General features: G+C 32.1%; 13 protein-coding genes and 2 pseudogenes across 20 annotated transcripts; 7 read left to right on the forward strand and 8 right to left on the reverse strand.

The window, feature by feature from the left end:
* Nucleotides 1-2619: 2619 nt before the first annotated feature.
* On the reverse strand, nucleotides 2620-4360 carry LOC125818236 (uncharacterized). Its single transcript, XM_049497780.1, has 3 exons — nucleotides 4101-4360; nucleotides 3594-3774; nucleotides 2620-2904 (listed from the first exon to the last, which is right to left on the reverse strand). Exons 1-3 carry the CDS (start codon nucleotides 4358-4360, stop codon nucleotides 2620-2622), a joined length of 726 nt encoding a protein of 241 aa, XP_049353737.1.
* Nucleotides 4361-5387: 1027 nt separating this feature from the next.
* On the reverse strand, nucleotides 5388-11137 carry LOC125818237 (pectinesterase 31). Its single transcript, XM_049497781.1, has 6 exons — nucleotides 10792-11137; nucleotides 9733-9837; nucleotides 9565-9642; nucleotides 8970-9157; nucleotides 6271-6444; nucleotides 5388-6034 (listed from the first exon to the last, which is right to left on the reverse strand). The coding sequence occupies exons 1-6, from the start codon at nucleotides 11035-11037 to the stop codon at nucleotides 5872-5874; spliced, it is 954 nt and encodes a 317-aa protein (XP_049353738.1). The 5' UTR covers nucleotides 11038-11137; the 3' UTR covers nucleotides 5388-5871.
* A 1854-nt stretch (nucleotides 11138-12991) lies between these two features.
* Nucleotides 12992-18023, forward strand: LOC125818243 (casein kinase 1-like protein HD16). Its single transcript, XM_049497785.1, has 16 exons — nucleotides 12992-13469; nucleotides 14150-14281; nucleotides 14384-14457; nucleotides 14566-14635; nucleotides 14720-14775; nucleotides 14881-14952; nucleotides 15353-15447; nucleotides 15579-15645; nucleotides 15748-15877; nucleotides 15958-16176; nucleotides 16261-16403; nucleotides 16479-16653; nucleotides 16819-16909; nucleotides 17003-17160; nucleotides 17254-17442; nucleotides 17550-18023. The coding sequence occupies exons 1-16, from the start codon at nucleotides 13122-13124 to the stop codon at nucleotides 17607-17609; spliced, it is 2079 nt and encodes a 692-aa protein (XP_049353742.1). The 5' UTR covers nucleotides 12992-13121; the 3' UTR covers nucleotides 17610-18023.
* A 2786-nt stretch (nucleotides 18024-20809) lies between these two features.
* Nucleotides 20810-34036, reverse strand: LOC125818255 (protein SAWADEE HOMEODOMAIN HOMOLOG 1-like). Its single transcript, XM_049497802.1, has 9 exons — nucleotides 33890-34036; nucleotides 29303-29388; nucleotides 29160-29205; nucleotides 28942-29077; nucleotides 27935-27998; nucleotides 21939-21990; nucleotides 21587-21730; nucleotides 21203-21322; nucleotides 20810-21125 (listed from the first exon to the last, which is right to left on the reverse strand). The coding sequence occupies exons 1-9, from the start codon at nucleotides 33947-33949 to the stop codon at nucleotides 21069-21071; spliced, it is 765 nt and encodes a 254-aa protein (XP_049353759.1). The 5' UTR covers nucleotides 33950-34036; the 3' UTR covers nucleotides 20810-21068.
* Nucleotides 34037-50072: 16036 nt separating this feature from the next.
* On the forward strand, nucleotides 50073-52913 carry LOC125818260 (histidine-containing phosphotransfer protein 4-like). Its single transcript, XM_049497806.1, has 5 exons — nucleotides 50073-50198; nucleotides 50784-50914; nucleotides 51307-51375; nucleotides 52609-52680; nucleotides 52758-52913. Exons 1-5 carry the CDS (start codon nucleotides 50142-50144, stop codon nucleotides 52876-52878), a joined length of 450 nt encoding a protein of 149 aa, XP_049353763.1. The 5' UTR covers nucleotides 50073-50141; the 3' UTR covers nucleotides 52879-52913.
* Nucleotides 52914-54352: 1439 nt separating this feature from the next.
* LOC125818254 (cell division control protein 2 homolog A-like) lies at nucleotides 54353-61784 on the reverse strand. 2 transcript variants are annotated; one of them, XM_049497801.1, is made up of 9 exons: nucleotides 61659-61784; nucleotides 61392-61576; nucleotides 57312-57432; nucleotides 56865-57038; nucleotides 56356-56519; nucleotides 55778-55865; nucleotides 55608-55661; nucleotides 54930-55057; nucleotides 54353-54744 (listed from the first exon to the last, which is right to left on the reverse strand). In XM_049497801.1, exons 1-8 carry the CDS (start codon nucleotides 61665-61667, stop codon nucleotides 54968-54970), a joined length of 885 nt encoding a protein of 294 aa, XP_049353758.1. In that variant the 5' UTR covers nucleotides 61668-61784; the 3' UTR covers nucleotides 54353-54744; nucleotides 54930-54967. The 2 variants fall into 2 exon arrangements, with proteins under 2 accessions (XP_049353758.1, XP_049353757.1); XM_049497800.1 differs by having other exon boundaries at nucleotides 54353-54829.
* Nucleotides 61785-66000: 4216 nt separating this feature from the next.
* On the reverse strand, nucleotides 66001-69285 carry LOC125818262 (profilin). The gene is made up of 4 exons (XM_049497809.1): nucleotides 68982-69285; nucleotides 67376-67513; nucleotides 66439-66581; nucleotides 66001-66185 (listed from the first exon to the last, which is right to left on the reverse strand). The coding sequence occupies exons 1-3, from the start codon at nucleotides 69102-69104 to the stop codon at nucleotides 66447-66449; spliced, it is 396 nt and encodes a 131-aa protein (XP_049353766.1). The 5' UTR covers nucleotides 69105-69285; the 3' UTR covers nucleotides 66001-66185; nucleotides 66439-66446.
* Nucleotides 69286-70764: 1479 nt separating this feature from the next.
* On the reverse strand, nucleotides 70765-77115 carry LOC125818256 (vacuolar protein sorting-associated protein 32 homolog 2-like). Its single transcript, XM_049497803.1, has 8 exons — nucleotides 76943-77115; nucleotides 75756-75955; nucleotides 74574-74673; nucleotides 72729-72814; nucleotides 72538-72629; nucleotides 71875-71989; nucleotides 71600-71795; nucleotides 70765-70999 (listed from the first exon to the last, which is right to left on the reverse strand). The coding sequence occupies exons 2-7, from the start codon at nucleotides 75825-75827 to the stop codon at nucleotides 71604-71606; spliced, it is 657 nt and encodes a 218-aa protein (XP_049353760.1). The 5' UTR covers nucleotides 75828-75955; nucleotides 76943-77115; the 3' UTR covers nucleotides 70765-70999; nucleotides 71600-71603.
* Nucleotides 77116-78614: 1499 nt separating this feature from the next.
* On the forward strand, nucleotides 78615-87036 carry LOC125818247 (clathrin interactor EPSIN 1-like). The gene is made up of 11 exons (XM_049497788.1): nucleotides 78615-78693; nucleotides 78827-78878; nucleotides 81969-82048; nucleotides 82152-82230; nucleotides 82427-82510; nucleotides 82644-82789; nucleotides 82892-83110; nucleotides 84329-84489; nucleotides 85793-85965; nucleotides 86058-86451; nucleotides 86560-87036. Exons 1-11 carry the CDS (start codon nucleotides 78653-78655, stop codon nucleotides 86769-86771), a joined length of 1641 nt encoding a protein of 546 aa, XP_049353745.1. The 5' UTR covers nucleotides 78615-78652; the 3' UTR covers nucleotides 86772-87036.
* Nucleotides 80152-80227, forward strand: LOC125818423 (U6atac minor spliceosomal RNA; annotated as a pseudogene).
* A 675-nt stretch (nucleotides 87037-87711) lies between the features above and the next one.
* On the reverse strand, nucleotides 87712-93144 carry LOC125818245 (protein EARLY FLOWERING 3-like). Its single transcript, XM_049497787.1, has 5 exons — nucleotides 92179-93144; nucleotides 91157-91565; nucleotides 90909-91083; nucleotides 88811-88862; nucleotides 87712-88697 (listed from the first exon to the last, which is right to left on the reverse strand). The coding sequence occupies exons 1-5, from the start codon at nucleotides 92389-92391 to the stop codon at nucleotides 87717-87719; spliced, it is 1830 nt and encodes a 609-aa protein (XP_049353744.1). The 5' UTR covers nucleotides 92392-93144; the 3' UTR covers nucleotides 87712-87716.
* Nucleotides 93145-94297: 1153 nt separating this feature from the next.
* On the reverse strand, nucleotides 94298-102832 carry LOC125818249 (uncharacterized). 6 transcript variants are annotated; one of them, XM_049497792.1, is made up of 8 exons: nucleotides 102709-102814; nucleotides 102186-102272; nucleotides 100953-101189; nucleotides 100275-100436; nucleotides 100041-100094; nucleotides 99801-99947; nucleotides 99578-99656; nucleotides 94298-94603 (listed from the first exon to the last, which is right to left on the reverse strand). In XM_049497792.1, exons 1-8 carry the CDS (start codon nucleotides 102802-102804, stop codon nucleotides 94299-94301), a joined length of 1167 nt encoding a protein of 388 aa, XP_049353749.1. In that variant the 5' UTR covers nucleotides 102805-102814; the 3' UTR covers nucleotide 94298. The 6 variants fall into 6 exon arrangements, with proteins under 6 accessions (XP_049353749.1, XP_049353747.1, XP_049353750.1 ...); XM_049497790.1 differs by lacking the exons at nucleotides 99578-99656; nucleotides 99801-99947; nucleotides 100041-100094; nucleotides 100275-100436; nucleotides 100953-101189 and adding exons at nucleotides 95185-95331; nucleotides 95550-95603; nucleotides 95832-95993; nucleotides 96222-96461 and having other exon boundaries at nucleotides 94298-94682; nucleotides 102709-102832; XM_049497793.1 differs by lacking the exons at nucleotides 99578-99656; nucleotides 99801-99947 and adding an exon at nucleotides 95185-95331 and having other exon boundaries at nucleotides 94298-94682.
* Nucleotides 102833-104206: 1374 nt separating this feature from the next.
* LOC125818250 (zinc finger CCCH domain-containing protein 39-like) lies at nucleotides 104207-106680 on the forward strand. The gene is made up of 3 exons (XM_049497796.1): nucleotides 104207-104367; nucleotides 104870-105680; nucleotides 106427-106680. The coding sequence occupies exons 2-3, from the start codon at nucleotides 104909-104911 to the stop codon at nucleotides 106678-106680; spliced, it is 1026 nt and encodes a 341-aa protein (XP_049353753.1). The 5' UTR covers nucleotides 104207-104367; nucleotides 104870-104908.
* An 8148-nt stretch (nucleotides 106681-114828) lies between these two features.
* On the forward strand, nucleotides 114829-120828 carry LOC125818263 (uncharacterized; annotated as a pseudogene). The gene is made up of 4 exons (XR_007442357.1): nucleotides 114829-114984; nucleotides 118929-119037; nucleotides 119439-119606; nucleotides 120445-120828. The product of XR_007442357.1 is annotated as an uncharacterized LOC125818263 (transcript).
* An 895-nt stretch (nucleotides 120829-121723) lies between these two features.
* On the forward strand, nucleotides 121724-123447 carry LOC125818253 (zinc finger CCCH domain-containing protein 39-like). Its single transcript, XM_049497799.1, has 2 exons — nucleotides 121724-122432; nucleotides 123177-123447. Exons 1-2 carry the CDS (start codon nucleotides 121724-121726, stop codon nucleotides 123377-123379), a joined length of 912 nt encoding a protein of 303 aa, XP_049353756.1. The 3' UTR covers nucleotides 123380-123447.
* The last annotated feature ends 20732 nt before the right edge of the window (nucleotides 123448-144179 follow it).

Genomic DNA, 144179 nt, shown 5'->3' on the forward strand with positions numbered 1-144179 from the left:
GGACTAAAATATAACGAATACCAAAATAATATAGTGGAAAATTTGAACTTTCTCTTTACTTATTTATGTATTTTAATATGTCATCCACATTAAAGTTTGATTCTTTTTAATAAATCAAACACATGAAAATTATCTTTTTATAATGAATAGTCATGAATCTGAATTCGGAATATTTTGAAATGTATGATTATCTTATCCGAAAGCAGGTAATGCTGCAATCCTCAACTTTCCAAAACTTGCAAGTTATCTTCCAAGACCCGCTTCACTAAGCCCTCGCGATATTCAAGCAGCAGCAACAAAAGCAGCTTCTATGAAAAACTTCGATTCTTTATTATCATCGTCTTCTTCTTCTTCCTCTTCATTATCAGTAGCAACGACCAATTTGGGGACAACGTCAGAAGAATTGTCCCAAATCATCGAGCTACCACAACTTGAAACTTGTATTGATGACTCGTTTGATCAACTAAAAAATGAGTTATTATATGTTGATGACTTGAATATGGGTGGATGGTTATATTCCGATAATAATGAAGAAATAATTTCAAGTTATTTTGAGCCGTTTAATTTATTGTAGAATTACTAAGTGGAATTAATAAACATATGCAATATCATATAATATAATGTTAATAATTGTTATTATGGTTGTTGTTTGGTGTATCTTGTATGTACCGTACGTACATAAATTTTTAGTTTTTTTTCTTTGCAAATATAACCTTGTATTGTGTGTTGCGTAAGAATAGACAAGATCTCATCATTCTTAACAAAATGTAAGGTCTATTAAAAAGAAAAATGATCTCCTATTAGAATTTCTCAAGACGAACATCTTTTGGAGAGAGAGAAAGAACTTAGATGTAATACTTTTTTGTGATCGTGTTTGACTTATGATAAAACTTAAGAAAAACAAGATTTTTTTTATATAAATACTTGTCAAAAGCCCAAGTTATATGTATTTACCTGTCTAGTTTGAGAAGTTTGTTTGTTTTATATATATAGTTAGATTTGACAAAACCCTTTTAAACATACTAAATATCTGAAATTGTTATGAAAAAAGTAGACTATATTATACGGTGTTTGTAGTTAAGTTTGACAAAATCCTTTCAAATATATTAAATATCTGAAATTGTTGCGAAAAAAAGTAAGCGGATAAAAAATAAGTAAAATTTAAATAGTCGTGTCCAAATAAAATACTTGTGAACATATTTATGAATATGGGTTTGTCAGACCCATATCAGTACAACTACAACATGACTTAAGGTAGAAGGTCCTTGTGATATTTACTTTAATTTCTTTACCCAATTATTTGAACTTATTTTGCAGTTTTTTTTATATATATATATATACGCGCGTGCGCATTCGATTTTTTATTTTTAAAAAGTGTGCATTGGTTTGATTCGATTCTTTTGAATTTCGATTTGATTTAATATTTCTAAAATGATTAGTCAAAAAGATTGAAAAATCAATTTTTCGATTATTTGCTATCCAATAATAAAAGGCAAAAGTACTCATTACCTCCCTAAACTTGAAGCTTTTTATACGGTGTACACCTAAACTAAATTTCATTTTAATTACCCCTGAACTTTTTTATTCCTCCGTCGCATACACCTTTTTTGTCCACCTGGCGTAGAAATTGACAACACACTCTACTAGGCGCGTGAGGAAGTGATTTTTTGCCACATCACAAAGCTACAACGGTAAAAAAATGTAAAATCTCCATTTTTCTTTAATATTTGGCATATTTTAAACGAAAAATAGGGCAAAATGTAAATGAAAAGTAAAGGAAACAAAGATTAACACTTACTTGGTAAGAATTTCCAACAAATTTGAAATTCAAGGAGTTCCGCGAAATCAGCCCTTATTCAAAAATAACTTTTAAACGATGAATTTTAATATTTGGCATATTTTAAACGAAAAATAGGGCAAAATGTAAATGAAAAGTAAAGGAAACAAAGATTAACACTTGGTAAGAATTTCAGACAAATTTGAAATTTAATCGACCAACTTCACGTCTAGAAAAACCTAAATCCAGAAGGAGTTTCGCGAAATCAGCCCTTATTCAAAAATAACTTTTAAACAATGAATTCTAAATTTAAGAAATTTATTTTTTGTAATATTAATTTATCTAGGTGGCTATTATTTATCCAGGTGGAAATCCACATTACCACTTTTGCCAGCTGTCGCACGCGTGTAGTCACAAAAGGAGCAGGTGGACGAAAAAGGTGTACGCGACGGAGGAATAAACAAGTTCGGGGGTAATTAAAACGAAATTTAATTTAGGTGTACACCGTATAAAAAGCTTCAAGTTCAGGGGGTAATGAGTACTTTTGTCATAATAAAAAGAAGAAATACACAAATAATTATATAATTAGCACATAACCAATAAAGACTAAGAAATCACAATTAAATTGAAAAAAAAAAAAAACTATAGTGCTTGAATTTTTCAAAAGTATCGCCTCACGATAGTTAGATCCTCCAAAAATGCATTACCTTTAGATAATTCAAATTTCCAACACATATCCTTAACGACATTTTTGAAAGGTCTGCATAACAAATAGAAAAAGATAAATCAATTTACAATCATTCTTGATTATATGCTTCTTCGAACTTCTGAACCCCTATATATTAATCTCTACAACGATGTTGATGATTTTCACCTATTTCATTTTCAACGTTACTAATAATATATGGCGATAAATTCAAATACTTATCTCCCTCTATTTCATTTCTCACATCTCTCCATCTTGCACGACAAAGCACACAACTAATTGATTTTCTTCTGCTATTACTTCTTTTCCATGCCATCAAACACTCTTCATGAATAGGGTTTCTACATGTAACACAAGCTGCTATTTTTTCTTCTTCATTCATCTCTTCCAAACACACCGGACACGTCGTCCCGTTTTCAATCTGTCATAAAAAGGTTCGAGATGTGAAATCAGCTTTTTTTAAAGAGATATATTATCGGTATACATACAAAACATTTTAAGATATCGTGGAACAATATTTTTCTATAGCAACTTAATTATTTGTACACCATCTATATAAAATAAATTACATTACCAAGTCACCGTAATTAAGAATATTTATACGTAAGCTTTCTTAAAATATGTGATTTGTAATCTTGTGTAAAGCCTAAAGGTGACATGATGATATACAAATTCTTTAAACTTTACGTAGAATTTAAGTTGAAGTCTTCAAATATATATAGTATATATTTAGTTATATATAATCGTCTTGTTATAAAAAAACAAAATCAAACTAATCAAAATGATATATATGCATGTTAGCCTCCAAAAAAAAAAAATGGATTCTCTTGAAAATAAGTCAGATTACCTATGTGTTACATCAACATGTAACTAAAGATAACTTATTACGTTGGTGCAAAATAAAATATTTATACCAACAGAATATATAACTTAAACCTCCACAAAACAAGATGAATATTATTAAAAATAAGTCAAGCGCTACGTACTCGATACAATCAGTAAAGATAATTTTATGATGTAAAAAAAAGTTATACCAACGATGTATATAACTCAAATTCTATATGTAATAATTCAATATTATTTATTTATATTTAGAAACTATAGACTAACTTTTATTATTACAGGTGAACTCCTCTGCGGTTGTTGAGAAAACAATTGATGAAACAATTCACGTACTTTTGAAGTTGCTAATGCTTCTGTTGAAATTGGTAAATTAAGAAGACGTTGAAGATGACGTGGCCGTAGACTCCGTCGATAGAGACACGTGTCATCAATCGATACGCTCAATACCCTAAATAATTAAGCAATGTATCAACAACAACAAATTCGGTGTAACTGCATTTATAAGATATACCCTAATAAATAATTCCACGTGTCATTAATCGATACGCCCAATACCTTAAATAATTAAGCACAAATAATATGTATAGGTATTAATCCTCTCTAAAAAAAAATTCTTAATTATCGATATATATTCATGTTTAATTAACATATTATAAGAGATGGTGCGTTTCATTTTCATGTTAGTAATTATTGCCGGTTATTATCTTTTTAGGTTACCTGATATAGTTAAAATTCAATTTTTGAATTTTCATAAAAAAAAAATGGAAAATTTACCTAATGAGCACAAATAATATGTGTTTGCATGGGGTGGTACGATCAGGGCAACTGCATGAAGGGGTGGTGGAGATAGTCACAGTGTAGACGTTACACGTGGCACCTAACACGTAAAAAGTCGCATCGCGACGGTGGAGGAGGAGGAGGTGGTGGCTGAGTGCTCGGAATATTCGATCCGCAAGGGGTTGAGTTGGCGTTAAACGACGATGACGATGGTGATGGTGATGATGGTTGGAAGAACTAGAGGGAAGGGATTCCATAATTTTTGGAAATTAGGATAAGGAAATTATGACGACATATTGTTAATTATTATTATATATATGTATATGTATAGATAGAAAAAGAATGGAGGAGATATTTTGTAGAGTATGAAGGGATACGTGAGGGATAATTAAGGTTTAACTAACATCAAATTAAAGGATACCTTTTAACTTGGTTTTTTCTTTGTATAATTAAAAAACAATACTAATTAGGTTAATTTAACCTTAAGGCACGTTATATGGAAGTCCAAAATTTGATTAATGGTCCCGTGGATAGAGTTGCTCCTTCCTTAATGAGAGATTTTAGGTTTGAGTCTTAGGTGTGAAAAAATTCTTGATAAAGAGCGGGTTTTTTTTTCCGAATGGAGTTCTACGCGGCGCAATAATTGTGTGCTCCAATGTGGGTATCGGACACCAGATAAAAAACAAAAACAAAAAAAAGAAACAAATCCAAAATTTGACACAAAAAACATTTCTTTGTACCTAATTTCTTGTTAATTATATAAGGGAGGGATAAAGTCAAGTAGGATTTAGGGGGTTCATACTAAACTTTCTTGGTGGAAAATATATTGTTTATATATTGTAGATGTTAAATCTTTGTCGACTTTCGTGAGTTTATTTCTTCGTATTTTGAATTCTCTTGATGAAAATTCTGACTCCACAACACACTCTTTTATTTCTTACACCCCTTATGAAGGATTTTCAAGACGGATCAACTATTTACCAAGAACGTACGACTTCATATCATATTCCTCTAATGTTTATTATTCGAGCCAAGAATTTTCCAAAAACATGCTCTCTACCTTCTCAAGATAAGGCCTTCTATGCTCTTCACACCCCACATAGGATTAAATTGGATTTGTTGTTGTGGTTGTTAGCTTCATTTCATATTCCCCTAATTGTCTTGCTGAATTACTTGCAAATCATATCGTGTCGAATCTTCATGATTCAAAGATATAAACCTAAAAAAGAGAAACAATACAAGTCGATATGACTTCGTGATATAATCCAACTAGCTGCATTAGAATTTAGATGGAATAAAATTGTCATTCAGAGGGACCATTTTATTCAGAACACAAGTATTAACAAGAGAAATAATATAATTATTACACTTCATCAACCAATGAATACATAACACGTCACACAACGTTATCACTAATCAATAGTTGATCAACACATTCTCGTCTCAACTTATCATTTAACTATGGTAAAATTAACGTAGTTTGGTGTAAACATCAAGTGCGTGTAAACATTTACCATCTCGACCACCATAGCTGCTGTATGGAGGAACTCCTTCCAATGGTGACGCTCAAAGATGATCTTCATAGCAGTAGAAGATACTCTCCCAGAAGCTTTAGTTAACTTGGTACAATAATGAAAGCAACATAGCCACTAAAGTTTTATTTATATCGCGTGGAATATCAAGATTAATACTTTCAGTCTAAAGCGGAAACTTTAAGGTATTGATCTGCAAAAGGATATCTAACGAGGTAGTGGCGAGACACTGAGCTTTATACTGAATATGGTATGCGCAACGCCATCCTCTGACACAGCCAAGGGCTTTGTTGATCAGGATCAATGAAGCCATGCATGATAAATTGTTCTGCTTCTTCATCCATCAATTCTCTGGCCCAGGTGACACGTTTTGACGGGCAGCTACCCGGTCCATGACATCTGAATAGTTTCAACAACAAGATAACTGCCTCAGAGATGATAGCTTAATGTTGGCTTCTTTTATAAATTGACTTACACACTTCTTATCGAGATTCGTCCCTAGAGAGGATTTAAGACAAATTGAAATTCCTACCTTAATCTATAGTATGCAGTATATGAGTAAAATGTTCTGTGAAATAGAAGTTAATATGATCATTTGAATCTTGTTGTAAATTAAGGGATTTCAGAAAACTAACCGGTACTCATAGAAGCAAGCAGTTCTCTCATTTTCTGCTTTACCCCAGTTATTCCAGCCGACATGCTTAATACAGTGATCCATATAACAATAGGCAAAAACCACCCTCCCAAAAGGCCCCCATGGGCGTCCAAGATGTGTATATGAGGTTGCTCCGCTACCAGTGATCACACATCTGCATAGTCCCAGGAAAAATGTTTCAAAAGAATGACAAACTTTAACATGAAAAATGGAAATTGCAGAGAAAAAGTCTCTAAATATTAATCTGACATTGAATTCTTTAGTGAACCAGACACCAGTGTGAGGTACAAGTACAACCTCAATGTTCTGCAGCTGAGGTAAGCTCAATATCAGGCCTATCAACCAAGATGAAGCTCTATATTAAAAGTTTTCTATTGATCTTTCACGATAAAGCTGATTGAAAGATGGGTTTAATTTAGACTGATCACTCACTAAGTGAAACTTCAACAAGATTGAGGATGTGGCATCATCATCACCTAAAGTGAGTTTTTAATGGGAGAATTTCCAAGAATATTTACATTGAATGAATAATGGACAGATATCTTAATGATTCTTTGACATAAACATGAGTGATAAAATAAAGTTTTATTTTCTATAACACCCCATACGGCCATACCTACAGCTACGATTTATCTAATTGAGGCATGGTGGAAAAGGGTAAACCTCTCTTAAACAGCAAGTCACCACAGTAGTAAGATATATTTTGACTGAGAACACAGAACAGAAGAGCACTCCAGGTCAAAAATCATCAAGACACAAAGCTCTTTCACCCTACTCAAGAACAGAATTTTCCTCAACAGATAAGACAGAAAAATGTGTCAACCCTTCAAGTTCCAGGAAACAACACAGAAAACTCCCTTCTATATTATCGAAGTATGATTTTCAGAAGTTATGCTTGCAACATTCTTTATCCGGAAAAAAGAAGTTATGTTTGCAACACCTAAACTTTTATTCCACACCTAAAATGTTATAGCTATAAAAGCTTTGCCACTAAGGGTAAAATGAAAAGCTCACGTTAAATAGTTCTCAAATTTAAAAAGTTGTCATTCTTTCTGGATCAAATTTAAAAAGAAATGCTGCCACATAAACTGGATAGACGGAGTTGTAGTTATACCTTTTTCTTGGGGACAGGTTGTACCGAATGACAACCTAACTAAGGTTACTAAGTAGTTCTGGACTTGTGTATGAGTAGCTTCTTACTTCAAATCAAGGAAGTTAATTGCTCAACTTATTTTGAAAAGAAAGACAATATACAAGAAAATATATTGTTGTGCACCTGTAGTAGATTAGTTAAAGAACCAAACATAGTTTCTGAAACTAATGCTCATCTTGCAAATGCTTATAAAGCTAAAACCAATCTACTAGATCAGCTAACTAAAGCACTTTGAGACATATATGAAATAGTTTTATCTCCTTTTTAGAGAAGTCAACTCCAGTCCCTTTGTTGAAAAAAAAAGTTCAGCTCCTTTACAGAGTCAAGGAAATGAAAAGCTGAAGCACCGCATGAGATGCTATACATTATCCTCAGATAGTGGAACTAGGTATTGCATTTCCAAGATCGGGGGTGCAAGAATCATTTCTGAGGTGAAAAGGGAATAAAAGACGCTAACAATTTTGATGTTCATCAAGATGAGATTAAGAGCACTTCTTTAGATTCAATCATATTGACAACGTCACAACACATATGTGAGCGCACGCGTGTGCACACACACACACACCTATACATATGCATGTTTATGTTTGCATCATCCTGTTTGGATATGCAACTTGATTTTGAAAACAGTATTTAGTAAAAAAAGCAATTACATCTTAGAAGTATCTGTTTCTTATTATTTCAAATGTAAATTGGTTTAGACTTTCGAGAAGAACTTATTCAACCTTTTATATAATCTGTTGAGGCATCCAAATGAGGTATCCCAGGATTTATGCATTCAGCCAGTTACTTTGTGCATCTCTTCCCATTATCAACTAAATCAATGTGACAGGAATGTTCATAGACAAACTAAGTACTATTACTATAGGCTACTAGCATAGAAAAATCTGAAATAAGGTGGGATTTATACATATGAAATCAAATGGAAGATCACCTTGAAATAATGTAATGAAACGAACAAGAAATCAAACAAGCATATCTTTTACAGAAAGTTCATGTATAATGTTCTTTTTCTCAAGTGTTTAGACAGATACAAACAACAACAACAGCATACCTAGTATAAATTAAAATTTTGGACCACATCTCGATTTGAGCGTGTCATCTTGCACATGGGAAGTTTAGGCGAGATAGTAAGACCATCAGATCAGAGAAAGGGCAATGTATCCATGCATTAGGAATTAAAACCAATATCCCATAAATTAGGTAATTCAATCGGCCAGAACTGGATTAATGTCAAGCAATTAAAATTTCTTAACAGAGCCGAGATTTTTAGATGTCAAGAAATTTATTATAGCCTATCCAATTTAATGAAAGCCTCGGATCTGCACAATTTTTACCAAGACGCCAAGAAATTTCTTATAGCCTATCAGTATAATGGTAACTTCGAATCTGCACAAAATTTACCAAAAGGGCAAAGAAAATATTGGGTGACAAACATAAGAACCAGCCTGACAACAAAAATAAAGTGGTTTATTTTCTAAATAATTGGACCTTTGAATGATAACCAAATCCAACTACTTACAAACCTCAGAAACACATAGCCGGTTGTCTCTTGAGAAGATTTCCTGCTTTGTGCAGTAATGAATCCCGCCGATTTGCAGTGTATGTGACAATGCTCTAAGAGAGCAGTGCTATTACCAAAAATAAAATCTACACTTCCTTCGATATAGCAATCTTTCAAATATTGCTTCCCATAGTGCAAATACAGCGTATCCTGCAAAAATTAATTTACTTTCTTTAAAAGAACAGTTAAAACCCTCAAGGTAGACAATCATAGACACAACAAAAAGAGAGAGTATGTTAAGCACACATCTAGAAGGGAGACAAAAATTGGGGAATTAATTAAGGCAGTTGTAACTTTTGGAGCATGGAAGGAAAATTGAATGGAATTCAGAAATGATCCAAAAACATATGAAATCACTCTTGGGGGGAAATCAGAGCACATATATAAGCTACAAAGTTTCTTCTTTGACATGGAGTCCTTGACACTCACCGGAACTAGGAACTGACTAACAAGTTGGTTTCGCCACAAGGTATATACTGCTTCTACTATAGACATGAAGTTCGAAAGTTCTGGTAAACTGTAAAATTTGACAAAGCATAAAATATGTAGTATTGCACCTGCCAACCAAGAAATCTGCAATTATAAAATGCACAACGATCAGCTGTAACTCTGATTGCCACTGCCTGTCCTGATCCCTATTGCAGAAGACCAAAAAGAAAGGAAGCAAGATGAATCTACATGCACCATTTGCAAAGAGCAAAAAGGAAAAAAAAAATATAGAGTACCTCAGGAGCAGAGTTTTCAAAGGTGATGTTCTCAGCAATAAAATCCTCTCCTTCCACTATTGTACTCCCACACCCAAATGTACCAGTACCAATTAACCTTGCAGCCTAATTATCAGATAAAATGAACATAAAGAACTTAATTACACAATGGTACACATATGGAGGAAAGATGACGTTGAAGAGTGTTTGAATGCTTCATCTAAAATCTTAAACCGTTAAAAATTAAACTTTGTACTTAATTATGTTTTACACCGTCTATCACCTATTTAACGGCCAATTCTTCTGTTTCATTTAAAGCTACAACTTTATACTTACTTATGTCTTCAACACGTCCATCACATGTATAACATGCCCAGTTGGAATAACTCATTTCATCTAAAAGCTCAAATTAAAAAGATAGCCACTTCTCTTTATTTTTTGATAACCGTGGTGTCCGGACTGTACTATTTTGTCTTTGTTGGATTCGAACCTGAGACCCCATGATATTCAACCCGCTTCATTGACCACTAGACCACACCCTTGGGCGCCAGCCGCCAAGATAGACACTTATTTAACCTAGTTATGTCTAACATATCCGAGAGTTAAATTGTTCTATTCAACCAAAAGCTAAAACAGTTAAAGATTGACACTTTTATGAATTTCATTATGCATTTTAACATGACCCTGTATGCTATTAAAATTGATACTTCTACTACCGTAATTATGCCCTTTTTTGTTTCCCACTGTCCGGTACAATCAATTGATGCCCGGTTAAATCCGGATTCGTGCCATGAAGTCTAGCACTCCCTAACAAAGTGACTCCATAGCCAAGGCTCCAACCTCAGACTTCTAGCTATGAATGGAGAAGTATTTACCACTCCACTACTCCGCTACAACCCCTGTTGGTTCATTATGTACTCACTAGTCCCTACATCTATCACGAGTATTCCACCAAAAATGCCACAAAAAAAAAAAACATTTTTTTATGACATTGAGTCTTGAACCCAAACAATACAGTATAAATCTTCTTCTCTAAAAATTTAAAACATAAAAAGAAGCTAAAAAGGAAAAAAGATGTACCTGATGGTGATCAATTTTAGTGGCAGTATTATTCCAGGTGAGAATAGTAGCTTCAGGACTAACCCCAGCAAGTGTAATGTAATTTTTCGTTTTCGGAACATAAATTGGCTGCTTATAAACACCAGCCGCTACACGAATCACAGTGCGACACTTATTTGATAGTGGAACAGCGTCTATGGCTTCTTGCACTGTCCGGTAATCACCAGTTCCGTCCTGTGAAACTGTTACCGACACCCTTGATGACATTTTCGCTAGACTTTCCGGTAAAAATTCGCCTCGCCGGCGAGAATATTTTGTTTGCGGCGGTGTAAGGGCGGTGATGGTGGCGATTCCGCTCGGGTCGCGGCAGAGATGATTTTTTTTTTTGAAAAAGGAAACAAGAGAATCTTATATAGTGTCACAATTTTCGAGGTGAATTTTATCTTTTAGAGAAATGAAAAAATAATTATATAGTAATATATTTGATTAAAAAGTAATTAGAAAATTAGTAATCACCATTAATTCTAACCATGTTCGGAGAATTAAATAGTACTCTTATACTTTTCAATTTCATACTTGATTAAATAATATGGACTAGACAAATATGTTAAATTGTATATTACATTCCGTTACAAAATAATAATATTACTGATCAATTTCTAGATTAGTTTCCAAATAGACTTTAAGGTAGTTGGTAAGTATTTGTATAATATTTCTTTTATACTCTTTATCGTTACATAATATTATCACATATCAAATTTGAACAATAAATCTAACAAAAAGTAAAATATAAGATAGAGTTAATATAAAAAGATATGGTAAAAAATATTAGTAAGACAAAAAAGAAGAAGAAAATATACTAAGATAACAACACAATTATATCAGATGCGTCATTACGCAACCATCCAAACAATAATTTTACACTCAAATATAATCTCATAAGTAAAGTTTGAAAGAATATGGTATACACAAATTTTATCTCGACTTTGTGAGTATAATTATTTGATGGAAGCTCGTTACACTTGAGGCTGGGCACCGGATTAGAAAGGAACCACCAGTACCGGATCGAAATCGAACAGTTTGACCGGGTTGTTGACCGATACTGAGATGAATCGGATCAAAATTATCGGGATGGAGGCTCAGTTTCGTCCCGTCCTCCTATATACCGGAATAGAATCGGGATAGACCGAAATGGACCAAAATGGAACTGGATGGGATAAACGGGACAACACATATAGCTATTTCAAAAAATAATTATTATTTTTAGTTATTTTGAATTACGAAAATATGAATGTCTTTTTTTATTTTTCTAAGTTTAATAATTTATAGTATTTAAGTTTTAAAATGTATAATGTAATTTTACTTAAGTTTATTTTAAAGATATTTTTTATATTTTTTTTTACTTATATAAGTTTGTAAGTTAAGTTTAATAAAAAAAAAAAAATTAAAAGTTTTTGAGCTTATGCTATAAGTTTTTTTGAGTTTATGTTATAAGTTTTCAAGATTTGAATCTTTTGAAGTTTATAAGTTATTAAGTTATACTTATACCTTGTAATTTAAATAATTTAAGTATGTAATTTAAAAAAATTTAAATAAACAAAAAAGAAATGCTAATAAAAGTATAAAACAATAACACAAATACTATTTTTAATTTTAATTAAAAATAATTTACCGAAACCGAATCGAAATGAATCGGGATGAACAGATACCGATATATCGATATCAAATCACAATATCGCTCCGTTCCGAGTAGTGATTCAATATATCCCATTTTGTCTCGAATACTATCAGACCGGATCGATACCTGTACAACCGATCCAGTGCCTAGTCTTAGTCACACCACATTACCAAAACAAGCAAGAAAATATTATTTCATATAACATTAACTTATACATTCATGATAGTAATATTGTACTACTTTTTATAGAAAATGTTTTAAATATTTTATATCGTCACTACATGATATAGTTTTTAATATTGTATGAACACGTTTTTACCGTGGAGTTCAAGTTCATAAAATTAAGTGGAGTTTTTCATATTATTATTATTATTATATATAATTTTTCTTCCATATAATTATAACTAATCAACATTTTAACAAAAAAATTAGTCTCTAAGAAGAAATTGTTTTCATCTTTCTCCATTAGCTCCCTAGATTTGTAGCCATTTTTCACTTCCGTTTCCCTCCACAGATCTTCAACAATCCAAAACCCTAATTCATATGTACACAATATATATAGACACACATTTTCCGGCTAACAGGTTCTCCGATTTCATAAATTCTCACTTTTGAACGGCCGGTGGAAGATTCTAGAAAATTCGATTTTTTTGTGGTTTTTCGAAGTTGATGGATGATCGATATGCGTCAACTGCGTAGTTCTGTGCGTAAAGGCCGTGAACCGATTGTTCCGAACGTACAACACGCACCGTCACCGGGAAAAGACGAACCGGACGCGCCGACGACAAGGTTGAGGAGGAGAGGTACAGGGAATAGAGCGGGAGGAGGGAGGAAGAAGAAAAACGACGTTGTGAATGGTGATGATGCTGTGAAGGAAATCACGTTGCCGCGGAGAACTGGTGAAGAGGTAAAGGTGGAGGAGGTGGAAAAGATGGATGAGCATGAGAGTGGTGGAGGAAGTGGTAATAAAGGCTTAGCAGCGGCAGATGATGAAGGAAGCACTCCTCCATTGCCTGAAAGGGTAAGAGTATTCTGATAATTCGAGCTAGTTATGGTTTGTTATATGAATTATTAGTATTCATTTTTTTGCTCAATATAGGTCTATTTGATTATGATACTCTGTGTTGTTTGCTTGAGTTTTTGCAAAGACAGATTTTGAGAAAAGTTGAGTTTGAAAATCTTGGAAAAAAAGTTCTTTTGGGGGGCAAAAGCTTCTCAAACATACTTTTGAGTATCAAAGGTTTCATTTTTGACTTTTTAAGGCAAATAGAGTGTTGGATTTTGTGCGTAAATTAGAGTTTGAAGTTGGAAAGCTCAGTCTTCTAGGTGTTTTTAGTACACAAAGTTACATTTACATAGACCAGAAACTTCTATCCTCTTTTATTTGTGACTATTTTGTTTTCTTCACCTGATTTCTTCAGTGATAAGTTTGTTTTTCTTTTATCGTTTTGAGGCCCTTTTAAAGGGACTGATGAAAGGATGAGTGAATGATATGCTGAAGTTGTTGGTTTTTTAACGTGCCTTCTTATCTCTAATATATTAGGCATTTGTTCAGTTTCACTTGTCAATAAACGAGTGACTGATTTCCATATCGCTGTCGGCGTAGAGAAATTTGATGTTGCTATTCTTGCTTTTTATTTCAAATAATTGAAGGATTCAGATTGAGTTGTTGAATTACTAGTGTCCTTGTGTGGTTAACAGGTCCAGGTTGGTGGATCACCAGCTTATAGGATTGAGAAGAAGCTAGGTAAAGGGGGATTTGGTCAAGTGTATGTAGGTCGTCGGGTAAATACAACAAATCCTCTTGAACGAACTGGCCCTGGAGCTGTAGAGGTGGAACTTTACTTTTTGCATTCATTTGCCTTTTCTGCTGAATATGTCAGAGAGGTGTCTCTTTGATATGCAAATTGATCCTACTGTCATTTCTGATTCTAGGTTGCCTTAAAATTTGAGCATAGAAGTAGCAAAGGTTGTAACTATGGACCACCTTATGAGTGGCAGGTCTACAAGTAAGTCTCCATTTTTTTCCCATTATATCTGTAGGTCCTTTATTCTGACTTTGATTACCTGGTAATAACATTATCTTACACTTCATGTCATTTTCTTGTATTCCCTAGTGTCCTTGGTGGTAGTCATGGTGTACCGCGTGTTCATTATAAAGGACGGCAAGGTGATTACTATATTATGGTACGCGATCTCTTTATGTAGTTGAGTTACTTGGATTTGATTTCCAATCTCCACTACTATTACTGATATCCTATAATATTGCAGGTCATGGATATGCTTGGTCCTAGTTTATGGGATGTTTGGAACAACAATTCCCATATGTAAGATCTATTTTCTATTATTTGTACTCTGGAGCATATCTTTTGATATCATATGCTGTTTTCTTGAACTCAAATGTCTTGGATCTTTAATGTTGTCAAATTCAGGATGTCTACTGAAATGGTAGCATGCATTGCTATTGAAGCTATCTCAATATTAGAGAAGTTGCACTCTAGAGGGTAAGTTTTATATAAATGAATGTTATGTTACTTCATGTGGATAGCTGTGTTCTATTTTAGAGATTATAAGTTCTGTGTAATCGGCATATAGTCCACATCAATCAAGTTTGGATTTGTACAGAGGAAAATTGTTATTTGATGTTATAGAAGGGAGTTATAAAGTTGTCTTGTTGCAACAAGTGGATGTTAATAACTACTTATCATAAGAAGGGTAGATTTAACTTACTACATCTATTTATGTGTTGAAGTCTATGAATCCACAAAATGCTAAACTACTTTACCATATTTGACATGATCTTGTTGAGTGTTGACGATGGTGCAAAAATTTCAGTATTTCAAGGAAACACTGTATATTGGTTTCTGAAGTAAGTCTTATCGTTCTGGCTGCTGTTTTTCCCAGGTATGTGCATGGGGATGTAAAACCTGAGAACTTTCTTCTTGGACCACCTGGAACTCCTGACGAGAAAAAATTGTTTCTAGTTGATCTTGGATTAGGTATAATATTTTGGAACTTATTTAGAAAGAAAACATAGATGTGTGTTTATCTTTCTTAATATTTACATTTGATATCTTCATCATGCTTTATTAATGCAATGTCTCATCTGTTACCTGTTTGAATACTTCAGCGACAAAGTGGCGTGATACATCAACTGGTCTACATGTTGAGTATGATCAGCGGCCTGATGTCTTTAGGTACAATGATCAACAGTTTACCTTATCCTTTCTTTATGTTCTGTGTCCTCTATTTGTATTTAGACGTGCATTCAATAAATAGTGAGAAAACCATTGCTTCAGAGGAACTGTAAGGTATGCTAGTGTGCATGCTCACCTTGGACGGACTGGAAGCAGGAGGGATGATCTAGAATCTCTGGCTTACACTCTCATTTTCCTTCTCCGAGCCAAGTTGCCATGGCAGGGTTATCAGGTCTGCACCTTTCTCTACTTAATAGCAGTATTTGTTACTACAGAGTCTCCTTTTTTCTGATAATGATTTTTTTAATCTAGGGTGAGAATAAAGGTTTCCTTGTCTGTAAGAAAAAGATGGCAACTTCTCCGGAAACTCTTTGCTTACTCTGCCCTGTTCCATTCAGACACTTTGTGGAGTATGTTGTGAACTTGAAATTTGATGAAGAGCCTAACTACGCTAAATATATCTCCTTATTTGATGGGATAGTAGGTCCAAATCCAGACAATAGGCCAATTAACACTGATGGTGCACAGAAGGTATTTTGCATGTTTCATCAGTTCCAGGTTACTCCTTGAGTTGAGTCACTGAGAGAAGCTGAATTTCGTTGTTGATCTATATAGCTTATATATCAAGTCGGACAGAAGAGAGGTAGACTGACAGTGCAAGACGACGATGATGAACAGCCAAAGAAGAAGGTGCGAATGGGAATGCCCGCAACACAGTGGATCAGTGTTTACAATGGTCGTCGCCCGATGAAGCAACGGTATATACTCTTTTGGCCATAATTTGATTATTTAAGGCTTTCAAAAAATAAAGCAACTACAACTTCGGGTTGCAGGTATCACTATAACGTTGCTGATGATAGGCTAGCTCAGCATATTGATAAAGGAAATGAGGATGGACTATTTATCAGCAGTGTGGCCTGCTGTTCGAGCTTGTGGGCCCTAATCATGGATGCAGGGACTGGATTTAGTGATCAAGTTTACAAATTGTCACCTTGTTTTCTTCACAAGGTCTCTTATCTATTATTGAATGTGATCAATCTTGAAGCATACCTGATAAATCTATGTTGCGGATATCCACATTTATTATGCTATGTCTGTTTAACTGGTTCAGATATGGGTCAACTACTACTGATAAGGAGTTTGGTTAATCCTCTGTCTTCTGTTTGGGTACAGGAATGGATTATGGAGCAATGGGAGACGAATTATTATATTAGTGCTTTGGCAGGATCTAGCAATGGGAGCTCTTTAGTTGTCATGTCAAAGGGTTAGAGGAACATTGCTGACTTTCTATGTATGTGTTTATTATGTGATTCCATGAATTAGAGGGTACTAAATTTAGTTCTGCGGTGAATATCAGGTACCCAGTATCTGCAGCAGTCTTACAAAGTCAGCGAGTCCTTTCCATTTAAGTGGATAAACAAAAAATGGAAGGAGGGTTTCTATGTCACTGCCATGGCAACTTCAGGAAATAAATGGGCAATTGTTATGTCTCGTGGCTCTGGGTTTTCTGATCAGGTTTAAACCTTTTCTTTATTATTCTTTTGGGTCATGTCCATGATGTTTTCCAATTCCTAATTTTAGTATTCATGTGCTTCTGTGAATTTTCAGACAGTGGAATTGGATTTTCTGTATCCTAGTGAAGGGATCCATAAGAGGTGGGATGCTGGTTATCGTATCACAGCGACTGCAGCTACATGGGATCAAGCTGCATTTGTTCTAAGTATACCAAGAAGGAAACCTCCTGATGAAACGCAAGAGACACTTCGTACCTCTGCCTTTCCCAGCACTCATGTCAAGGTTGACGTTGCAGCAGTTATTGCCTAGTTTTTTTTTATTGTAAACCACATCTGTGTGTGTGCGCGCCTACTATTTTCTAAGCTAACTGTGTATATTTCTGTCTGCAGGAGAAATGGGCAAAGAATCTTTACATTGCATCTGTCTGTTATGGGCGAACTGTTTCTTGAGACAAAAAGTGTTCCTACAAGTACTTTCATTGGTGCCATGAGATTCTCTATTGTAGTGCTTGAACAAGTGCCTGCTATCTTTGGTCTAATTGAGAGAAATGGATGGAAATATTTAATCCTTGTCAAATCTGAGTCTTCTTTTTCCTCTGAAGATGATTTTTGCAAAGTACCCTGGCCATTAGTGTATGTGATTGTTCCTGATGTCCAGGATGGTATTTTTGTCAGTCAGTTCATGAGTGTAATTTTTTAGGGGTGGGGTGGTGGTGGTTACTATTGGTCAAAGTTTGTATAGGTCAAATAGATCCCCTTTTTTAGGGATTAAGCCAAACAGGCTTTCTTTGTAGTTTTATGAACCATGCAAGTTAAGATTTTGCTAAGGAGTTGAAACATTGGCAATCAATCTTCTCTTTATTTCTTCTTGCCCTTTTTCCTGGTTTGGACTTTTGTCCTCTGCCTTTATGCTAATCAATTCTTTTATGCTGGTTCAGCATCTAAATGATAAGCTTCCTGCCTAGATTGTGAAATATTGTCTTTGATTGTCTCTACTGCTCTGTGTACTCATTGATCAACTTCGGCAGATCTTGTGATTGGACAGGAGAAATTTCAGCACAAATATCTCTCTCCCTCATTTGTACACACAAATAGGTGCTGTAGTTGGTTTTTGTCTTGGATAGTTTAATTAGTATGTTTTTTCTTTATCAGAATACATCTGGCCAGTTAATTATGGCTGTTTTCGAAAAATAGCCCTGGAAAAGGGCTGTTACTACTGATGTTAAAAAAATTTAACTATGAAATATTTTGATTCCTGAATTAGTATTTGAGGTCTCATTATAAAAAGCTATATGCAATCATTCATAAATCTAAAGAAGTTACATCCTTGCAACATGACTGCAGATTTTGAGCCCCAGGTATTGAGTATTATACAAGGTTTGAGCCACTTTAGATGCGGAAGTTACTAATCTGCTTATTCTGTTCTTAAACTCTAGCTGATACATATCTTTGACACAGATTTACTACGCATGTGAACTCTGATGCATATTTTTGACACAGTTTTATCAAGTATGTAATCTCTTTACAGGATAATTTGAGTTGCCGGCTGAAGAATGAGCTTGTTACTCCTAAGGTGGTTCCTTGGGGATGTAAGTTCCTATAGCTTATCACTTTTGTCATTTCATTGTTTCTTATCACCCTGTGCACAATCTATAAGTTAATTTGGAATATTTGGCCTTTAATCAAGGTCAAATTTCTTGATTACCTGTTTGGATTGGCGTCTAATGGTATGGGTCAGAATCCTTAGAGAAGAAAGAAGATGACCTATGGTCAGGTGGAAGTCATCAATTCAGTTCTCCTTACCCTCTTCTCGGTGGTTTATGCATGATTGTAAGATCTGGACAAAACTTGAGTAAGGTCCTAAATTGGATGAACCATAACAGTCTTCCTATTAATTCTAGCTAAGCCCATTCTTAACCTTAAAGAAACTGCTTCTCCCTGCCTGTTACAGCAACTGTATTTTCTCATAGAGCATCCTCCCAGTTGTGCTGTTTCTTCTTGGAATCCTCTTTTGCAGTTCCTTAACTATAGTCCTCCGTGCAAGCTGTGTAATGTGCAGTCATGTTATGTTCGTTTGGTACTTTCTTTTGATTCTTGCATTCACATGGATAATTTTAGATTCTGCAAAGATGTGTTTTATCAGCTGTGAACTCTATTCTTTGCCCTCTGACTTCAGAAAAATATTAGAGCCGAACAAACATAGGAAACCTATTAGCATAACTTTTGCCTCATCTACTATAGTAGTAGTACTTGCACATTTGGTTTTAATACCAGGTGGTGCAAAATTGCTGTAGCAGTGTGATGTGGCATTTCCTCCAGGTGTTCATTCTTTCTGCAGGTTGCCCGCAACTTACAAATTTTCTGCTGATGTTGAGTTATATCAATGACGTGAGATCTTCCAGTGGCGAATCAAGTCGGAAGCTTTGCAGTTTTGAACATCTACACTAATGAAACAAGCAATGTAAAGGCTTTGTCCTCTTTCTCTACCTGATCTGCGTTCAGTAGCTTTCATTGTTGATGAACACCTGCGCAATGGAGAGCAGGTGTGCGTTGCATCACCCTGGTACTACATGGTGCTTCCAGGAGCTAAGCTTAGTGTCTGTTTGCCTTTTCTGGTGTTGAACAAGTTGCTGTGCTGCATTATACCCTTATCGGAACTTTGAACTGACCAACAACTAAGGGCCTGCTTAACTACAGACGATTTCAATTGTGAAATATATTTGAATTAAATTAACCTTTTTGCCACTATGTATGCAGTTACCAAAATTGATGATAGTGGCATTTATAGTGATTGTTAATCTGTTAAATAGATGCAAAGGAACTGGACCGCGAACAAGAAAATTGATACATTGTCCTTGATAGGAGTAACAATAAAAACATGTTTGTAAGTTAATTTTTGGAACAACATTTCTTCAGTTTTGAAATATTGGGAGTGGTAACATCTATTTATGACTGGAAACAAAATACATCCATACATCTTTGTGTGTCGATTGCTTGCTAATTTTTATACATGTTTAACAACTTATTCAGATAGTAGTCACTACAACCTAAAACTACAAAATAAATAACATCAAAATATATCCTAATGGTCATATCTGCAAATTATGCATCCATGATATTGGTAATTTAGACATTTTTTTTGGATAAGTCCATATGGAAATTTTTAAAAAAGGGAACAGAACACTCTTCAAAAAAGGAAATTATTTACCAAGGGCTGCCCTTCACTTTCATATCTCCTGTTTTTAACTTCTAATGCAAGTTTATTGTTTGATACCATCAAATTATATGTATTCTGATGGTATCAAAGAGGAAGAAACAGTGCTTTAGAGAAAGTTACTCCTTCATACCATTAGAGTATATATATACTCTGATGGCGTCAAGCGGAACATGAAAAAGCAGTGGTTCAATGAATATAACAAGAGAGCAGTCGGGTAAATAGTTTGGGCCATGAGTCCAATCAGGATAAATATATTGGATTGAGTCCAATTTGAATAAATACTTGGCCTAATAGGTCCAACTTGTGTAGTTTTCCCATAAAAAAGTATAGTTTAATCCTTTCTTTTAACACTACAATTTCAAACCCATAGAGTCTAAAGGAAGTTGACATAACAATAGTTTCCACCACTATGGCAATCAGTGACATAGTTGGCAAGTAAAAGCTAAACTAAACATACTCCTATTTAACAGTCTATACGCCAGGGCAACAATTCACAAATTTCTTTTGCATCTATAAAATAAGAGTACAACAACTATGCCTTGGTCCCAAACAAGTTTGGATCCACCATCTCAATAGAGTAAAGATAATACGACCATCTGACTTCTTTCTTCTTCATTGGAGACATTTCTATGATTGAACATTTGAGCAGCATATGCTGACGACGTCTTACTATATTCAAAGTTCAAACTGTATCAAGGACGCCCTAATATGCTTGGTCGAACACACATTCGCCTCAAACGAATTGTTTCCTGAGCAGGAAGAAGTGAAATCTGGTTCGTTTAGTCCATCTCCAAAATGTTAACTCGTTAATATAACCAATACCTACCTCAGTGTCATCACCAGTGTATCGAATCACAAAGAGACATCTGCAGCCCCTTATATCATGCAATTTCTTTTGGATCTCTATAACTTGAGCTTCGAGATATTTTTCCTCGTCCTTTCCCTCCTAGTTGAGACAAAAATGAAAAGAACATAAAATAAGAAGTTATGCGCACTGTGACAAACTAATATATGCCAGGGCCTGAGGCAACGAGGAGAGAAAATACATTTGTACTTGTTTTATGATCTTATTTGTACTACCTATCTATCAACACCCCAACCAATCCTCTAAAGAGAATCCTTTGTTCTTGGCAATCATGAATTGGAAACAAAAAATTTCAACTTTTTATTTTCAATAACATTGTGAAAAGAATTTTGAATAAAGAAGTACCTGGAAGCACAAAATAATATCCCCAACCTGTACTTTGTTACATTCTGAATTCTCAAGAGCAACGGAACGCTCACGGACTGCCTTCCTTACATTTACCCATTCATCCTCCCCTAACCCAAAGCCCACAAATCTCACAAGAGCCTCCTGCAATACATTTACATTTTCTTAGAAGAAGTACAATTGTATTAGTTATGTTTACATAACGAATTTCATATGAGAAATATGATTAGGAACTACTTTAGCTCTTTGCTAAATATTTATTACGAATAGTTTGGCCTATCCCACAATGTCTTGTTGGGTTATATGGTGTTAGTTCTAAAATAAATATAATCGGCCAAGTTCAATGGCTTACAGGTTCTTCAGAGTTGAGAAACCGGTGAGTGATAAATGTATCAATGTCGTACCTGTAAAATCCAGAAGAAAACACTATTAATCATGTTGCCAGAAAGTACTAATCTTTTGACTTCATAACACCACGAGGAATATGCAGATTGAAGTGTCATACAATTTTGGGGAAAAAACAACCCTCCTTGACAGTTGTGATTTTTTTGTTTAAACTAAGCAAAGATGATTGAAGAAGCCTATAGTCATTGCTCTAAGGACCTCTCACCAGTTCCAAACATTCAGGAAGCACATAGGAGAAAGTAGTCACTTGCAGTACTTATTTCTTTCTACTAGTTATTTGTAGTTTCTCATTCTAGTAGTAGTTATTTCTTTGTATTAGTTTGTAGTTTCTCATTCCACTAACGTTAGGAAGTTATGTCCTAGTTTGGGTATTTATCTTGTAAGTACTGTATTTAAAACTCAGTTTATTGCAGGAAATCTAAGCAAAAAATTATCCCATTCTTGAGTACTTTAACTCAAGAGATTGCAGGTTCTCTCAACAAACCAACACCATAGGTCGAAAAAGAAAACCTCATTCCAGACTCCTAGTTCACTCTACATTAACTCTAATTTGTCTTGCAGTGTCCCATGACTAGATTCATTACACGAGACCATAACATATATCATGTCATGTCTAATCACCTCTACCCAATACTTCTTCGGTTTACTTTTACCTCTCCTCAAACCCACCATAGCTAACCTCACACACCTCCTCACTGGAGCATTTGTGCTCATTCTCTTCACATGTCCGAACCATCTCAGTCTCGCTTCCGTCATCTTGTCCACCATAGGGGCCACTCCAACCTTGTCCCAACTATCTTTGTTCCTAATCATATCTGTCCTAGTATGCACACATCTATCTCAACATCCTCATTTCCATTACTTTCACATCTTTTGTACATGCGAGTTCTTGACCGGCCAACATTCCACAACATTCGAACATAGATGGTCTAACAACCACTCTATAAACATACCTTTAAGTCTTGGTGGCACATTATTATCTGTTGGCTGATGGAGGATTTCCAAGAAGATATTCTTGTCATCAAAGATGTGATCCTCTAAGATGAGAAGATATTCTTCATATCAAGATATGATCCTCTAAGATCTTAGGATAATTGTGGTAATCTAGAATATCATATCTCTGATTCTTTCTCTTAATATAAAATATATGATTCTGTATAATCTCAGATTTCATGGGATTTAGGTGATTCTATTCCACAATCTTTTATGTATATATAAAGCCATGTACATGACATTGAAAGAAATGAATGAAATTATTCAATAATCTTATTCCACATGGTATTAGAGCTTCAGGCTTATTCCTGGCCAATTTTATTCATCCTATCTTGAAAAATCCCATTTTGCTATCTTTATCTGCCCAAACCATGTCTGAAAATGGTACTGCCGCAAATATTCCAGTCTCTAAAAATGTTTCTGCAACCGTAGAGAATAACTCTACAGTTTCAATTGGAGATTTGCAACATTTAGCTTCAACGGGTAGTTGGTCATTGGCCTTCACAGGTATTTCTTACTCTTTTATTACTAATGTCTCAGACAAACTTTCTCCAACGTGGGTGGTTGATTCTGGGGCAGCTGATCACATGACCAGTCTCTTTCATCTCTTCATATCATATTCCCCTTGTCCTAGCTATAAAAAAATAACTATAGCTGATGGTTCAGTTATTACTGTAGCTGGGCAAGGAGACATACCACTTGGAAAATCCTTGATACTTAAAGATGTCCTTCATATCCCAAAGTCATCTGCAAATCTCATTTCTATCCAGAAACTCACCAAAGATTCCAAATGCCAAGTAACTTCCTTCCCTTCATATTGCTTATTTCAAGAACAGAACACGAAGGAGATGATTGGGCGTGCTAGTGAGAAAGGTGGTCTTTATCGTTTGGATTTCCACAATGGTGAATATATATCTAAGAATTCCTTGTCTAGTTCATTCTTGTCTGAATCTATCGTGTCCAATAAAGAGAAAGTATGGCTTTATCATCGTCGGTTAAGTCACCCTTCCTTTTATGTAATCAAAAGAATGTTCCCATCTTTGTTCAAAGATTTGATTGTTGAGTCTTTTCATTGTGATGATTGTGAAATTGCAAAACACAAACGTACTTCCTTTCCAATTAGTCACAAAAGATGTCAAACTCCATTCTCTCTTATTCATAGTGATATTTGGGGACCCTCTCCCATTCATAATATTTCTGGTGCTAGATGGTTTGTGTCATTCATTGATGATTGTACAAGAGTTACGTGGATCTATTTGCTAAAGCAAAAATCAGATGTCAGTCAAATTCTTCCTACTTTTTTTAATATAATCAAAACCCAATATGATGTGCCAATTAAAAGATTTCGATCCGATAATGCCAAGGACTACTTCAATCAAAACCTCTCTGTTTTCTTCCAAAAAGAGGGAATTATTCATGAATCTTCATGTGTCAATACTCCTCAACAAAATGGGATAGCAGAGAGAAGAAATGGTCTGTTACTTGACATTACCAGATCATTATTGTTTCACAAAAAGGTGCCAAAACAGTATTGGGGGGAAGCTGTCCTAACTGCTACACATCTTAGTAACAGAATGCCATCAAGAATTCTGAACTTTCAAAGTCCGCTTGATACTCTTAGGAATTTCTTTCCAAATTTTGAAATTTCCAATAAATTGGTTCCTAGAATCTTCGGAAGTGTTGCCTATGTTCATATTCATTCTCAAAATAGAGGCAAATTAGACCCACGTGCTCTTAAGTGTGTTTTCATAGGATATTCTCCTACTCAAAAAGGTTACAAGTGTTATCAACCATCATCAAAGAAATTCTTTGTTTCTGCAGATGTCACATTTGATGAGAGTGAATACTTTTTTAATCATTCTTACAATCAGGGGGAGTCACTGAAGGGAGAGGAACCTCTAGACTTGTCACTATTTGATTTGTCCATTTCTAGTCATGCCAAATCCTTGCCTGAGTCACCATTTCTATAGTCACCTGGGTCTCTAAATCCAAATGAACCCATTGAGTCTCCTAATCCAAATATAGATAATGGAATTCTAGAAAATAATCTACCATTGCAGGTATATTCCAGAAGAAAGAGACTAACTGATCAAACTACTCGGTTGCAATAATCTCCTCAGGTTACTGCTCCTGATACTACCCATCCTGAACCTATTGAACCGTCAGAAACACCAAACCAAACTGACCATGAAGAAGAATTTAACCAACCTAATGTCCTTGACCTTCCCATTGCACTCAGAAAAGGAACCAGAACTTGCACACAACACCCTTTGAGCCTCTCCGTGACATATCAAAATCTATCCCCAAGTCATAAAGCTTTTCTCTGTAACCTCCACACAATTCCTATCCCCAGAAATTTGTCTGAAGCATTAGGAAATAAAGAATGGGAGAAAGCCATGAAGGTAGAAATAGAAGCGTTGGAGAAAAACAAAACTTGGGATATTGTGGAATTACCAAAAGGAAAAAGGTTGGTCGGGTGCAGATGGGTGTTTACTGTGAAATATAATTCAGATGGGTCCATAGAAAGATATAAAGCACGTTTGGTAGCAAAGGGTTATACACAGACCTATGGAATTGATTATTTGGAGACTTTTGCCCCAGTGGCAAAAATGTACAGTGAGAATTTTATTATCATTGGCTGCAGTTTTTAATTGGAACCTACAACAATTTGATGTAAAAAATGCCTTTTTACATGGAGACTTAGATGAGGAGATCTATATGGAGGTGCCACCTGCTTTTGAAAGCAAGAAGGGAATGGCGTGTAGACTGAAGAAGGCACTCTATGGATTAAAGCAATCACCTTGTGCATGGTTTGGAAGATTTACAAAGGTTATGATCAAGCTAGGGTATCGACAAAGTCAAGGAGACCACACCTTGTTCATACGACACTCAAAAACAGGAAAAGTGACAGCATTGTTGGTTTATGTGGATGACATCATAGTAACAGGTGATGATTCAGAGGAGATACAAAATTTGAAGAACTGTTTACTTAAGGAATTTGACATCAAAGAGCTTGGGAAATTAAAGTATTTTTTGGGAATCAAGTGGCACACTCAAAACAAGGAATCTTTATTTCCCAACAAAAATATGTGCTTGATTTGCCGAAAGAAACAGGAAAATTAGGGTGTAAACCAGTGGCTACACCAATTGAATACAATCATAGATTGTGCAATGCTCCAGAAGATTCAGTGGTAGATAAATGCTTGTATCAAATGCTTGTAGGGAAATTGATTTACTTGTCCCATACAAGGCCGGACATTGCGTTTGCTGTAAGTGTTGTTAGCCAATTTATGCATGATCCTAGAGAAATGCATCTTCAAGCTGTCAACCAGATTCTACAATATCTTAAAGGAAGTCTAGGAAAAGGAATATTATTCAAAAGAGGAGGAGACATGGTTTTAGAGGCTTATACAGATGCAGACTATGCTGGTTCATTAGTGGATCGAAGGTCAAGTTTTGGATATTGCACTTTCTTAGGAGGAAATCTGGTGACTTGGAGGAGTAAAAAACAAAATGTAGTAGCTAGATCAAGTGCAGAATCTGAGTTTAGATCCATGGCGATGGGAGTTTGTGAGTTGTTATGGCTAAAGATAATCCTTGATTTGAAGATAAGATGGGAAGGACCTATGAGGCTATATTGTGACAATAAATCAGCAATAAGTATAGCTCATAATCTTGTACAACATGATCGCACTAAGCATATTGAGGTAGACAGACATTTCATTAAGGAGAAATTAGTTAACGGACTCATTTGTACGCCATTTGTATCTACAAAAGATCAGGTGGCTGATGTTTTAACTAAAGGATTGCCAAACAATATGTTTCAAGATCTAATAAGCAAGCTAGGAATGGAAGATATCCATTCACCCACTTGAGGGGGAGTGTTGGCTGATGGAGGATTTCCAAGAAGATATTCTTGTCATCAAAGATGTGATCCTCTAAGATGAGAAGATATTCTTCATATCAAGATATGATCCTCTAAGATCTTAGGATAATTGTGGTAATCTAGAATATCATATCTCTGATTCTTTCTCTTAATGTAAAATATATGATTCTGTATAATCTCAGATTTCATGGGATTTAGGTGATTCTATTCCACAATCTTTTATGTAAATATAAAGCCATGTACATGACATAGAAAGAAATGAATGAAATTATTCAATAATCTTATTCCACATTATCACCCAAGATACTGGATACGGATCTCTCCAATTTCTTGGATTATTGACTCGAGATACTTGAAACTTCCTCTCTTAGGGGCGACTAGAGTATCAATCCTCAGCTCCACATCTGCCTCATGAATTACATCACTAAACTTACACTTCAAATACTTTGTCTTAGTCCTTCTCAACATGAACCCTTTAGACTTATTGAAAATATTTGGACAATGTTACTTATTGAACCAATTGAACACTTGAACTCACTAACCACACAGAAGAAGTCGAGAGTTTTTCTGGTTCTCCATTTTTACACGGATGGGGTCTAATATTGCTCAAATTTCAAAACAAGACATTCTCCAACCAGCAGTCATTGACCATCCATCAAAATGGAAAAGACCGAAAGAGAAAACAGATAAAACTTTCTGAAAAGAAAGATAGAAAAATACGATAATGTTGATGACACAGATGTCATATTCAAGCAACTAACGTCATTTTATGGAACCTCTTCAGCTATGGGCTTCACAAACAAATAGAAGCACTGACATAAGTTTAAATGCATCAAAAGTAGTGGTCCAAAGACAGGAAAATATAAACAAGATCACAAGAATATGCATCTCAAAGTTAACACCAATACAGCTGACAACGTATCTAACACAAAATGCTGATAAATCTGATTTATGCATCTAGAAGAAAATGCTGAAATTTGTAGTGTAGCCAGTAAATAATTTTAGTCTGTTAAAAAAAATTGACTGAAAGACCAAAACCTTCTTGCTTGCTAATGAAATATTACCATGCCCCATCTTTTGAAGACCTAGCCTCAAATTCCAAGTCTGACAGCGCTGGATCTTTCTGGCCTGTGAAAAGTTTGTCAGGACTATATTTGTACATTTCTGATACCAAAAAGAAATGCAACTCTTAACTTTAGAGGAAGGAGAAGCAACTATTCAGCATGAAGATAGTTGCAACTATCTACTGTAGAAAATAGAATTAAGAAAAAGAAAGGGCTAGGCGATTCCATATCTCAACGATTACTTACTTTCTCCATGAAGTACCAGATAACCTCAACATGATTTCTCTATCTCTGCATCTCATTCTATGTCAGTTGGATGTAACTTTAAGTGGATATTAAGCTTTCAGTTGGCCCAACAACAGTCATATGAAAAATTTCTCTGTAAACTTAAATTATTGGAGTCGTCCTATGTGTTTCGGATATTATTTTCAAATTTAGAGAAGATATGAACTTGGAGATAAATGCCTTGAGGATAATGTATCGTTGAGAATTTAATGATAGGCAAATCAGTGGACTAGTAGTCCACCAATAGACACTCTCGGGGGACATAACATTGCTGAATGCAGTTTGCACAACATTAAGTAGTAATGAATAGTTTAATTCAATAAACAGTGCAGGATAACTGCATGATGTCAAACAAATGCATTGCTGTGACGGACATAGTAATGAATAGTTTAATTCAATAAATAGATGATTGGGCGGAGTTTGTAGAGAATCGTGTCCTTTTGTAGATTTTTCACCTTGTGGTATACCACTTGTATACTGCCAGTTTGGCCATGTTTATGAATGAATTACGCTTACTTGAACAAAAATAAATTTCTCCAGAGAAAGCAGCTGTTGTAGTCAGTTCAGCAGCCAAACTTCTCGAATTTAAACATTAGTACTTTTTTAACTTTCACTGTTAATGGGCCAGTAATGAAGTAACAGAATAATGCTGTAATCAGCCACATCAGTCTCATATAACCATTCAGATGTTAAGAACATAGAGAAGATATGTTGCAAAAGACCTTTTGGAATATGAGAGCTTTCATTTGCTTTATTCAAAGTGCATCCTTCTGTATAATCAGGCAGTTTTTGGTTGGCCTCAGCTGAATTATCCTTTGACGGATAGCATACCAACCTATTCTGGAACCAAGCTTGGACCTACTCAAGTACAATAGTTCATGTCATGTGAAACTTCAAGCTAGAAGATCAGGTCCTAGAGGAAGGTTGTTGAAGCACTGACCTCAGTCCACTTAGCAATTGGTTTCCCAGCACGTCCTTTAGAGCGCCTAGAAACACAAGACAATGAATTAAAGATCATGCATGTACAGATCGGTTTGGTTTATATTAAAAAGAATTGGTACTTTGTCCAAAGTACAAACTCACGTGAACGTCTTTGCCAATTTCTTGCAGACTTCCGAGTCACAAACTTGTTCTCTTGATTCAATTAGTAAGTTCTCCATTTTCTCAACCTGCTTGAATGAAAGAGTTGTGAAGGCGATGAAAAATTGCAAGTCACAAGAAAATAACTGAAACTAGAGTTGACAATTCCAATACATTTGTTTGTGGATCGACTTCATTATGTAATGCGAACTTCAACTAAAATGTAGCAAATTGGGAATGTGCAAAAAACTCAAACAGATCTTTCCTCAAAGAGAAAATTCTAGCCAGTCTCACAGATCAACAAAATAAGATACAAACGAAATAACTATTTTGTAAGAGCCAGAGCTTCTGAATCTGAGAATGATCCCAGTATAGTTCAAGAAGCTCTTTTCTACCTTTCTTCATCATTTTGATGTAGAGCATTTTTCTCTTTTCTTTTTGGAATTCCACCACCCTTGCAATATCATGAATCAAGATACTAACACTCAGTGTCCAGCAAGCAGGGTTTGCCAGACAATTGCACAAAGACCACCCAAACCAAGACAACTATGAGCTAATGCATGAGTTCCCAAAAGAAGCAACTCGAGAATTATTCAATGCTAGAAAGGATGAATTACTCCTACATCCGCATACTCAGAGAAGCAAGCAGGTGTGATCACCACAGCTCAATCATGGCGAGGGAAAAACGATAGGGCTGGCAGTGGTGATGGAATGCACTATCAATGAAACATGACAAAGATCTTTTAAAATAAAACACTAAGACTACCATTTCTACAAAATTATGCAGAAAAGATATAATTTCATAGGATATAGCTTCAATAGTATGTTAACAGCCAGTATTACTATGTCATTCAAATACTCGGACTGGGATAAGAGGAACTGGGCTCCATTCAAAGCAAGAACCTTATTCACTAGTCACTCTAGCTCTGATATATAGAATGCAAACTAAACCAAACCCACTAGTTTGACCAATTCCAAGAGTTGAGACATGCTAACCTTTTGCAATAACTGTCGTCCAATTGTTTTCAACTTTTCATCCTTTCTGCATTGTTGCAGACCCTTTGTAACAGCTTGAACTTTTATATTACGTGGTTTATATGATTTAAGATGATTCAGAACATATAGTGGTTCTAAGTTTAAGTCTAACGGTCACATATCAACAAGATATATCTCCATCCTTGGGTAAGGAAAAAATAAAGAGAATCAATAACATGTGTAAGGTGTGTTTCACGAACTTGAGCAAAATAAAATGAATAATGAAATAATAAATTTCCTCTCTAACAATTTACGCTTTTATGTGATGCGATTCACAAAATTGAACAATATTTAACCCAATGAGCTCATCAGGCTTTTGCCCATTGAGGAAAAAACCCCCCTCTACTGCCTCCCATGTGAGTTTCGGCCATGTCTCAGATCCACTGTGGACAATGAAAGAGCACAACGACAACAAATTCCAACTCTGTAACTATAATCCAGCTAAGGGTATTGGGGAAAAAGAGAAAACCAATCTCAACAAGCTCAAATTTAAGCTCTTGGTAGGAAGGGTTCGTAATGACAATTCCAAGATAAATCAATCAATTACACCTAAATTGGAAACAAATCAGTCACCAATATAAATTCTCTGCATCCACAGAACATTCATCATAGTTTGACTATTATTATACTGAACCTTAACCTACTGCAACCCCAACCATTCTTTCCACACAGGCAGAGTGACAATGCATATCTCATATTTACAACATATACATAGATCATATTAATGCAATTTTTGAATACCCCAAATTCCGAAATTTGAAAATAATCTTAGTTTTCACATGCCTAAACAATCTCAGTCTTGCTTCCCTTATCTTGTCTACCACGGAAGTCACTCCCACCTTGCCTCGTATAACTTGAATCCTTATCATATTTCTCCTAATATGTCCACACATCCATTTGAGCATCCTCATCTCTACTACATTCATCTTCTATGCGTGGGCCTTTTTGACTCACCAGCACTCTAACTCATACAACAATGTTGATCTAATCACCATTCTGTAGAACTTACTTTTAACCCTTGGAAACACGTTCTTATCGCACAGTAACTCGGAGGCAAGCCTCCATTTCACCCACCCCGCTCCAATACGATGTGCGACATCATCTTCAATCTCTCCATCTCCTTGGATTATGGACGCAAGATACTTGAAATTTTCTCTCTTGGGTATGACTTGTGCATCAATCTTCATTCCCACCTACGCCTCACGTGTTACATCACTGAACTTGCACTTTAGGTACTCTGTTTTAGTCCTACTTAACTTAAAATCTTTAGACTCTAGGGACTATCTCCAAACTTATAACCTATCATTAACTCCACGACGCGTCTCGTCAATCAATGCAATATATGAATATTTGATTTGAATATAATTTTGAACGAACCGAATCATCACATTTTATTGATTCAACTATTTTTGATAAGCACAAAAGGCTTGGACCAGCTATTTGGCACTCTAGGATATTAAGTTTGTTATACAGTGCAACCAGTTTCTTTTGTTCAAGATTAAGCTAATCAAGTTGAGTTAATAATAGATAATTCATCTCAACCCAATTGAATAATAGACTGACTGATCATCAAACGTTCATCAACTCGGCTTGTATTGACCTGTTCAACTCAGACTCAACTTGCTCACTTGACCCGTTGAATCAAAGATAGCCTTCTTGTGTATGCTATAGTTATTATCTCTCATGAATATAACTATTTGAGCGTCAAAGTAGATCCTCTTTTGTTAAATAAATAAATCCTCTCTATAACAACTTAAGCTTTTATGTAATGTGATGCAATGGAAAAATTCAACAATATTTGACCCAATGAGCTCGTCAAGCTTTCGACCTAGCAGAAAAAAATAACACTACTGCCTACCATATAAGTCTGGTCCATGTGGACAATGAAAGGGCACACTGACAACAGAATTCACTCTGTAACTAGATGCAATGCAGCTAAGGGTATTTGGGGTGGGGGGGGGGGGACCGATTATAATAAGCACAAATTTAAGCTCTTGGTAGGAAGGGTTCATAATGCATATTTCAAAATCAATCAATAAACTACACCTCAATTCCAAACAAGTAGGAGTCACCTATATAAATACTATGTATCCCTTCACAGATCATTCATCATAGTTTGACTATTTTCACACTGAACCTTAACCTACTGCAGACCCAACTATTCTTTGCACACAGCCAGAGTGATAATGCATATCTCATTTTATTACAAATACATGTATCATGTTGATGCAATTTCCAACAACCCCTAAGGCCAAAACTTGTAAACATTAGAAACAAATCTTTTAAAAAAGAACAATTAATAAATACATCAACTTAATGCACATTCCACATACAAATATCCTAAGTTGCTCGGACTCTTCACTTTCACCTTTCGGTGCCGCACCCGTGTCGACACGACGTGGGTGTGGGATCCGTACTCGATCTGGTCAATCAGTTTTGGGTACTTTGACCAAATTCGAGGAAGAAATTCTAGACAGATTCAATGATTTCTTTAATAATAACAAAAACTAAGGTGAAATTGAAGAAATGAGATACCTTGTATATATAAATTTCTATTGTCACTCCCTTTCCTTTTATCTCCTTCTAGGGTTCTACTCTTGATCAATATTTTCTCCTCAAGTTTTCCACATAATATCTCATTATTTAGGTTTTATAACTCTATTTATAGATATTTGAATTATTTGAAGTCGAATGCCCACACCCGTATCCATATATGGATCCGTATCCCCGAATCTCAAAATTTAAATCATAGAGGATCCGACCTCTAGATTCGCACCCATATTAGACACCCGCACCAAAGTCCAAGCAACTTAGCAAATATCCTCCATCTTAAAGCAAATTTCAAAGACACCAAAAGGTCAAAACTTAAAAACAATATTTAAATAGAAATCAAATAGGTAAGAAATATATCAACTTAATTCACATTCCACATACAAATATCTACCATCTTAAAGCAAATTCCAAAGACCTCAAAGGGACAAAACTTACAACAACCCCATACCCAGTGTAATCCACAAAGTCGGGTATAGGAAGGGTAGAGTGTACGCATACCGCTACCTCAGAGGTAGAGAAGTTGTTTTCAACAAACCATCGGGTCAAGAAAAAACAGTCCTAAACAGTCTAGTAACAGAAGTACAAGAAACCACAACTAATAATAAAAAACCAGCAAATAGTAACAAAACAGAAAATACAACAAAACAATACGATAATCAAGGTACAAGGAATCAACATATAGTAACAAAAATCAAAGGACAAGAAACTACACGAGCAATATTACAACTACTAATATGGAGAGACAACAAGGCAACATATTTCTACCTACTAACCTTCTATCCTAATCTGTATCCTTCACACCCTCCCTTCCTATCTAAAGGCCAAAACTTGAAAACAATTAAAAAAATAAATAGAGATCAAATATATCAACTTAATTCACATTCCACATACAAATATACACACCATCTTAATCCAATTTTTCAACAACCCTTCAAAGACCAAACTTTGAAAACATGATTTCATTATACAAAATTGAAAACCAATAAAAGAAATTGAAGGTACCTCAGCTTGTGTGAAGCCAGTAATAGACTGTATTTGTCGTTTTCTGGGACGAAGATCCATTTTAACAGTAAATTCGAACGAAACCCAGAATTCTTTAGCTGAAAAAATTCTCCAGAAAATGAGTGTAAAGAGAAAAATTATAGGATCAAATGCTCATTGGAAAAGCTCTTTGTATGAGTTTTGTTGGGCGCCCTTTTCAAAAGAAAGTAAAAACTAACGGGTCGGGTATTTAGTTTTGGGTCTAGTTAAATGGGTGGGCTTCTTTATGGGTAATTTACATTGTATAACCGACCACCAAATAATAGACAGTATATATATATACTAGATATGAAAGGGCCCGTTAACGGGCCCAATATTACAAATTTAAGAGGTATTTAATTAATTTTTTGAAAAGAAAAATTATCATTAATATTTTCTAATAAAAACGAGAGTAAATGATAATAAAATCACACTTTATATTAATAACAATAATAATAATAATTTATATATATATATATAAACATATATTTTTATCAAATCATAACTTGTAACTTATTTAAATTGTCTTAATTAACAATACAATATAATATGCACCAATGGTTATTTTAACATAATGTCAAACATAATTAAACAGTTAATTATATATATATATATAAACATATATTTTTATCAAATCATAACTTGTAACTTATTTAAATTGTCTTAATTAACAATACAATATAATATGCACCAATGGTTATTTTAACATAATGTCAAACATAATTAAACAGTTAATTTGATGATATTCTTTTCACATTTAGAGTAGTATAAACATGAAAAATAAAATAAAATTATATCTTATTTTAAGATAATAAAATTATTTTTAATTATTTATTTTTAATAGATATGAAAAATAAATTAACACAAAGAAATAGATAATCTTTTTATTTCACTTTATTTGAAAATCAACATCTGATTATGAAAATTACAAATATAACTTAAAGTTGTATTTGAAATTTGAAAAACATTCAAAACCTTGTTAATACTTTAAGGGGCCGTTTGGTTACCGTATAAGATGCATTTTTTTCTCATATATAAAAAGTTGTATATGTTTTACTATATTTGGTAGAAATTTTGTATTAGGTAGAAAAAGCCAACATGACTTACCATGTTTGGTTGATACGTTTCTCAATATTGTATAAAAGTTATTCTTGTATTAATTCTTTACGGTGTATGGTTACATTTTTTGTAATCCTACATAATTGATACCTACATAACTTATGAGGGAATCTATGTATAAATTATACATGATAAAAGATGGAATAAGTTATGAGGGTATTAGTTATACATGTATTAAAAAAACTACACATTTATCCCTATTACCTTTTTATATTGAAAACTCTAGAAAAAACTTTACATAACTATTCTATTTTCCTATTAGGTAGAAAAGCCAACATGACTTACCATGTTTGGTTGATACGTTTCTCAATATTGTATAAAAGTTATTCTTGTATTAATTCTATACGGTGTATGGTTACATTTTTTGTAATCCTACATAATTGATACCTACATAACTTATGAGGGAATCTATGTATAAATTATGCATGATAAAAGATGGAATAAGTTATGAGGGTATTAGTTAAACATGTATTAAAAAAACTACACATTTATCCCTATTACCTTTTTATATTGAAAACTCTAGAAAAAACTTTACATAACTATTCTATTTTCCTAGCTATTTTTGTTTCTTATTTCTTTTGTATACGAACAATTTTTTATTTGTTTTCATTTGAAATCAAAATATAAATATTTTATTAATATGATGAATCGGAATGTATAATTTTGACAACGCATATGCTAATCATATATTATCACCATATATTACTAAATATATTCCACATATTTAATTATTATGTATTGTTTTTTTATTTGGAATATAAATTTATATATAACTCATATATTTGGTATACTAAAAATGTACAAACAATACATGCAGCATCTTGATAGAAATTTACATTATATAAAATAGGATTTTATAATGTACTTGAAATATATTTATGGTATTTTATTTTTATAAGCTTTAAACATTAAAAAAAAAATAGAGAGAGAAAAAATAAATAGAATTCCCACTTAAGTATAGAGAAAATTTCTTTCTATTTTTATTTTTTTTGGAAATTATACTATTTGCTTGCTTATTTATTTGTAAATAATATATTCAATAATTAATAATTTATGTATTGTAATCTCTACATAACTAAGTAATACCTACATAACTAATATTTGCATAATTAACACCAACATAATTAATACCACATAACTAAATCCTACATAACTAAACCATGCATTACTAAAAACTGCGTAAGTCTAACCAATAACCAAACAGCCCCTAACTATATTATCCTTTTTAAAATTTATCACAAATTCTTTATTCTTATAAAAATGGCCCCATTTGAATTATATTTCATATTAGTTTATTTATTTTTTTAAAAAAACACATTCAAATAATCAAATATAATTTGCAAAATCAATAGCTTGACACAAGTTCAACTTCAAAAATTTTAAATAAAGTGATATTTTTTTGTTATAGTATGTGGTAGTTCTTATATGAGATCTAATCTATGACATTATACAACTATCTATTTTGAGATATTACTTTTTTTTATTGCAATTTGGTTGTACGTCTCAGGTATATTAGTCAAGTAATTTTTAGAAACTGAGGAATATAAACCATATTTAGAAAAACATAATATATAAATATATCTTTTAACTTGACTTTGTCTGACATCTATGACATTCAACTTAGGGAGTGCACAAGTAAGCACTTAAAATTTTATAAAGTTGAAGAAGTAGACACACGCGTCCTACGGGGAATAACACACGTGGGAGCCACATAAAATATCGCATAGGACGTGAATTATATTGTCACATAGGACGTCAAGTAGGACACAAGTGTCAACTTGTTCAATTCTATACAAGTTTATGTGTCTACTTATGGATATCTAAAATTGAAGGACATGTTAGATGAAACAAATTAAATGACATATTTATATATTATGCCTTTAGAAAAAAGTATATTTAAATTCTAAATATTTTTTGCATAAAATTTAACCAAACATGACTTCAACTATAAATTTTTTAAATAAAATAAACAGTATTTTTTCATGATCAAACCACACTAAGAAAGGAAATGATTAAATGCCCTCAAATTTGAATTTTTGGTATGAAAAAATCTCATTAAAAATTATACATTCAAAAATAAAAAAGAATTTTTAAAATAATTTATCAGCTTGAATGTACATGGTTTTGAAGTAAATCAATAAATGGGGTCCATGTAACTTTGCAATGATTTCTTTTACTCCTCCCAATGTATTGGTACACGTGTGCCCATTAAAATCCACAACTATTGACTTAGTGATGGATTCATTGGGAATTACATAAATTTTGGTTGGTTTTTTTGGAAATTTTAATACTTTATGCACAATGTACACTTAAAACTAAGCTTGAAATATTTTTTGTTTGACAAAACTACCCTTGGTCGTCTGGTTGGCTTCATCTTTCTATATAATAGAAATATGAAAAATTACGCGGTTAAGCAAATATATACTAGTTAATTAGCTAACATAGCTACAGTATGCATTAATTGCAATTTGGAATTTACTTCTAGCTATAATTACACTCCCCTCTCTCTCTCTCTCTCTTTTATACCCTCTCTCTGGAATCTCATTTGTATCTCTCCTCTTTTTCAGTCATCTCTCCCTCGTCTCTCTCCTCTCCCTGCTCAATCTCTCTCTTGATTCTCTTCTGCTAGTCTCTCTCTCACTTTATACAAACACAATGTATAATTTGTGTTTGTATATAGTGAGAGAGACGAGATATACAAATGCATATCTCTCCGCCCTATTTATAATTATACAAATACGAATATTTGCCTGCTCAGTTCTCTTTTACCTCTCTCTCTCTCGCTTTATACAAACACAAAATATACAAATACAAATATATAATTTGTGTGTTGTATAAAACGAGAGAGAGACTGAATATTCAAATACAAATGTTTGAACTCAATTCAATTGTATATGGATACAAATTGTATGCAGATACACAAATACAATCATTGATACATATACATACGAGTTACATATATACAATTATCTAACCGATATACATATACAACTCGCCTCTCTCCACTCTCTAACCCTCTCTCGCTCGCCTCTCTCCTCCCTCTAACATGTAGTTACGAATCAGAATTAGCAAACTATAGCTATAGAGCATAATTAAAATTGTTTAGCAAACTATAGCTATAGAGCAACTCAAGTCTTAACATATGAAATAATAATGTAAAGACAACTGACTACTAATTGTCTATGAAGCCTCTAAAATAAAGACGGATGTCGAGACAGGACCCCCGATCATTCTAACAACTGAAAGCTAAACAATTATGAAAAAGATCCTCCGGAAAGCAAAAAGGCTCACCAACTGACTCTGAGTGCTCAACCTGATCAATAAGGCACTGAATGCTGATCTTGGTTACATGCGTCTACATCATAATATGATGCAGGCCAACTGGCATCAGTGCATTGAATGTACGAGTATGCGAGTTGGAATGGTAAACACAACTTAAGCTTAAAAAAGATCTAAAAGGAACACTTACCTTGGCTTTACTCAACTCATGAATAACTCAACTCAAAATGCAGTGTAAAACAACAATAATAGTGCAATTTATACAAAGCATTTAAAATAGTAAATAACAACTCAATTTGTTAAAGATATGCAATAACAAACTCAACTTTACTCATATATCAAAGTAGTATAGTTTCTGTGGGAGTTTCTCTAACCGACAACCACCACTATGAGCCTAAGTGGTGATACATCGTCTTGCCCACGCTACCAGAACTATCATATACTTTGCCGTCATATAGAACGCCTTAACTAAGTGGATCCACTAGTTAAGGAAATCGGTGTTTCCCTTTCTTGTTCAAATGTGAAAACATTTTAAACTCTTGGGAATACTTAGTTCCTTTATAACTTTTGGAGAAATGGACTCAACTATTTACTCTTTGCTTAACTTAAAACTTAAGTCTTAGAACAAAGTTAAAACGTTTGTGAAAGATTTTAATGATCTTCTCTTGACTTGCTTCTTAACTTCTAAACTTGACTCTTAACTTTCCTTGAATTGAATTATGGATTCAAGGATTGTGATTTGTGATAGGAAAAATCTCATGATGTTTAGGAGTGTTTTTAGATAGCTAAACATGATAAAAGATTTTTAAAAAATCACTATTTGAGAGCAGGTCCGCGACGCAGAGATGTATTTAAATTTTTGGTCGCGAAAATACTTTTTGAGGCAGAACGGTCCGTGACCGCTCTGCGACACGAAAGAATTTTTCCCAAATCTGGGGAGCAGGTCCGCGACGCAGAACTAGTGCCCAGATTTGCCCGCCTAATTTCCTTCTTCGTTTTTCAGCCCCAATTCGCCCAAACTCGATTCTTTCTCCCAAATTCTTTTTAGATACAAATACCCAGCAAATGTACCTAAGAACCTAACTCCAACCAACTCAATAATTTGACGTAATGATCTCATAAACTACTCAATCTCAGCCCAATTCAAGAATGACATCAAATTCAAGAATACATATCAAGAACATCAATTATCAAATTCTTTTAGGACGAATTCATGCTAAAATAAACATGTTTGGCACGTGGGTGAACGAAGCCAACGTTATGATAGCCTCACATACCTCGTAGGGATTAACCCTTGGCAAAATCCACATGAAAATCTCCAAGAACTCGATGAACTATGAACTTCTCTTCTCCTTTCTCCTCTTTTCTCCAAGCCCTAGCGTATTTTGGTAAAAGCGTAAGCTAATCTAATTTTGATTAGACCCTAACTTAATTACCAAAAACAAAATAAAACAATTGGGCAAGGAAAAGACCAAACTACCTTCAAAAATCCGGATTAGACTTTCCTTATTTGAACAACCCAACTTCAAATGGGCATATCTCACTCATACGAACTCGGAATCGCGTAAACTTGGCGACGTTGAAAAGATTATTCCAACATCTTTCCTACGGTATCCAGAAGAACACCTAAATCATTATGAGCTAGGAGTTATGGTCATTTGAAGTTGACCAAAAACCATACTTCACATAACTTAACCAAATTTCCAGATTTTTCCATTCTTTCCTAAAATGACTATTTCCAATTTTTAACCCTTCCTAGTTCTTTCAAATAGCGAAATGTTACAATAGCGAGGGAGACAATATAGACAAATACAAATATATATATCTCCACCCTATATACACTTATAATTATACAATATAAATATTTTCCTACTCAGTTCTCTTTTGCCTCTCTCTCTCTCGCTTTATACAAACACAGAATATACAAATACAAATGTATAATTTGTATGTTGTATAAAATGAGAGAGACTGAATATTCAAATACAAATGTTTGAACTCGATTCAATTGTATACGGATAAAAATTGTATGCAGCTATACAAATACAATCATTGATACATATACATACTAGTTACATATATACAATTATCTAATCGATATACATATACAACTCGTCTCTCTCCACTCTCTGCCCCTCTCTCACTCGCCTCTCTCCTCCCTCTAACATGTAGCTAGGAATCTTAATCAACAAACTATAATTATGAAGGATAATTAAAATTGTTTTAGTGGCTAAAAAGTTCCTCTATATATGAAAAATTACGATGTTAAGTAAATATATACTAGTTAATTAGCTAACATAGCTACAATTTGCATTAATTACAATTCGGAATTTACTTCTAGCTATAATTACACTCCTCTCTCTCTCTCTCTTTTATCCCATCTCTTTGGAATCTCACTTGTATCTCTCCTTTTTTTCAGTCATCTGGCTCTCTCATCTCTCTCCTCTCCCTGCTCAATCTCCCTCTCGATTCTCTTCTGCTAGTCTCTCTCTCACTTTATACAAGCACAATGTATAATTTGTGTTTGTATATAGCGAGGGAGACGAGATATACAAATACAAATATATATATCTCTGCCCTATACATTTATAATTATACAAATACGAATATTTTCCTGTCCAATTCTCTTTTTTTTCTCTCTCTCTCTGTATACAAACACAAAATATACAAATACAAATGTATAATTTGTGTTTGTATAAAGCGAGAGAAAGACTGAATATTCAAATACAAATGTTTGAACTCGATTCAATTGTATATGGATACAAATTGTATGTAGTTATATAAATACAATCATTGATACATATACATACTAGTTACATATATACAATTATCTAACTGATATACATATACAATTCGCCTCTCTCCACTCTCTGCCCCTCTCTAGCTCGCCTCTCTCCTCCCTCTAACATGTAGCTACGAATCTTAATCAGCAAACTATAATTATAAAGCATAATTAAAATTGTTTTAGTGGCTATTTGTGAAAGTTCTCCATATATAAAATTAATGTACGTTGACTAATGATCAAGTCAAATGTGTGAAAAGCTTTATATATATATATATATAATATATATATATATATTAAAGTGAGATGAGTGATTTTGGCAACGATAAAATACTGACACGTTATTTTAAGTGGTTGAAAAATAACACGTTAACGTAGTAAATGACTTTTGTTGAAATGAGAAAAACAAAGTTTTTAGCTAATATGTATAACAATAAAAGTATCAGCAGCACATACTTTTTTTTTCCTTCAAGAGCTTTCGTAATAATTATAAAGAATGAATCTTTTTATATTGAGATCGATCTCTTCAACTCTTTTTTATGGCAAAAATGTTATGTACATTTTATATTTATTTATGATGTAATTGTACTAGTTAACAATCTTATATACATAATATCATTTGAAGTGTAATGTATCTACTACTAAAAATTTGCCAAAAAGAGACGAAAAAAAGCGACGCAGTCAATCTCGTCGCTTTTTGGCTCGACGCTTTTCCAAAAGCGACGGACTGTGTTGCTTTTGTTTTTTTTTAAAATATTTTTTTTGAAGAATGTGACGCCGTCCATTGCTTTTTTTATTTTTAATTTTAAAAAAGAGACGAAGTCCGTCGCTTTAATTAATTTTTAATTTTTTTAGAATCTTGAAAAGCGACGGACAATGAGACGCCGTCCGTCGCTTTTTTGGAAATAAAAATTTGAAAAATCCATAAAAGCGACGAACTAAAGGACCTGTCCGTCGCTTTTCTGGTTTTTTAAAAAAAATAAATTAAAAGCGACGGACTAAAGGATCCTGTCCGTCACTTTTTCAATTTTTTTGACAGCAGAAACTGCCAATTTCTGTTGCCCGCCTGCAAAAACAATTCAATTCAATTCAATTAAGTTCAGCTCCAATCAAACACAAAACATTATAAAGAAGCTACACAAAATATAAAACAACAAACTTAAATTAACATTCAAAAATATTTAAATCACAATTTAAAGACTTATAAAGTCTTTCAAAATTCGTTTCAAAATTACAAATAGTTCATAAAGACTATATTTTATCAAGATTTCTAAAGTTCAACCTAATAATTAGTTCAGAAATTCTATAAATCAAGATTTCTAAAGTTCACAACCTAAAATTTAAAATCCTACAATAATTCAAAATTTCTAAAGTTCACAACTTAAAGTTCTAAAATCCCACAATAATTCAAGATTTCTAAAGTTCACAACCTAAAGTTCTAAAATCCTAAAATAATTCAAGATTTCTAAAGTTCACAACCTAAAGTTCTAAAATCCCACAATAATTCAAGTTCTCTAAAGTTCACAACTTAAAGTTCTAAAATCCTACAAAAATTCAAGTTTTCTAAAATTCATAACTTAAAGTTCTAAAATCCTACAAAAATTCAAGTTCTCTAAAGTTCACAATTTAAAGTTCTACAATCCTACAATAATTCAATATTTCTAACGTTCTCAATCTTATAAAGTTCTAAAATCCTACAATAATTCAAGATTTCTAACGTTCTCAATCTTATAAAGTTCTAAAATCCTACAAAAATTTAAATTCTCTAAAGTTCACAACGTTAAGTTCTAAAATCCTACAATAATTCAAGATTTCTAAAGTTCACAACCTAAAGTTCTAAAATCCTACAATAATTCAAGATTGTTAACGTTTACAATCTTATAATGTTCTAAAATCCTACAATAATTCAAGATTTCTAAAGTTCACAACCTAATTAAAGTTCGAAAATCCTACAAAATTCAAGTTCACATCTAATTTCTAGAATTTCTAAGTTCAAGAATTTCTAAGTTCAAGAATTTCCAAGTTCAAGAATTTCTAAGTTCAAGAATATAGTTTAAGTAACCCAATTTTCACAATAATATAATACATATAAGCACAATTACAATGAAAAATTGAAAAAATCAACTAATCTCTAACTTCTAGCTTCTAATTATTTGTTAGTTCTAACTTCTAATACTTAATTTACAATCATATTTTAAAATCCCCAATTTTTCTAACTTACGAAATTCAAGAACTTCTAAGTTGAAAAATTCAACTAATCTAATTTCAACTTTCAGATACTATCCAATATTTTTCTAACTTCAAAGTAATCTAACTTTCATATACAATTCAATGTTTTTCTAACTTCAACCGTCAAACATACTAAATTCAAGAATTTCAAAGTTGGAAAATGCAACTAATCTAACTTCTAACTTTATAACTTCTAACTTCTAATTATTTGTTAGTTCTATCTTCTAATACTCAATTCACAATCATATTAAAAAAAAAAACCCCAATTTAGAAGAAATCCCTAAAATAAAAAATCCCCAATTCTCTACCTAACTAACAATAATCAAATATACAAATTAACAATTGAATAACACAATTCATCAAACTAAAACAATATACTAGTTTATAACAAATCAAATATTACTAGAATTGAAAAAAACTAAAATTAAGCCCTAACCTTAACAAGCTAAGGAAAAGAGGCAGTGGGGACGACGGGTGGCGGCGCTGACTGGGCAAGGCAGCGATGGGACTAATGCTCAAGGAGAGAAGGGTGATGGCGGCGGTGGCGCAACAAAATTGATTTTAGAGAGAAGGGAAAATGGGGGGGAAAACCCGCTTTTTGGTTCAACATAATTTTAAAAAAGTGACGGACAGTGTCTGTTTGTCCGTCGCTTTTTAAAAAATATTTGACCAAAATTTTGACTAAAAAGCGACGGACTAAGAGACGCTGTCCGTCGCTTTTTAAAAATGTTTGACTAGATATTTTGACCAAAAAGCATCGGACTAAGAGATGTCATTCGTCGCTTTGTAAGAAAACTAATTAATAAAACAAAATAAATTAAAAATGACGGATAGCGTGGTTATTATTTAATTTATAAATAATTATTTTTATTAAAAAGCGACGAACGACGTCTCTATATATATTAAATAATAAATAATTATTAATTATATATATATTTAGCGCAAAAATTCGCGAAAAAAAGCGACAGGCTAAGAGATGCCGTCTTTAGCTTTTTATAAAATAATTTTAAATTATTTTTATTAAAAAGCGACGGATAGTGTGGCAAATGGCGTCGCTTTTTGGAGCGACGCAGTCCGTCGCTTTTCTGTCCATTGTTTTTTTGGCAGTTTTTTAGTAGTGATCTTTATATTTGATTTTAATATATGCTACTCTATCAATCGATCAACTCAAATATTTTTGGAATCAACATCTTCAACTCTTTTTCATTAACTTGATGTTTGGACCTTTGTGACATTGGGAGAATCAAAATTTTCAATGAAGAAATTTAGAGTGAACCAAGTACACAAATAAATCCAAAAGATCCAATATCTACAATTAAAACATGATTCTTTTTATTCCTTCAGAAAAAGACATGCTTTTTTTTTCTTTCTAGTGGGGTTTATCCTGCTTTGTATGAATTTTTTAAGGAAATAATGTCTTGTGCAATAGAAATTCCGTCTATTATTTTGGTGGTCGATTATACAATGTAAATTATCCATAAAAAACCCACCCATCAATAGTGTGTATCCACTAAGCAATAGGATTCTCTAATTGATGATGAGGATGAAAGCCAAATGGTATATATATGTGAACCTTTAAAGATAACTTATGGACGATCCATATTTCCCTTTACATCTTTCTTCTTTAATTGATTTTTCAATATTATAGACGAATATACAAACATGATAAGACAAATGACACGATATTTGAGTTTTTTTAGTTTTTTATTCGGTGTTTAATAATCATATTAGAGTTCGATTAATTTGAATTTCAATCAGATATGTCCTATTTGGAAGTAGTGCTCCTTGTCAAGAATTTTTTCATACAAAAAACTCAAAATCGAGATGTCTAATTAAAGAAGAAGTTGTATACATTGTGTCAAATCCTTTTGATGATGACCATTGAGCTAAAACATTGCATGTCTGATTTCTTAGAGCCCAACTTATGTTTTGTATTAAAAGTACTAAATTTAGATGAATATGATGTTAGTAAGATATGTCCCCTTTGCACAAATATAGAACTATGTCAAGATTTGAATTTTATATGTTCACGATTCTAGAGCAGTAGCCTGTGACTGTACATTGCATACCCGGACTAGAAGGTAGTGTTGTTGTTATCCAAATTAGAAGCTTAGAAATAGTTAGAACTGAATGCACAAAATATGAAAAAACATCTTGTGATATATTTAACTAGAAATAGATTATGTTCTTAGAGAAGTATCTACTCGTTAAAAAATCTCATGTGTTAAAGTGTGAATTTTATATAGCAAAATTAAAAAAAACAAAAACATATCATATCCAAAATATACTTAAAGTGTTGCAAATCAGACACCTCCGCGTGCCCACAAAGAAATAGATGTGCGTGGCCGTGGCGCCATTTCGCAGCATATGCAAAAAGTTGTTTTGCCTTTTGCAACCCATACAATTGCAATGGAATAAACCAAAACAATAGTTTTATTATTAATATGCCTATGATATATTTCAGGGCAGAGCTAGGTAACGTCGAGAGGGTTCATTTTAATCTTTTTTGATAAAAAATTAAACTATTTAATTATGTATGATTAATTTTTTACGTATATATATAGTAGATGTTGAATTTCATTTAACTTTTTTCATACATTTAATTTTTCATATTTTAATCTTATTTAGTGAAAAAATTGACTCAATTCCGATATATATCTACTAGTAGTAGATTATCTATTAGACAACAACTTCTTGTTGTTAGGCACTCATCATAAGTAAACAAACAATTTTCTAAAGTGGTTCTAGGTATGTATATATATCGAGATAAAGATAGACTCAAAATTTTGAAGTTTATTAAAAAAAAAAATTACAATAATTTCAAGATATTGTATAATATGTTAAGTTCACGATTAAATATTTTTGGATAGTTATAAAGCCAAAAATCTCACTTAGAACATTCAAGATTTAATATATATAATATGTATAAAAAGTAAATTTTGACCTATATACATTATATAATATTTATCAAACAACGAAATAACTTTAGATTAAAGTAAACAATAAAATATATAGTAAAAAAATGTTTCTACACCTATTATAACTATACCAATTCTAATAAATATATATCAATTCTTGAAAATTCTTAATTAGCAATATTTCTTCTTATTAGTACTTCATTATTGTGAGGTGTATATAGAAGATATATACCCAAAAGAGGATCACATATATCCTGAGATGTATTCCTTATCTCCAGCATATACAATATATAAATATATATACTACTGATATATAAGAGGGAATAAGCATACACGTCTCAGTCTCGGTTGACGTGTGTGCTTCCCGAAAATAAAATTTGAGTTCGAAAATAATTTAGTCATTTTAGGTTTATTGTGACTGTTTACAAATTAAAACTCTCAAAATGTCACATGTGTCACATATATTATTTAAAAAGTACATTTAAAATATTACAAAAATAATTAACAATAAAATTATAAAATTAAAATAAATAAAATAATATTAGGCCTGGACTTGTCCGGACTTTTGTATCTAGTATATATAATTTGCCAGACTAGAAGATAGTGAGAGCTGGTCAAAGGGTTCCATAAATTTGTTTTTTTTACCATCTCCTTCAATTTGGTGGAAGAAGAATATAATAAAGGGCATGTCCTGTTTTTTTTCTCATATTTTGGACTTTTAGTTGGCATACTAATAACTCTATTCTTGTATTCAAGTACAGTACTAATTATTAGTACAAAAAAAAACTAGGCAAAAGCATTTTAAAGGAATAAATGAGATGCAAAAACATTTTATTATAAATATATTTAAAATTCTTCCGTCTTACTGATTATTATTGATGATTTTTCAAATTTAAACATGAATTTCAGAAATAAAAACTTTCTCTTTTTTTATAATGGATCAAATTAATAAACGTTATTACATTCAATGTGAAATGTCTCCCTGTTCTTCATTATATTATACTGATTTCTCCAAAATATCTATTGTATGTGTATGTTGAATCATGTAATAAATAGTTTATAAAATAATATTAATAATATCAAAATAAAATTTTGAGTAAAATATTTCTTCTAAGAATTTTCATCAAAATATTTTTGCATATGAGACTCATCCCAATTTAGTAAGCTAAATTTGGATACTTAAAGATGTAATATATTCTATTTATGGAAAATGAGTCAAGAATCAGTATCTAATAAATCAAAAAAATTAAACAGGACCACATACATAATAAATATAAACCCAATAAGAAGTTATCCGATCAAATCAAATGATAATTTGATGCATATCTTTTGTATAATTCTTTTTCAATTTGAAAAAAAAAAAAATCTGGACAGAGAGAGGGGAATAAAAATAATGAATAAGAGAAAGTGGAGTTGAAGGAGAGTGAAAATTGTGGTTGAAGGGGAGTGAAAATAGGATTTATTTTAGGAGGATAATTATAAACATATAATTTGCTATATATGAGAGAGATAAAAATTAAATTGAAAAAATATGAGAGAGAATATGATGGATACACTTTATTTGCTAAAATATTGACATATTGACATTTTAAATAATTATTTTAAAGTGTAGATATTTTTAATAATTATGTTAGAAATTTTGACTAGTTAGCTAATTTTCCCTAAAAAAGGGATACTTGACTTATAATTGAAAGATTTTTTTTAAAGAAGAGAGATAATAATAATACTTAGACAAATATTAACTTATTCAACACACACACAAAAAACACCTAAAAATTAAAGGAATATCAAGAAATTCAAAAAACACACAAACATAATTATTAATTGATGAATACAAACAAAGATACATATAAATTGAATATTCATATTAAAACTCATATGACGTCATGGTTGACATATATTATTTGTGTGGCCACCTTATCAATCATTCCAAAAATATTCGCCTATACTTTTTCTTTATTTTTTTAATTTCCTTCAAATAATTTTGTTGATATTAGATATATATATATATTCGTTTACTGGAAAAAGATTCGTCAACTTGTTTTTGATGTCCCATTACTTCTTGTCTAAATCACAGAATATGTGAAGGTGTATAAAGAGGAAATTAATGGACTAGAAAATGGAAGGTTGAAAATATTGAGAACTAAGCTTTTTAAACAAAAGAAACGTCATATTCAGTGTGATTCCATAAATGAGGTTTGAGGATGACATAGGGTGTGTTTGGTATGAAGGAAAATGTTTCCATGGAAAATGTTTTCTTGGAAAACAAGTTGATTTTTGACTTATTTTCTCATGTTTGGTTGGTGAGTAGAAAATATTTTTCGGAAAAGATTTTTTGTGTTTGATTTATGAATGAAAAATGTTTTTGAAAAATTTCTTTTATTTTTACTAGAGTAGAAAATAATTTTTGAAATTGAAAATATTTTTTAAAAACAAACTTAATTTTTTTGGGGGGTGGGGGCTGGTAGGGGGGGGATCGAGGGTAGGGGTGAAAAATTGAAAGTTTGAAGTTAAAAATATTTTTTTTTAAAAAAAAACTTAAATTTTTTTTTGGGGGTGGAGGGCTGGTAGGGGGTGGGGGGCTGGTAACCAAACATGAGAAAATTGGAAAACATTTTCCTTCATACCAAACACACCCATAATGTACACAAACATATAAAGGGGTTGTTTCATATATATCGTCGGCTTCAAAAACTAAAAGCATTTAAAAATAAATTTGAAATATTCAAGAGCGAAATAAACTCTTATATAAATATTATTTCATTTGTCTCAATTTATATGATACTTTTTCCTTTTTAGTTTGTTTAAAAAAAATGCCTCATTTTTTTATTTGACAAAAAGTTAATGACACTATCCAACATTTTACTTATGTTCAACTATACTTATTTGGCAAAAAATCAATAAAGGTGTTAGGTGTACTCTTTTAAGGATAGTTTTGAAAGACTGCAAAGTCTTCTCATATTTATCATATTTATTGCCTAGTCAAATTATATCACATAAATTGAAATGCAGGAAGTAAAAAAAAAAAAGGGATCAGAATAGATAAAATATTCCAAGCTAGAGTCCTGCTCTCCTACATGAAAGAGAGAGAACATTTGACTAGCTTTGTTACGCAGTGATGGACCTAGGATTTTGTTTAAGTGAATCCATTGGAATCCAATTAATCCGAATTCACGCCAAAAGTACCACATTAACGGATAAAACGCTCCCTAATTAACAAGGACGACTCACTTAAAAAATGAGAGAACTCTAACTCCAAAGACGGCCCAAGAAGTTTATTACTCTAAATAGTCTAGTAAAAATTCTTAAAATATCAACGAGCCAAAATGATGTTCAAGTGTTTAAAAGACATTAACATTAACTATTGTTGATGTTAAGATTATGTAGTTACTTCAAATTGTAATAACGAAGACTTTAATTGTGGCATATATGATATATCACCGAGGAATAAGAGTTGATTGTTGGCGATGACATAGTACAAAAAAAATTGAGAAGGTTTCCGAACTCGGTTACAGACAAATAGAGAGTGCAACTAACAATGAGTTCAGTCGAAGATTTATTGAAAACAATCTCTTGTTGTACCTCACTTTCGTTTGCATCTCTATGAGGTAAAGATAAAATTCGCATACGTACATTTTATCATCTGCATATCCCACTTTAACTCGGATTATGTTGTTGTTGTTTGATTTTAGTAAAGTAATAGTAGGAATTTTGGTCCAAGAAAAGAAAGAAAAAAGTTCTTGTGATTTGGACCATTTTGTCTATCTTTTTTCTTCTTTGAATTTACTCACTTTCCCCCTATATATACAGACAATTCTAGCCTCTAGAAATAGTAAACCCTTTGTATTTTTCAAAGATATTATATTTATTTACAATATTCAATTTTTCATTCCCTGTTAAGTTAAAAAAAATGGAGAACCAAAAGAAACGCCAAGCTGCTTACATGAAGAGAAGCCTCTTGGATCAGGTCATATTTTTATTAAATTTATTTGGTCACATGTAATAATTATATATATCTCTTAAAATAGAAAATTCACAAATTATTCTATAGGAAATCCAATTGTTAAAGTATTATTTGTTTTGGTTCTAGACTGACGTTGATTCGTTTTTTGGTTTTAAGTCAAAAGACATTCGTATAAGGTCCCTAACTTTTTTTTTTCATTCACATCTTGTCCATTTCAAAGTGAGATTCGCCTAAGGGGTAATATGCACCACTTCTTTAGAGGTTTGCCATCCTTCATAAACATCACATACACACTCCCCTAGAGAGTCAATGTCCTCGTTGAATTTGCTCCACTATTGTACTAAGGAGTAAGGAAGAGTCCTACTTTAATACCATCTATAACGATTTTGGTCCAACTATTAAAGTATTGTCTACTTTGGCCTTAGGCTCACATAGATTTATCCCTAAATTTTAACTCAAAAGACGCCTCAACAACTGATTCTGAACTCATTCTTATAAGATTCCTAACTTTCTTCTCTCATTCTAATATGAAATTCGCGTAAGGTGTAATGCGCATTCCTAGAAATAATGTTTGATTATTTTGTGCAGGGATACCTTGATGAACAATTTATTCATCTTGAAGAATTGCAAGATGATGCAAACCCTAACTTTGTTGAAGAAGTTGTCAAGTTGTATTACACAGATTCAGCTAGATATGTTCGAAATATTGAACTAGCATTGTAAGAATTAAGTTTTTTTTTTTGGTTACAAAATTATATATAAATATCACAAACAGTATTAATTCAACATTCTATCAAGTATAGTCACCCCCTTATATATCATTGGGATGACAATCGCCACAAAAAATAATATTTTTTCTACAAAAGTTATTCACCTATTACATGTATAAAATTGTCATATATATAAACAAATATATACGAGACATGTTAGGAACTCACCTTATATAATACCAATATAACATCATATAAAAAATAACAAAAAACTCATTTTCTCACACGATATATATACCCCATTTCTTCTGCTAAATCATTTCTCTACATGATTTACAAATGTATACATCACGCAATTAGAAAAATTTAATTAATACTTGATAAATTTAATATTGTTTCAGGGAAAATGGACCCTATGATTTTGCTAGACTGGATAATATGATGTACCAATTCAAGGGTAGCAGCTCAAGGTATCATCTCCAACTTCACAAGAGCACATCTATTGACGATGCAAAAAATATTTACATGATCATATAACCTAAAACGTAATTACACATTATTTAGTAATATTGATTAATAATCTGAAATAAGTGATAAGTAACATGTTATAACATGTTAAATTATACTATACAATAACAATAACAATAACAATAACAATAGCATATTCAGTGCAATTTTATGAGTGAAATTTGAGGAAGGTCGAGTGTATGCGACCTTACTTTTAACTTGGAAGAAAAAAGAAAGTTTCCGATAGACGGCATTATAAAGATATTCGTATATAATCAATATATATATATTCTTTTGTACTAACATTTTGAGTCACCTTTTCAAAGAATAACAAAAAAGAGTTAGAAAAGTACTTCCTCCATCCCATTTTATATGCTACCTTTTTACTTTGCACTTGCATTAAGAAATGATGTAACTTTACCCTTCTACCCTTATTTAATATTTTCTTAAGTCAACTTTATAATAAATGATGAATACATTTTCAAGATTAATTAACTACTCTATTAAGGTTATAATAGGCAAAATATGATAATTTGTGCATAAATTTTATAAAATGACAAGTATTGTGATCCAACTATTTATAGAAAGGGATGACATATAAAATGGGACGGAGGGAGTATAATGAATCTATTTGGGTCCACATTTGGAAATCTCCTTGAATATAGTTTGACTACAAAAGTGAATAATGATAAAGCTAATTATTGAGTAGGTTGAATAATCAATTAAATTTCTTTAGCCTCATACACCTTTTAGATTTTCTAGACATTCCCCCTCCCCCTCCCCCCCCTCCAAAAAAAAAAAAAAACCAAACATTTTAATTGTTTTATTACAGTAATAAAAATAATGACTTCACAATCCAAAGATATAATCTCATTGGTCCAACTGTCTAAAATCAGGTATTTCCAACTCTAAAACACTATTATTCCTCCAGAAAAAGTGTATTTCTCTTTACTGCATCCAACAACAACCACAACATAATGAATATACTCTCATGGATAGGGTTTGGTGAGGGTAGAGTAAAACACAAACCTTATTTTTATACTGTGAGGATAGGAAGGTTATTTCTAATAAATTCCCGACTCAAGAATAGAAGAAAATGAAGCAGTAACAACAAGAAGATAATAAGATAAACAATGTGAAAGAAACAATATTTACTGCATGACTTACAATATTAATATTAGAACTTTTGTTGGCAGCATTGGTGCCAGAAGAGTAAAAAGACAATGTTCTCAGTTTCAGGAATACTGTAATGCAAAAAATATAGAGGGGTAATTGTCTTCTTCTCTAAACCAATGGATATTTGAAAATTAAATGTGCAATTTTTCATGTATGAGCAATTTTGCAGGTGCAGAAACATTTTCCAAGAAGTGAAGCAAGAGTATGATACTCTAAAGACTAAGCTTGAGACTTACTTTCAGGTCTCTCTCTCCAACTCTCTAAAACATACAAAGTCAATCTCTCCGTAACAACATTGTTTGTTCAAATGTTTTCTAGTTGCTACAACGAAAATGCTACTATAGAGAATATATGATATACTACAACGTGAAAAGTTAGTTCAAAAAAGACTAGACCATTATAAAATATTGTTATAAAAAGGTCAGTAGCACAATCTCTAATCCATATTATCTAATGTCATTTAGAAAAAATTCACCGCAATAAACATATCTAACTGCCTTAATTTTAAAAAAACAAACACCTAAACTACCTTTTATCTCTTTTAAATGTCGCATTTGGAGGCTCAAGGCTGAAAAGCCCTAGTGTGCTAGTGCTAGCAAGTTATTAGTGCAACAACTTAGTGTCTTTTAATCAACACTCCACTAATTAGACCGACCGCCACGAGAAAGACGCACGGAAGAGGTATTCCCAGCGCGCGGAGGATCCGTTGAGAGTTTGTCTCGGTAGGGAACTGTACGATCTTTTCCCCTATTGTATTGAATCAATAAAAAAAAGAGGTCAGTGCTACGGCCCCCTATTGTTTGATCCAATATTGACCGGGGACGAGCCCCCACTTCCATAGATCCTTGGTTTGACCTCCCGTAGTGGTCCTTGCTTTTAAGAAAGCAGATCGGGGCCAATTTCTCGTATGGTAAAAGAAAACTTGAAAAAAAGAAGGTAATACATACTTTTTATTTTTTTGAAACGACAACTATTTTATAACAATTCAATTTACCAAAACGAGAAATAATATAGCACCCACTTGATGAATCCATTGGTATTTTGCAAATAATATTTTCAAATCTTGAATCTGTTTCTATATATGTAGTATGTGATGTTTATGGCTTCTTTTTTACCATTTGAACTCTGTAGATGGAAAGATAGCTTCACTGATGTTGAAAGCAAGCATCAGATTCGATGCGAACAAGCCCATCATCATGACCTTCCTTCAAGTAGCTGATACATATATCCAATAAAGGATAATTGGATATTGCAGCATATATACAATATTCTTATCTTGAAATAATAACAACTATATGGCATTGAAAAAATGTATTTGCCATTCTGTTGTATAAAACCTGTCAAAGCTTATTAATGCAAAGTTCATGTTTCCAATAGAACAGCTCTTTTTGTCTTCTATTTCCAGAAAAATAAATTAAAATTGACACCCAAAGGCCTCCATGACAGTGTCGTAAATACTTGTCCATCCACATTCAGTGTTTACATCAAATCAAACAATTAAACCTTAGCAGTTGAAAACTAAAGAATAAATGTCACTTAACCAAGGTCAAGTGATAATTGTTTGTATGAAAAACACATGTTTGCATCAATTGAGTTGGTGTAAACATGTTTCTCTTAGTTAAACCTATGAAAATGGCAATTTAAATCAATTTCAATTTTCATATTTACAACAATACCATACTACTATAGTTGCACAAGTGGGATCTGGGAAGGGTAAGATGTACGCAGATTTTAACCCTACCTTTTCAGGGTTAACAGAGGCGGTTCTGACAGACTCTCGGCAGAAAATACACTAATTCTTATGTTTAGTTTTAGTTCCAACTTCCAAGTTTATAAACTAAAGGAAAAATAGAGATGAAGAGATAAGACACACAATCATCTAATTACAATTCATGGGGAACAAAATAGCACGAGCTAATTGCTCTGATCAACTAGTTTTGCCTTCCATGATTTTCCTATCAAAATAGCAGAAGTTCTTGGAGAGTCCTGAATATTGAGAGGTCAGTCTCTCTATTGTCAGACCAAGAAAAAAATTTCATACAGTATCAAAACATAACTTGGTAAACCTGAACTGTAGCCTGCATTCCTCCAGGAATAGTAATCATGTATAACTGACCATGCGAATCATCATCTCGTTCTTCAATTCCAGTATCAAGCTACGCAAAAAATTTGAAACGCACAGCAATCCAATCATGACCAGTAATTCAGTAAGTCCTTGCAGAAGTATGAATTCTAATGAACCTAAGATAGAAACAAAACTATTAACACATATTGTGATGGAGAAGCTGGAACAAGAGATATCTATGAACGCTGTGTTAAGATCACCCAGTAGTTAAAATACCAAATTTGTGTTCACATTGTTGATGAAGATGCAAAGAGTCATGGAACACGGCCAATATCCTTGAAATACTCATGTTCAAGGGCACTCCTGGCAGTGATTCTCTTGCTGGGGTCCAAGCAGAGCATTTTCTGAAAGTAATGAGGCCATGGATTTTAAGACAAGATTGAAACCCCTATGCTTATAATTGTATTAAACACCTATTTGTTGTGCACATATTAAGCAGAAAGGCACTAAATCTTTCATATAATCTGCTAAACAGAAAACACAATGATTTGCATATAAGCAACTGCAACCAAACAGTCCTAGCCCCCAATAGGTGATATCCAAATATAATAAATACAAAGAGAAGAAGGGAACAAAAAGACCTAGGCTAAAGTGACTGAAACAAGAATATGAATGAGCACTGCAATTTTTATTTTAATTTTTGATAAAGGAATGAGCACTGCAATTTGGAACTTCCCTTTCCCTTGAGAACATTTATTTACTCAAATCTCTTTTCCCTACCAATGTCACAAACGTCATTCAGAATAGTTATAATTATTCTAGCTGTGAGTACCTATAACTATTTCACCAGATTTTCTCAGAGAAAACCAGGCAAAAAGGTTGGAGTTTCATTCAGAATACAAGAAAACTTTATTACTCACAAGATGTATATATCATTTAGAAAAGCAAACTTACACCAAGGAGATCAAATCCTGCTGTATCAAGATTCGGGACTACAGTTGCCAGATCCTGCAATGTGAAGGACTTGAATTCAGCATTCTTTAGAAATGCGATAATATTGGCAGTAGAATCAGACTTGTCCCAAAGGTGAAAAAAAGGAGAGAAATAATTAAACTCTAGATTACCTTAGGAGGCCATTTTGGAAATGTAGATTTATAATCAGGCAAAGAAGTCACTCCAGGCCATGTATCCTCATTTGGAGTACCCACCACTCTTCATACAGAAATAGTAGGGAATCATGACATGAATAAGGAAAAGATTTAATAACAGAGAGGCAAAGAGTCATAAACTGTACTACAAACTCAATCTTTAAACCTTCTCACAACCTAACCACCCCATAGAGAGAGAGTTGATTATAAATATTAGTAATTGATTGACTAGTATGTCTTTCAGCATGAAGAATTCAGAACTGACAAGCCTTTAACGTTTATGCTCTTCTATTTCAGTTATCCAATCGCTCCGAAACCTCTTTTTTTATTCTAATTTTGGTCTGTGTCATAACATCGGCCACTCAACCCATCCATGAACAACCATTCAATAAAAATGGCTTTCTTTCAAATGGAATTGGAATGATCGACAAGGAGGACAGGGCATAAGGAGATAATAAAATTACTTCCTACAAAAAGTAAAAATAAATAGTGAGTATGTTCACTTTTTGAAGTAACAAAGCATTCACTAAAGGACTGGCAATGCATGTTAACACCTGAAAATGTTGAAAAGTTCATCAATCTCTGAGTCACCAGGAAAAAGGGGTTGCTGGTTAACCATCTCGGCAAATATGCAACCAGCTGACCACACATCAACCGGAGTAGAGTAGTGCCTTGATCCAAGCAGTATTTCTGGTGCCCTGTACCATAATGTCACTACCTGAAACAATGAAGTCTACTGTTGGAAGTCAAAAGAAACAAGCTCAAAAGGGTTGACGATATGCTAGAAAACATAAATGAACAGAGTATCTGTTTTTAAAATCAATGAGACTCGGACATGATAATCCAATCATTTTATTTTTCAGTCAAACAAAAAAACTTAAGCAGGAAAAAGGTTGTTCATTTAGACAGGATGCCAGATATTAAAGAGAGGCATCAGAAGTGACAACAGTTTCTGCTCATAGTAACTACTTTCTGGTCGAGTTTGAAATGGAACAACATGAGACAATGGTAATACAGGCTGGTTTGGTAATTTTGTTTCATAGAGCTGAAACCATGTACATACCTCATGAGTAAAAGTTCTAACAGGAATACCAAATGCTCTACCCAATCCAAAATCTGCAAGCTTTAACACATTGGTGCGTGGATCTATCAGCAAATTCTGAGGCTTTAGATCTCGGTGGAGAACTCTACGAGAATGACAATAAGCAATACCACGGAGCATTTGATACACAAACGACTGCAAAATTGAAGATATTTCTTCATTAACCAAGAACAAGAAACCTCTCAACCCGACAACTTTTTACTATTAGGTGGTGATACTTTCTCACATTACATTCTCTGATAATCATATATTTTAACTACTGTGTAAGGGTGCATCGCCTTCCTCTTCAACTAAGACTGCTAAACAGAGGCATGGCAAACTTCATAAAGAAGTAATGCAACAGATGAGGCAGCTAAATATAACAATAATTGCAACCTCCAATGGAATATAGATCTTAATCTTACTCACTTTTACAACACCGGTATCCTTAGAAAATTCAGGACATGAATCCATGTGCTTCTTCAAATCCAAGTCAAGATATTCAAAGACTAGATATAATCGCTTCTCACTGTGAACCACATCCAGCAACCTGTTTCCAAATAATAGGAACTTTTTTTCGCTATTAGAGAAGTTAACTTCAAAATAGCTTTTCCAACATTAAAAAGAAAAACTTAGTACTGCAACCCAAATTACTGTTATATACATGCTTGCATCTCTTCTTTAGTTTCTAACTCCTAATTCAATCAGAAATGGCAAGAATGATGCTCCAGAAATGAACACAACACAATCATCCACAGCATTCATAGTATCCCCCCCCCCCTTTTGGTCCCCCTTCCATTTAGAGTCGTAATTACACAAAATTGAAATTCCCAAGGTGGACAGAAGTTCATACCTACAACATTACACCCCGGCTCACTCACACATATCTCATATATATGTATATATATATATCAAAAGTGGGAAGCTCTAAAGTGCAAAGTTGGATTACCATTTTACCCTTATACTAAATCCAAATGTTATTAAAAAATTTAGGGAAAAAGGACGAATTTACCTCCGAACTTTGATAAATGGTACGTCTATGCCCTCCGTTATACTTTGGGTCCATCTCAGTCCCTGCCGTCCAATTATCGGTACACACATGCCCCTCTCACTAATGGTCCCCTCATCTTGTCCACGTGTCTTAATCCTAATCAACTACCCGTTTGACCATTGTTTTTAACCCATAAACTAACAACCCGCCCCATAAACCCATACCCACCCGATTCCCTCTAAAATATCCTAAGTCAATTAAAAGACCCAAATCTTACATGTGAGTAATTAATAGAAAAAATTTAAAAAAATAATTACCCCTTTAGATAGATACATGTACATGTTTCATCTTCCAAAATTAATGTTCATATTTAATCTTTTTGTCTTTAATTTATGGGAAAAAGGACAAATATACTCCCGAACTATCGTAAATGGTATGCTGATACCCTCTGTTATACTTTTGGGACATTGGTGCCCCTGCCGTCCAAAAACTAGAGCATATATGCCCTTTACTTTAACGAAAGACTAAATAGGGACACGTGGCGCAATCTTATCTGTCGATCCGATATTTAATAAATGTCGGTCGGTGGATAAGATTATGACACGTGTATATCCGTTAGTATAAAGGGTATATATGCTCTAGTTTTTGAACGACAAGGGCATCAATGTCCCAAAAAAAAGACGGAGGGTATCTGCATACCATTTATGATAGTTCGGGGGTATATTTGTCCCTTTTTCCTTAATTATTGTAATACTTGACCTTTCAACTTTGAAGAAAATTTCAAGACAAGAGGATTTGTGTGAAAATTATAAGGTCTATTGATGTGATTATAGGGATAGATAACACTTCAATTACTAGAATTTTGAACTATTTGTTTTTTACTTATTCGCAAAGATCGGAACTATGATGAGACCCCTCCATTTATATAGTTGAATCAATGTCACTTTTGTTAAATTGTCTTTCGGGATTTTTTAACTCTTTTTTTTATGGTCAAAGGTTGAGCTTGACTTACAGGATTTTTAACTCTTCTTTTATGATCAAAGGTTGAGTGTTTATTACTATAGCTTTGTTTCAATTTGCATTATCAAGACAAAGCATGTAAAAATTGTCTTAGAATATTTCTATCTTCCTTGGTATTTAATTATATAATGGCAAAATTTAAATACCAACAATTGCACTTTAATTCTTTAGTTATGACATCATAATTAAGTTTCCTTAGTTATAAATTTGAATTACTTAATTGCATTCTACTTAATGAGAAGGAGATTTTCATCTTCTACTAATTAATATCAACATTTTATCTTCTTGAATATGTATCCTGTAACTATTCATTTAATTTCAACAAATGATTTTTAAGAGAACAACGTTAAATGAAGAACTATTGTAAATGTGGGTGATGAAAAGTTTCAACTGCCCAGAAAATTATCTCTCTAACAATCTATAAATAATTCTCTATAAACAAGAGATGGTAAAACATAAAAGAGAAATTAATGGTGGGGCACCATTCTTACAACGGCCAGTAATAAGTTGAAAGAGATCCATTTTTTTCTTATCGATTTCTTGTTATCGTGGAATTCGTCATCAAGATGGATCACAAAAGAGGCTTTTGGTCCCTTGAAGAAGAAGACGAAAGAGAAGCATGTGTAATTTCTGATAGACTAATTAGCACTTTATTTTCTTAGCTTATGTTCTTTTTCTTCTTGTGAATTTAGAGCACCATGCATTCACAATAATAAACAAGAGAGAAGAAGAAGAAGTTCTTTACAGAGGTGACTCGTAGCAATAACCGAATGTAAGTCCAAATATATGAATATCTGATCATCTATAGCAATGTTGACTCTTTAAAAGGTTGTTAAGATCTACTTGGTGGTTATCTTTGAAAATACTAACCTTTCTGCCATTCACACCAAGCGTGTTATAACTATGTCAAAAGTCATTCAACTTGATAGATTGATCACTAATTGTAACTCAAATACAATTTTTTTTAAAAATTATGTGACTTTTTACTAGTTCATACTCATTGTTATGGAGTACACACCCAGATTCTAGTAATACTACAAGTGGAAAGCTCCAAAGTGAAAACTTGATTACCATTTTACCCCTACACTAAATCAAAATGTTAAAAATATCTAATTAATTAAATAAAAAGTAAATACAATTATTGTATTAAAGAAAGACTGTATCAACGTGAATAATTTATTAATGAGTTATAAAGTCTCTACGAAAGCTTTTTTAGAACTTGTATATCACCTTTTGAGCTTCCTATATGTATCAACGTAAGTACTAACATCTGCTAGAATTTAATTCAAAACCAACGTGATCATTATACATCAGGTTCTTTAATTTCTTGAAACTGTAAAGATGCTTTCTTTTAAATTTTAAGAACTGTCAAAGAAAATTAATTTCTTTGCAATATTTTTATGCATGCATCCTAACTTTAAATGATATATCGGCATGTCTGTTTTTTTTCAAACATGTGACTTTTCATGCATATTTCTGGATAACTTTTTATGTCTTATAAATATTTCTTTCCCACAACAATTTTGTTATTGACATAGATGGTTCCAAAACAAGCAAGGAGCAAGGAGCAAGTGGTTTTGTGGCTATAAATAATGAGTTTATAACCCTTCTATAGTTATCATGATCATCGGGGATTTCTTATAAAGAAATACAAAAAAAAAAGGCATAGTACTGTACGACCTTCGTCGCCATCCTCTTCTCTGTATTCTTCTTGTCACAATTACCGGTAAAATCAAGAACTTTTTAAGCGGAACTTATATATTCCACTAAATGATCAGCATATAGAAAATGACTAATAGGCTCCTCTATAACTGCCTTGGCTGAAATTAATTGTCACTAGACAATCCAAGTTCGTTGAACGGCACAATGTCGTGTTGCATTGATGCTTAACTTCTAAATACAAACGATAATGTTAAATAAGCTTTTGCTTGTCAAAAATCTAAGTGAAACTATATGCTTTTCCCTTCCTCACTATCTGCTGTAAGAAAACAATAAAATTAAAACATAAGAAAATAGCAGTTTTGTAACCCACATACACTAATAATCACATAAACAGACAATCAAAGTTTTCTAAGTAAGAACCCTGTACATTCCATTAAGATCTCCAACACATGATTCAAGTGATAATCTAAGACTAGATCATGCTGCTCACCTTCTCTGTAAAGGCAAAGATTACCCTAAAAAGACTGATAGAAGTATTTCTAGAAGATCGAAGTTCAAAACAGAAAAATACTAACAAAGTGAAGGAAGGGGGTAAAAACTGGATAAATACCCAGTGTAGTTCAAATAACATTACTACTCTAAAACAGCAAACGTGAATTAACTGATATGGAGGGCAAGTAGACACGTGCATTAGGTTTCCGTTATAACTTGCAAGTTGCATCACATTGATATTATAATCACAGGAAAGAAAAATACAGCTTAAGTTACGCTTTGCTTGCAATCACAATCATATAGTTCATATCGGTTATAAATAAACAATAAAGACCATATTTTACCTCACAATGTTTCCGTGCTGCATCTCTTTTAAAAGAGAAATTTCTCTTATAGCTGTGCTAGGCACTCCCTCATCTTCTTGCTCCAGCCGTATTTTTTTTAGAGCAACGATTTCCTTAGTTGCACGAACAAGGGCCTTGTACACTACACCATATGTTCCTTCCCCAATCTTCCCAATTTTTTCATACTGCAAGTACCCCAAATGTTACAATCCAAAGAAGCATAGAGTACATAAGGAGTGACAAAGATACAGAGGACTACTCTGTTACCTGGTCCATCTAGGTCAATATAGACGAACTCCCTGAAAAGAGAAGCAAGATAAATAGATAAGAAACTCAGTCATAAAAGAGGTAATAAATAAAATACTATTGTCCAGCTTAACAAGAAAAAATTATCCAAAAGATAGTGTACACTCTACTGACTAGAAACATAGCCATATTTTCATGTCAATGTAAGCGTGAGCAAGGTAAATGGCCCAAGGTCCATGTGAAATGGACTTTGGACCTAAGCTATTCTTTTCAAAGCTCACATCACTAAGTTTACAAAACCAAAACCACAGTAATACACATAAGAAATCAAAGCAGAGATCTCCGATTAACCAACATGCTATCAGCTCTAACAACACCAAAATTCAGTAACAAAGGAATCAACATAAACAACAAATCCAGAAAATACTCAAAGCGTTCAAAAATTAGCATTAAAAGGCAACAAATCTTGACCTAAACTTCAGCAAATGAATACAACCATAGACATACTTCAGAAGAAATGAAGCGCTGCATTATTCCATCACCACAACACTGAGCTTACAAACCAATCAAAGCTACATCTCTAGAAATATATAGCGAACAGGTGAGGAAAAAGTATCAATAACTATGTGTATGCATATCAGGAAGTTCAGAAGAAATGGAATGCTACACTATTCCATCACCAAAACAAGGAATAGAGAAGACCAACCACATCCAAATCTAGTAATCTACACCAAAGAACAGAAACAAAAAGATAAATAATTACACACACGCACACACACAAAAGATATTTACAGCTACATATCTAATATTATACAGGGAAAAGATGAACAAAAAATATCAATAACCATATGTGTGTCATGAACTTCAGAAAAAATTCAGTGCTACATTATTCCATGACCAAAACGAGTACCAGAGAAGATCAATCACAGCCTCAAATCTAGTAATCTACAGCAAAAATAAAAACAAAAACATAATGTACAGCTACATAAATAGTCATAATATACACTGAAAATTCAAAGAAAAAAAATATCAACAGCTATATGAGTGCATATTATGAACTTCAAAAGAAATTGAGTGCTACATTATTCCATCACTAAAATGAGTAACAGAGAAGATCATTCACAGCCTCAAATCTAGTAATCGACAGCGAAAATAAAAACAAAAAACATACTATACAGCTACATATATAGAAGTAATATACACCGAAAATTGTGAAGAAGAAAATAACAATAGCTATATGAATGTGTATTATGAACTTCAGAAGAAACTGAGTGCTACATTACTCCATCACCAAAACAAGTAACAAAGAAGATCAATCACAGCCTCAAATCTAGTAATCTACAGCGAAAATAAAAACAAAAAACACAATGTACAGCAACATATATAGTACTAATATACACCGAAAATTCAAAGAAAAAAATATCAATAGCTTTATGAGTGCATATTATGAAAATTGAGTACTACATTATTCCATCACTAAAACGAGTAACAGAGAAGATCAATCACAGCCTCAAATCTAGTAATCTACAGCGAAAATAGAAACAAAAAACATAATGTACAGCTACATTTATAGTACTAATATACACCGAAAATTCAAAGAAAAAAAATATCAATAGCTATATGAGTGCCTATTATGAACTTCAGAACAAATTGAGTGCTACACTACTCATCAAAACAACATCCAAATCTAGTAAACTAGAGCGAAAAATACAAATTAAAGCATAAATAACACATCTAGTTCTAGTAATCTACAGCGAAAACAGAAACAATTACACATACAGATAGAAGAAATGTACAGCTTCAAGTGTGTAATAATATGATAAAGCGAATAGAATTCAGGAGAAAAGCGGCAAATGTGAGTGGAGAAAACGAATCGATCAGAAAACTGTTGCACATTCACCTTAGTACGGCGCAGATGAAGAACTTGCCGTCGTTACGCGGAGGATCGGAATGAGATGTAGCGGCGATTGTGGCGGGAGAAAGAGAGTAAATGCCGCCGTAGAACCGTTTTGGACTGGAGTCGCTGCTTTACTCTTTCTCGGTCTTTCATATATATATATATATAGGGGGCAAAAAGATCAATTAATTGAAACTAATTTGACTTTTTTTCTACTTTTTAGTTTTATTTATCAAAAAAAAAAGTTTTATTAATCAAATTATTTTTAAAATGGTTTTCCTTTATGATGGTTTTGTTTATTAATTATTTATAATCAATTTAGATTCACAAGCCTATAATCAATATTTGCTTCATTTTGAAGGATTATGGTGGAGTTCACCATTGTTTTATGTTCGAGTATTGAGGATAAAATAGTCTTTGATAGTAAACATGAGTATTATTGCGATAGAGACAAGAACTTATTATTAGCTTTTTAGAAAATTGCCTAACGGGTAATTTAAACGAAATCTTTCAATTTCTTATTTTACTATATTCAACTCTATGAATACAGAAATAGCTATAACATAGTTTTTCTTTTTCATATTAATAGCCACTCTAAGGGAAATTTTTTTATGAGGTGCTAATAATTAAATAACCATTTTTGTATATCCTATAATATTTCAGTTTAAGCCCTTATATTATCTGGAGACTGAATATACCAAAAGAGATGTACGGTCTAATGAGACTACTATGAAACATTTTCTCATGGGTGACTTCATAATGTGAATCTGAATTAGTTGAGTTTCAAAGTGAATATCAAACAATAATAGTGTATATTTATTTAACATCCCATATATTATGTATTCATTTATGTCCAGCAAATTATTATTCTACTACCCTGTTTGTTTGTTTGTTTTGTATCTCTAGCTATGATTAATGTGATTTCCCAAAAACTAAAATGTCATGAACTTATTGTTGTTGCGAATTTTATCACGAGCAAAAATTGAGAAAATTATCAAAATGGTCCTTAATGTACATGTGTTGCTTTATTTTGGTCCTTAATATATCACACAAATTGAAATCGTCCTTAATGTATTACAAAAAAATGTTTATTTTAGTCTTTCACCCTAAATCTAACAAAGATATCAAAAGAAAGTGTTATTTTTAACGGTGGGTCCCACATGTAGCTAACAAACTATACCATTGTTATCTTCTTTGTTAGCTCTAAAGAAATAGCTCCATAGACATCACCATTTTCTCTACTTTCTCTAACAAAATTAATTATTTTCTCTTTTCATAAATATTATTTTAACTCCAAAGCAGTTTTTAGCTGTTAAATTATACTCCTTCTGGTGTTATTGTCGATAGTTTGTTCAAGCTTAAATTAAGATCTAAATGAGCCTAAAACAACAACTTGACGGAATTTAATGCGAAAGCTTCCTTAATTGTTAATGATAATGTAAAAATTGCTTACTTCAGTGAATCAAAATGACGGAACAATTTTTTATCATAAAAAACATATTAAAAAAATCAAAATTTTACGGTCGAATTAGTAAACAGAAAATACCATAAAATCTCCAATAAGATAAGACACCCAAAGCTTAGCTAAGTGATTTTCCACAAAGCTACATCATATATAAACATGAATTTTAATATGCATAAATGAGAATTGAGAACAATATTTAGAAATCGAGAGATAAAATAATATTTTAAGAGAGAAAATAATTTATTTTTTGTTAGAAAAAATGATGATAATCATGGAGCTCTTTTTTGGAGCTTGCAAAGAAAATAACATTATTATATTTTGTTAGCAACCGGTTTAATAACACCTTTTGTAATTTTGGTTAGATTTAGGGTAAAAGACTAAAGTGAACACTTTATGTAACAAATTAAGGACCATTTCAATCATGATACATTAAGGACCAAAATAAAGCAACACATATACATTAAGGACCATTTTGATCATTTTCTTAGCAAAAGTTGATAGTAAAAATTTATTTGCATGAATCTATACATTGAATCAATAAATATATGATTGTATTTGAATATAAAACTATCACTTAATCATATGATTAATTAATGTACATTCTCACTTTATATTAAATTACTTTACTATATTAATTCAAATTAACACATCATGTGATTTCATTCAAACTTTGGAAGTTTTGTATGCTACAATTCCACTAGAGGTAAGTTTTTATTTTGCCAAAAGCTTCCATTTTTTGCCCATTTAAGAAAAGGAGCAAGAGTATTTAAGATTTGAACTTTATGAATTCAAAATATCATTGAATCCATTGACGTTTGTATATTCATATTTGTATACATTTAGTAGATTCTTAACACTTACAAACCAATACAAACCCAAAACTACTGGATTTGGTTGAGCTCGTAGGTTATACTGTGTATCCATGTTAGATTACACATACCAAAAATGTTGATCTATTTTAAGCCAAAACTAAAAGATATCCATCTTAACCAAAGCTCAAATATCCAAATATAAGCACATTCCATTATATATAACCAACCAATAGGTCAATGACAAGCTCACAAGGAAACACAAAGAAAAATGTTACAATGACAACATAGTTGATACACACAAGAGATTGCAATTCTCCCCCTTACAGAGCACAACACACTTCTTCATGGCCTCAATTATGTAGGATATTAATACACTGCAAAAAAAAATTAACTTAGTATAAGCTTGGTAAAAAACCCCAAAGAAATAAAGCTAACGTATAAAGAGAGAATAGCTGCTCGGATTCACTATTTACTTTGCTGAGATGGTATACATAGATAATACATGGCTAGATTCATATTATACATCCACCGATTATTTTTAGTTTAAGCGATTGGATGGACCACTACTTGGGTTAATGCTTCACAAAGGATACCAAGGGTGAAAAGGAGGTTAAGAGATCAACTTACCAACATGACTAGAGACCCTGTTCAATGAGATAGTCACCCAGCCTTTCAACAATCATATTACACTGGCCAGGAGTCATCGGCTCGTCATATATTCCAATGATCAAAGCCTGGTTAGTCTTCTTAATGGTGATACCACCAGCACCCTGAAAATACGCAGGACCTAGTTAGGATGACAAATTATAGAAGGTCAAGTGTTGCCATGAGGGGGCTTCATCACATAATCTGAGCTAGTTTCCAGTATCTCGTGTAAGCATTGTGTAATCTACTTTAATGGATTACAGCAGGGAAAATGTCAGCAGAGAAGATCCACACTTCAATGGTCTTTGTTCAGAAATAATTAAGAAAACAAAAGTGTGTTATCTAACAATTCACTTTATATTAGATGGTCACACAATTCCAACATGGTATCCACACCGGCAGAGGTAGTGAGTTCAAATGCTGTCACTCATGAACGAGAAGACTTTCCACCTGTTTGAGCTATGAAAAGGATCAGACTCACACATGAGGGGTGTGCTGAGACATAATTATGTAAATAAAAGTTTGCTCTCTAGCTGCTTAATAAGATGGCCACACAATTCAACAATATTTATTCGAATTGGTCTTCACAGATCTAAGTTGAAACAAATGGATCATCTTATGGAGAGAGGCAATAATAAAAAGAAAAAAAAAGAGCTTTTGTACCAAAAACATTTGCATATAAAAACTGAACATTAGCATAAACTGCCGCAAAAGTTGAGCATCTTGAAAGGTTCAAGTGAGAGTTTATGACACTTTCCTGTTCTCTTTTTTTTTTCATTTTTTTTTTGGACAAGGATAAGAATTTTTTTTTATTCTCGGAGTTCAAACCTGAGACTTATGCCTTGTTTAGATTAAAGGTACTCACTAGTTCACAAGAAGACTACTTTCAATGCAATAGTAGGAAACCAGGGTCTCGTACCTTCTTGCCTCGTATAACAGCTCCTGCCTCCCCTTGAATCACCATATACTTTGTTCCCCCAAGATATAAACCAGTTGGAGCAAGTGTTCCAGGTTCGGCAAAGTCATTCATTATGGCTGTTATTTCTTCTGGTTTAAACTGCCAAAAAAAGAACACCATTATTGACAAACTCACCAAGTTAGTTTCTTGTCGGTGCAACTCTACATCGCTTCCAACAAGCCTTCGCCCACAGGAATGGCATTGGGTAGTTTAGTAAATGAAGAAATTTATTAAGTTAATATGAACCATGAAAAAAAATATTAACACCAAAAGTCTCCCTTATAGATACACCAAACTATCAAATTCATTATTACAAATCCAATTTTTAACATGCAATTTAAACACAAGTACAAATGAAAAGCTTAAGAATTAACAATATTCAGGTCTTTTTCTTCAAGTGTATACAACAATTCGATTGCCAACTCATGCTGAATCAGTAGTTTTCCTATTTATTGACTGTGGCAAAAATATTAGTTTTGCATAAAGACAGGTCATACGGGGAGATATCAACTTCTAGTACTGTCATTAGATGAAGATATCAGCTTCTACCAAGTCATTGCAGGAACCAATGTGGAACATCTACCAGTACTCTTCCTGTACACGCTGACAGCAAACTGCATCAACTGAGCAGCCTGTTGGGGACGCTCTCAAGGACTGACCTTGACTATTTGGATTAGTGACTAAGGTCCCCATAAGAGCTAGGGAATTCTATGAGCAGGTCATTGCCTCAATGGAAGGAAAAAAATCGAACTTGCTTTAGAAAAAATTAAACCTTTGACCAATTACATAGAAAGATTCAAGATTTGTAATAGCGGATGCTAATACACCCAGTACCTTCTGTTTGAATTCTATACATAACGAAACAATTCTTAATTATTTACATTTATCCTTTTTCCTTTTTGTCAAAAAACTATTTTCAAAACATTGTTTGGTTATACATTAGAATAGTCCTTTGATTAGTTTTTTAAGATAAATTTCACTTAAAATCTTTTCCTACTAACTAAACTTAAAACTTCTTTTATAAGTGAAATGCATGTCCAAACGTAACTCTAACTTCCAAATACCATTTTTCAACTTCAACTTCAAATATCACTCAATATTCATGCCCAAACGCCTACTAAATTTGCAACTATCTAAAAAGAAGTACTCCCTCCGTCCCAATTTAAATGTCTTACTTCCGTTTTTGGTTTGTCCAAAAAAGAGTATCTCTTAGGCATCTCTAATTTACGACCACAAAGATTCAAAAGTTTTACCTTTATTTCTTAACCTTTGTGCTCAGTCAAATTAAGACACTTAAATTCGAACAGAAGGAGTAATAGGTGTAGTTAAAGCTACGATTCAGCAGACCCAGTAGTTTTGGCTCAATCCCTGTATTTATAGTTACTTATCAACAACCCAGTAAGCAAAACAGATAGTGATTCAAGACCCATAAACTAAAAATACTATCTCCACCTCTAGGGATACATATCGACTTCAAAATTCTGAATTTTGACCAAACTAAAGCAAGTAAAAAGAAGTAAACCCAAGTAAAATTAAACCAAAATAAGAAGTGGGTATGAAGTAAAACCTGAGGAAAATTAGCAGATTGAGCCCAAACGGAACCATCATGGCCGATGATAGCAGCAGAAGTGAGATAATTACCTTCAATCTCACACATCAAATGATCATCAACATACGTTTGCCACGACATCTTCTTCTTCTACTTCCCTGCTGCTAAGTTTGGTTCAAGATCTGTGAAAAAATGGAGATAAATTGATGAGTTTTTCTAGAAGTTGCGTTGATTTAAAGCTGCCGCCTACTGTGATGACTCTGTTTTCTTTTAATGTGAATTGGGGAATGGTCCTTTTCAAAAAATTTCCTCTGTTTTTCAGTGTTTGGTGCAGAATAAACTAATAATTCAAGTACACTATAATTATTATATTCGGACGATCACCATGGAATGATAAATACTTTTTTTTTAAATATACATTATTTTTGTTAGAAAACGTTTTACATTTAGACTGAAGAGAATAGTAAGTATGTTCCTTTTTTTGTTTTCTATTGATATTTGATATCAGCATTAGAGCTTTGATTAAATTTGAATGCGCACAGCAAGATTCATTCTTGGGATGACGCTTCAAATAAAGTTTTTTTTTTCATATTCAAGGTTTGAGTAGTAAGTACTCTACCGTTCTCAAATAGAATTTTAAATTCAAGCCTTATATAGAGACATGTTGTGGATATAGAATTGTCTTTTGATAAAATAAAATGTTTTATCTCTCAAAGTAATTTTTTCAATGCGAATTTAGATAATTTAATCTTAAACCAACATTTAATATCGATTGAGAAATAAAATAAAATAAAAAGTCTAATTGGGAAGAGAATGAAAAAAAAGAGGCAATAATTACATGTATTTTTTGTTCATTGATTTGAGTGTTGATATCCAAAGGTTCATCTTTGGTGTGAGATATAAAGTATAATGTCCTCTTAAGATAAATTATCTCACAATTTATATCTTAGTGTTGAGATAAGTTATCTCATATATATACGAGAATAACTTATCTCGAAATTATTTATTTTGAAATAATTAATTCCGAGATCATTTGTTCCTATCAGATGACCCCACTTTTCTAACTATAAAAATTTTACTTGCATTTATGTTCATATCAATTTAATTTAATCATTTGTATTATATGCATGTTTATCTTTTTCATTATGGTTAACTAATGTACATTCTTACCTCATTTATTAATTACTTGGTTGTGGTGGAATACGTTGATTTGGTCCAAATAATTAATAATGATAAGGTTTCCACCATTAGTTATAGTGAAATACATTGATTTGTGTATAACATGTGTGGGACTCACATATTGATACGTCAGTCTTATTTAAGTGAGACTTTCCGGCGTGAATTCAGATTTAGTCAGACTCCAATGTAGATATTAGACATCGGGTGGGAAATTAAAAAAAAAAAAAAAGACAAGACGAATAGTAGAAAAAAGATAATCTCAATTTTTTTTAATCAGTGAGAACAATTTGAGTATTTCAACTGACCGTTTTAATAAATTGAATCTTCAATGCTATTCCAATTTAGAAAGCTCTCCGTATAAGAATTAAAAGTAGAAAAATCATAAATATATTTGTGTCAATGAAAGGTAATTAGATACCCGATGAATTAATCAAAGTGTTATCTCAGTTTATACAATGGCACATATTATATCTTTTCATCGCCTAAATCTTAATAAGCAAGTTACTTGATACATGTGCTGGTGGAAAATAACAGATACCAAATAGTCGAGATGTGAATGAACTAATTTAAACACCACCAAAAAAGTTATAGGAATGTACTTTCAGCTTCAAGTTGGATCACAAAAAAATGTACTTTAATGTTGATAGAAGAGATACTTTGTACAATTTCAAGAATGAAATTTCATGTAAAAGTAGCAAAACTCTTCCCATTTCAACTTTGACATAAAATATTAAATCAACTCCTGTAATCTATACAGTTATACTTGTAAAGCTAAGGCTGCATTGCAAGAATTCAAAAATCATCCACCACAAAGAGTACTTTTGATCTTTACAGCATTCTTTATTCGGCGATTATCACTGCAAAACACCAAATGAAACAGTCAGAAACTTCAAAAACAACCAGACAAGTACGTATCAGTTGAAACAACACGATTTCAGCTGCTTCATGAAAATCAAATCCATTGGGAACATGAGATCTTTTCTCAGTTCTTTTTAGTCTACATTCCCTTAAGGTGGCCGTCAAGGTCCCTTTTCCCTTCCCGTTAGTAGTGTTTCCAAGTGTTGAGGAAGAACCGAGGGAAGGGAAGGAAGCAAGCTAGCTAAATAACAAGCAAACAAGAACGTATCTGATGGTTTTAACTGTACTCATTCCATGTCTAGGCACCACTTGATTAACTTCTGAGCGAAAATCAGGGGATGTGAAAGTGGGAGAACATGAATTAGAGGTTTTCATTTAATCTGTTTAACCTACAACTTGTAAACAGGTTTGTAATGCACAACGTCATCTTACACTAGGTTTTACATGAAACATTCTTTCCTTCAAACAATTGCAAAACTAGATAAGTATAGCATGTTTCATTTATAAATTATAATTGACCCAACGAAAATAGCACTGGTAGTGTTCATAGTCTCAGATACTTAGCAGTAATCACAAGAAATAGAGAACAAGAAAATGACCTCGTCAAAGAGCCATTTCAGCCTGCAAAGCAGCAAGTTCATCTTCTTCCGTTCTGCTGTGCTGGGCAGCAGGACGCACTTGTTGCCTACCAGCAGGCAGATGAATAGGTGCAGAAGGGGCAGTAGTAGCAGGCTGAAGGAGTTGTTCCTCCAACTCAGCTCCTTCCAGTTCTTCAAGTTCTGCCTCTAACTCATCCTACAAAAAATTGATACGAATTATTGTCCAGACGCAGAGAGGAGGTATTAAAAAAACAAAGAATTGTCCAAGTACATACTTCATCAAAATCAGCAGCTGCACCAATTGGTGTAGATAACGCTTCCTGAATCATTTTCATGTTCTCAGTCTGCTCATTGATTTCATCCATTGTTTTGTCAACATCGTCAATATTCCTGAACAGAAAAACTAGATAATATCAGGCAAGAGAACTCCATTTAACAAAAGACACCCAACCATAACAAAAAGAAGAACTTAATTTCTAGCATATATTTGAGTTTGACCTTGATGCAATGAAGAAATCTGGATAACACAGAGAACAACACTGCATAGATGCAACTGATTCACGAAACTGTAATCATGCTTTTGTGTAGAAAGCTTGATTGTACCTCTACTACTAATAACTAGAAGTTAGTATTACAGATTTAAGCCACGATATTCAAGTGGCATCCCATCCGTTACGATTATGGTTCAAGCCTCTAAACTTACTCGATTGTGACAGAATGCATCTTTCAAATGTGATGCACAAAGAAGACTACAAGGAAATATGATGCCTTGATACGATAGCCAGTATCGGGCAAAGGATTGGATTGGAGACCTCTTATATATCATTTGACCATTTTGTGTTCTGGACTAGGAAGTCTTTCAGGGCAAACACTATGTAGCTATACTAAACAACAGCGAATTAAAGATACTGCAGCAACATAGTGCATATACAACTTACGTTGCCTTCTGCATGGCTTTCATTGCAGCTGCTCCAGTTCTAAGAGCATCAACGGTTTCTGTTGTGGCTTTTGCACCTTCTAGCAGTATCATCTGAAACCCAAATCCAACAAAACGCCTATGCTTATATTGTGATATTATGACACGAAATATGTGTATAAGATTATGAGATCTAGCAGAACACAAGAGCACCTGATCATGGATACGCAATTGGAAATTTCCAAGCTGTTCGACTTGCTGTTCATAGAGCCTTTTTCTTTTCAAACATTGTATTGCAGCTGAAAGTAGAACAAACAATTCATCAAAAATGTTGCCAAAAAGAAGTAAAAACTGGCAAAACCATAATATTCACTTAGTATGTTCTCAAATTACTACTCCCTCCGTCCCATATTACTTGTTCATATTACTAAATATATCGGTCCCAAATTACTTGTCAAATTACAAAACCAAGATATAATTAATTAAACAATTCCATTTTTGCCTTTAAAATTAATTCCTTTTGAAAGTATAAATTGTAAAGCTCCAAAAAAGTTCCTCCATTATTAATCTTGGTATTGATAGATAAGACACATAGTATTAAAAAGAGTAAAGGGTAAATTAGTAAAAATACCTTTCTTATTTATGATTTATTAAGGGGCGTGTAAAGGGGAAAGTGGACAACTATTATGGAACGGAGGAATATATGTGTGATCCACAAAGATAATAAATTACTCTATCCAAATTAGTTTCCTCTATCATTACGAGAAGCCAAAACATGCCTTTTTCCCAGGTCTTTACGTGGGAAAAGTCATATGGTAAAGCAAAAACACAACAGTTTTCCAGACTTTAACCAGATAAGCAAATACTTAAAGACTATTGCAATTTGCAAAGCAAAAATCTCTGAGCTTCTATGTCATCTAGGAAAAATGCCAAATAATAGACCAGCAATAAAGCCCGAAAACGGAGTAATTTCACTTGTGTTTTCAGCTGAAACTCAATTTTCCATAAGATGTTCATCCGTGGTGAATTTGTCAAGAAGGAAATTTTAACTTATATAGATTTCTTATATGAATTTTTCTATAATAATACTATTATAAGGTAAACACTAAGAGGGTTAGTTGGAATAATAAAGTTTCCAGTTGGAACAAAAATCCAACGCTTAAGCTAGTTGTAAAATATCGAATTAGCTTTTCCGGTCATCCCAAGAAAATAGCAGAAACATATCTAAAAACTAGTGTTGCATTTAACACAAAAAAAGAGTCAGACATGTATTTTCAAGTATTTAATAGTATAGTAGCCTATGCATGCCAGTTATCAAGTAAGGACAATCATCCTAATTTACAAGGAAACAAAGGCCTAATTATTTCCATCTTACATTGACCATTAACAACCAAAGAAAATCTCTCTCAGAAGCATTAATCATTAAATTTTCTTTTGAATTTTCACTCTTCCCTACAAATATGTGGAAATAAGAACCTTGTAGAATAACCCTATGGACTTGTGAACCCCCCTCCCCCCTCCCCCCCCACAAAACCTAACTCTGCCACAAAGAAATCACACGAAAAGCTCAATGAGAAAGGTAAATATGAGATGACAATTCACAACCATGATTTAATTCTTAAAAAGAAAATTCGCAACCGTGACTTTAGAGTTTACCTTAATATAGCAACATTTACTCCTTTTAATATTTTTCTTTTTTACCTTTTATACGGTAGACATATAACTGAAGTACCAAATGACAGATTGATGTTTCAACGTTAAACTTGCAGGTACACAATAGAGAACCAACATAATCTAACACAAAATATGAAGGCAAACAACATTACATGATTTCTGAGATGATACAAATATATCTCAATCCAACAGTTCACCCACACAAGTAAGCAAAGATTCTTCTAGTAGAGAGTCCCATTCTTACGTGCATCATAATAAAGTAAATGGAGAAAAATCAGGACACTTAATACAACTGCAGAAATATTAATGTAAACATATCCTGACCAAGGGAACTACGTATGAAAAATTAGCCTTTTCATACAAATGATTTTCAGGATATCATACCCCTTTTATTTTTTGCTCTAGTAAATTCCTTCGCTCTTTCAACCTCAGCAGTAGCCTTCTTCAATAAAACTGACTCCTTTTTCTCAAGCATTTCAAGCGTCTGTAAAGCATAACCAAAAGTCAAACAGAAGCTCTTTAAATTTACTTGATAATTTTTAACACAGCTAATTACTTCAACAGACACTAAACATGAATAAGTGAAGGTCTTTGGAAAGACTTGAGCACAAGTATGACACAATGCATCTGGAAAAGTATCCATAAGCCACCTGTGTCTTATTGAGACTCACTAAAAAGGGCTGCACCTCGTATGCAGAATGATTAATATGAAAAAATATCACCAAACAATATTTATTGCAAATGGACCACAAAAATGATGAATTAGTTTGCATTAAGATAATGCCCCACAGCTTCCAACTAAAACTCTCTTTTGTATCCTTAATTATAATGAGATTCATGTTCAGCTTTACAGGGGAAAGAACACAGGAAAATTCATGTTCTACAGTTTTGGACAGTGAAACGACTATGGAACTGCATCAGCCTGTCTTAAACCTGAATATTGTTTAAAATGTGAAAATTATAAAAGACAAAGCATCTGTTTATCAGAGCACTCTCAATAAAAGAAAACAAGCTTTAACGTAGTTAGATTAAAAGAAATAGATGAACCCTTAACTTTCTTCCCAGATGTTCTGGAAAGAGAAGCCCCTTTGTACATATTATACATGCAATTAGTTATTCGTCTGTCGAAACAGTATTGGCAGTTTCTACCATAATTGCCTTGAAATCGGAGATATGACAAACACTCTGCATAAACTCTTCAAGGAAAGACCGTAATTTTAATTCCCTAGAGTCCATATGATGCCCCCCAACCATGAATTTTTTCTTTCTCTTTTTCACCATCAGAAAGTTTGGATCTTTACATCACCAACCATGAATTAGTTGACCCCAAAAAGATATCTCATCAACCAGACTTCGATCACAAACTCGGATGCTTATATGAATCCTCTATGATGCCTCCCAACTATGAATCAGTTGTCTCAATAAAGAAAAACAAGTCGACTATCAAACTGACCTTAATTCCAAGCTAGTTGAGATTGGCTATATGAATCCTCTTTATTGATTCAATTACATTCATTCCATTCTATAGAAGTAAATTTCAAAGAAGGCAGTTAAACAGGAGCATACCTCATTTAACTTGTCTAATGTTGCTAGAGCATTTGTTTCTTGTTTGGGTTTTCCAAGTAATCGCTTAAACATTTTCGATTTTGCACAGGAATTGATTGCAGCAAAAAATCTTCACAGTTCAACCCACCAAACAATCAATCAACTACTCCTCAATCCCGAATCAATGGGGTCCCAAAAAGAACTTCAAAATTATACAATTCCTGCAACAAAAAATCGGAATTTCACACCCATTAGCTAAAATAATCAATCTGCAAGATCAGCAAAATGTTCAAAGTTCCATCAATCAACTACCCCTCAATTCCGAATCCATTGGGTCCAACAAAAACTTCAAAATAATCAAAATTACACAATTCATGCAACAAAAAATCGAAACTTTAACACCCATAGCTGAAATAATCAATCCACAAAATGGGTCAGCAAAATCTTCAAAGTTCGATTAATCAACTTCTTCTTAATCCCTAATCCATTGGGTCCAACAAAAACTTCAAAATAATAATTAAAAAAAATATACAGTTCCCGCAACAACAAAAATCAAAATTTCACACCCATTGGCTAAAATAATCAATCTACAGTACGAGTCAGCAAAATCTCCAGATGTTCGATCAATCAACTACCCCTCAATCCTGAATCAATTGTGTTCAACAAAAACTTCAAAACTATACAATTCATGCAACAAAAAATCAAATTTCACACCTATTAGCTAAAATAATCAATCTACAAAAATGGGTAGGCAAAATCTTCACAGTTCGATCAATCAACTACCCCTCAATCCCGAATCTATTGAGTCTAACTTCAAAACCATACAATTACCACAACAAAAACTCGAAAATTTCACACCCATTAGCCAAAATAATCAAAATTATACAAGTACTGCAACAAAAAATCGAAACTTTCACATCCATTAGCTAAAATAATCAATCTACAATACGAGTCAGCAAAATCTCCAGAGTTCGATCAATCAACTACCCCTCAATCCCAAATCAATTGGGTCCAACACAAACTCCAAAATACTCAAAATTACACAATCCCTGAAACAAAAACTCAAAAATATCACAACCCACTAACTAAAACAATCAATCAAAAAAATGGGCATACAAATCTTGTATTCATATGAAAAAAATCTAATTTTTTCCCCAATCCAACCATCTTCTTTTCCGGTACATTGGCAGTAGAATACATTAACTAACCTGGGAAAAATTTGAAGTATTGAAGAGTAAATTGATCAATCGGTCGATGATTTTGTAGAAATTTAATTATTTTATTTTTTATTTATGGAGATTAAAAATTTGGGACTTTTGAAGATTTCTTATATTTGGAGAAGGAGAAAAGAGTGTAACCTATAACAGGCCGTTGATTAAACTTCTATTACAGACAAATAAGATTTATTTATTTTTTATTTAAATAGAATTTGTGGTTAAATTCAAAAAAAAAATTGATTCACGTCATGTAAGGTTCATTTGGGGGAAATGTGTTTGAAACCAAAACCTCTTATAAAAGGAGGACCGAAGGTGCAGTCTCATCTATTGCATCGTATTCGTGGGTGATTTATAATTTTACGTTAAGATATGTTTGTTGTTATATTATAAAAAGAGATTTTCTAAGTTGGAATAAAGATTTGATATTTATGTAATTTTATTACTTTTTTATTTAAATAGTATTTGGGGTTAACTTCACACAAGAATAAGTTTTTTTTGTTTTCTCATTTAATCTGTGTTAGATCGTGAGCTCGATTAATTCAGATTCGTATTGTATAGTTTCGAAATTAAAGCCTCTTATTAAAGAAGAAAAGAAGAAATAATCTCATATATTATAGCACATTCATAAATGATTTATAATTTCACATTAAATATGTTTATAATCACAAAATTTATACTTCTTAATATATATTTTCCTTCACTATTTAAAGACCATCTTTTTAAATTGAAAAATCACAAAGTATGATTTGGATTTTCATATATAGGTTCACTCTTTTTATCTGTTTTTGTTATTGTTTTTTTGTAGCAATGCATTGAAATCTGTGACATGTATTTAATCATAATGGCAAATCAATATCTTTAACTAATAGAATCTTAAAAATATATAAATACGTAAGATAAATATAGATTCAATATTTATTATATTGCCTAAGATAATTTTAACTTTATATTTGATATGATTTATTTATCAACTAAATCCTTATCTTGATTATCTAATTATTTTATTGTTATTACTATTCTCATATACATTTTTATCCCGATATGTTTATTCATTCATGTAATTATTTTTCATTCTTAATTTTGATATGTGTTACTTAATTCAAAAATTTATCAAAAATAAACTATTTATTTTGCCTTCACAAAATAAAGATGTACACCACTTTTCTCAAACACCACATATAAAACATATCCTAAATATGTTGTTGTTATTATTAATATCGTCGGTTGGTCGAACTCCTTTCTCAAAACAATATCAATTATAAAATATATCAAATAATATATTATTATTATTAACATGGTTGAACCAAACCCCTTTTCATGCATCTAACTCAATTAATACTCTTGTCATGAGTCTAATTCACATATCACCCCTTTATCATGCGTCTAACTCACACGTCACCCACCAGCTTTTGGTACGAATGAATATTAAAGAATTTGTCCATTATTTTTTATATATATCCACGATAGGAAATATAAAAGAACAAAATAAACGTAAAAAAATCATAACGAACTTCGTCTTTCTTCTTCATCATCTCTGTTTGAGCATTGTAAGATTTCTAGAGATCTCATCGGTTGCAGATATTTTTTTCATACAAATTACCAAAATATATAAAGAATCATTTTTTTCAGTTTCGATTACATATTTTTACGAATTTAAGCTTAATTTTTTTAATTGAATTTTGATGATTTGCAGATCGAATAATGGATTTCATGAAGGTATTCGATCAAACGGTTCGCGAAATGTAACCCCTTTTTCCCTTTTACCCTCTTAATTTCTCGTGTTTTTAATTTCAATTTGGTGAATAATTTTGCAATTTTTTCCTGTTCTATCAGATTTTTTTTTAATCTTTGTAAGTTTTATACTGTGTTTTGCAGAAAGAGGGAGGTTAATTTGAAAGTGTTGAAGGTTCCAGAGATCGAGCAAAAGGTAAAAATGCTTAGAAATTTATTATGTCAGCTTTCAGTTTTGTTTTTTTTTTAGCATGTGTTAGTATAGTCTTGTAGATTACTAGGTTGCTCAGACTCTTGGGTGCGTGTTTGATACTTCAAAAGTAGTGCATTTTGGACTTTGGAGAATTCAAAACGGGTGCGGTAACAATTTTGGAGGGTCCGATCAACATAGTTGTAGAATACACATCAGGCGCATAACCAAGAAATTAAGAAATTTTTCCAAGATTTTAAGTCGTTGAGTGTGAAGGATCCATGTACCAACAAAAACATAGGTGGTGTAATTCCACGAGTGGGGTCTAGTTAGTATCCATGCACCTACCACTAATAAAGGTAGCATGTGTCTTACAGGCGAAAGAAGAAGGGAGGCAGGGTGCATTGCATACATTTGTTCATGTAAGCTCATTAGCTAATTCTACAACTCGAACCCTTGATGTATAGGTCAAATGGGGACAACTTTACTTTGTTCTAAGGCTCACTTTCTAGTTTCAAAAGAAAAAAGAAACTGGAAAAGGGGGAAAGGAAGGGAAAATTCAAGTTTTTGTTTTCCCACTAATCGGCTCAAGTTAACCACATTGACTGATTACTAAACTTAGGATTTGTCTGAACTGCTTTTGATTTTGCTGAACTGGTTTTGGGGTGCTTTCAGTTTCCTTCTCGTTGATCAATAGCTTTATACTTAATATGTTGTGGTATATATCAACCTCTTTCTCACATGCATTGCGAACTGTAATATTCTGTCACTCACATTAGTATGGTTCATCAACATCTTCAAGCATGTTTGTCCGTCATCTTGATCAGGAAACTGCATGAGTTAGGAATCGACAGTCATTTTTGCATATGACACAACTTGCATTAATTGTGTGGACAACTTTGTTGGGTTTAATGGGAATTGACCATAAGAGATTAAGATCCGAGGATATTGTAGTTTCTGTGCTCTGTATTTTATTTTTTTATATCATTGTGTCCGGGACAACTTGTGTGCTCCTCGACTAATTCCACCGGATACATGCCACCTTCCATCATCAACAAGTATCAGATGGATGGGAGCCTGTTGACAAGAAATCACCTAGTGTTTTTTGTGTCTGCTGAGAATTGAACCAGAGACCTTATGGTGCTGTATTTTAATGCTGATCTGCACCTTTTAGTTTTTGTTACACCTGGCTTTTTCTGCACATGTAATCTTTTGCACTTCTTGATGATTTTTGTCATCATAATCACCTTATTTGTCCAAAATAAAAAAAGGAAAACATGTGTTCGTAGAAAGGAGAGATGGTTGGCATCTCCCCCGACAGGGACAGGAACAGCCTTCGGACTTTACCTTTTTTTGGCAATAAACTGTGAATATTCTCATACCAACCAAAGCAACTCAACATGTTTTTACAATCTAAGAGCATCTAGTGATCTGAATCCCCTTCTAGGAAGATTATTCAGCTTCTATAGCTAGACCTCCATCATACTTTCCAAAAAGAAACAAACAAAACCTCTATTAATTTCAAATTCTCTGTATCAAAACTTGGCATCTTCTTTCTTACCGAGATCCTGTGATCATGCTCACCCTTTCTCTAATTTCCTTCTGTATTTGTATTGTTATAAATCCTGTGTCTATATTCAAACCCCTGTACACTCTCCAGTTTCTTGCTTGCCATGCATAATAGATCAAGGCACCACATATTGCTGCTGCTAGTTCCTTGCGAAATTGTCTCCATTATCTGCTCTTGATCCAGCGCATACATTCCTCTACATTTTTGGTTGGGATTGGGATGCCAGACCATCTACTCATTGCTCCCTGAACCTCTACAATCCATGTGCAATCTACAAAAAGATGTTGCTGAGTCTCTACTGTATCCATAGCACACAAACAACAATCAGTATCTCCTGCAACTGGAAAAAGGAAAAACAATAACTACACGATTTCCTTTGTTCGAGTTATAATTTAGCGTCATTTATATGACATGCCCTTTAGGGTTTAAGAAATGCATTACGGGAGTGCAAAAAAGATTACTCTAGCCTGGTAATTCTTTTGCTTGTTGGGTTGCCTTCTAGAGTCACTATACTGTTGAGAACCTAGCCTTGCATTTTAAAGCTTTAAGGATATCCTTGCTTTCCCTTCTCTGTTACCTGATAGAGGGAGGAAAAATAATAGCAAAGAAAACATAAAAGAACAATGGAATAAGCAACAATGTGTTGGGTCACTGAAGATAAGTTTAGCAAACAAAATTTGTTTATCTTTAAAAAGTCATCATTTGATGCGCAAATGAGATTTGTGAAAGTCATAATAATGTCGAGCTGATGGTGATTTTATTTGTCTAGGCATGTGGTTATGGCTTTTTCTGTTTTACTTTTCCACATGCACACAATAGTATCAGATAGTGAGATACGGGGAAAAAAAAGCAGACTACATGGTGAGATTACTGCGGAAACTTTTAGTTATATAGATTGCATCATATATGAGTTATTTACAGGTAATCATGAGAGGGCATGTGAAGTGAGGGACCACCGTTTCTTATGGGTGAAATGGGGCGAGTTGAAGAAGTGTGGTCTTCAGACAGTGAGGCACAAAATAATCAGAGGGACAAGCTATCACTTCTTTGAATTTGATCTTAAAAGATTAAGAAAAAAAAGGAGAAAAGGAGGATAAAGAAATAGGACCTTCACTTGTGAATAGTAGGACTCCTCTCACGATACACTTCTGTGTACTTTTTGTTGTCTTCTCTCTGTGGGTTGCAGCAATTCTTCTATAACTAGTATTGTTTTGCAAATTCTCAGAATTGCCTCTTATCTTCCTTTTCCCCCTTTGAAATGACTCCTACTTCTTCATCTTCTATATGTAGTCCTCTTCCTATGCCAGTTCTACTTCTGCTGCATTTCCTTTTTCTTCTTCTTCTTTCTTCTGTGGGTTGTTAGGGAATAAATCTTGCAGTTAAAGTTATCATGGTACCATCCTAAAGCAATTGCGCATATGGCTTTCTATTTTTTCACATTTAAAAACAATGGATTTTCATCATATGCTCTGTCTCCTATCCCCTTTGTGATCTGATTAAAATGTAGTGATTTTTTATTTGAATAGGTATTGGATGCTACGGATGACGAACCTTGGGGCCCCCATGGTACTGCATTGGCTGATATAGCTCAGGCCACAAAAAAATTGTATGACCTCATCGATAAAGTTGCTAATTCTTATGGATTTTGGTATTTGTTCTCATCATAAAGGTAAATTTGTTGACCCATCGATTACTGGTGCATTCTGCAGCTCTGAGTGTCAGATGGTTATGAATGTCTTGTGGTCAAGATTGCCTGAAACAGGGAAGAACTGGCGTTATGTCTATAAGGTGTGTATTATATCTTTTTATGGTATCAAGGTTTTGTAGTTGAGTGTTTGCAAAATTAAGAACCTGTAGAAAATAGTGGAAAAAATTTAAAAGTCAAGCTTCTGGTGGTCAGTTTTGTTTACATTTAGTTTCCTTTCTATACACTTTCTTGAATCTTATCTAAGGTCTAATAGTTGTGAAATGATTTTGTTACCAGTCGTTGTCTGTTATAGAGTATTTGGTGGCACATGGATCTGAGCGCGCAGTTGATGAGATTGTAGAACATACCTATCAGATCTCAGTACGTATTTTTGTTTCATTATATTAATTTCTTTGTCAGTGACAGTTGTTTCATAGTCATACTAAAAAGAGTTTGGTCTTTAGCCTCCTTATCGTGTATTTACATGTTTCCCTGTTTACTTTTGCTACTCAAGTCTCTCGCAAGTTTCGAGTATGTTGAACCCAATGGGAAAGATATGGGAATCAATGTGAGGAAAAAAGCAGAAAACATTGTGGCACTATTGAATAACAAGGAAAAGATACAAGAGGTTAGAGAAAAAGCTTCTGCAAATCGCGACAAGTAAGGAAATGCTTTAGTGTCTGACTTTGCTTTAGATTACTTAAGATCCCCTCGTAACTAGTGCCATGGTTGCACGGTCATGATGGAAATGCTACCTTTTAGGTACTTTGGACTGTCATCTTCCGGAGTAACAGTTAAGTCAAGCTCTTCCTCTTTTAGTAGCAGCGGCAACTTTCAGAGTAGTGATCGCTATGGAGGTTTTGGAAATAAAAATGATGGAAATTCATTCAAGGATAGTTACAAGGACAAGGATCGGTATGGTGAAGATAAGGTTGACCGAAGTACTTTTAAATCAAAAAAGGGGTCATCTCCTTATGGAAGGTCTGTATGATTTTTTTTTCTGCACTATGCTTCACTTTATCCTTTCTATTTTACTGCACTCTTTGATTCTTAACCATGTACTGTTGGTTGAGAAACTCGTGTGATTCATATATGGGGTTTGTGGTTTGGGTTTTTTAACTATTGCTTTCCTTATAGTTGCTAACGGCTTGTAATGTACTGATGCATAACCATCCAATTGCCAGTTGTTTTGAATCTTTGCAGAAGATGAAGAGATATTTATGCCTAGAAAAAGGGTCAATAAGTTCTTTTTCTTTCATATACCTGATCAGTAAACAAAAGAGCCAACATGCTTGAGACTGAGGTTCTTTTGTTACCGTCTTTCCTCCTTTCTCATTTCATCCCCACCGCATAACTTTCCTGTCCAAAGCAAGTTTAAATTTAGGCTCTTCAATTGCCTCAACCAGGCCCATGTTAAATGAGTATGACATGGTTATGTGCACTATATATGGACCATACAAATGCGCTAAAACCTTCTTAGAAATTTAACATATCCCTCAGTTACTCATACCTGAATGACATAGCATAGTTTAAATTTTTTTTTTTTTTTTGTTATTTTGGTCATCTTTTGCTCCATAATCAGAAAGGAGATTATAATTGATAAAGAACTGCTGAAATCTTCCATAAAGAGGCAACTGCATTTGGATTGTTCTTGGTTCGAATCTCGTAACTTTGTTGACCACCTTTAGGATTGCTATATGCAGGTTAATGGGTTTGTAGGCTGCTGTGTCTGAAGAGAGTGATGTAGAGTGTAGACTAGAGGAAATAGAGTGTGCTGTTGTCTAGTTTCTATTGACTGAGAAGTGTAAGAAAGCATAGAGAGAGCGAGAGAGATGTGAGAGGAGACAAAAGAGAGAAGAAAAGGTAACTGGAATAAAGAGTTGTATTAGTTATTTTGATATGATAGAGAGAAACTTGTCTCTTTTTCTACATTGATTCTCTTCTCAATTGGGTCTTCAATTTTCTGAATGGTGTCTGCACAGTCTGCTCCATGCATTCTTTCGGGCCTCAATTGTTGTTTAGTTCTCCCTCCCATATGTTTAGACAGCTTATATGCACCAGTTTGAACTTTATTTTTTCTTCTTCATTGCTTTCAAATTGACTGAAGTTTAAGTGACTTTCATCACATACAACGGTTCGTATTGTTGCATTTCAACCTCATTATATCTCCCTTTTCTTGAATTTGAGAATATTTTGCAGCAATGTGCAAGCCACTGCTTCAGCTAGTGGATCAAAGACCGCAAAGAGAGTAGGTAAACCTGATAAAGCTAGTTCTAGTCCTTCACAGAGCGCAGCTGCATCTTCAAGTAAATATGAGGAAGATTTTGATGATTTTGATCCTCGAGGGACTTCAAGTACTAGTAAGTATCTTTATATCAATCTTTAACATTTGCAATTCTAGTCTATGTTTTCCAGAAGGCCCTCACTTTCCAAGTCCCCATAATGTTTTGCATTTAAAGGTGAAATGTCACTAAAGTTTTGCATACAAAAGCGAAGTGTCACTTTTCCAAACTAGGTGGTTTGTGCCAAAAGATAGAGGTCTCATGAGCAGAAGTGGAAGAATTTTCTTTCAAAAGCTTAGGTTCTTTCCAAGGGGAAAACCAAGTAAATTGTAAAAAGATGTCTGCCTTGTGATGCCTTAAAAAAGGAAAAAAAGATGTGGGCTGGACCACAAGATGCTAAAGCAGTTAATTGGTTATGAAAGTGAAATACAAGGTTTGCTTGTCCTGCTTTCCTTTCTGTTTCGTAGAGAAGACGTTCATCTTTAAATCAATTTCTTATCTGGTTGAGGAGGTGCATCAAATACTTTGGATGTTCCAAACATGCGGGGGTGGGGATGGGGTGCTGTTGACAGGAATTTCTGACTTGCAAAGTTGAGAAAATATGTGTCAGAAAGTAAGACATGGAGGTTTTAAAACTTTGGGTGTTGCTGGAACTTATTTTCTTTTTTTTAAGGAAATGACTTGTGATATAAAGGAAAATAAGTCAGTCTCCAACTACTTGGGAGCAAACAAAAAAAAAAGGACATCCTAAAACATTTCAAAGAAATGAAAAATAAATAGAGTGACATCTTTCATTGTGGTCAGTCCTCATGATTTCATGTCTCTTCTTTATATATGCTTTATGAGGTAGCTTTAAGATAATATTTTAATGCTCCAAGTCACAGCATCAAATTTCCTTGTGCAAGTCTTTTAGTTTTAGTTTGAGACGGGAGGAGTAGTTTATTTTATTTTTTATATACCCTCTTCTGCCCGCATCTTCGCCTTTTTCTATTTGTTCATGTAGTCAGCCTGTTGCTTGTGTGATTAGGGGTTCCGCAATTACGTCTTTCTTTAGTCAACCAGTCTCTGATTGATTCTTTTAATTCTTTTGACTGCCAGTAAAAGCTTAAGGACTTGATTTACTGAAAAATGGGAAGAAAGCCTAAGGAACTTGAAAATTTGTTCTCAACAACCTTCCATGAATTCAGATGGGGCAATTCCCAAGTAAATGTTTTTTTTTTGCGGGGGGTGGGGGCTTCTGTTATGCAAAATATTTTTAAAAAGGTTCTTGCTGATAATTAATTCATCTGGAACCTATTCCATGCAATTCATCTTATAGCTGGTTCGGGATTGTGGTGCAGTTGTTTCCTTGCAATTAACTACTTCTTTCACTGTCAAGCAGAGCCTTCTACAGGAAACTCTGGCCAAGTAGATCTATTTGGGCAAAATTTGATGGGTGACCTCTTGGATGCACCAACATCTGTTCCAGCTGATAATTCTTCTGTCACCAGTCATCCATCGGAGGTTGATTTATTTGCTGACGCCAATTTTGTATCTGTGAAACCAGAGTCCAAGGTGGGGGAAACGTCTTGGTCTCCGGTTCATGCTTCTTTGCAATTGTAATTTTTTTGTTGTTAGGTATAAATTGACCATGTTCTATTCTGCAGATAAGTGTAGATCTGTTTGCTTCCCCGCCTTCCTCTTCACCTGTAGCTTCTTCAACAATGGATTTTTTTGCTGCACCAGATCCTGTTGTTCAACCCAACGTCAAATCTTCAAAACCAGTCCAGATAAATACTACTATGGTCGATCCATTTGCTACAGTTCCACTAAATAACTTTGATAGTTCTGATCCTTTTGGTGCATTTGTTTCCCCTGCTGATCCTATATCAGTACCCAATGTAAGTGCCACCAGTGGTGGGAATCAGCAGACTCCTACCAAATTAGACAAATCTCCTCTCCAAACAAAGCCCTCACCGAAGAAGGATAATTTTCAAGTCAGCTCCGGAATATGGGCTGATTCATTGAGCCGTGGACTCATTGATCTGAATATTGCTGCACGTAAGTTTCTCTATGCCTATACATAGTATGCTTAGCTTCAGAGTAGAACTCAGGCAATAGTTACTTGTTGTATAGATGATTGCACTTAACATTCTGTTTCCCCTACAGCTACAAAGGTCAACCTTGCAGATGTAGGCATCATGGGTGGATTGACCGATAGGTCGGATGGGAAGGAAAAAGGGCCAACCACTTTTTACATGGGTAGAGCTATGGGTCAAGGACCCAAACTTGGCCAATCCGGGTTCACGTCCACAGCAACTGGTGCAGATGACTTTTTTTCAAGTCATCAAAACTATCAATTTGGCAACTTCCAGAAGTGATTTTTCATCAAAACAACTGATATTCGTTCTCCCCAGCTTCCTCTCAGTATTCATTTGTGAATCTCACAGCTATATTGAAGTAGAGAAGAACAGCATATCGGTGCAAGTTAGGAAAGTGATCAATGTTGTGTTAATACCAGGCCACTAATTCATACACTATGCAACTATAATGCAGAAATATTCTTGTACTTGATCTTATGAATCATGTCATAGGCATTTCCCATTTATATAAAATAGATGTCACTCAATTCTAAAGTTACCTAGTAAGTACTATTTTGGTACATGCTTGTCCACACTAGCTGATACTATTCTGACTCTTGGTGATCCAATCAGAAGACAACCAAATTGCTACTTAATGGTTTCATGTCAATGTTTCAAAAATCTAATGGTAAATGTAGACCACCAAGGAGTGAGGTGGGATGGTTGGGATTCCACTAGAGGTTTCGGGTTTAAGTCTTGAGAACAAAGAATCTTCCTGCACGGTGTGGATTCAGATAAATGAACCACTGAATTTCGGATATCAGATTGTTAAACAAAAAAAAAAAAAGTAACAATGTAGAGTAGTTTGCCATACTTCCCAGTATCTCAAGACCAAGGAGCTAATGCAGAACAAATCACCCAAACACATAACGAGTTCAGAATTACATCAAAAATTAGCCACCCTCACCCTCTAAAGATAGGGCTGAGCGTCTTTCGGAAATAGCCTTTTCACCTCCATTAGGTAGTGGTAAGGTCTGGATACACTCTACCCTTCCCAAATCTCACTTGCTGGAATTTCACTGGATATGTTGTTGTTGTTCACCCTTTAAAGATAGGGGTGCAACAAAAAGTAGTTACCTATAACGTGGCTCACCAGCTGAGTTAGAAATCCAATTACAACAATACAGTCAAAGAGGTAACAACAAATAGACCAAAAAACTCATCATCTTGGATTAAAAATCTGAATCAATACTGTTTTCTCTCGTCTTGTATAGACTGAAAAATCCGAGCAACAGATTCTGTAGCTGATCGGGCATTGTGAGGTGTAACTTTGATTGCTCGGGCAGGGCGTTGAGGAAAATGAGGCTGAGGCCTAAGAACGGGATTGTCAACAGCTGGAGAAGTTGGGAAGTGATGAAATGCACTTCTTCCTCTTGTGGAGTTGCCCATGTCTACTGCACGAATTCTTCCACTCGGACTACTTGCAGTACTGGCCTGCAACTCAGAATCTCTAGAGGGGTACAATCTCACACCTTCTGGCATGGTTCCATCATTCTCACTCCCAGCATTACTTGAGTTCTGGTGTTGAACGTTAAAACTAGCTCTCCCCCCCGATAACTGACCTTTAGAATGCAATGCAGCAACCTGGTTCGATTGATATTGAGCTGGAGATGGGATTGCCGGATTCATAACTGGCATGCCAAAGGGACGAAAGTAGCCATGACCAGTCGGAGGCGCAAAGGGAAGTCCATATGCTGGAGCTAAAAAGTTTCCCATCATTGGAGTCGACCTTGGGGGTCCACAACCTCCGTATACTGGACTCATGACTGCAGGTCCAGAGTGTGGCTTGAACACGAGTCCTTCAGAAGGAGACATCATGGGTATCAACCATTGGTGCTCCGGACCTTGATTGAAGTACCAAGGACTCATAAGGGAATCATGTTTTACAGGTGTTGGTAGTTGTTTTCCTGAAAGTGGATTGCAGCTAGAAGGTTGGCTACCATTTTGTACTGAAGAAAGAGATGTCTTTCCTACATCATTTTCAGCATTGCATTCCATCCTAGCGTTAGGTTTCTCTGAATCATTCTTGTGCCGCGAAACATTTTCAGGTGCTTTGACACTATGCTCCAAAGAAATTCTTTTAGCAGACAACCTCTTTAAAGGTTTGCCTAAATAAGCATTATCTTCGAGATTCACATTTGGCGAACCAGCTATCAGTTTCTGGACCTATTGAGCAACAACCGGAAAAATTTGAGCAAAATGCCAAGTCCAACGAAAGACGAGGAATGTTAATCTCAGTGCTGATACAAGATGCAATTCAGCCTCTACAGCTGCCTTACCTTGAGTAGTCTATGCAACTCAAATACTTGAACTGCAAGCATTCTCTGCTGGCTGTACCAGGACAACATGGACAGAATCAAGATAACAAATAACATATAGTAAAAGATTAGCTGTTAAACTTCATACATCCGAAATATCAAATACAGAATAGATGTAATAAAAGACTAATGTACAGTTGAAAATCAGCTGGAAGAAAGAGAACCACCAAGTTGACCTACAGATAACAACAAGAACTCAAGAAATGATCACTAGAGATGGGCAAATGATTATGTAAGACCAGTCAGAGTTCCATCATGATACTTGAAGAAAAGCGTCTCTACGAGCAAATAGGCAACCAATAGTTAAATGACTGGTGAGTAACTGAGTCTCCACTATGACTCAGATGTGGGGGAAAAGTAGGGGCCAGTCTCATTCTTCATTTTTCTTTCTAAGAAACTGTAATATTGAATATTGGAAATCAAACGAATTAAGATTCAACAAAATGGACAGTGAGAATTCATAAAGCCGAGAGAAACAGCTTTAATTGAGTTGTAGTTGTTAATATGCTTAAAGACAGACTTAGTTTTTTGCTCTACGACACAAATAACCATTTTTTCCTTTTTTTCTCTTCCTGTTGTAGTTGTAATGCTTGCATCTTCTGATGCTTTTTGTTAATGATATCCTTCTTATTTCATCAACAAAAAAGAGGCAGTCAACACTAATGGTACAACTTTTTCTCCTACATAACAATTTGTTGTATGATTCCCAGGTACATATCAAATCTGAGCTTTTGAGGTCAGGGAAAAGAAGATCCGCATGCTACACTCTAAACTCACCCAACAATCGTCTACAACCCAGGAAAACCAGCCAAAAAAAGGCCCAAGAGATAAGTCGACAATCAGTCAAACTAATCCAGTGGCGACAGCTCACCATGAAACTACAACACGTCTTACATGGTCCCCACAATGCATAAGTGAATGTGAATAAGTGCTGAATTAATGGACACTACACGCATGACCCACACTGTGAGAACCATCAGACTGCACTAAGAGGTCCAACCTCCTTTATGCCATACCTCAAATCCTACTATTCACACAGAATTTGTCTAGAAGAATTCGTCAGTTGATAATTGCAGGAACAGGAACAAAGAATCCCAACACATGAAAACCATCACACCACCTTAACTCAGTACAGGACCATATACTCCAAGAATACCATGACTACTACCACTTTTAGAAGAAGATTATTAATTATATATAAGTACCATACCACTCTAAAGAGTCATTGTCCTTAGTGCTTAAAAAAACTGAAAGCTATCACAATCACATTGTATTGCAATAACAAGTAAACTCTAGATTGCTAAAACTCAACAAAAATAAACTCGAGCAAACAGCAAGAAGGGTTAGCAATACAAAAATTGTTAGATCTAACCGTCATACAAAGCCGATCAGCTTTAAAGGGAAAATTGAGTACACTATAGAATGCTAGTTAGTATGTTAATTCAAGTCGTCTCTTTTTCATATTCAAATGGCAAAGTTCACAAATGATTTTGACAATCATCCAAGTAAGTGATGTGTCACGTGCTTCAAATGGTAAAGACTAAGCCATGTAATGAAAAGATCTTCAAGGCACATTGTTTAACAAAGTTGCATACACGAAAGTGCAGTTGAGATGTAATTTCATGTAGAACTGACTAGACCACAAATACATCATAGGCATCATTGAAATAATTTGTAAATACAGTTGTAGGTTATGAATGGTTATACTATACACATGTATTCAGAAAGAAAAGGTAACTTAAACTACCAAGCACATATCGGTGCTAATTGGCTGCAGAAATATTAGAGGAGCACATCCTTCATTTCAATAAAAACAAAACCATGAGGAGACTCAAAAGTGGCAATTTTTGTACTTTCACTGTACAAGTGATGACCTGATACACTTTAAAGTACATCATCAGCAAGAAAAGTCAGGTTCAAAACAACACCAATTTATAACATCCACGGATGCCATCTGCCAAAGAGAATGATAGGGATCATCTTTGCACAACGTGATAAGAAAATGAAGATGTCAAGCTCAAACAATCAATCAAAGCTATCACTAAGAAACCAGACTTACTTGGCAATAGCTCGTCTTGCTTTCCAGAAATGTTTTTGTCCAATCATTCTAACAACATCATCAGGAGATATGTCCATTTCAGATACATACTCGACCATGGAAGTCTCTGATAGTTCATCACTGTGGGCCATTTCTCCTGTTTGTGATGATTTACACGTCTTGTCTTCCTGGGAGTCTGTATCATTAATAAGGTTATTAGTTTTATCCTCTCTTCTGATGATAAGTCATCCAAATGGAAAGAAGATTACCATCATCAACATCTATGACAGATCCAGAAAAGACAGTGCAATCAACTTGAGAATCAGATCTGAATTCCCACTGTACTATATTGGTCTTATGTGATTCACCAAAGGTATTAACAAGATTCTCTCTCGGTTTGAAATGCGAGAGTTGATCAGTCCGCTTCAAAGTACCGTCTCTCTTATCTATAGATAAAGAATCTGAGGTACCTTTAGAATAGTCCTCTGTGCTTACTGCACGCTCCTTGGAGTTACCAAAAGTGGGAACTCTAAAATCTTCCTTTTGTGTCTGCCTTTTAGACTTAACTTCCCGCAATGGAGTATTTGAACCAGAACTACGTCCATTTGGCTTCTCAACTGGATGTCTTAATGCAGGAAGTTGTCTTGAGAAAAATACACCTCTTTCGTGTTCATTCTCCTACACAATATTCTGAACTCAGATATAACAAACTCAAACAACTGCAAAACTTACTATCCACAGCAACAACATTGACATACCGAGTATATTCACACAAGTGGGGTCAACATCAAGAAAACTTGAAACCAGCCACAGGGAGTACCGAGTACCACAAGGAGAAGTGGAAATGACGTATTCAATGTGGATTATGCATCAAACTTGGATAAAAAGACCTATAAGAAAAGGGAACACATTGACATAGTTGAATATCATCCTCCTGGAGCTTTTAAGTGAAGAATTTGGGAAGTAGTTGTAATTTGGTATTTGGTAAAGAAGAAAAATTCCGATGTAAGAAGCCCTACTCAAATGGACAAATCCAATCGGAGGCAAAATCACTAGGTGATTTTCCCCCCATCTATCCAAGGTAGTGGACAGAGTTACTAGGTAGTTGTGTTAGTGGGAGGTAGTAGGAACCTCATGGAATTAGCTGAGGCGCCCACAAGCTAGCCCCGACATGGCGGTTACTAAAACAAAAAAATATGGAAATTCAAGCAAAAGGCTGACCTAAACCCATTGGCAAAATTTGGAATATATCTACTATGAAGTAAAATGCAATTATTTTAACTTGCTTTACCTGGCTTGAGTGAGGAGGGACCAAATTTGCACTGTTACTACTGTTATGAGGCAAATCACCAGGGTTGTATCGTTGGGAAGGGATACTAAGCTGTTCATAAAGAGCCATCTTGTTCCTTGGAGGTGCTCTTGGACCTCCTTTTTCTGTATCATTAACATGAAGCCTTGGAAACATAGGCCCCATAACTTTCTCTTCACCTATGCCTCTTTTCATCTTCCTCTACCTCAGTAGCTAACCTCCAAAACTCACGAATAATGGTTCCGCCCCTCTACCCTTCTCCACTTACTCCTCTCCTATTCGAAACTCAGGAATAACAGGCCCATCCCTCTACCCTTCTCCACTTACCCCTCTTCTAGTCTTTTAACAGATACATCAAAGCACTTTTTTGAAATGACATTACTGTTTACACCAGCTTACACACACACCTCAACTATTTCACAGGATACCTGCTACCTCCCACCGGCACAAACACAACAAAGTACTAGTTAACACTGACTAATTCAAGAATCCCCCATGAACAACCTTCAACCATTCAAGTAATCACAAATTCAAAACCCCAGATATCATACTAAACCCATTTTCTCCAGTGAATTGCAAATTCAGATTCCACAATCAAAAACACAAGAAATTGAAAGCTTAAATATAAAAATCTGTTCTTTTACCACAAACTCCCCATAACTCCTCAAAACTAATCTGACTCACTTGAGAAAACAATAAAACCCACTGACCCATAAATCAAAATCAGTTCTTTACCTCAAATCAAGCACTTTCGGAAGTACCCAAAAGCAAAAAGACACAAACTTTGCTTTGAACAAGAAGAAAGCCTCGTCCTCACAGTACAATGATGAACAAAAGGCTAATGTTGGGAATCAACAGTGAAGCAGAAAAAAACAAGAAATGATTCTTATAAATGGGAAAAGGGGTTATGGATTCTTGAGAGGGTAAAGATCCAGGGGCTTGGGTTGAAGCCTCAAAGGGAAAGAGCCAAAAAAGTTTGACCATGGACCCATAATAGACAGACAGAGCATATAGATAGTTCCATCACAATTTTCTTTTTAAAAAAATCTTCTTTTTCTCATTCAATATTCGATATTCATCTTGAAGACTAACTAATTTAAATTCACAAGCACATATAGGACTATACTATTCAAGGAAGCACTCCTATCAAATTTTTTATACTTAAAACTCAGAACAAAATTAAAGAACGAGCAGCTTCATCTTCTCTACCACGCCTTGAAATTAAATATTAGTGTTTGGAACATTGATTGAGGTTCCTTCAATATTTTTAATACCACATTGCCAACTTGGCCAATAATAATCAAGAATGTGTCACTTTTAATAAGTAAAATTTGATAGGCTGACAAAATTTTGATTTTAGGTAGAGGAGTCTTTAATTAATTGACTTCTTGTTTTATCCTCAAAATTTCAACCATTTACACTTTTAAAGATCTTTAAAATCTTTTTTGCCTAATCAGCTTTTTTTTTTCCATCCTAACATAAAGCTTAGCTCAAATTACTATTACCAACATTTTTGGTAATCGAACCTCAAAACAAATATTAAATATTATGTAAAGGATGCTTAGCTCAAATTACTATTACCAATATTTTGGAGCCACATAACCTCAAAATGAATATTAAGTCGTTTTCTTGAGAATATTCATGTGATCTAACAAAGATACTTAATTTTTAATTAATTAAAATGTGCAGTTTTTATCCTCTCTTTTTTAAAAAAAAAACAATAATCTTCACATATTTAATGAATTATATTTTATGGTAAATATGCTTCGTCAAATATCACAAAGACTACAATTAAATTTATTGGTATTTGAAACCTCACTTTTTTAATAGTGCTCGATTCTCAAGAAACATTTCTATCAAATGACCAAATTGCCATCTTTCTAGAAATCGTTAAATAAACATATTAATGATAATGAAATTTTATCACAGATCTTGATCATTCAAATATATTCAAACCATTAAGTACAAGTTGAAACATAAAAAAAACACTTAATCGTATGATAATCTTAATGACTAAATTGAAACCTACAAATCAGTCGAACTCCAACAGAGAAACTGAACACTTAATAACCAAAGATTGACAATATAAAAAAAAAACAATTTCAAGGACATAATGGATTTCTTCCTGGGCCTCCATAGTGAAAATCAGGTTCTTCAATATAATCACCCATATATTGAGTTTTATAACAATCATATTCTTGTGAATAAGCATCAACATATTGTGGAAATCTCAACTCCATTGAATTATCAAGAATTCTCATATTCTTCATAAATCCAGTATTTTCAGATATGTAAATTGGAAAAGCTCCACTTCCCATTTGTGTTTTTGTATGAGGATGTTTTCCTACATTCTTACTATAAACTTCACCACCCCATTGAACTGTTTGTGCATGGATTCCTAGTCCACCTTCAAATATCTTTGATGGCCAATATCCTATGTTGATTGATCCTCCATATTGTAACCACCAATTGCTAGTATTTAAATCCTAGCAAATGAGAAACTATTATAATAGCATCATTAACAACATATCGAGTATAATTTCACAAGTGGGATCTGACGAATATGGTGTGTACATAGCCTTGTCCCTACCATGTTAAGGTAGAGAGGTTATTTACAATAGACAAATTACACACCATTGTGTCATCCTTAGCTGTTATAATAGGTAAATTGTCTTATTTTCAAGATTATAAATTTCGCATTTAAATGAGATTTATATATAAATATCATTTCAATGACTTGAAAATATAAGAAATAATTTATCAGTATATATTACTTGTAAGAGTTTAAGTTGATGTGATTTGTTAGTGATTTGATTCTTACCACATCAGATTAAGTTGACCTATAAAGATATCTAGGTAACTCTTCGTAACAAATCTAAGTTACATGAAAATTAAAAAAATAAAGTGATAATTAACCTATTATAACCGATTAAATTACGTACACTGATAAAAATAATAGAATGTACATGATGATAATTAATTACTAACCTTCAAGATAAAAACACTAATTGAATATGGAAGACCATTTTGAGTTGATATTGGATATATAGCAGCACCAAGTGCTATCTCATGGCTTGTTTGTACAAAACCAGGACAAGTTAAATCAAAACAACCTGTTTCTCTTGAGCCATCATTCTATATATTATTTGAAAATACCAAACACAAATTCAATTAGTAAATAATTTAACTAAGTATATGAATTAATTAAAAATCCAAAAAAAAAAAACATTATTCTCGAATTTAATATGTTATAACATATTTCGATTTTTTTAGTTATTGAATTAACTTACTATGGACGATAACATATATTCTGATACTTTGTTTATATAGTAAAAAAATCTAAAAATACTTACAGTCCAATAAGTGAAAAATCGTGTTTGTCTATCACCATATACCCTTGGATTTACCTAAAATGTTTATTTTAGTATTAATAAAATCTAGCATGCACAACACTAAAAATATACGATCAGACTTTTGTATAACAACATTTTTTCTATAACAATTGTGACATTATAGGTAACGCCACAATATTATTATATCTAGTAAAAAAAATATTTTTCTGAGACTAGCGATATTGTTATAAAAAGATTTGACTGTAATTATTTATAATTAAATTAATAAAAGTATATACTAACCGCCCATCCAGATTCAATGTCTTGATAATCATTATAAGCTCCACTCATAAGAGCAAGTCTAGAAGTGCTATATTCATCATCTTCTTCAACATGAGGATTCCAAGTTTTCATATCTGTTTTTCCTCCCATATATCTAATTCCTTCAGTATGCAATATAGCCAACTTCATTAAAAAAAAAAAAAAACTAGGTTAGAAAATAGGGTTAAAATTAAAATATTTTGCATTGACACTATTAAAATAATTTCCAACTCCATATTAAAGTTATGATCGATATTTTCACTAGCATCAAGATCGTTAAGCATTAAGATTGTCACTATCATCAATATATGATTTAGTCACCGATTAAACTATACTGATAGAAAAATTATACACACATTTTGGAGAACTTACTGAGTGATTTTTTTGTGCAAGGTTGATATCCTCCTTGATCCTCAATCTTTTATCAAGATGAAAAAAATTAGGCTTTTTTATATGATCCTTCTTGTAATTATTTTGTGTTCTTCTAATTGGAATTGTGCCTTTTGGACAACTTCCACTTTTATGCCATGTTTGTGTTGTCACATATTTGTATGATTTTTCTTGGTCATTTGTTTTTGTAGGCTCCATCATTGTATTATAGCTTGGTGTCATCTGTATAAAAATATAAAGAAGTAAATATACAAAATAAATTAAAGTCAACATATGGTATTTGTAAATAACTTTTGTTTACTTATTTATACACATTTTAGTTTTTTCTTCAAAAGGTGTCAATTGACAACTCCTTGGACAAGGATGGCTCTATCGATGGGAGGAACAGGGGTTCAAAAGTATAGCTTAATTTTATTTTTTTTATAGATTTAACGTGCATACATTGACAATATAATTATTTTTTGCTATATCGAGATATGTTAATCTGTTATAGTAGATATAACACAATTTATTTAATATATTACTATCTACTTTCACTTTTTTTATGAACATGTACATGTAATTATCATATACTTGATCGGATCGTGATTTTTTTAAATTTTTTTTATCAATGTATACAAATTAATTAATTAAGTTTTTCTATAATTAATTATTAATGTAAATTTATATTAATTGAATAAACCTGAATTTTGTGATTCTTCAAGGCAGGATGAGACAAAGCTGGCTGCTTGAAAATATCGACACAATCAATGACATCTCCATCTTCACTCTAACAAAAAAAAAAGTGTAAATAAAAGAAAAAAAAATCAAATAATTCATTAATTCATTAATGTATAAGAAGAACATTACTATATTCAATAAGAAATTACAATAATGTAAAATTTTTAATATGGTATGGTGAAATAACATTAAGGATTATAGTGAGATGGATCGTATCCATTCATCTTTAATCAAAAGTCTCGAGTTTGAACCTTAGATATGAAAGAAATTCTGGAAAAGAATGATTCCATTTGAAATGAGTCTTACGTTTACGACATAAATCCAACTTATTTAGGGTCAATACTAATAGCAAAAATGAAGAAAACGAACATCTATGTTTGTTTGTTTTTGTAATATAATGTTCATAAAGATATAGACATACCTGAATACTTTTAATTGCAAGAGTATTTCCTCCCCAGGCAAATATTGCAAAAGTTATTAATTCCAATAACAATATAACTATCAATTTGAATGACATTTTTTCAGAAAGAAAACTTAAAGATTCCATCAATTTATTGAATAATTGTAATGATTTTATATATGATATAAATTTTGTCTCTCTCTATATATAAGTGTTGATGTTTCATGAATAACATCATGTTTAAAACTAACCTCTATATATATAGATTTGCATGACTTACCTACCATACTAATTTCTAACACCATTAATGCATTTTGTTTTTTTATTCATTTTTGTTTGATTTTATTACTTGTTTTTATAGTCTTGCATTATCTTCGACATTTCTATAGAGTCTCAATTGATTTGAATTTCTATAGTGTAAGGTCCATTTAAGGGGGAAACACTTCCTATTGAGAACTTTTTCATATTCAAGACTCAAATAAAGATCAATCATTGATTAAAGTTATTAAAGGATCATACTATATATTTATTCCATCACAAATTCTGGTGATCGTTTGAGAATTTGTTTTTTATTTTTTTTTAAAAAGCAATCTTCCCCAAATTAATTTAAACACCATTAATAGTCATTAAAGCTTGTAAGAATTGAATTAGCCCAAAGAATGAAAATCTCACCCATCCTACTCATATTCACTCAACATCACAATTTTGGGGAAGAAGAAAACATAATTGGAAAAAAGTGATGGGGGAAATGATAAAATGTGAGCGGGTCAGGATAAAAATCCGACCTTTATAAAACGGGTTGAAAAATACAAATAATTATAGTAAAAATTAGGCAAATGACATAGTATAAGAAAGAAATTACTTCCTTTCCCTACTCTTTCATTATATTATTTTAGTAGCTAGGGGTGAGACACGCGCGTAAAAGATGGAATGGAAATGGCTAAAAAGATATATTTATTTTGATCGTAAAAGGTTCAATGAGATAATAAAACTTTCGTTAAACTTTAAGTGTTTACTTCAATATAAAATCTAAGTTTATTTAATAAGCAAACAACTTTCCACTTGCACAACACTTTTTATATTCTTCTTCTCAACATTTTCCTTCTCAATAATTTTTTAAAATTATACTCCATTTTATTTTACTTTGATTCATATAATAATAATAATCCATATTTCATATTATTTGTTCATTTGAACATATCAAAAAAGTTTATTACCGTTTTTTATACTGTTCTTAATATTAAATAATTACACAAAATAGGTATAGTAAAATTTAAAATTTCAAAGTATCATTAATAAGATTAGTTTAGTAAAATACATTTTTATTATTTTTTCTTTAAAAGTATGTTATGTTAGGTCAACAAGAGTCAAATAATATGAAATGGAGGGAGTACAAAGCACTACTCGAACTCTTCATACCATAGAATTTATGAATGCCCTTACAATTGAAATATTTGTAAAAATTTGTTTGAATTTTACCTTCCACGTAATAGTTAGGACCAACATAATTATAATCATCTCTCTTTTATAAAGTCACAACTATTTAAATTGACTCTCATTAGCTTAATCAATCAAATTTTCCTGTTAGAAATTTTGTTTATCCAAAACTATTATCTCTAAAGTGGAATTTTTGGGTCTGAATCTAAATTAGTCAAGTTTCAAATTAAAAATCGAACATTAGATAAGAAATCAAGAAGAAAAAAACACTTCCTCATTAAAGTTAAATCAAGACTGGCAATACAACAAGTCAACAACAATATATATATTCAGTGAAATCTCACAAGTGGAGTCTGAAGAGAATGAAGTGTACACAGACTTTATCACTACCTCGTGGAAGTACGTAGAGACTGTTACCGTAAGACCCTCAAGAAATCAAGATTGACAATAAACTCAACAAACTCAAATATATAATTTCAAGGACATAATGGATTTCTTCCTGGGCCTCCAAAGTGAAATTCAGGTTCTTCAATATAATCACCCACATATTGAGTTCTATAACAATCATATTCCTCTGAATAAGCAACAACATTTTGTGGAAATCTCAACTCCATTGTATTATCAAGAATTCTCATATACTTCATAAATCCAGTACTTGCAAATATATAAAATGGAAAAACTCCACTTCCCATTTGTGTTTTTGTATGAGGATGTTTCCCTACATTTTTGCTATAAACTTCACCACCCCATTGAACTGTTTCTGCATGGACTTCTAGTCCACCTTCAAAGATCTTTGATGGCCAATATCCTATGTTGATTGATCCTCCATATTGTAACCACCAATTGCTAGTATTAAAATCCTATAATAATTAATTAGCACAAGAAAACACAAGAAATTATTATGATAAGATCACTCGATATATATAATCTCACTAGTGGAATCTGATCGAGGAGGATAGTGTGTATGCAATCTTGTCCTTACCTAATGATAATTAATTACTAACCTTGTAGATATAAATAGTAATTGAATATGGAAGACCATATTGAGTTGATATTGGATATATAGCAGCACCAAGTGCTATCTCATGACTAATTTGTACAAAACCAGGACAAGTTAAGTCAAAACATCCTGTTTCTCTTGAGCCATCATTCTATATATTGAATTCAAAAACAAGTTCAATTAGTATATGATTTAACTAATTATATAAATTAATTAACAATTTAAAAAAACTAAAAATACTTACAGTCCAATAAGTGAAAAGTCTTGTTTGCCTATCACCATAAACCCTTGGATTTACCTAAAAATGTTAGAAATCAACTATTTAGTAAAATGTTAGTATAGTAATAAAAGAATATATATAACAACATTTTTCATATGTTTTATGTGGTATTGGTCTATTGAGGTGATCAATATGCTGGTATAAAGAGATTTGACTATAATTATACTTTATGAAATCAATCGAAAATCAAGTACTAACAATCCATCCAGATTCAATGTCTTGATAATTATAGTAAGATCCACTCTTGAGAGTAAGTCTAGAAGTGCTATATTCATCATCTTCTTCAACATGAGGATTCCTAGTGATCATATCTGTTTTTCCTCCAACATATCTATATCCTTCTGCAAGCAATATAGCCATCTTCATTTAAAAAAAATAAAATATGGTTAGAAAATATCATAAGAAGAAGAATTAAATCAATTTTATGCATTGAGACTAATAAAAAAAAAATTCAACTCTATATCAAAGTTACGATAGATATTTTCACTAGCATCAAGATTGTTACTTACATTAAGATTGTCATTATCTATATCAATATATGATCTGGTCACCTAAAATGTCGGATAAAATTTAAATTTAAAAATATCTTAATATTACCTCATGTTATACTTTGGCATCGTTCATACGGTTGTCATTTGCAGGATCAGAGCTAGAATTTTGATTACGAATTTGATAGAATCTAATTGCATCGTGTATTTATTTTAAGAAATTCTTTTAGTATAATATGTATAAATTATTTATCCAAAATGTAATAAGTTGTTTTTTTATATCTATTTTTTTTTATAAAAAGTATTAATTAGTACATACTCATTAAATTGTTATTATCAATTAAATTATACTGATAGAAAAATCACACAAATATTTTAGAGAACTTACTGAGTGATTTTTTTGTGTAAGTTTGATATCCTTTTTGATCTTCAATCCTTTATCAAGATGAAAGTGATTAGGCTTCTTTATTTGATCCTTCTTAATATTTTGTGTTCTTCTAATTGGAATTGTCCCTTTTGGACAACTTCCACTTTTATGCCATATTTGTGTTGTCACACATTTGTATGATTTTTCTTGATCATTTGTTTTTGTAGTCTCCACCATTGTATTATAGCTAGGTGTCATCTGTCGTAAAAAAATATAAGAAGTAAATAGACGAAAAATATTAAATTCAACATATAATATTTATAAATATTTTTTGTGTATCTATCTACAAACAGTTTACTCCAATTTTTTCTCTCTAAAGGGTGTCAATTGACAACTCCTTAGACAAGGATGACTCTGCCCGCTTCTCATCAATTGCTTGTCAGAATCAGAATTTATAAAGGAATTCAAAAGTATATCTTTAATTTTTCTTTGACGATTTAACGTAGCATAGTATTGTCCGATTCATACGGATAGGAAGAAACCGCTTTATGCTCAAAATGAACAATAGTCATAAAAGGTCGTGTCATCTTTCTTCCATTTTTATCAATTGGATATTTAGTTTTTGACAAAAAATAAGTATTTCGCTGATTGAAAGCTAGACTCAGACGTCTGCTTATGAAGATTATGGCTTCCTCACTTGTTTGATTTGAAATGGCACGATGCTTTACATATGTAATTGGAGTCTGTTTCGGGGCTTACAGAAGCTCGTGCAAAGAAGATTTATAGGAGAGAAGTTCCCCATCTCTCTTAGGCCTTCCGTCTCTTGAAAAATATTGTATTCTTATGTTTGAGATCGCCTCTGTGTGATTCATCCCAAGTAGCTAACTGAAAAGGAACTGAACTGACTGAAAGTCTTTCATTATGCTTTTACTTATTTTTTGAAAATCTATCATTTTTCAATTTTTTTCATTATCTTTAGTACGATATGTGTATATGTTGACAATAATTGTTTTTATAGCTATATCAATATATTTTAATCTATTATAGTAGATACTGAATAACACACTTTATTTTTATATTACTAGTTACTTCCACCTTTTTATAAACAGTTATATGTAATTATCATATACTTGATGATCTGATGGTGAATTTTCATTTTTTAAAAAGAATTATTGATGTATTAAAGTTACTCCTAATTAATTAAGCTATTTTCTATAATTGTTAATGTAAATTGATATTAATTATTGAATGAACCTGAATTTTGTGATTTTTCAAGGCAGGATGATACAAAGCTGGCTGCTTGAAAATGTCAATGCAGTCAATGACATCTCCATCTTCACTCTAAAAAAATGGAAACAAAAAGAAAAAAAAAATCAAATAATACACTTAATGTATGAGAATAACATTACTATATTCAATAAGAAATTACAATAATGTAATACTTTTAATATGGTATGGTGGTATATATATAAATATTATGCAAGAGAAAAACTTATAATGCTATACTATATACTAGTGATCAAGTCAAATAGAAAAAAAACAACACATAAATAGTTTTCTTTCATCCTTGATCAGTATTCTCGAGTTTGAACTTCATATATGAAAGAAATTGCTGACCCATCTTAAATGGGCCTTACGTATACAGAATCCAACTTATTTAAGGCCCATTATTAATATCAAACATCATATAGAAGGCTAGAAGCCAACAAAAATGAAAGAAAATGAAAGTATATGTTTTTTTAAAAAAATTATAAAGTTCATAAAGATACAAACATACCTGGATGCTTTTAATTGCAAGACCATTTTCTCCCCAGACAAGTGTTGCAAAAGTTATTATTTCCAATAACAGTATGGCTATAAATTTGAATGCCATTATTTCAGAAAGAAAACTTATTTAAAGACCCAATCAATTTATTGAAAATAATTGTAATGATTATATACAATATATAATATAATGATATATATAAGTGTTGATGTTTCATGAAAAACATCAGGTTTAAAACTAACCTTGATATAGATTTGCATGACTTACCTACCATTCCAATTTCTAACACCATTTATAATGCATTGTGTTTTCTATCTATTTTTATTTGAATTTATTGCAGTCTTGTATTATGTCCGATATTTATATTAGAATCTCAATTAATTTAAAATTATATAATATAGGGTCTATGTAAGGGGAAATATTCTGTATCGAGAATTTTTTTAATATCCAAAATTAAATGAAACTCAAGATTTTTGATTAAGAATATAGAAGGATCATGATATTTATTCCATCACAATTCTTGGTGACCATTTGAGATTTTGTTAAGTAGGTACTCCCTCCATTTTACTTAATATGATACGCTTCAATTTAAGAAGGTCAAATTACATATTTTTTTCTATCAACTCTGTACATAAATGTTGTTTAAGTTTTTGGGAATAAATAATTTGATACTACTTCACAAAAGATGGAAAAAGTCCAAATATATATACCTATGTATATAGTATATACATACTATTCAATTTAGAGCATATATATCTTCAATTTAAAGAAGTAGTCCTTTTATATTTTTGCAGTTACACAAATGATTTAAATATATTCTTCGATTGATGACGATTAAAAAATAATTTTAATTTTTACCTTTAACTTTTTTATTAATGTAAAAATCATGTGAATTTAATTAAAGAAATTATGATCACATTTATCCCTTTACTTTCGAAAATAATCTACATTTAACTTCCATTATATCATTCAAACAAATATACTTCTATCGTTATCAAACTCAAGATAAAAATATTAAAATCTTCACCACTATAACAACTCACATTCTTTTTTGTAAAAGAAAAAGCATATCTCAAATCTATAAAATTAGTCACTCTTTTAGTAAGCACTCTCCTAAAATAACAATATTTTTATAGATTATCCGATTTGTAGAAATAAAATTATTTGGCGCCATTTTTAAACTTTTAACGTCATTTATATAAATTGCGTGAAAATAACCTCTAATAATAGATAAACTCCTTACAAAGTTATGAAAAATCGCAAAAAGCCTAATTAATAAATGTTTATAACTTCATAATAAATTATTTCATATTCTCAAGAATCATCACTAGTTTTTTTTTTTTCCACCAACACATTTTTGTAACAATAAAAAATATTTCTTAAAAAATTTCCAAATTTGTTTTCTTTTTCCAAATCTTTTATTAAAAACTTGTAAACTGAAAATTCCTTAAACCCTCTAAAAAAAGCCCAAAGCCAAAAAATCAAAATAAATAATCAAATATTAGAGGGGATAATCATAATTATCAATAATCAAGAAACTATTTAAGGGGTTTTAGCCGTTTTGGTGGGGTTTTAGGGTTTCTGTCTCCACTTTGAACTTGGACTTGTTTTCTATATGATTTTGCTTCTCAGTTAAGGTTTTAGCATTGGCGGCTAGGGCTTCAAATATTTGTGAGTTTTTCTTTTTACATATTGAAAATCAATTGCATGTTTAAATTTTGTTATAAAGATTGAATTTTTATTTAAATTAATCATATGGGTGTTCTTGTATGTGATTAAATAACAAGATCAGATTCAGGTTTGCTATACATTCTTGTTTTCAGCCTAGAATTTTTTTTGTTGAAGTTTTTTTTTTTTTTTTTTGATTCTTTATGCCATGCCATGAATTATAGTTAAATGGAACAATGATGACTCATATAGCCAACCCCGACTTGTTTGAAATTGAGATTGAGGTGTAGTTGTTATTTTTTTTCTATGAACTGTTGTTTTGAGTCGAGGGTCTATTGAAAAGTTTGTGTACATCCTACCCTTCTTAGACCCCACGCGGCTATGTTATTGTTGTTTAGTTTTATGGTGTTCTGTTGTTTTATATATGTAGCTCTGTTTAGTTACTGGCGTTTTATTAATTTCTCTGTTTTTGTGCTAAATTTTAAATCTTTATTTGTTTTTTAAGAGAGGAGAAGAGTAGAGTTGGATTTAGTTTAAAGAATTGATGTTAGAAAAAGGGAATATGACTTTCTCTGATCAGCCTCAACCGCCTGTTCCCTCGCACTTTATGCAAATGCCATTTGTTGGTGGTGATGCTGGGGACGTTTGGCCTCATTCTTCGATGAATCATGAGCTATTTGAGTCCTATTCTCAGTTTGAGCATGCTCCTCCATTCAAGAGAATGAGGGAGTTTGATAGCAACTCACCGAATGCTGCAGCTTTTTCTGCTATGAATTCTAGAGTGAATCCACCAAATCTTCCGGGAAGCAAAGGGACGAGCCATATATTTTACAAAACCCGTATGTGTGCTAAGTTCTTGGAAGGAACTTGTAGGAATGGGGAACATTGTACATTTGCTCATGGTGTTGAAGATCTGCGGGAGCCTCCTCCGAATTGGCAGGACTTGGTACGTGAAAAGGATAGAGGAGCAGAGAACTGGAATGATGATCAGAAAATAATACATAGGATGAAAATTTGCAAGAAGTTTTATAACGGAGAGGAGTGTCCTTATGGAGATAAGTGTAATTTTCTTCATGAACGTCCTCCAAAATTTAAGACCGACATGCCAAGGCACAGAGAGAGTTCTGCAATAAGTATCGGAACTACTGGAAACAGATGTGATCCCGAGCTGATTGAGATTAGCAAGCATGGAAATGCTGATTCAGATGCTGCCCGTATTAAACCTGTATTCTGGAAGACGAAGATATGCAGCAAGTGGGAGACAACAGGTCAATGCCCCTTCCGTGATCGTTGCCACTTTGCTCATGGCCAATCAGGTAAACTAATTTTACACAGTTCATCTCGTTGTTAGTTTGACTCTATGTTTAGTCGTTTTAAAATAGTCTCATATTCTTGCTTTAAAAGTCTTGCCAAATCCCCTTATGTCTCAATTGTAAAAAGTAAAGGCTGCATAATGAAACAGTAAAAGCTTAAGACGAATAATTACGAGCTATATCACCTAGAAGCATAACTTTCTGTTGCTAAGCAAGTCCTCTGCTAGAACTGCAATGGCTCAACTGAGACGAGAATCTTGTATAAAATTAGCTACTGTTTTGTTTGTAAGCAAAACAGTTATTCAACGCGTGTCTTATTTCCTTAAACATGAAAATCTTGACATTAACTCACATTCTGGATTACGTCCATATATAATTCCAGGAATTTGTCGTGTTGCAATGTCCTTTGACTGATGTTTTGCACATTCACAGCCATTCGTTGTTCTCAGATTATGATTAATCCTATTTCCTGTTTACATACATTGTATATGCAATTTCTCTCTTTGGTCATATCTCATATCTAAAACAAGTAACAATGTATTTAGCTTTCAACGTCTAGCCTATGTCTTTGTTTTTATAGGCCTAACATTAAAGTAACTTGGTCGTTACCACTTTTACTAAACACGGAATATGTGAATGATGGGCTCTATGTGCTACGTATCTCATACATCTTAAATTTTCCCCTTTCGCTTTCTATGGCAAAAAATGGGATCTTATCTTATAAGCTCTTTGGTTATTTCTTTTGGCAGAGTTGCAAATGCCTACTGGCCGAGTTGAGATGGATATGTCAACGAATTCTGGCCCCATTACTCCAAGACCCTTCTCCATTCAGCCTGTTGACTCATCCTCTGCTAACACACTGGTTAATGTTTCTATGCAAGAAGAAAGAGAGGAAAAGAAGATCCATAAATGGAAACTATCAAAGAAGATCAGTCGAATATATGGAGATTGGATCGATGATCTAGTCCCACCCCACCTCCATCCTGATAACGCCGACAACTGATTTTTCAGGTTGCATGTTATTAACTCTTTTATGCCCAATGGACGCATTCCAGCAAGGATCAGAAACTACGGGGAGATTATAACCGTCTCGTTTGATCCAACAGTTGATGTGTTTGTTATATAAGTTTTTATATTTGGTTTCAACAGTTAGGCTTTTGAATTTGAATCTGCATATTTTTTTGTTTATAGAAACAAATAATGTAACATCTATGGGATTTCCATAGAGAGACAGAAACATTCATTATTTTATTTATTATACTTTTATCTGAGCTTCTGGTTTATTTCTGGTATTTAGAGAAACACTCCTGTTTTTGACTATTATGTTTTTGGGAGCTTAGAAATGCTTTTTTTTTCAAAAAAATATGTTTTTGAAAAGCATTTTTGAAAGATAAATAGCCTGTTTGTTCATACTTTTTTGAAGGCTAAAAGTACTTGTGTTTTTCAAGAAGTGCTTATTTAGAAACACTTATTAAATGTTTGATCAAACACTAATTATAGTTTAAAATTTTAGAGGTGGCAAGATTAGCTCATGAAATCATAATTCGCCCAAGTTTTAGCTGATTATTGACCTGTACATTTATTAGCTCATGCCCTCAAAATTTGGGATAATATAAGCCCCATTTGGCCCATGAGAAATCTTGTCAACTATTTTCTAAAAATCTTGGTTTTCCTGATATGTTAAGAAAAACTATAATTTTATTAGGTACTAAAAAACTATAAAAAACAAATAAAACAATTTGATCCTGTCCCTTTTTAGCTCATTTCAGCCCTTTCAGCTCAATTAACTGAATTTTGGTGCTTATGAAGTTACTGAATTGGGCCATCTTCTCATGTTGAGTATTAGACTTTTAGATAAACAGGAGGGTTGCCTCCATGCATCATTTTTGTGAACACCAGTGAGCTACTAGATAATGTCCTTTTCTTTAGGTTGTTAACTTATGATCTGGCCTTCTCAAGGTCTGGAGAAGAACATGTCATGAAATGACTACACACATTCATCAATAGTGTTTTTAGGGATTTGATGGTACTCCTTTTCATTTTTTTTTGGACGACTAGTATGTTACAATATGTTTTTTGCGTTTAAAGCCCCCATGGACCTTAGAGCTTTTTTGCGCTTTTCGCCTTTGATAAACACTGATCGTAACTCTTAAAGAATCGTAGATAAATCCATAGTTAACACACACAAAGTCAGACATTGCTTTGCTGATTCTGTGGCAGTTCTTCTTCTATGAGGATGTCTAGTTGTGTTAAATTCACCACACAGAACCCAAGGCCTGTACACATAGCCAACCTTAGCATCTGGATTAGCCGAAAGTCTCATAATTGAAACACCCCGTCTTTAATCCGTTGAACCAACTGACCAGTTACTGTAAAGATGGCATACAACTTGGCGAATCTTTAGAGTTTCCATAATTAATCCTAATCACTTTGACATTTGTACAGCAAAAATCATTACGTTTGGCCAGCGGGACACATGAAAGTCTTATACAATGAAAGGTTTTACAAATGCCATTGATTATATATATAAGGTAAGTAATTTTCCTTTTTTTTTTGTTTTTTGTTTAATGTTTGATTTTATATTCTGAAAAGTAAATTTTATTTCTTACAACAACCACAAAAGTTCACAATGAAAGTAAGAGCTTATAAGATGTATCAGGTCCCAGGGAATCGGGTAGCTGATATGTTGCATCCATCTCCTACTAATTGTGATCCCGGAGAGGTCAAGGTAACACAAAACATTGTACCTGTTGCTTTGTAATTGAATGATTACTGAAATATTTGTTTGATATCAGCAAAAAGTTATCGAAATCAAAGAAGACTTAGAACTTTGACAAAAGTATGCGCCAAAGATGCAGACAAGTCAATAAGAAAATCCCATGAAGTGATAAAATTGGTAATTATATTTTTCTCGATTAAGTTTTACTATAATAACCAAATCTTATTGAAACAGAAAACTTATGTGGGACAGTAAACCCGATCAACCAACAAAGAAATCTCTATGGTAACACTGTCCAAAATACTTAAACAAGGATTTAGGTAAATATTTCGATACTTCTGTATTTTAATAATAGATAGAAACAAAAAAGTGTTGCAGCCATAGGGCAGGTTTGACAACTCTAGAGGACTTCCTAGAAGGAAGAGGGAGTACTCTATAAATTAAAAGTGATATAAAACATAGTAGATACTCAACATACTCTTAATTGAGTACTTGCAATATAAGTTTCAAAACTCAATATACTTTTATAAAGTAGCTAAAGCCAAATATAAAAGATAAGTTTAAACTTTTTCTTTTTTTTATTTAAAGTTTATTCTTCTAGTTTTTAAGATGAATTTTTTGTATATTTTTTTAAAAAAATTAAAGGCAAATTATTTTTTTCCTTTTTAATGATTTTTTTTACTTTTTCTATAAATAGTACTCCACTATAAAGAATTTTTTTGAATTGTCTTAAACTAAATTAGGTATATATACCAATATATCTTTTGATCTTATGGTCTTAAACATGTCAGGTGGAAAGTTGAATTAAATTTTGACAAAAAAGGAAAAAACATTCTTTAATGTTTCAAAATAAACTAAAAAGTGTAAGACAAATTACATGAAAGACATAGTATAATTATTTTTTTAAAAAAATAACTCGTAATAATTTTATTATTACTTGAAAAAAGGGGGTCCCTCAAATTTTGGGGGCTAATGCGGATACCTCATTTTAAAGAGCAACTTTCATATATAACAAATATAAAAATTATATTTGTATGTTATAGCTATAGTTTACATAATTGCGCTCCATAACAAAATTTATGTTTGCTATGAAGCTTTTGATTTGTATAATTTGCTAGAAACATCCAATTTTATATAAATTGTTCAGTTTTGTATAAATTCATTTATACATTGTAATTTGTATAATAATATCTGTATTTGTATAATTATAAGTGTATAGGACGCAAAAAATATGTATTTGTATTTGTATATACATTTTTCTCTCGTTTTATACAAACAAAAATGCATTTTATACATTTTATACCGAAATGTATAAAATGGCTAATTGTATACCGAAAATGGCTAATCGTATACCGAATCAGATGACAAAAAAAGGGTTGTTTGCTGCTAATTACAATTAAAATAAACTATGGTTGTAACATTTAATTTAAATTAATAGTTTGTTATTTCATACAATTTTCTCCATTTTAAATGCATTGAGCAGCCCCGTACCAAAGAAGCCCTTATAAGTAAATATTTAGGAACTTTAGACAAATCACGTAGGGGTCGTTTGGTACAAGGATTAATAACACATGGATCAGTAGTGCAGAGATTAGTAATGCAAGGTTTATTTTTATCAAGTGTTTGGTTCATTATTTCCTACCTCATCTTGTGTTTGGATTAAAACTCTATAAAAAGTTTTTTTTCCAATTATACCCTTGAATTATTAGGTAATTGAGTCGAGGTAGATAATTGCCGGACAATTTTATTATTTTATGGCATTCTAACTAGCTATGAGAAGAACAATTTTGTTATCATTTTTGCTATTTTTTCACTTGAATTATTTGAAGATAAATAATTGTCATGTTAGTAAATTGATCACTCACAAAATGTCATTTTTCAATTTTTTAAAAAAAAAGACATAAATCATCTACTTTTAAAATCAAAAGATGTCAACAATAGTTAAATTGAATAAACCATCTACATTTACACATGAAAATTGCAAGTTGTAATTTTAATATGTATGCGTTTTTTAAATTCTTCAAAAAACAAATAATTAGAAAACCACACACACACAAATAAAAAACTCATATTTCAAATTTGTAATATTGATTTGAATTTGATTTATTTAGTAACAAACAACTCTCTTTAAATAATTTGTAAGCTAATTTATTTAAATAAATTTACTAGTACAAAATAAATCATAAAATCAAGAAAATAATTAAAATGATTTCAAGGATATTTTTGTCTTTACATAGACTTATCCCATGGTATTATATCCTATGTATTGCTAATACCTCCAAATGAAAGGTATTAGTTATAAGGAAAACCACATAAATCTCACTAGTTTAGGTCTTAATTACTAAAATTCCCAATAGTTTTAAATATTACTTCCTCTATCATATTTCATGCTTAGGATATATGAGTCTGAATCCATGAGATACATGTATTTACCGAATTTTAAAATTGAGATACATAATTTATTTATTTAAATTAATTGGTTGTAACTTATTTCCTTAATTAGAGGAGTAATTGAGGATTTTCAAAATACATAGATAATTAATTTCATTTTATTATTCTTTGAAATAGTAAATTCATTAATATTACTAGTAGAAGATAAAAACATGTATATCTTGGTAATGTAATTTGATTAATTTCAAATTATTACTTTTAAAATAATAAATTCATTAATTTGATGTATTTATTATCAATATATGATGTATCCAACAAACTAAATACTTAGATACATGAGTGTCATACAAGCACATTCATATGTATCATAGAAAATTTCATGTATTTGTTATACGTATGTAGTATTAATTTTATGTATCTATTTATATATACTAATATTAATTTCATGTATCTTTTATATGTATCTAGTATTAATTTGATGTATCAAGTATCAATTGCATATGTTATATCCAAAAACATGTATCTCGAATACATAGTAAGCATATACATCTAATTATGTGTATCTAAATATGGAATATGCAAAAAGAAGAAGCATATACATTTAATTATGTGTATCTAAATTTCATACGTCATATCCAAATACATGTATCTCGAATACATAATAAACATATACACTTAATTACATGTATCTAAATATGAAATGTAGCTGAAACACATGAATTTAAGAACAAATCAAGACTGAAGAGTATCTGTCGTATCACTAATATCATCGTATTGTTAAAAATCATGCATCCGAAATTTATTGGTGGATACATATACATGTTCAAATACCCCATTACTAAAAATACAATTCATATCTTAATTAAGATTACTACTTATTGGATACATATGTTTCAAAGGCTATACCAAAGTAATATTGGTACTACCATATCCATGTTATGGTAACCAAAGAAAGCCTTAGAAGGACACCAACAAACAAAAACTTTCTACAATACTCCCTTTGATCTTTTTGCGTTGTGGCATAACATAATCAAAACTAAGATCCATTTCTTCTGGAGACAAACAATCAAGACCCACTCTGAATTGAAAGTTTTCTCTGTAGCAGTTACTTTGATTTGATCTTGGTATAAATGAACAATACAGAATAATATTTGGGTTCTAGAGAATTTGTCAGCCATGGTGATGATATCTTGAGAAGAAAATAGTAGATTAGTTATTGTTAGAATGAAATTGTACGGTGAAATTCTTGAATCAGAAAGGAGGAGACATAATTGAGTGATAAATATGGGAGGGGAGAATTAAGAGATAGTGGTTGATTTAGAGTGAAAGAGTTAATTAAGCAGATAATTAATCAATCCTAATTTTAAGGGATGTGAGTATCTAATTGTATCTTCAAATAATATATTAATATATGGTATAAAATACTAAAAGTGGTAATAGATGTAATTATTTGAAAGTAAAGATAATATTAGTATTTATAGTAGTGATGTATGTCTAATAAGGTAGTTTATCCTTAGTTATACATAGGCCCAAATTCCTACCAAACATAGTACTAAATAATATCTTACCTAATACATGAACTATTTCTTCTAATGCGGCCTACTAAACAACCCCATAGTGTTAAGAGCTAATAACATCATATTCAGGGGTGGACCTAGCTTGTGTCCAGGGGGTTTACCCGAACCCCCTCGGTCGAAAAATTACACTATATATATAGAGTCAAATTCTAATTTTATGTGTACATATATTAAAATGAACCCTCTGGAAATAAGTGAGAAGCTTTAGCTTAATGGTTAAGGGGTTCACCAGTGGCTTTTATGTTGTGGGTTCGAATCCCATGCGCAACAATTCCTCTTTTTTTTTTTCCGCCCTTTTTAACACATGGAGTTGGGCTCAACTCTCGGGCTTGAATCATCTTCTCTTTTTCAACAAGAAATTTTTTAAGAATGTTCAATGAAGCAGGGTAAAAGTAGGAAGAAAAGCTTAATGCGGTAGGATAAAATAATATAAATTTAGCGGGTTAAGGTAAATATTTTTCTTCTCCATCTCGCTTCCTTTTTCATCCTTTAATTTTCACGTGTTTTAGGAATTAACTTATGTAATACAATTGATTAACTATTTTTTTTTTATCAACGTAGCTTTATTCTCAATATATTTTATTAGTTTGGTGTTAACTTTTGCAACTAATGAGATACCCTGTACAAAAAGCATGTCGGGGTTACTACGCTCACCATAGACTTACATTACCACATGAGCTTCTTCTTTCAATTTCGAACTCCTTGAACTTAATTCCTGGATCCGCCACTGATCATATCCCCACTCCTTTTCAAATTACAAAAATTCTTCAAAATTGGTGGAATTCGAAATTCCAGATACATCCCAAAACATCCAGATACATCGCATAAAGTGATTTATTGATAAATCGTGTAAAGTCATGTATTCGACCAATATATCGTGTAAAGTGATGTATCTAAAAATAAAAGAGAGTAGATATTTTTTTATAGTTTTTTCAAATCGTATAAAAGTTTAAAAAATATAATAAAATAAATAGTGTATTTAGATAATTTTTTCAAATATTTATGCATCGTAGAACGTTACAAACTAACCATAGATTAATTTTACTTAATAAAGAAATAATACATAAGAAGATGATATCATTATACAATGTCTTTATAATATGTTTCAGACTTGAAATCAAAATGTTTTTTCCTAAAATAGAAAACCCTAAAGCGTCACTCTACACGCCATCAACATCTTCATATATGGGCTATTTTGTCAACATCATTATTATTTTAAAAAGTAAACAAAATTCTTCCATGTTTCAATAGGTAATACATCGAATTCATGTGAATTTATGATTTTCTTTCGAGATTATATATAATAATATTATATTTTTAAAGAAATTATTGAAATATAGATGTGGGAATCCACACTCTAAGTATTACATAATGCGATTATGACTGGGTGCACCTTTCTCCGTGAGGTTATAAATTTTAATTTTATATTTATCTTATTTTATTTTTGTTTCTAAAATTAGATAAAACTTTTCTATGTGGTAATTGATAGTATTTTTGGCGTTTTAATTAATTTAAAATATATAATTTTAGACTTATAATATTAAAATTTAAACGATTTTCAGTGGTAAAAATCTAAATATTAAATTGATCAAATTTATATCTTAGATCAATATTTTTATAATAAAAACTCATCATCTAAAAATACTGAATATGCCTTTGATTATTTTCACCTACAAATACCTTCATTCAAACCTTCCTCCCTTGATACATCTGATATAGCTAGCCATAAAAAAGAAAAAAGAAAAAAGAAAAAGAGCTTGAGGACGATACTAATTTAATTTGACGCCCCGGACAGTTGACTCGGTTGCGGGTGGCTAATGCGGATACTGAAAAACTTGCTAGGATAGACAAGAAACCTCTACTTAAGAGTCAAGTAAGCAATACAAATTTATTATTATTATTTCTACATTTTTTATTTTGATATCTTTTAAATAGTTAGAATTGTGATTTATTACTTTAAAAATAGAATTAAGTGTCAAAACATATGCAAACTATCTTTTTTTTGAGTTTCATACCTAAACTACTGAGAGTGTGAGTTTCATACTTAAACTATCATTTTTTAGTTTTAGAAATAATAAAATCACGTTTTCACTAATTTTTTTTTGTATATTTATACTTTTAGAGAATTATTAATTTATAATATTAATGAGACCATATAATTATATAGAGGGTTTTCTGAAAATACATTATCTTATCGAAATGAATGATTTTTTTCATTGACCCAAAGTGGGACCAAGAGAAATTATTTTCTTAAAAAATTTATTAATTAACCGAGTATTAATTTAATGAGATTTTACTATATTAATGGAAAGGAGACTATGGACCAAGTCTTAAATGATGTGGAAACTTCTATCCGGATTCCAGAAGCAAAATGTGGTAATTTACTCTTTTACCCTCCAATAACAGGATATAAATAACTCTCTTTCTCTGCGCGCCTTTTCCATTCTGCCATTCTGTAGAAGAGAGCAGTGAGAGAATCAGAGAGAAAGCATTGATTCGAAGCAGCGAGCATAAAGAAAAATGGTGAACTTCATGCTGATGATCAAGGCGGAGCTTGATAACATCACCGACCTTCAGCCAATGCGGCTGTGATAATGATAACTTCCGTTACTACTTCAAGGTATCTATAATTTTCAGTATTGATTCTATAGTAAATACACAGGATTTTATCTGCTCGTTAGGTGTTTTTAGGGATATTCAGGTAGTTCACTACAATTTCATGTTCGTGTTGGTGATTTTCTATCCCGAACTTTATATTTTATTCCTTTTATCTGCTCGTGAGGTTCTTGTTTTTTTCTTCTTCTCATTTTGCAACTATTTATTTTTTCCTTTACTTTAGGGTTTACGATTGTTCTAAGTGTGAATTTTCCTTTGAAGATCGATGTAAATGATGATGCCTTATAGCTATTTGTTTAAGGTATCCGCCATAATTTGTAGTTATATTATTGCATTGTCATGTACTCGTGCCTATGTGATTTTCAGGAACATTGATCGAATTGATGTTGATTCAATAGTAAATACGCACACACAGTGGATTTTATCTGCTCGTTAGGTGATTTTTGGGAAGTTCAAGTTGCTCAATGCGATTTCATCTTCATGTTCTGCATTTTTGTGATTTTCTATGCCAAACTATATTTTATTCCTAGTTGAATTTATTTTTTGTTCAATTCGAATGTCGTGTCTATTTATTTGTTTTGTGTTCATATTCGTTTACTTACTATAGGGTTTGCGGTTATTCTACTGTGATATTTTGTGATCTTTCCTTTGAAGATCGACATAACTGATGATGCCTTATAACTATTTGCTTAAGGTATCCACCTCTATAAGTTGTAATTATTTACTTATTTTATTGCATTTGCATGTCTGTGATTTCTCGATGAAGGTTGATCTATTTGATGTTGACTCTATTGTAAATACACACATACTGGATTGTCTCTGCTCATTAGGTGTTTATTTGGGGCTATTGAGGTTACCCATTGCAATTACGTATTCATGTTCTTCATTTTCATGATTTTCGCTGTCGAAAATGTGTTTGTTCCAAGTTGCGACTTAGTTTTATGTTTCTTCTTCTGATGACTTTCGAGTCTAATTCCTTGTTCTGTGTACATATGTATGTGTGTTACCTCCGTAATCATGTTCTAACTGAGGATTCCTCCTAGCTATTCATTTTGGATCTCCAGGAAGCTCATTTCAGTTTCATCATTTTGTTCTTAATTTCCATGACTTTCTTTGTCAAACTATCTATACTATTCCTACTAGTTTCTGTATGAACTTGTAGAGAAAATGAAAGAAGATTTTATTGAATATGAAGCTGTCTTTAAATCCGTGAAATAAGTAACTAACTTCCTAAGAGTGCTTCTTACATTAAGGATATTTATCCAAATGAGATAACTGATGAATACTATCAAGCTAATCTAGTAGATAACCATAAGATCTAATCTGGTAGATAAACAAAAGTGGTGGGGCATAACATCTCTAATAGTTGGACTTAGCTTCTTCGTTTTCATGCATAGTTACTTGTGTTCTGTGTATGAAGTATGTACGTTACTTTGAAGTTTATGATTATTCAACTGTCTTTCTATTTGATTTATCAATGATCTAATTGATGATGCCTTCTAGCTATTCTTTCAGATATTTTCTGGTAGCTCATTCTTTCATTTACTTGAGCTTGATACTTTTAAGTTACTTTGTCAAGCTATCGAGCCTATTCCTACTTCTGAACTTAGGTTTTCAAATTTTGTGTAATTCTCTATGTTCTGTGTAGGAATGCCTGTCTGTTATTTTAAGTTTGATGTTTTCAACCTCTAATTTGCGATTACTCTATGGCTTCTCTATGTGTTCTGTGTGATTGAGCTAGTTGATGTATGTCACCATATGTGCTTTTTAGGGTTCTGCTTGTGCACTGTCCAATTTCACCTTGTTCTTCATTTTCCATGTAAACTGTCAATCTATTCCTAGTTGCTTCTTAGTTTCAATTTTTGTGTCTATTCCCTTGTTTAAGCTCTTGACCTCCAACTTTGTGATTGTTCTATTGCATTTCTATGGATCTCTCAAGTTTATTGATGCATGCCTCTGTAGGGTGTTTTGTATGGCTCTTCTGGTAGCTCATTTCAATTTTTTCTTCTTGCTTTACAGTTTCATGGTTTTGATTGTTAAACTATGTATTTATTCACATTCTTTTCAATTCTCATTTTGATATCCTTGTGTTCTGTTATGGATACATGTATATGTTCAGGATTCTGGTTTTCACCTCAAATGTTGTGATTATCATGCTATTTTTTTTAATGTACTCATTGTGTTATCAAGCTAATTGTTGTGTGCCTCTATATGTGTTTTTTTTTTTGTTTTGGTAAAGTAAGATGTTTCATTCACAAAAGATCATCAAGTAGATGCATAGTTACAAGGGAAGGAAAAAGCATTAACAAAAGAACTAATGAGTCCCTTTTCAGTGTCAATCTAAGACACGGGATCTTACAAAATCCAATCACTGATCAGTGCTAATTACGGTAGTCATAGTAGTCCAGCAAAAAAAGATAAAGTAAGCACTTGGGTTTGAGGGAGTGATTTAGAGTTGAGATTCCATCAAAGCACCTCCTATCGCAGCAGGTATCTTCCTCTAAATCCTTTTATGGCTTTATCAACTCTCCAAAAACTTCATTTCAACTGTGCCTCTATGGTCTGTGGCATGATCCATTTTAAACAAAAAATACAGTAGAACATGCTCCAAAGATCTGTGGATACTGTGCAGTACAATATCAAGTGGTTTACAATTTCCATCTTTTCCAAACACAGATAGCACCTGTATACAAACTGGAAACCTTTCCTATTGAGATTGTCTTGAGTCGAACTTGCTTCATAGGTGTGTCTATTTAGGGATCTTTCGAGTATCGTTCCAATTTCATCTCAAACTATCTATCTTATTCATAGTTGTGATTTAGCTTTTCAGTTTTTCTGTCTATTTCCATGTGTTCATTGTATGCATTGCATACTTGGGCTTTTGACCTCCACTGCAATTCATTTAATGTGCTTCTACATAATTTCTCAGCGTGATTGAGCTAATTGATGGTTGCCACAATAGGTTTCTGTTTGCGGCCCTTGTGGTAGTTCATTCCAATTTTATCTTCCCGTTCTTCATTTTCTTGATTTCTCTTTGTCAAAAACACTCTCTTATCTCAGCTTCTGAATTTTGGTGTCACTATGCTTGTGTTCTGAATGAAGAGTTTTTCTGTTCCAAGTAAATATAATTATTCACTGATAGAGTTGGCTGCCCTGGTCTCATCAAGGCTTGGGCCAATTTCTGAAGCAAAGAGCCAGTCTGCTGACTTCCCAATTGAAAGACTTCTTAAACCTAAGTTCCATGCATCTCCTTCCCTCATTGGAAAAATAGTTGTTACTGAGTCTGAGTAGATCAGGAAGCTTTAATTTCAATGGTGTAAACATCCCAGTTATGCGTCTTTCCAAAACTATAGTACTTTTCCATCTCCCTCTGTAACTGCAAAAATCCTATCAAACAAATCCCACAGATTGAGATGTGTTTCCAAACACTTAAACAATTGGAAATATTAACTGTGCCATTGTGCCATGACCTTTGTCCATATTTTGATTGGCAACCCTTCTCCAAATAACTTATAAGAAACTATTGTTATATAGTTGAAGGTTTCTTATCCCAAGACAGCCTTCTCTTTCATCTTATAGGATCATTTCCACTGTATGAAATCTTATTTACTTTGTTATAATTTATATGACACATTTTCCATTTTGATACATTCCGGAATGTTACACCATCGCACATGAACTTTGTTTTAATTTATACAACACTTCTTCCATTTTAAGACGTCCCGAAGTGTTAAACCTTCTGTCATTTTATTTTTAATGTGTACTGCACTCTCTATCAATATAGTACTACTGAAATTTCCTTTTAGGTATGTTCATGTGAGATAGTACTGCTTCCATAAGTTATTTTTGCCAATTTTTTCTGTGAGATGAAAGCATCCATTTGGTGCCCTACATTAATACCTATTTCATAGTCCATTAAACTTGTTCTTTTTCTTTTGAATTGTGCAGCTTAAGTGTGGCCATTGTGGTGAGATCACCCAAAAAGGAGACTTATGTGAGGTTGGTTGAAACTGTTCCTCTTCCCTTTGGCATGGGCCACACCCACCTTGTCCAGAAGGTGACCTATCATCCTGTTTCCTTTTCTGTGACGATATAATCTACTGCTCCAGACATTTCTTTATGCATATCTGAGTGCATATATGTTAGTTTAGATATGACACAGAGCTAGTTTACACTGAATTTAACATCACTGAGACCGCTTGAAGTTTGAGGTGACGGAGTTAATTAGGATATCTTCAACATTCAGAATGGGTTAAGCCGTAGTAAATGCCCCTGTTGTTGTTTCTTAGCTCCATATGTTGAATAACTTTGATATCCTTGAAGTCTGTTTTGAGTCTTAATTGTTGCCTTCCTTATTGTTTTTTTTTTCCCCCTTTGATGTCCTATTGCTATTTTACAGCTCTTGTTGCTGTTATAGACTTGACTGATTACTAAGTCTTTTGTGATTTTTGTTTCCAGTGCAAGTTCTGTAGCAGTGTTGGTACAGTAACCATGATCACTGGCCTCGGCCGTCCTCTGACTCATGCTGATAGTGAAGCTGGAAAATGTGCACCTTTGATGTTATTTGATTGCAGGGGTTTTGAGCAGCTGGATTATGTTTTCCGAGGAGAATGGGAAGCTGAATCTGTAAGCTCTTCCCTCGCTTTCTGCTTTGGTGTTTCTTAAATTTAAAGAAAATCTTTGTTATAAAAAAGTTGTCGAAATATTAAATATAGGCATAAAATTTCTTTGCCCTGTTAATTCTCCATGTGTTTTTGAGCTGTTGTCGGGGTTCTTTGAATATATTTCTAGTTTCCTTAACGAGGTCATGTATATCCTAGGTAACTTCTTGGAGAATACGTTCTATGTTCTAGAGGTGGCAAGATTAGCTCATGAAATCATAATCCACCCAAGTTTGGGCTGATTATTGGCCTGAACATGTATTAGCTCAGGCCATCAAATTTGGGCTAATATTTAGCCGAAACTGGCCCATGAGAAATCTTGTTGACTATTTTCTAAAGAACTTTTTTTTCCTGATATGTTATATATATAGCTAGATATATTAAAGAAAAGCTATAATTTTATTAGGTACTAAAAGCCTATAAAAGAACAAATAAAACAATTAAAGCTTAGTAAGAATTGACCGAGTTTGGTTTGACCGCTTTTTAGCCCATACTTGTTTACAGCAACTATATCATGAACATAAATATTATGGTTTGTCTTTGGATTTGTTCTCCTTGAATTATATGGGCTTAAACTTGTCTGATTTTGTCAGGTAACATAAAAAACGACTAGGCTAACATTCATTTTTTTTTCCCGAATTGATTTCTCCGTGGCTTGTATTAGCAACTTTTTGGTCAGATGTCTTTGTAACAATTTTTGGTTGCTGAAGAGACTTGCAGTTCTTAGGCTCTATGTCCAATTCTTAGATTTTTCGTGTTATGGGAAATGTCGAGCCAGTTTTAATTTGATTCACTTAATGCAGCTTAAGGGAACGATATTTGAAGGCATTGATTTATCCGGAGATGAGTTTGTTGAGTATGATGAGAGGGGGGAGGCTCCAGTGATGACTTCCAGACCAAGTGCCACTTTTAATATAGTGAAGTAGATCCTCCATTGCTCTATTGTGTGTTGCTGGTACATAGAAAGGGAAGTATAACTGTTTTGCACTGTCAGTGTGTAAGTTGCTAACGGCTGAGGATGGGAGTGTTAGTTTTCGATGTACATTGACACGAACTACTTGCACGAACTTAGATGGTAACTTCCATGAAGAAAACCATTGTTATGGATGTCAATATTGTCTTTCAGGCTTCTTCAGAAGCTCTTTTTAGAAATTTAATGTGAAAGCTTGTAAAACTGTTTGACTGGATCTATAGTGTTTTCACTGTGATTGGTGTTGGTATATCGATATGTGATGGTTACCGCTATTTCCCCAAGCTCTTCTCCGGATTGCTTCTTATGCTCTTCTTTCTCTCTCTGCTGTCTAATTGGTTATACTTCTCTCCTGGCCACATGGTGTGTAGAGTTGTTTGATTGAGCTCCTTTTCCTTTGTCCATTGTGTGAAATACCCCACACACCCCACGCAAATACCCTGCGTCCTTACCCATTTTTGAATGGAAGATGCGGGGCGGCTTTAAGGCAATGTGGGGCAAAGTGATTTTAAGATTGTGCGGGGCGGGGACAGATGCAGGGAGGGTTCAAGTAATTTTTTAAAAAGCTAATGCGGGGTGGGTTGCAGGTCTGTACGGTTTTATGGGGGGTTCAAACTTAATTTTATTTTTTTACATGTTATAAGAGTGGTAGAGCACTCTTCATGAGTAATTTTTTGATTTTTTATGCCATGCCATGAATTGAGGTTAAATGGAACAATGATGATTCATACAGCCGACCCTAACTTGTTTGAAATTGAGATTGATGTGTAGTGGTTATTCTTTTCAATGAATTGTTGTTTTGAGTCGAGGGTCTATTGAAAAGTTTGCGTCAATCCTACCCTTCCTAGATCGCAAGGGGCTATGTTGTTGTTTAACAATTTTTATTGTAGTTATTGTTGTTTAGTTTTATGGTGTTCTGTTGTTTCATATATGTATCTCACTGCAGTTACTGGTGTTTTATTAATTTCTCTGTTTTTGTGCTAAAATTTGTTATCTTTATTTGTTTTTTAGAGAGTAGAAGAGTATAGTTGGATTTAGTTTAAAGAATTGACATTAGAAAAGGGAATATGAGTTTTTCTGATCAACCTCAACCGCCTGTTCCCTCACACTTTATGCAAATGCCATTTGTTGGTGGTGATGCTGGGGACGTTTGGTCTCATTCTTCGATGAATCATGAGATCTTTGAGTCCTATTCTCAGTTTGAGCATGCTCCTCCGTTCAAGAGAATGAGGGAGTTCGGTAGCAATTCGCCGAATTCTGCAGCTTTTTCTGCGATGAATTCTAGAGTAAATCCACCAAATCTTCTTGGAAGAAAAGGGACGAGCCATATATTTTACAAAACCCGTATGTGTGCTAAGTTCTTGGAAGGAACTTGTAGGAATGGGGAACACTGTACATTTGCTCATGGTGTTGAAGATCTGCGGGAGCCTCCTCCGAATTGGCAGGACTTGGTACGTGAAAAGGATGGAGGAGCAGAGAACTGGAATGATGATCAAAAAATAATACATAGGATGAAAATTTGCAAGAAGTTTTATAACGGAGAGGAGTGTCCTTATGGAGATAAGTGTAATTTTCTTCATGAACGTCCTCCAAAATTTAAGACTGACATGCCAAGGCACAGAGAGAGTTCTGCAATAAGTATCGGAACTACTGGAAACAGATGTGATCCCGAGCTGATTGAGATTAGCAAGCATGGAAATGCTGATTCAGATGCTGTCCGTATTAAACCTGTATACTGGAAGACGAAGATATGCAGCAAGTGGGAGACAACAGGTCAATGCCCCTTCCGTGATCGTTGTCACTTTGCTCATGGCCAATCAGGTAAACTAATTTTACACAGTTCATCTCGTTGTTAGTTTGACTCTATGTTTAGTCGTTTTAAAATAGTCTCATATTCTTGCTTTAAGTCTTGCAAAATCCCCTTATGTCTCAATTGTAAAAAGTAAAGGCTGCATAATGAAACAGTAAAAGCTTAAGACGAATAATTACGAGCTATATCACCAAGAAGCATAGCTTTCTGTTGCTAAGCAAGTCTTCTGCTAGAACTGCAATGGCTCAACTGAGACGAGAATCTTGTATAAAATTAGCTACTGTTTTGTTTGTAAGCAAAACAGTTATTCAACGCGTGTCTTGTTTCCTTAAACATGAAAATCTTGACATTAACTCACATTTTGGATTACGTTCATGTATAATTCCAGGAAGTTATCGTGTTGCAATGTCCTTTGACTGATGTTTTGCACATTCACAGCCATTCGTTGTTCTCAGATTATGATTAATCCTATTTCCTGTTACATACATTGTATATGCAATTTCTCTCTTTGGTCATATCTCACATCTAAAACAAGTAACAATGTATTTAGCTTTCAACGTCTAGCCTATGTCTTGGTTTTTATAGGCCTAACATTAAAGTAACTTGGTCGTTACCACTTTTACTAAACACGGAATATGTGAATGGTGGGCTCTATGTGCTATGTATCTCATAAATCTTAAATTTCTTCCCTTTGGCTTTCTATGGCAAAAAATGGGATCTTATCTTATAAGCTCTTTGGTTATTTCTTTTGGCAGAGTTGCAAATGCCTACTGGCCGAGTTGAGATGGATATGTTAACGAATTCTGGCCTCATTACTCCAAGTCCCTTCTCCATTCAGCCTGTTGACTCATCCTCTGTGAACACACTGGTTAATGCTTCTATGCAAGAAGAAAAAGAGGAAAAGAAGATCCATAAATGGAAACTATCCAAGAAAATCAGTCGAATATATGGAGATTGAATCGATGATCTAGTCCCACCCCACCTCCATCCTGATAACGCCGACAACTGATTTTTCAGGTTGCATTTTATTAACTCTTTTATGCCCAATGGACGAATTCCAGCAAGGATCAGAAACTACGGGGAGATTATAACCGTCTCGTTTCATCGAACAGTTGATGTGTTTGTTATATAAGTTTTTATATTTGGTTTCAACAGTTAGGTATTTGAATTTGAATCTGCATATTTTTTTGTTTATAGAAAACAAATAATGTAACATCTATGGGATTTCCATAGAGAGAGACAGAAACATTCATTATTTTATTTATTATACTTTTATCTGAGCTTTTGGTTTATTTCTGGTCTGTAGAGACACTCCTGTTTTTGACTATTATGTTTTTGGGAGCTTAGAAATGTTTTTTTTTTCAAAAAAATATGTTTTTGAAAAGCATTTTTGAAAGGAAAAATAGCCTGTTTGTTCATGCTTTTTTTGAAGGCTAAATGTACTTGTGTTTTTCAAGAAGTGCTTATTTAGAAACACTTATTACATGTTTGATCAAACACTAATTATCGTCTAAAATTCTAGAGGTGGCACGATTAGCCCATGAAATCATAATTCGCCCAAGTTTTGGCTGATTATTGGCCTGCACATTTATTAGCTCAAGCCATCAAAATTTGGGATAATATAAGCCCAAATTGGCCCATGAGAAATCTTGTCAACTATTTTCTAAAAAACTTGTTTTTCGTGATATGTTATATACATAGCTATATTTAAGAAAAGCTATAATTTTATTAGGTACTAAAAAACTATAAAAGAACAAATAAAACAATTTGATTTTGACCGCTTTTTAGCTCATTTCTGCGCTTTCAGCTCAAGTAACTGAATTTTGGTGCTTATAAAGTTACTGAATTGGGCCATTTTCTCATGTTGAGTATTAGACTTTTAGATAAACAGGAGGTTTGCCTCCATGCATCATCTTTCTGAAGCGTCTGATGATCACCAGTGAGCCACTGGATAACATACAAAACGATTAGGATAACATTCATTTTTTTGGACGACTAGTATGTTACAGATATGTTCTTTGCGCTTAAAACCCCCACAGGCCTTAGAGCTTTTTTGCACTTTTCGCCTTTGATAATCACTGATCGTAACTCTTAAAGAATCGTAGATAAATCCATAGTTACCACACACAAAGTCAGACATTGCTTTGCTGATTCTGTGGCAGTTCTTCTTCTATGAGGGATGTCTAGTTGTGTTGAAGTCACCACACAGAACCCAAGGCATGTACACATAGCCAACCTTAGCATCTGGATTAGCCGAAAGTCTCATATTTGAAACACCCCGTCTTTAATCTGTTGAACCAACTGACCAGTTACTGTAGAGATGGCATACAACTTGGCGAATCTTTAGAGCTTCCATAATGAAGCCTAATCACTTTGACATTTGTACAACAAATATCATTACGTTTGGCCAGCGGGACACATGAAAGTCTTATACAATGAAAGGTTTTACAGCGAATGCCATTGATTATATATATATATATATATATATATATATATATACTAGATAATTTAATCCCCGTGATACGGGGCCAATATAATTTCACATATTTTGTTGAATAATTACATAAATTCACAACTTAAGATATCATAATCCCCTCTCGGATATATTCTTATTCCCTCTCAGATATATCTATCTCCTCTCGGATACATAGATATCCCCTCTTGGATACATCCCTCCCATGAAGTAATATATATCATTAGTAATGTATCAGACAACCAAGGAATGTATTCGAGAACAACGAAAAATTCGAGATTTTTGTAATTGAGGAAACTTCTGGGATAGAATGTAATTAGCCTCTAAATATATGAGATTTCTATACTTTATACTATTTTTTTTTTTACAGTAAACAACTTCAATATATTACTTAATAATCTTTTTCAAATGTTCATACGACATAAATGCATCGTTTACAACCCAAATTGAGAAAGTTGAATTTCAAAAAGTTCTATGCAGCAAGGAAATATAGAATTGCATTAGATTATGAGTTAAAACATTTCGCATTCGAGGAATATATAAAATGTTGATATCTTTAAAAAAGTTCATCGATCTTCATATATTTTCGCAAGTGATATCTATTTTCTACAATGTTATCATCTTCTTTTTGTAATATCTGCACCATAAGCTTTGCATCTGATAAAATACTAATCATTGATCAACCAATTCGTAAAGATCGATTCAAAGCCTTTCAAATCTTTACTACTTCAACTTAATAGTATAATGTGTTTGTAGTTTGCTTTATCGGTGAATTTTGTGATACATTTCATTATTGTCTTCGATTATAGAAATACTTCTATTTATTTTGGTTTTAATATTGAAAGTATTTATTAAAAACTTGATTAATAACTTCCACAACAATAAAAACAATCATGAAATCAAATTTACTTCTATAAACAATAACAATTATCATAATGTTATATTCTAAATATTGAAAGTATTTATTAAAATATTGATTTCTAACTCCACAAAAATAAAAATAATCATGAAAGCAATTTTATTTCAATATACGATAACAATTGACATAATGTTATATTCTAAATTACATTAATAATTTTTTTTATACTACACTCTAAATATCATGCCGTAAAAGAAAACTTTGAATCGTACCCCCACAAAATAACCAATATTACTTGTTTTTCTTTTTCCAGTTATTATTTATTTTTTAGGTTTTTTCTTCCTCTATATTTCTCAAGCCCCTTTCTATTGACATTTTCATTTTTTGTTTTTCTTTATTTTTAACTACTCATTTTTCTTTAGTTTGTATTTTAATATTCCTTAGGATTTGAATATTAATTTTTTTCCTTGTCAAATTTTCCCTGTTAAATAGTTTATCATATTTAATATTAAGAAAATATTCTATATAGAAATGAAAATTTTATATTTTTTAATCTTTTGATGAATACATTATCAAATCATTAATTTCTTAATAGTCAAACATTGTTCATTCTTTTAGTCACGTAATTTTATATTTCTTCAAATTAATTAAAAAATATTGATACGTCATTTTAAAAATTATTTTAATAATCAAAATACGAATTTAGTGGTCATATTATGTATCATAATATTAAAATATGTTTACGCAATAATCCTTTAAAGTATTTTTAGAAACAAACTATTAACTATTCAAACACATTTTATTATAAATTAGTTCAAAATTTTCTTTCAAAAACATGTCAAAACAAGCTTAGCATTTATTATTGTTTGTAAAAAGTTAATTAATAAAAACTCTTCATTTTAACAAAATTATAAAAATATCTTTATGGGCCAATTTTAAAAGTAAAGACATGTATGAATTCTTCTAGATTTTCAATTTGGTCATGTAATTTTATATTTTTAATCTTTTGATGAATACATTATCAAATCATTAATTTCTTAATAGTCAAACATTGTTCATTCTTTTAGTCACGTAATTTTATATTTCTTCAAATTAATTAAAAATATTGATACGTCATTTTAAAGATTATTTTAATAATCAAGATACGAATTTAGTGGTCATATTATGTAACAAAATGTGTTTACGCAATAATCCTTTAAAGTATTTTTAGGAACAAAATATTAACTATTCAAACACATTTTATTTTAAATTAGTTAAACATTTTCTTTCAAAAACATGTCAAAACAAGCTTAGCATTTATTATTGTTTGTAAAAAGTTAATTAATAGAAACTCTTCATTTTAACAAAATTATAAAAATATCTTTATGGGCCAATTTTAAAAGTAAAGACATGTATGGATTGTTTTAGATTTTCATTTTGGTCATTAATTATACAATTATTATTTCGCCCTTAAATAATATTAAAATTACTAAAATGCCAATTGTTTAATAGATATTTTTGGTTTAATGAAAATTTCACACTACAAAAAAAAAGGAAAAAGAAAAATCTATAGAAAATGTGATTGAAAATGTGGGTCCATATTAAATGTCACATCATTAGGATACACATGACATTTAATAAAATATATTTGGTTATATTGTCATTATAAATCTATTACCGCTTTTTTGATGTCATAACATAAAAACAAACATTCTAGAATATTTATGAAATGACAAATTTGCTCTTGGTCGTCCTCAACCTGACTCTTCCATATAATAGAAACTAGAAGGATGACGCCTGTGCATCTCACGGGCCCAACGTGCCCAACATGTTATTAAAATGAGTAAATTATAATTAAGAATTCTCTGTACAACATTGGTATAATATTGTTACAATATTTGCAAAAATAATGCTAACTAAAACTCAATCGAAATTGAGATTACTGTCAATCCTCATATTTTTGCAAAATGGAAATTTAGGTAAGTGTTTTCTAAACATATGTATATTATCAAAGGCTGCACATGTCAGTACCGACCAGATCAACTCTTTGTACATATTTGATTTACAATTGGCAAGCTTCACCATTGGTTTTTGTATGAACATCAAGCCCAACCTTTTGTAGTTCTATTCCACCTTAAAGTTATAAGCACTCAATCGATATTTTTTAATGGCTGCTACACATTCAAATATGGAAGTTAGGTAATTCTAAAACAAAAAGTTCATTTCTTACTTTGGGCCGCCCACAGTTCACAATCAAATCAGACCTTAAATTTGAATAACATAATATTACCTTGATGTTGTATAAACCACTAAGAAAATTACATTTAACATATAATACAACAACTTAGTCTTCAAGAGCTCATGCTCTACCTATCCTTATGCTTCTTAATCTGGGGACGTAGAAAGAGCACATACTAAAAATGTCGGCTTCTCTTCGTCTCACCTACATCTCATATACAAAACAATTTACCAGAAGAAGAGGGAAGGATTAATACCCAACAAACAAAGATTACAAATAAAGTTTAATTAAGAAATAAATTTCTAAAATAAGCTCAAATAAACTAATACAGTAAGTAAGAAAGTCTAAATGGTTACATACCCTTTTCATAACTGCTTCTTGCAATTAACTCCACAACTTCTAGCAATGGCTAAAACATTGAAGATCTAACTAAAAATAAGGTAATAGAGAGGGAGGAGGTACCACAATTATTGTTGCCTTATTATTAATCCACTATATCCAGTTAGATGCAAAAAGATATCGTGAACAATAGAAATAGAGAAAATGATAAATCAGTGAAGAAAATCTGTTAGAAAATACACCTACCTGATCGACAGTAACAATAGCATAATTCTCATTGGAGTTGACTGGAATTCATTGGAAACGAAATTGATTGTCCTTTAAGCTTCAATCATGAAAGAGGGTTTCACTCTATTTGATTTGTTTCTCAACTAAAGGTGCATGTCAAATTAAATAGTCAATAGTGCCTCAAACATGACATCTTAACCATTTTTGAATTCTTCTTTAACATAATTTCTTTTGTATAAGTTATATCTGAACCAAGTCATATTTGAAAGATTACCAATTCACAAATCTGAATCATTTTACCAAATTGAGCCCATCAAACAACTGATAAAAAAATTAGCACAGTTGATCAATCAGTAGTACACAAAAGAAATAAAAAAAAGTAGTACCCAAAAGAAATAACAAATAACTCATTACTATCATGTAGATCTATTGAAATTAATGACCTTTTCTTCTGAACCCTAATTTTGAACCAAGGAAATAGAAATAATTTGAGGAACATAATAAAATAAAGTGTGAAATAATCAGCTTTAACTTGTAGAGCATTTGTCAAAAGATAAAAAGAAGTGTTCAATTAAGTTGAGTATATTATGAAGCACCGAAAATAATTCTGTCGCGAAGAAGAGACCACCCATGAAGAAGGTTAAAGAACTCATTAATGTCATCTCTGCTGTGAATTCTTTTTCCTTCTTTCAAAGACTCTGTAGTGTTAACAGCCACGACATATGCACATTTCGTCGTTTTTGTTGGAAACAAAACTGGTATCCTTGTTACACTCCCTCGCTGGGAACCTCCAACATGTTTGTTAACCTTTTTCTCCTCTTACGTGAAGTACACCCAAAAAATTTCCAATCAATCAGTAAAACAATAGATATTTATAGGTATAATTAGAGAATGAGAAATTTACCTATTTAAACTAAGCAACAGCTTCAAAATTCCAACTTGAATCTAGGTAAGTCAAAGAGATCTAAGAAAGAGAACTACAGAAGGACATAAACATAGTAAGAAAAATTTTATTCTGTAAGAGGGAAAAAATTTAGTATGGTTGAGGCCCAACCAACATTAGTTGTGTGAGGCTCCATTTAATTTTGAAAAAATTACAGAAATCCCACCTTTTAGTTTACTTATTACCCTTATCCCTTATAAGTTTTACAAATCTCCAAAATCCCTCATTTTCGTGCATCAGATTAGTGTATCTCGCGCATCAGATTAATGTATCAGCGGTTATATTATTATATCTCGCGCATCAGATTAGTGTATCATGTATAAAATGTACATCAGATTAGTGTATCACGTATAAAATGTAATGTATCTTACTTAACGATTAATGTATCTCGCGCATCAGATTAATGTATCAGCGCTTATATTATTGTATCCGTTTGAGGGATTTCTATAATTATAAACTTTTAAGGGATAAATTGTAATTTTGCCTTAAAAGTATGTGATTTCTGTAATTTGCCCTTTAATTTTTGACACTTGGATTTGTGGGCCCCATTTTAACACCACACACTCTCTGAGCTTATTTTTTCCCAAATTCCCCCCTTTTCCCTTCAAAATATTTTAGCTCCTTGTTCAATATTCCTCTCTTTTTCATAGTTATTTTTTTTTTAATTCGTTGTGCTCTTTATTAATTAGTAACTTGATTAGCTCTCTCTTTCCCATTAGTCATTTATGTCCCTCAACTAAATCAATATAAAAAATTGCCACCTCTCAACCAATTCAACTAAAATATAATTATTCCTCGTAGCGTTAGAAAAAACAATCTTTTAAAATTTTTATTTTACATCTCAAAAAATTGAATCAAATTCCTAGGATACCTTTAAAAGATAATTTTTAAATGAGAAATTCAGACACACTTTATATTTGTAATAAGAAGTATTCACTAAATATCGAAAATCGAACTAAATAAAAATGTAGTCAAATTGAATATTTCTTTTACTTCAATTTATTTTCTTTTTATTTTTAAAAAATTTGACATAATCAGTTTTGATTTCAAAGTAAAAATAAATCGAAAAATCACCAAACTGATTATGAAATATCTCCCTCTTTATATATATATATATATATATATATATATATATATATATATATAGCGTATATTGTGTAAAATTAATTTTTTTATAAATTTAATTCTATTTTTTCACTTTCTAGTTTAATTTGTAATTTTATTATGATGATTTTAAAAATTGATTTTATGTTCAAAATCACTTGTTTTTAGTCCTTTAATTATTCATTATTAGTTAATTCAACTGCCATCAATCAGAACTAAATTTTTTAACAAAAATTATACCCAAAAAAAGTTCACCAATAAGTAAGTGAGAGCATACCTATAAGTACTATAAAATCACTCATTGCTCAATTTTTTTTAGAAATATTGTACTTGGTGTTGCTTTACATATTTCTATTTGACTTTTGGAAAATAAAAAATTAAGACTATAGGTAAAATACTTATTATGAGGAAAAGGGAGGAATTTGAAAAAATGAAGGTGAAAAAGTGTGTGGCGTTAAAATGAGGCCGACAAATTCAAGTATCAAAAATTGAATAGAGCCTCACACATTGTTGGTTGGGCCTCAACCATATTAAAAAATTTCCTGTAAGAGGTATACATATTACATGGCAGTGAATACTTGTATGAGATTCTCTCAGGTTTTGCCAAGTGGATTTCGGGTCCCACTTATAGAAAATGTGCTAAAAGCTCCATTTCTTTCTCTTTTTCCTGTTCCGTATCTTCTTCTTCTCCTTTTTTTTTCTTTTCGTTTCTTCATAAAGTTTTATTATTTTTCTTATTAAATATATTTATTCATCAAACTTCGAAACTTGATTGCTTTGCTCGTGATTTAGTTTGGATCATTTTTTATCAAACGAAAAATAAATTAATTAATTTGATTTTTCAAATGTTAAAATCAAGTCAAATTAATTAAGTCGATCTGTCATCACTTTAATTTTTTTTAATATTTCTTGCTATTTGGTTTTTGTGGACTTCTCAAAAATATACAATAAAATAAAATTTTGGTAAGGTATATAAAGGATCCTTCCAAAAAAAATATTATGCATTATCTAAGAATTTAATCATTTCTAAGAAATATGATAAATTATTTCCAATGATTTTATTATTTTCTTACAAAAATTAAAGATTTAATGATAATATATTAGGATGTCTTGTTAATATTTGATTTAAATATAAATAATCAATTAAATCACGAGTTATTTTAAACATGAAAAAGCACTCTCGACATTATCAAAATAAAAAAATATATAAATTAAACTATAAAGTAAATACAAAGAATTTGATTATTATTATAAAGAGAAACACAGGAATACTAACAAAGAGAACCAAAAAAATATTTCATTACGGACCATTTATTAATAAAATAATAGGATGAAAAAATTTATCCTAAAAAATCAATGTCTGATCTTTTATAAACGAACACAAAAATTAATTTATTATTCTAAAATTAAAACACAAAATTTTATGATTTTTTATTTTTAATTTTACTATCTTCAATTTCTTTAATCTTATTGAAAAACTTTTTTTTTCTCATCACATTCACTTTAAGTTTTCCTTAATAAATGATATAAAGATAAACTAAAAAATATTGTAGCCAAATCTTTAAAAAACGTAGAGAATACAAAGGAGGAAAAAAGAATTGTAAAAGAGAAAATTTAAAATGAATGAGAAAAGTAAGAAGATGAAAGAAAATGAAATGGGTAAAGTATGGGTCCCATATTGTACATTTGGCAGTCAAAGAAATCCTCATACAACTGACAAAAGGTGAGCCTATCACAAAATAAAAATTTTCAACAGAGTAATATTGTATGGCCATCTGACCACGGTACACGTGTTTCATAGAGAAAGAAAGGAGAACACGTGTTTATCAACACTCTGTACAATGTCTTTCTAATGTAGAGGGGAAAGTACCAATTTACCCCTAAATCAATTCACAAAATTTAGATCAACTTTAAGTACAATGTAAATTGCTTTGCGCACAAACACATATTGCAGTGTTCGTCCTCCCAACTGTCCCTTATTAATAAAGGTAATAAGGTAAGTAATTTTCCTTTTTTTTTTGGTTTTTGTTTAATGTTTGATTTTATATTCTGAAAAGTAAATTGTATTTCTTACAGCAACCACAAAAGTTCACAATGAAAGTAAGAGCTTATAAGATGTATCAGGTCCCAGGGAATCAGGTAACTGATCTGTTGGATCCATCTCATACTAATTGTGATCCCGGAGAGGTCAAGGTAACACAAAGCATTGTACTTGTGCTCTGTAATTGAATGTTTATTGAAGTATTTGTTTGATGGCAACAAAAAGTTATCGAAACTAAAGAGGACTTAGTAACTTTGACAAAAGTATGCGCCAAAGATGCAGAGAAGTCAATAAGAAAAGCACATAAAGTGATAAAATTGGTAATTGTAACTTTTCTTGATTAAGTTTTACTATAATAACCAAAAATGTTTTATTTTAACTTGATTCTTTTTTTGTGTAGCTTATTGAAACAGAAACCTTATGTGGGACACTGAGCTTGATCGACCTAATTGACAAAGAAACCTCTTTGGTGACACTGTCCAAAAAACTTGGACAAGGATTTAGGTAAACATTTTGATACTTCCTTATTTTAATTATAGATAGGAACAAAAAAGTGTTGCAGGCCTAGAGCCGTCAATATGGGCTAGGCCCGTTGGGTCAGCCTGGTCTAATTCGAGATTTAATAGGGTTGTGCTACGATTTTTGGAACTCATTTAAGAAAAGGATTTTTTAGCCCGGTCTGAATAAGTCTGCCTATTTGTGGGGCTTGAGAAATATGGATAGGGCTAGCCCGTGGGCCAAATAAAAATTAATCAAAACATAAAAATAAAATAGAGTATTAAAAATAACAAGAGTCTAAACTCAAAATCTGTTTAAAGTTTGAAATATTATAATTTAAATACAAATAATGTTTATAAAATATGTACTACATAAAATAAAAATTTCCTAAAATTTCTAGGAATCACTACATAGGTCGTGTTTTTATGTTTTATTATATATGATCATTGGAAAACAATTAGTTTAATATTTTTACTAAGCTATTTATGCTTTTACTTGAAATCAAACATAATAAATATTATAAATATAATTTTATCTGTGGATTTGGTTTACAAATAGTAACACTAACACCATATAATATTATCTTGTATATTATCTTGTCGATATTTATGATAATATTTTTAAATTATAATTTAATTTAAAAAATTACAAAAACTATATTTTTTTTTAAAAAGAGCTGGCCCGAGAAGCCCGTAACCCATGTACTTGGGGGTTGGACCAACCATTTGTTGGCTTACACAAAAAATGGGCTAGCCCAATCTGACCCCTCAAATTTCAAAGCATATATGGGTTAGCCCGAATGGGGTGGGCAACCCATATTGATAAGCTCTAGACTTGCAGCCATATTGCAGGTTTGACAACTTTAGAGGACTTTCTAGAAGGAAGAGGAAGGACATGATTAGGCTAGGGATCGAAAAGACCACAGGAGAGGGAAGAACTTCTCAAGAGGGTAATGAAGTCCTCTCAGGAACAATAGGAGACACAGTAAATTGATCATCAGGAACTACTAGAGTTAGGACTTGAAATATAGGTAGGACTGGAAATATAGGATCAACAGATGGCTGAGAGTCCTTAAATAGAAAACTAGACTACATGCTTGTTAACAAAGAAAGGCTTTGAGTGAAGGTGGACATAATCTGATTTTTTTTTAATCTTTTGCAGTGAAAATAATGAAACTTATGAAGTTCCCGAAAAAGTAATGAAATCTTTTGAGGGCTTAACACAGCAGAATCAACTAAATGTTGTTGGTTTTTGTGTTAGTCCTCATTTTGTGGACATGAAAAAATCTATAGAGATGCTTTCATTGCCTAAAAATCTGGTCAAGTTACCCAATTTTGTAAAGAGGAACAAGGTTGTCGTATCTAATAAAACAAAGGGTTTGGTGTCTGCTTCACGAAAATTGAAGGGCTCTATGTGTACATTTTGGACAAAGAAGGACGACGACTTACTAATGAAGAAGGCCAGGGAATTTCCCTCTCAATGGGGTACAATCTCTTTGGTTCTCGGGAGGACAACACAGTCCCGCTTGAATCAATATCGTATTTTAATAGCAGAAGAACCAAAACAGGTAGAACTCACTGTTTATTCACATTGTATATTTCTTTTAATTTCCTATTTTATGGGAAATGACAAGTTCTAATTTGTTTTAGTTTATGCAGCTTGATGGGACAATGCTTTCTGGTATTGATTTTTCCAGAGATGGGTCTGATGAGCTTCCTGAGAATTATGAGAAGCAAAAAGACATTGCTGAGAAAGAGGATAAAAAATAATACTCTGCCGAGAATGATGAGAAGTGGAGTGTATGGATCTTCGATTTCTAGGGGTTGTATTGTGAATGTGTAAGTTGCTAACTGATAAGAATCGGGTTACTAGAATAAACAAGAAAATAATGCGGAAGCGAAATTATAAAGATTAAAGACAGAAATTAAAAGATATGCAAAATTCAAGAATAAAATCCCTAATTTCAAGATAAAGTGCTAAGAACCCTAATTGATCTTAGTATTCAAAATTAGCGAATTAAAACTAATTGTGATACTAATAGAGTCAATTCAAGAAGTTAGATCAAAAGTGATCTAGATCCCTATTACGAAGAAATCAGAGACAACAATTAGTATAAGACTAATCACCTTCTTTAATTTACAAATAGAAATCAAAGATATCAAATTAAGAATTAATCTTACCTCTTAAAGAATTATTCTTATAAGGTTATAAGATAAATCCATAGTCACCACACACAAAGGTATAAAGAAGAGAAAACCTCTCAAATAATATTAATCATGTCTGTCTAAAATAATAAAATCAACCCCTATATATAGGGAAAACCTATCCCAAATAGAATAGGATTTAAATCTTAAACTAGGAAAACTTTAAACCAGGTAACTTTTAAATTAAGAAACTTTACACTAGGAAAACAGGAAAATAGGAAAACTTTAAACTAGGAAACTTTTTAAACTAGGAAAACTTTAAACTAGGAAACTTTTAAAATAAGAACTTTTGACTTTTAAGTGTTCAACTTTTTGGACTCTTTTATTGGGCTTCGTGTGTCCCAATCTTCTTTCTTTCAGGCTTGAATTTGGACATGACCTGTTTCGTGATAAACATATTCTTGATTTTGTATTGAAGCCCGTCAACTTTAGTACAAGTAGGCTGATATGGATGCTAGCACTAACTGTAGAGGGATGGGAGTGTTAGTTTTCGATGTACATTGAATGCATACTACTTGCATGAGCTTAGATGCGTGTTTCTTCATAATAGCTCTTTTTAGAAATTTAATGCGATAGCTGGTAAAATTGTTTGACTGAACCTATATTGTTGATTGTTGTTTGTATCATCATCATTGTTAATAAGAGGGAGTTTTTTAGACTTTCTTTCAAAAACCTTGACTAATAGAATAGTGAAATTAGAATAGGCAGAAAAAGGGGCTAAGATAGAAGCTTAGGATGTTACCTAAGTAAATGAGATGAACTTTATTATGCTTATTACTGCCTACGGGAAGCAAGGGGACTTCAGGGAACCTTCTGCTATTACATAACAAATCATTCTCAAAATCTTTGTTGAGGTAATGTAGCAAACTATACAACGAAAGTAGTAAGACTTGGTAACTCAATTATTAAAGATATAAGATTATGAAATTCTGTGTGTACCATTGTAAAACTAAAATTTACTTGTCAATTGAATTGAGCATGTTGTGTGACTCAGTTAGTAGGCTATTATAATTTGGTTTATTGATTCATCCAACTCTTACAACAAATAATTCGGAGAAGATGTTGAGTGTGAAGTTGTAAACTAAGATGTTTAGTGTGAAGTTGTAAAATTAAATACTTGAAATCAGAGTGTTTTCATTTAAGCCTAATGATTTGTTGTGGTGGAAAAGAACATTTTGTACCATGTGCAAGATAGATCCACATATCTTGCAGCCAAGACGGAATCAGCTTAATAACGATTGTTGCAATCTTAAAATAGAAAGAAAGTAAAGATTCCAGGACAAGCTTCTACTTCCATTTACACATACAAATAGTTGTGCTTAGTAGTACTTTATTTGTTCTTATTAGCTAGCTAATGTGGTTGAAGTTAATAATCATCTTTCACTCCTAACAGAGAAAAAACAGCTAACTATTTCTCCGTGTTCAAAATATATAGGTGAATGAAAATAACAGAATAAAGCCGAGGAGATGATTTCTTAATTTCTTTCATGCTTTTGTCAATTGGATTTTCTCGAATTTAAATAGCTTATCTCTAAGGTGATGTGTTATTTTCTGTACAATTTAAGACTGTAGATGCATTCTCACTTCTCTTTACTATATTATTGAATTGTGTTAGTTGTTCACTCTAATTTATTTTCAGGTAATAAAGAAGTTTCAACCTGAAAGAATCTATTTTAATTGAGAGATTCTAGAATTGAGAAGCTATATCTCTGTTTTGGCCTTTCCTAGAAAGCTCCATGTATAATGTTCAGCAAATCTATGTAACATACTATGAAATGTGTCAACGCTGATATTTATTTTAAACATGTTGCATATTTTCACGTCTTTCCTTACAACTGCTTTTATTTTCACTACATGCACGTGCCTTGCACGAGCACCTGTATCTAGTATTCCATGTGTGTTGGTTACCGTGCTATTTTTCTTCTCCAGAGGGAGTAATTGTAATAGTACTCCCTGCCCAACAATATTTGTCCTCTATTGACTTTGCATATTTTCTAAAAATTATACTCCCTCCGTCCAACAATACTTGTCCACTATACTAAAAATAGATGTCCAACAATATTTGTCCACTTTATGAAATTCATGGATAATTTTACACTTAGTTCCTAATTTACCCTTATCATTAATTATAGTTATTTCCCTATTAAATTTTTTATTTATTATATTTAAAAGGTGATGTATTCTTTTCTGTTTTATATTTTACACTTAGAAATATAATGTGTAAGAAGTGAATAAAGATGACATGAAGTTTTTAATATTTGAACTAATTAAAAAATAATAAAATGAAAAAACATTCAACTTATTATTGATAAAGATGGCTATAAAGAGATTTTTTTTTAAAAAGAAAATGTTGAATTAATTTGAAAAAGGCTAATTATTAATTTGTGAGATTATTCCACTTATACAACTCAAAAAAGAAAGAATATAGTTATAATTGTAATATCTTACAAATGGATGATTTCTACAATTTGTAATTAATATACGCGCAATGATTGAGTTTTCTAGATTAGACTAGTAAAGAAAGCCCGGGCGCTGTCCGGGTCCAACATTAATAAAGTTATATTGTTACTCTCTTCGTCCCATATTAGATGAGAATCTTACAAAAAAAAAAAAATTCATATTATTTGAGCACTTATTAAATTAGGATAAAATTAATTAATTCTTTTCCATTTTACCCCTACAATTAATATGACCATTCCTATATTGCATGTGTATTTTTTGTAACTCATTTCAATGTGCATTGATATAAACAAAGGGCAAAATGGTGAAGTCTTCCAATGTATTAATGATTTCTTAATCACCGTGTAAAGTTGGAAGTGCCCATCTAATATGGGACGGAGAGAGTATAGTTTCTGTATTGTTATAAAATTAGTAAAGATTGTTATAATATATTTTGCTCATAAGTGAGCTAATATAAAAACTTATTTGTCATTTGTCTTTTTAATTTCAATTTCAAATAGCAAATAAATGTAGCGATAAGATTGAGGGTAGAAATAAAACATATCTTTCTAAATTTAAGTAAAAATAAACAGAGTAGAAGTAACATTAGGGTTATCGATAGGACGATTCATTTGTTTATTTTTAAAAAAATTATATCATTCAATTTTTCGGCTATTTTATAATGTATAACCAAAATTAAAATTTTAAAATCATCCCAATCCTAATTTATGTGACACAAGTAGTACAAAAATTAGTCTTTTTTTTGTTGTCTTGTAGATATTTTAAGTTATTATTTATTGTAAATTATAGTACTTTTTATTAAAGTTTTTAATAACATATGTTACTTTTTATGTTTGAGAGTTAAACCAACTTTTTTTTATATGTCTTTTAATTTTATATGTGTTTTGTCCTTTTCCATTTTCAAAAACTAATACTCTCTCCATTTCATTTTATATGTCATTTGTTTTTATAAATATATTGGTTATTCCCTCTTCTGATGTCATATATTATGAAATTTGAAAAGTTATTGAAATTTTTATATGATTCTAAAAATATTTTAAATTGTTAGCTATTGTGATTTGTAGTACCTTTTTTTTACAGAATTTTGAAAATAATATTTATTACTCTCTTTGTTCTAATTTATGTGGCACATGCAAAATTTCAAATATTAACCATTTTTTATATGTCTCTTTACTATATTAAGTTGTTAATTATTGTATTTTATAGTACATTTTGAACTTAATTTTTAAAGAATATATGTTATTTTCCATGTCCCAATTTATGTGGCATTAACTGATAGATTTGTTGGAGTCGAGAGAATTTTTTTGTTAATTATTGTAATTTATAGTTTCTTTTTCGTCAATTTGAAACAATATATGTTCTTAATTGATAGATTTTTTGGAGCCGACATTTTTTTTGTTAATTATTGTAATTTATAGTTTCTTTTTCGTCAATTTCAAACAATATATGTTTATCATATAATCCATTTTATGTGGTACCAATAGAATTTAGAGAGTCAATTAAATATTTTATATAACTTTTAAATATTTAAGCTATTAATTATTGTAATGTATAGTATTACTTATATTATTTTTGAATATAAATGTTACCTTTTTTATCCTAATTTATATGGCATTGATAGAATTGAAAGTGTCAAATAATTGTTAATTATTGTAATATGATATGTAGTTCTTCTTATATAGTAATTTACTATTTTTAAGCATACTAAGTATAGTATTACTTATATTATTTTTAAATATATTTAAATCTACTACTTATATATTTTTTTTAAAGTAGATAAGTGTGAATGTGAGGGTATTTTTAAATACCCAAAATACCCTCACTTTCACACTTATCTACTACTTATATTATACATTATATTATATATATATATGTCTCCTTTTATTTGGTGTCACATGTCAAAAGAAGAGTGAATTTTATTCACTCTTCTTATATAGTAATAATACATTATATTATATATATATATGGCTCCTTTTATTTGGTGCCACATGTCAAAAGAAGAGTGAATTTTATTCACTCTTCTTATATAGTAAAATATATTGTTATTTTTTTGTTAATTTTAGGGAATCAATAGAATATTTTATTTTATTTAATTATCATTGAACCAAAGCACTTTATCATTGAATTAGTTATGGTTTTCTCAAGCCTATTATGTCCTTTTACACGCCAAGGTAAAAAAATAAATTAAACTTAATTTGACATTATGAATAAATTAAAAGATAGAAGGATCTTTGTGACTAATTTTCTCAAATCTATCTATATATAATCTATCTATATATAATCAAAGAAGTAAAAAAGTGCCATGTGTCAGCACCACAAAAAATATACATTTAAATAATTAAAATTAATTACATGTAATAGCTTAAAATAATAAATTATTATTTTATTTTAAAATGATTTTGATGCAGTTTTCAAAATTAAACGATAAAATAAATTAAAATTGTTCTAAAAATATGGTGTTTTAACGTGTGTATTCCTTTTTTTGTGGAAAGATAATTTTAATTATATTTCCACAACCTCCTTATTTATAGCAAATTAAATACTAATACTAATGATAATAATAATAATAATTATTATTATTATTATAATCTATCTATATATAATAGTAATATATTTTATAATAAATTAAAATTGTTCTAAAAATATGGTGTTTTAACGTGTGTATTCCTTTTTTTGTGGAAAGATAATTTTAATTATATTTTCACAACCTCCTTATTTATAGCAAATTAAATACTAATACTAATGATAATAATAATAATAATAATAATAATACTAATAATAATAATTATAATCTATCTATATATAATAGTAATATATTTTATAATAAATTCTGATAGTTATTTTATATTTTGCAGTTTGTTTATATTAATTAATTTTTTACAGTTCTTTAAAGTTCAAATCTATTTTATTTAATAATTTTCTATACTTTTATTATCTATGTATCTATATAGATTTATACGGTACTTTGCATACTAGGTAAAATGGGCCAAATACAATTGTTTACATTAATTAATTCTAAACAATAAATTTAACAAATACGTACAATATGTTTTTTTTCAATGCACATTCAAACTCCTTTTTAGTAATAATAATAATAATAATAATAATAGTAGTAGTAGTAGTAGTAGTAGTAATAATAATAATATTATTATTATTATTATCATCACTGTTATTATATTTATTATGTTTTTCAATTTTTTTTAAAAAAAGTCATTTAAATTCTTACTGTTTTTTACGGATAATGGTCAGACAAGTACCAAGGGCTTTCGGTAGACTTCTTTCATTTCCGAATTAGCTTGCGATAAGTCCTAGCATTAGTATGAGTTCGTTGACCGGTGAACAATGTTCCACTGATTAGGCGGGGACAGGATTCGAACCTGCAATCTTCAGGTCATGAGCCTGATGATCCAAACAGTTATTTTTATAGTTTTTACTTTCAGCAGATAATGAATCACAATTTTTTTTTTTTGGACAATACTATACTTACTATATATTTTTAAAAGGAGCGGAGGAATACACAGTTTCATTTTAAAAAGTCAAGCAACAAATCAAAAGTTCACTCCTCCAGCGGTACATTCATTGTGATTTGTGCAGATATATGTTGTTTTTCTTTTTTAGGGAATTGGAATTCAATACAATACTCAAAAAGTTTATACCACTTTATTAATATACACAAATTTCTAGGTTGTTTATTTTACAAATGCACACGCCTTCCGGCAAAATATGCTTACTCAACATAAACTCTTCATTGATAAGCAATGGAGTTTTAAAATTGAGGTTATATAATGATAGAACGTATCATATTGTAAGTATTTACACATCTTACTTTTTATTTAATTGAGTCTTCAAGATAAGAAGGTAGCAAATAATTTTAAAAAAGTTATTCTTTCATATGTTATTTTTAAAGTTCTTTATTTGATTATATAATGACTGAATTGCTATTTTTTAAAATTTATTTTTTTCAGTTTATTTTGTGAACACTATTTTTCCAGTGATAAATTTAAATATGCAGTAACAATCTTTTTGTTGCAATTGATAAATAGAAATAATTTCAAATATAAGACGTGGGTCTCCACATAAATTTACATGCCTTCATTATAAGTAAAAACATTGGATATATGTAAAATATTTGATGTTGTGGGATTCTTACTTTCTTAGTCTATCCTCTTCTTTATTTTGAATATACAAACAAGGTCATCCTTTGCTCCCAATTATAATTATGAGGATCAAATTTAGTTTGCCTTGAAACAACAAATCGATTGACATCAAAATTGTGTGTTGTTGTCTTTAATATGTTACATAGAACAAAACTTCAAGTTAAATTAGTGTGTTTTTTATATATGTTTTGTCATATAAAGCATTGTTTGGGATCTTTAACCTTATTTTTGGATACTTATTTAGTTGTTTTGAATTAAATAAAAGGAGCCTCATCCTCCATTATTGACCAAAAAAATAAAATATAAAAAATGATTCAACATATGTAACATATATTTGAATAATGTTAAAGTTACGGCTATCAAAAATGCATTTTGAAACTAATGATCAATTTAATTCTCTCTCTCTCTCTATATATCCCACGTTTTCAATTTATTAAAAAAAAAAATCTACAATTCTTTTAAAAAAATATGTAAAATGTATGAATTATTAAAATCAATTTAAAATCTAAAAATAAAAAATAAAAACTGTTAACACTAAATTTTTTTATTTAAAAACGGTTACAAAAATAATACAAAACAAAATAAAAAAATAACGTAACTCCATATTAGGTTTCCCTTTTTGACTTTATTTTTGAAAATGATAGTTATCCAAATCAATATCCAGACAACAGTTTTTGAAATTTTGGTAATTAATTTAAAATTTAAATTTTAAAAGATAATTAATTAATTTTATCCATAGAAAATAGCTAACCATCTTAGACACAAAATTCAATTAACAAAAATCATTCTTTAACTCCATCACTTACACCTTCTTATAACCCTACTAATTTAGAATTATTGACCATCACAATTTAAATAAACACTTATAAAACCTCTCATCACCTTTTCATTTCTAAACAAATTGTTAAGAGGATAATCAAATTTCAATATAATTTTATGAGAAATATAAATTAAAGTTTTGAATTTAGGATAAATAATATTTATCTTTACATAGGAAGTGTTAAATTCTATCTTGAACAATATCACAATTGTAAGTCATTTAGCAAATTTAAAACTATTCACAATATTATATAACAACATTAATTTGAGTTGAAAATTGCAATTTTAAAATATATGATACAATTTTTAATTTGAAATTTAAAATATTTGAATTTCACGATAACAGTAGTTACACATAATATGTTTAATCGGATAGAATTCAAATCAACATAACACCCTTCTAATCCACATTCATGTCTTTTCTAATACAGTTCAAATCAAAATTTATAATATCTAAAAAACATTTTGAGTAAACCTAATATAGCAGATGTATTAATTAGGATTATCTTTACATTTAAATTATTTTTAATAATAATTTACATAAATTAAAAATAGTAAATTATTAAATATATCCATATGTCATTTAATATGCTGATTTTGAATAAAACATTAGTTAAATATGTCAATGTGTAATTTAATCTTATGATATTAGACATTTCATGTGGAATGTTAGAAATAATAAATTGTTAACAAAAAAAAGTTTTTTTTAAATTCCAACTATATAAAAACAATAATGGATAAACACGTAAAAATATTTAAAGTATTTGATGTTTGGTCAAGGTAAAATAATCTTAGAATTATTAGTATCCTTAGAAAAATTAGTACATAATATATTATAAAACTAGAAGTATAGCTGATATGACTATATAGAAATAATATTTAAATATTAAATATTTTTAAACATTGTTCTAATAGCCTAATTTGCCTATTTTCTCACGCACGTAGCCTTCTAGCCTATCCTCCAATTTCTCTCCCTTTCATCTAAATCCTTTTTATAGATGTTTTAAATCTTTTATGCTTAATTAATTAGAAAAAATATTCTAATTGCATTTATTTTTAGAGATAAGCTGATTAATTTGCAACTATTTATTGATCTTAACTACACTCTTTTTTAAAGATAAGTGATTTGTAACTATCCTTATTAATCTCAACATTAAAAGTTTTTCTTTAAAAAATATATATAGAAATAATTTGAAATTAACAAAATATATTGAACTAAACATAACATTGTGGACAAAATTCTAATAATTTATAAAACAATTGATTTTATGCATCTTTATATTATTTTTAAAATACTGTTCCAAAAAAACATTTTTAAATTAAAAATTATCCATTTTAAAATATCTACTCAACGTGCGGATACGTATACTAGTAACCACTTAAATTTAGAATTTGTTTCATCATTACTGTTATTA

This window comes from Solanum verrucosum, unplaced genomic scaffold, assembly GCF_900185275.1.
Source record: "Solanum verrucosum unplaced genomic scaffold, falcon-dt-bn FXZP01000253.1, whole genome shotgun sequence".
In the NCBI taxonomy this organism is placed as follows: Eukaryota; Viridiplantae; Streptophyta; class Magnoliopsida; order Solanales; family Solanaceae; genus Solanum; species Solanum verrucosum.

Bases quoted from the DNA above. Each gene is read 5' to 3' on its own strand.
- LOC125818249 (XM_049497790.1), bottom strand. From the start codon at position 102,804: ATGGCATTCAAATTTATAGCCATACTGTTATTGGAAATAATAACTTTT. The intron at 96,462-102,185 runs GTTCATTCAATA...ATTTTTATACAG, and splicing joins TGAAAAATCACAAAATTCAG to ATGACACCAAGCTATAATAC. The intron at 95,994-96,221 runs GTAAGTTCTCCA...TTTTTAATGAAG, and splicing joins TTGCACAAAAAAATCACTCA to TTGGCTATATTGCATACTGA.
- LOC125818260 (XM_049497806.1), top strand. From the start codon at position 50,142: ATGGAGAACCAAAAGAAACGCCAAGCTGCTTACATGAAGAGAAGCCTC. The intron at 50,199-50,783 runs GTCATATTTTTA...TATTTTGTGCAG, and splicing joins AGAGAAGCCTCTTGGATCAG to GGATACCTTGATGAACAATT. The intron at 52,681-52,757 runs GTAATTGTCTTC...GCAATTTTGCAG, and splicing joins AATGCAAAAAATATAGAGGG to GTGCAGAAACATTTTCCAAG.
- LOC125818254 (XM_049497801.1), bottom strand. The intron at 57,039-57,311 runs GTGAGTAAGATT...TCAATTTTGCAG, and splicing joins AGGATACCGGTGTTGTAAAA to TCGTTTGTGTATCAAATGCT. The intron at 55,866-56,355 runs GTGTTAACATGC...TTCTGTATGAAG, and splicing joins GAACTTTTCAACATTTTCAG to AGTGGTGGGTACTCCAAATG.
- LOC125818243 (XM_049497785.1), top strand. From the start codon at position 13,122: ATGATCGATATGCGTCAACTGCGTAGTTCTGTGCGTAAAGGCCGTGAA. The intron at 14,282-14,383 runs GTGGAACTTTAC...TTCTGATTCTAG, and splicing joins CTGGCCCTGGAGCTGTAGAG to GTTGCCTTAAAATTTGAGCA. The intron at 16,654-16,818 runs GTCTCTTATCTA...GTTTGGGTACAG, and splicing joins CACCTTGTTTTCTTCACAAG to GAATGGATTATGGAGCAATG.
- LOC125818253 (XM_049497799.1), top strand. From the start codon at position 121,724: ATGCAAATGCCATTTGTTGGTGGTGATGCTGGGGACGTTTGGTCTCAT. The intron at 122,433-123,176 runs GTAAACTAATTT...TTCTTTTGGCAG, and splicing joins CTTTGCTCATGGCCAATCAG to AGTTGCAAATGCCTACTGGC.
- LOC125818255 (XM_049497802.1), bottom strand. From the start codon at position 33,949: ATGGATCTTCGTCCCAGAAAACGACAAATACAGTCTATTACTGGCTTC. The intron at 29,389-33,889 runs GTACCTTCAATT...TCATTCAAGCAG, and splicing joins CTGGCTTCACACAAGCTGAG to GTTGAGAAAATGGAGAACTT. The intron at 21,991-27,934 runs GTAATATTTCAT...TGGATTTTACAG, and splicing joins TCTTCAAAAGATGGGGCATG to GTACGACATTGATACATTTA.
- LOC125818245 (XM_049497787.1), bottom strand. From the start codon at position 92,391: ATGAAAAGAGGCATAGGTGAAGAGAAAGTTATGGGGCCTATGTTTCCA. The intron at 88,863-90,908 runs GTAAGTCTGGTT...GTCCTGGTACAG, and splicing joins GCAAGACGAGCTATTGCCAA to CCAGCAGAGAATGCTTGCAG. The intron at 88,698-88,810 runs GTAAGGCAGCTG...GTTGCTCAATAG, and splicing joins AGTTGCATAGACTACTCAAG to GTCCAGAAACTGATAGCTGG.
- LOC125818250 (XM_049497796.1), top strand. From the start codon at position 104,909: ATGTTAGAAAAAGGGAATATGACTTTCTCTGATCAGCCTCAACCGCCT. The intron at 105,681-106,426 runs GTAAACTAATTT...TTCTTTTGGCAG, and splicing joins CTTTGCTCATGGCCAATCAG to AGTTGCAAATGCCTACTGGC.
- LOC125818256 (XM_049497803.1), bottom strand. From the start codon at position 75,827: ATGTTTAAGCGATTACTTGGAAAACCCAAACAAGAAACAAATGCTCTA. The intron at 72,815-74,573 runs GTATGATATCCT...TTCTACTTTCAG, and splicing joins TAGAGCAAAAAATAAAAGGG to CTGCAATACAATGTTTGAAA. The intron at 71,990-72,537 runs GTAAGTTGTATA...TTTTCTGTTCAG, and splicing joins AAAGCCATGCAGAAGGCAAC to GAATATTGACGATGTTGACA.
- LOC125818237 (XM_049497781.1), bottom strand. From the start codon at position 11,037: ATGTCATCAAGGGTGTCGGTAACAGTTTCACAGGACGGAACTGGTGAT. The intron at 9,643-9,732 runs GTACTCTATATT...CTTCTGCAATAG, and splicing joins TTGAAAACTCTGCTCCTGAG to GGATCAGGACAGGCAGTGGC. The intron at 6,445-8,969 runs GTTTGTAAGTAG...GGGACTATGCAG, and splicing joins ACCGGCTATGTGTTTCTGAG to ATGTGTGATCACTGGTAGCG.
- LOC125818236 (XM_049497780.1), bottom strand. From the start codon at position 4,360: ATGGAATCCCTTCCCTCTAGTTCTTCCAACCATCATCACCATCACCAT. The intron at 3,775-4,100 runs GTAAATTTTCCA...TTAATTATTTAG, and splicing joins ATATTATTTGTGCTCATTAG to GGTATTGAGCGTATCGATTG. The intron at 2,905-3,593 runs GTTAGTCTATAG...TTTTTATGACAG, and splicing joins GTTCACCTGTAATAATAAAA to ATTGAAAACGGGACGACGTG.
- LOC125818247 (XM_049497788.1), top strand. From the start codon at position 78,653: ATGGATTTCATGAAGGTATTCGATCAAACGGTTCGCGAAAT. The intron at 82,790-82,891 runs GTAAGGAAATGC...GCTACCTTTTAG, and splicing joins GCTTCTGCAAATCGCGACAA to GTACTTTGGACTGTCATCTT. The intron at 83,111-84,328 runs GTCTGTATGATT...AATATTTTGCAG, and splicing joins GGGTCATCTCCTTATGGAAG to CAATGTGCAAGCCACTGCTT.
- LOC125818262 (XM_049497809.1), bottom strand. From the start codon at position 69,104: ATGTCGTGGCAAACGTATGTTGATGATCATTTGATGTGTGAGATTGAA. The intron at 67,514-68,981 runs GTTTTACTTCAT...TTTTTTTGGCAG, and splicing joins AATCTGCTAATTTTCCTCAG to TTTAAACCAGAAGAAATAAC. The intron at 66,582-67,375 runs GTACGAGACCCT...GCGTATTTTCAG, and splicing joins CTGTTATACGAGGCAAGAAG to GGTGCTGGTGGTATCACCAT.